General features: G+C 42.1%; 11 protein-coding genes across 12 annotated transcripts in view; 7 read left to right on the top strand and 4 right to left on the bottom strand.

Annotated features, from left to right (window-relative positions):
* The window catches only part of LOC122654356 (proteinaceous RNase P 2-like), a 14,142-nt gene extending 12,572 nt beyond the window's left edge, over positions 1-1,570 (top strand). Inside the window, exon 6 of the mRNA XM_043848422.1 lies at positions 1,047-1,570. Within this exon, the coding sequence (XP_043704357.1) occupies positions 1,047-1,358 (312 nt within the window). The 3' untranslated portion in view covers positions 1,359-1,570. The remainder of the gene's footprint in view (positions 1-1,046) is intronic.
* A 2,744-nt stretch (positions 1,571-4,314) lies between these two features.
* Positions 4,315-10,375, bottom strand: LOC122655430 (uncharacterized protein At4g26485-like). Its single transcript, XM_043849623.1, has 3 exons — positions 10,200-10,375; positions 9,690-9,891; positions 4,315-4,612 (listed from the first exon to the last, which is right to left on the bottom strand). Exons 1-3 carry the CDS (start codon positions 10,345-10,347, stop codon positions 4,315-4,317), a joined length of 648 nt encoding a protein of 215 aa, XP_043705558.1. The 5' UTR covers positions 10,348-10,375.
* Positions 10,376-14,670: 4,295 nt separating this feature from the next.
* Positions 14,671-77,784, top strand: LOC122656745 (acid phosphatase 1-like). Its single transcript, XM_043851381.1, has 6 exons — positions 14,671-14,683; positions 28,500-28,510; positions 58,778-58,800; positions 76,319-76,719; positions 76,832-77,041; positions 77,607-77,784. The coding sequence occupies exons 4-6, from the start codon at positions 76,328-76,330 to the stop codon at positions 77,782-77,784; spliced, it is 780 nt and encodes a 259-aa protein (XP_043707316.1). The 5' UTR covers positions 14,671-14,683; positions 28,500-28,510; positions 58,778-58,800; positions 76,319-76,327.
* On the top strand, positions 20,574-25,852 carry LOC122655429. Its single transcript, XM_043849622.1, has 2 exons — positions 20,574-20,791; positions 25,699-25,852. The coding sequence occupies exons 1-2, from the start codon at positions 20,574-20,576 to the stop codon at positions 25,850-25,852; spliced, it is 372 nt and encodes a 123-aa protein (XP_043705557.1).
* LOC122656743 (acid phosphatase 1-like) lies at positions 33,608-37,573 on the top strand. Its single transcript, XM_043851378.1, has 3 exons — positions 33,608-34,018; positions 34,129-34,333; positions 37,363-37,573. The coding sequence occupies exons 1-3, from the start codon at positions 33,622-33,624 to the stop codon at positions 37,538-37,540; spliced, it is 780 nt and encodes a 259-aa protein (XP_043707313.1). The 5' UTR covers positions 33,608-33,621; the 3' UTR covers positions 37,541-37,573.
* LOC122655428 (uncharacterized protein At4g26485-like) lies at positions 39,202-83,545 on the bottom strand. The gene is made up of 4 exons (XM_043849621.1): positions 83,445-83,545; positions 41,051-41,241; positions 40,704-40,905; positions 39,202-39,619 (listed from the first exon to the last, which is right to left on the bottom strand). The coding sequence occupies exons 2-4, from the start codon at positions 41,196-41,198 to the stop codon at positions 39,202-39,204; spliced, it is 768 nt and encodes a 255-aa protein (XP_043705556.1). The 5' UTR covers positions 41,199-41,241; positions 83,445-83,545.
* Positions 58,740-64,870, top strand: LOC122656742 (acid phosphatase 1-like). 2 transcript variants are annotated; one of them, XM_043851377.1, is made up of 4 exons: positions 58,740-59,210; positions 61,219-61,428; positions 61,559-61,743; positions 64,860-64,870. In XM_043851377.1, exons 1-3 carry the CDS (start codon positions 58,822-58,824, stop codon positions 61,734-61,736), a joined length of 777 nt encoding a protein of 258 aa, XP_043707312.1. In that variant the 5' UTR covers positions 58,740-58,821; the 3' UTR covers positions 61,737-61,743; positions 64,860-64,870. The 2 variants fall into 2 exon arrangements, with proteins under 2 accessions (XP_043707312.1, XP_043707311.1); XM_043851376.1 differs by lacking the exon at positions 64,860-64,870 and having other exon boundaries at positions 61,559-61,861.
* LOC122656739 (acid phosphatase 1-like) lies at positions 71,647-72,876 on the top strand. The gene is made up of 3 exons (XM_043851374.1): positions 71,647-72,054; positions 72,138-72,347; positions 72,656-72,876. Exons 1-3 carry the CDS (start codon positions 71,663-71,665, stop codon positions 72,831-72,833), a joined length of 780 nt encoding a protein of 259 aa, XP_043707309.1. The 5' UTR covers positions 71,647-71,662; the 3' UTR covers positions 72,834-72,876.
* On the bottom strand, positions 81,565-83,369 carry LOC122655427 (uncharacterized protein At4g26485-like). Its single transcript, XM_043849620.1, has 3 exons — positions 83,222-83,369; positions 82,922-83,123; positions 81,565-81,937 (listed from the first exon to the last, which is right to left on the bottom strand). The coding sequence occupies exons 1-3, from the start codon at positions 83,367-83,369 to the stop codon at positions 81,565-81,567; spliced, it is 723 nt and encodes a 240-aa protein (XP_043705555.1).
* Positions 83,546-86,392: 2,847 nt separating the features above from the next.
* On the top strand, positions 86,393-88,466 carry LOC122656740 (acid phosphatase 1-like). Its single transcript, XM_043851375.1, has 3 exons — positions 86,393-86,796; positions 87,875-88,084; positions 88,215-88,466. The coding sequence occupies exons 1-3, from the start codon at positions 86,408-86,410 to the stop codon at positions 88,390-88,392; spliced, it is 777 nt and encodes a 258-aa protein (XP_043707310.1). The 5' UTR covers positions 86,393-86,407; the 3' UTR covers positions 88,393-88,466.
* Positions 88,467-96,657: 8,191 nt separating this feature from the next.
* Positions 96,658-97,746, bottom strand: LOC122656744 (peroxygenase-like). The gene is made up of 4 exons (XM_043851380.1): positions 97,591-97,746; positions 97,328-97,477; positions 96,932-97,238; positions 96,658-96,844 (listed from the first exon to the last, which is right to left on the bottom strand). Exons 1-4 carry the CDS (start codon positions 97,700-97,702, stop codon positions 96,691-96,693), a joined length of 723 nt encoding a protein of 240 aa, XP_043707315.1. The 5' UTR covers positions 97,703-97,746; the 3' UTR covers positions 96,658-96,690.
* Positions 97,747-123,299: the final 25,553 nt, after the last annotated feature.

Raw genomic sequence — 123,299 nt, 5'->3', positions numbered from 1 at the left:
GTTTAAAACTGATCCTTGATGTAATCCAATTGTAATTGAGAATTTACTACCTTGGCTCCCCACAGTTCTTACACTTGTCACCGAACCATCATACATATCTTTAATTATGTCCACATATTTACTTGGAACACTTCTCTAGTACTTCCAGATTAACTCTCTAGGGACTCTGTCATAAGTTTTTTCTATGTTAATAAAGACCATATGGAGATGCTTCATGCAATCTCTAAATCTTTCCATGAGTCTCCTAAGTAAATAGCTTCTTTTGTCGTTGTTCCTAGCATAAAAACAAATTATTATAAGTTATATCATTTAGAGGGGAGCCATTGCACTGCAGATTTCATTCCCATGTTCAACAACTTCTAAGTATTGAAGTCTTTTAGATCTGTAATATGAGGAACGCTGACATCTCCATACTATAATGTAGTGAGAGATTCTGTTTGTCTGCTTCTGTTTTTGGTCATATTGAATCATCTCCTCTAGAGTCAAAGAGTTTGCTGGCTGGGGGGGGGGGGGAACTCATGCATCGTGATGTTTGACCCAAATCTATGGTTCCAACCATGGAAGGCTGACCATTACCAATTTTTTGAACACATTGTTCCCTTGGGTGCCACAATATACAATTTATAGCTAATGAATTGACAGTTGCTTAGGCTAGGGATTTTCCCCAAGCCTATCTGACAGTATCCAGTTATAATATTTATTATCATTTTGCAGTCTTATTGCTTTAATTTCCAGTTATAACATGCTGATGTTCACCTGCTGTTCTGTTTTCTACCTTCCAGTTTTTGAAGAGTTTCTTTTGATATCAACCAAATAAAGGGGTTTTCTGCATTTTTGTTTTCTACCTTCCAGTTTTTGAAGAGTTTCTTTTGATATCAACCAAATAGAGGGACAAGAAAACCCTCTCTCTCTCTCTCTGGGGAAGGGGTAGATTTTGGGGAGGTAGCTTACCCATGATTTTGGATATAATTTTGTTCATTGTTCAATTAGTTGCTGTCCCATGGAACTTTGATTTACATTTCTTGTCTGGTCTCTTGGGTCTTCAGGAATCAGAGAAGGGATCATGGCATGTGCCTATAGAAGGAGATTGCAATGATGAGGCATCAAGAACTTGGCTTTGCATTACCAGGCCAAAATCTTGTGAACATTCTGATGAATTATTATTGAACTTGGAGGTTCCTGAAACTGAAAGACTCAAGTACAACCAAACCAAATCTAACTCCTACAAATTAGAAGACGTTACAACTGAGAAGGGTAGAGAGAGTGGCCCAATCTCATTTCAGCTTTCTAATAGTAATACTGTTTCCATAACTGGTAAAAGAAAGGATAGATCTCCATCCTCTGAGCCACATTCATAACTGAACTGGGCCAAGTTAACAGCTTTGATCGAAGGTTTACCTATCAGCATGTTTTCTTCGGCACATTGATTTGTCCAACTTGACCAGAGGCTGACCATCAAGGAAAAGAAAAATTTTATTGGTTTTTGTTGCAGTTATGCATGAGAGTGATATCCATGTAAGGGAGTTTGTGAAATTAAACTGAAAAGCAACTACAGTTGTGTGGAAGTTGGGACATGAAATGTTTTCTACTGAAATGGCCTCCAACGAGTTTACTTCTGATCTGCCTCAAACCAACTCATCTGTTTTGGAGTATATGTCTTACTCGACTGGTTTGGTCAAACTGTTAGGTATGAAGATTATGTTGTATTCTTTTCTGTCAATTAAAGCATGCTTGGCACGGTCATCTGTGTTTTTTTTTACCTTTGTTTCCTAGTTCTCCATATTATGGATTAGGATCGTCTCCAGGGAGCTCAGTGTCCAGGGTGCTGTCAGGGGGCATCCAGCGGTTGAGCCATGCTGCACACATCTCGGTGCATGCCTAGGGATGTGTGTGGTACAGCCCAACGGCTGGTAGCACCCTGGTCGTGCTGGGCTCCCTCAATTTTAGACATGAAAAGGCTTTTATGTACATAATTAACTACTTGCATAACCTACCTGGAAGCTAAAACCTTGAGGAGGTGGGGACTGGGGAATGGGGATAGGATGAGAATGTTTGAAGATGGATTGTGACCTGAAGAACGGAGATTGCAAATCATGAAGGCAGAAAAGTGTTCACGTTTTAAATAATAATCTGAATGCAACATATGTAGGAGTGGATATCTAATTAATTAACGCCTCGGTTGCACAGCATGCTGCTCGGATGCACGTAATGACCGCAACACCCCTAGAAAGATGGAAATGACTAAGGGTGCGATGGTCAGCCATGTCCTCACTTTACACCTTTAGCTCTCTCACATCTTTCTTATTTCGCTTGAAGATTTAAGTAGAACAAAGATTTAAGATTTCACCTTATGGAGAATATAGGTATTTAGAATCTTTACTTGAGAAAAAACCAGACCGTCCATATCGAAAGTTGGAGAAAGTTGAACTCTTTTTAAGAGATGATTAGGAAATTGGCAGGAGAACGATAACCGATCGTGTAGCCCCTGCACCATTGCTATAGCCAATGAAAGTGCACACTAGGCATTGATTTAGATATAATTTTCGATTTCACTTGGGGCTGAATGGTCTTTTCACACATAAAAGCATTGATTTGTCTAGGTGTAGGAACCATGCTACCCATGCGACTGGTTTGCGTTCTTTTTCCCTAGGCTTCGTTTGTTTCGGTGTAAAATTTTACCTGGAAATTTTTGCTTGATAAATTTTATTTCGCAAATATAAAATTTTATACTTTTTTCCATAAAAAAACACTGGAACACTTTTCATGTAAAATTTTACATGTCAATTTTTTTGAAGTAAAAATTCTCAAGTAAAATTTTCCGGATAAAATTTTATGTCGAAACAAACAGAGCCTTAGAAAATAGTACTTGTTTCGATCCATAAATCAATTTGAGTGTTGACTCCCCAATCTCCATCTCCATCTCCATCTCTGGTCTTCATAAACAAGGTTTAGTAAGGTTAGTCCATGTTGACATTTTACTTATATTGCCATTATCCCAAAGCTAAACAGTAGCAATATGCCAAGGTTTTCATGTAATTATGTGTTTATTTTATGGGCGTTTTTATGTTCGTTTGCATACTAGAACTCATTTCTCTCCCAATACTCCTTCTCATTTGGGACCTTGCAATCCCCTGCTAGAACCCTTGATTTCCTTTTATAAAAGTTATAATTTAACCAATTAGAGTCGAACAAAACAGAAACCAGATCCATTCAAGTTCAATGCCTAGTTCAATTAAAAACTATTGCTAATAGCTTCAAAATAAAAAACAATAAAAAAAAGACCCAATTTCCCTTCACTATAAGTCATTGTGGTAATGAAATATACATCAATATTAAAAGGTGAGATAATTTTAATTTCGTCTGATAAAAGACAGAGTAATAATGGGTTAATAACCCCTCGATGTTCACTTTTCCTTCACCCACGGTGGAGGAAAAGTTTCTCCATAAATAAATTCTTAAGTCCCACTACGTATGGCCAGGTTTGGCCTACTGCAAAGTAGGCTGCGGTTGGGCCCTAACGCCTTGGGATTTTCACTTCTTTACTAACATGGACTGGTCGCCAAACATGGTTCACCAAGTCTTATTTTTGTTAGGGCTGTAAATGCATTGAATACAAATTGAATCCAATACGGATTGGATGGGTTCGGATCCGTATAACTCTCAATTGAATATGGATATCCCTAATATGATACGGATGAGAATCGAATTCGGATTTTCAACTATTTGTTTAGATCCTTAACTTGTGACTCAAACCTTTCCTCCACCTGACGGATATGATTTAGTCATAATTCATGTCTCTCAATTATCTTAGCTATTTATTTATTTTTTTTTCCCCCATTCTGTAGAACATGTTGAACCTGTAAGAACTCTCAGTATCATTAGATATATTTAATTTTAGGGAAAGAGAACGCTTGAACGTAGGGGTGGGCGAAATGACCGCCGCACCACCCCGAGAAAATCCACCTATCCAAGGAGGCACGACGGTCATTTCACCCACCCCTATGTCTGGGTGCAGGGGCAGCGCACCGCATGTGCCCAGTCTTCCTTTAATTTTATATTATTAGTTGACATCTATTCAGATCGAATAGATTTTGATCAGGATTATCCGAATTCAAATCTGAATACCCTCTGACGAATACGGATGCCCTTAAACATACACGAATTCGAATCAAATTTGAATTTCTAACTATCAGTTTACATCCTTAATTTTTTGTAGAATAGTAACCTTGAATTCACACACACAAACACAAAGTGCAAGCAACATTTGAAAACCATATGTAATAGAATAAACTTAAAGGGGTCATCAACATGGATTCATGGGTCAGAAGGTCCGGTATGGATTGGTAGTATGAACTTGAAAGTACTGCACATTCCCACACGGAAAGTCCGATTGCATTTCTTTCCATATCCTCTCTTATTGTGATAACCCGGGTAGTCCAGCTTTTTGAACTCTACTTCTTCAGCCAAACACAATCCAGCCTCTTCGGCTAGTTTCTCCACCTCCCACTTATTGTAAGGGTGATTTGTCTTGTGGGTCACATGAGCTTGCCCCTTCACTGCAAGCATGTCACGTGCACTCCTGAAGAAGCCCTTCACTACCTCTTGGTGTAGCCTGGGAGGAACAACAAAGGGTTGCTCAAAATATACAAAGAACTACAAGGGTTGCTCAAATTATAAAGAGAATCAAATTGGGAATGATTTAGTTAATTGGTTTCAAGTTTGGGAATCGAAACCGATTATTAGTAGGACAATCCGATTCCGATTCCGATTCCTAAGCGGTTCTAGGCATTGTTAATATGTTCAAATTTTCAAAATATTTTCCTAAGCATACAAATAAGCAAAAATACATACTATACAAATAATCAAATATATATTCCTAAGCATACAATTGCTCAAATATCCATTCATAAGCATACAAACCAAATATTAAAGAAGAAATCTTACTCTTTTTTTTTTTTTCCGTAAAAGATCATTTGTAGTGAAAAAAGATTAAAAAAAATTAAAAGGCAGTAGGACACTGAAAACAAAAGGTTAGAAGCTCCTAACCCCCACTTTCGACATTGCCATCAACAGGGTAAAGACTAAGCCACTAAAATGAAAATTACAAATTTCAGAACCGATATCTCGGTCTATATTGAGCATATACCAAAAGATCTACTTGTACCGAGGGAGGGAAAACTGAGGAATTGTCGGACAAGGCAATTTTTTGCAGCTTTCTTGGCTAAGAAATCACTATTGGATTGGCTTCACGAAAGCAATGAGACACCTTCCATCGAATTGAAGATAAATAAATCTAAAGGCACACCCATTCTTGATAACAAACCAGGGAATAGATTTACCATTCACAACAGTAATCACTGCAGCTGAGTCACATTCAATCCAAAGAACCTGAATCCACAAATTAAGATTTAGAAGGAAATCTTGAGACTGTGCTCCTCCTATAGGATTCCTAGAAGAAATGTTTTGATGGATGTGCAATGGATTAGGGAGACATTCAAAGGTGACTCCATTGATGATATTGCAAAGCTGGCTCTTTGTTGTACTATCGCCCACATATGGAACATAAACCGTACCAGGCTAGCTATCATCAAAGATATATTCACAGTGATGTTGAGGATCGCTGCCACGCCGACTCTCCAAAGTCCTAAAATCCAATAGGAATGCCTAACTTGTTTAGCACCAGAGGGGGGGGGGGGGGGGGGGTGCAACAACCCATATGGACTCATTCCGGAGGATTGTTTAGTTCATGCTTCTATCCTTTTGTTGCTTCCATTGTGTGCTCTGATCTTGATCTTGTTCTTTGCACTTTGCTTTCCTCTTTGATTCTTAGGGCATGGCCTTGTGTATGTAGTGGGGCTGCCCTCTTTGTTTTGTACATTTTTTGTTCTTCTCTTTTACAATAAAGGGTTCTATCTATAAAAAAATAGTTCAGTTCTGGGTTTTAGCGGATCAGTTATAGGATTGTTATTGACATGCTTACAATCATGTAAAGAAACATATAATAATATGGGTTTCCTTTTTTCAGTCCGACATCTACTGAATTAACATTATTTTATAGATTTTTTCATGTATATTGAACTTTATTCTCTCTGAATCTATAATATGACAAAAGGCTTTGAATTGTCATTGGAGGAAGGGCTTAAATCACATGCGATCTTTTCTCATTGTGCCACATGGATAGATGATATGATTATTTCGACTATTGGATAGAAAGACAAGATCTGGATTAAGAATTTTTTTTTGCTGTAACTAAAGCGCTGCTGTGCGCATCGTACAGTGCAGCAGCGGCCATGTGTGCATAGTTAACCATGTGTCAAATTTTAGTGCCTAATAAGATCAAATATCCTCCAATGTATTGGCATGCATCCTCATATATTCTAGTTACTAATGTGCACTCTCCCATAATCATTGATTTTCGATCCTATATTTTGCCATTGTCAAACTCTTTTTAGAATTAAATTTGACATGTAAGTATGGACCTTGGGATATATCTATTCACAAACTTGGACCTAATTTGAGCTGCAATGCAGTGGATAATTGGGCTGTGGAGGAAGCACTTCCTACATGAGCTGTGGAGGTACAAAGAGTTCATAATATGTTTATGGACCGAGTTTATCCATTCATCAAGGTGTGTTCATATGCACATACGTATCGGGAGGGTATTTTGGGTAACATACTAAAACTCTGTAAGGATTTGTGAACCCTAGGATTACGGGTATCAATGGGCTGGGCTGGGTTGGGTCAAGCTTGCCCGCCTTAACATAAACCCAAGTCCAGCTCGGCATTTTTAGGATCAAGCATACCCTCAACCTAGCCTGACCCAGATTGACCATGAATATCTTCGCCCATTGAGTTTTGGAACTAACAGAGTCCAATCACAACCCACTTAACAAAGCTCAGGCTATAACAAAAAGGGCATTTTCGTCGAGAGTCTATTTCCAAACTCGAAACCGTAACTACTTGATCGCAATGGAGGAACCTTGACCATTATCTATATATCTATATATCTATATATTATAATACATGGTCGGGCTGGCCCTGCCAGGGTTGAGGCCTCAACCCAGGCCTGGCCCGGCCCTGTCGAGGGTAGGAAAACACTAAACTCAGCCCGGCCAGGCCCTAAGCCCCTAACTAGGCTCAAGGCGGGTTTTTTTTTTTTGACACCCCTACTTAGGATGATGGTTGATCGTTCACCCGACGGTGGAGGAAAACTTTGTCCTATGTTTATTGAGAATTTTCAACTGAGTTATTACATTTTTGGGCAAACTGAAACAACCACTGGGATAGAACTTACAAGCATGGAAGAAAAACTTGACTGAAACCGGTCGAAACCACCGAGTTAACTCGATTTCGCAGGTTTTCAAGACGAGTTGAAAGGGAATTTTATAAAATCCTTGGATTCGATCAGGTTTCGATGGTTTCGACCATAATTCGGTGGTTTCGACACATATGCCCATCGAAACTAGGGGAAACTTGGCTCGAAACTAGGACATACAGTTATTTATGCCAGAAACTGCTAGAAACCAGGCCATAGTTATGTCTAATACCATTTAAGTAAATGTTTTTGTATTTCATTTACTTAAGATATTATTTATAAATAAGTAAATACCCCCTATTTGAATCAAATAAAAATAGTTAAAAAATAAAACTTCAAAAGGAAAAAAAAATAACCCCCCAATTCAAGAAAAAAAACTGGATTTTCGACGGTAGGTGCAATTTTCAATTTTCAAATGCTGGGATTTTTCTCAAATCTAAAAATTTCATAAATCTTAATATGGTAAAACATTGCTAAAAACCAAAAGTGCGGTAAAATATTCATTTGTTTTGATGTCCAAAAAAATATTTTTATTTAGAGCGATTTTGACAGCATTCGTGCACACCAAATTAAGTTTGACAGGTAGCTTTCTAACAAATCCAAGATTACTTAAATCTCATGTATATTGAATGATCAAACCTTATTTGATACCATATCCAAAACATGGAAGAAAAACTCGATCGAAACCTGTCGAAAACCACCTAGTTAACTCGGTTTCGCAGGTTTCTAAGACGAGTTGAAGGGGGATTTTATAAAATCCCTGGATTCAACCGGGTTTCGATGGTTTCGATTGGTTTTAACCATATTTCAGTGGTTTCGACATATATGCCCATCAAAATTAGGGGAAACTTGGCTCTAAACTAGGACAGCCAGGTATTTATACCAGAAACAGGACAAACACTTAGTTATGTCTAATATCATTTAAGAATATTTACTTAAAATATTATTCATTAATAAGTAAATACCCCCTATTTGAATCCGATAAAAATAGTTAAAAAATCAAATTCCAAAATGAAAAAAAATCAACCTCCTAATTCAAGAACAAAAACTGGATTTTCGACGGTAGGTGCAATTTTTAGCTTTTTAATGTTGAGATTTTTCTTAAATCTAAAAATTTCATAAATCTTAATATGGTAAAACATTGCTAAAAATCAAAAGTGCGGTAAAATATTCATTTGTTTTGATCTCCAAAAAAATATTTTCATTTAGAGCGATTTTGATAGCATTCACGTATACCAAATTAAGTTTGACTAGTTCATAACTCCTTCAATATAAATCAGATTTAAGCAGTCTTGGACTTGTTAGAAAGCTATCAAAACAAAGCTTTCTAACAAATCCAAGAGTGCTTAAATCTCATTTATATTAAAGGAGTTATATATGTTCTGGTCAAATCTTATTCGATACCATGTCCTAGAACAATATACAATATCAAACTTGGATCAAAATCACAAGTAATATTTTTAGTGTTCTCTATGTGAAACTAATGCATGGATTGAGTTTAAAATGTCAAAAATAGGCAACACAACAAGAATTAGGGCAAAAAAAACAACTTCTGGGCCTCGAAACCAAGGTTAGAGTTAGCCTAGAGAAAGTCATAGGTTTCGACCGAGATATGGTCGAAACTGAGACAAAATCGTTTTCTGGCTGGTCGAAACCTAGTCGAAACTCGAGTTTTAGAATCTTGGTCCAAGAACAATATACAGTATCAAACTTGGATCAAAATCACAAGTAATATTTTAGTGTTCTCTATGTGAAACTAATGCGTGGATTGGGTTTAAAATATAAAAACTAGCCATCACAACAAGAATCAGGGCAAAAAAAACAACTTCTGGGCCTTGAAACCAAGGTTCGAGTTAGTTTGGAGAAAGACCCAGGTTTCGACCGAGATATGGTCAAAACCGAAACGAACTCGGTTTCTAGCTGGTTGAAACCCGAGTTTTAGAACCTTACTTACAAGTAAGATTGTAATAGGGTGGAGAACAAAATCAATTATATCAATCCAAAGCTTTTAAAACCTAATACAAACTGAAGATAGATATAATATTCTAATTTATAATAACTTGCTATCACTAAATTTGTATCACTTATCTCATAAACAAAATTAGCAGTAAATCAAAATATAATGTAATGACGATGGATGCATGTAAGGTTGGGCTTGAGTGGCCTAAGATCCCAACTGTTGGAGAACATCATAAACTAGTCTGGTGTTTATATTTTGTGCGCAAGTGGGTGATCAAATAAACTGGTGGGAAAAAAGCATATAGAGATGCTGAAGTAAATACATTGGATGTACAGAGAGAATCAATAAATTGGCAATGTAAGTCACTCAATCAAGTTTTAACTTTAAAATTCATTTGGGTTGAGTCTAACTCACTGGATTTGGCATTGCTGATGTTCTGATTGGTAATGACAACCGGCATGAGGAAAATTGAAGATAATTCTGTCAAATTTCATATCCTTGAGAAAAGGGTGGTGAGTCATGGTGTGGGAGTCTACTTCATGAAGAACAGTGCACCCCAATTTCTCCAATTTCTTCAAGTTTGCCCTTGCTGTTGGGTGCTTGACCATTACCACATCTGTGTTTCCATGAACAAATTAAAGAGCTTTGAAAGAAACTCATCAAAGATCATAGAAAATAGAAAGGAAACCAAATTCAAAAGAAATCATAGGTGGGGGGTGTACCCAATTTGGATCTTCTACTGTCGAACTGCCTGGCAGGACCATGCTGCCGAGACATAGCAAAGCTGTGAATGACTGTCTTACCCCTGTTGGTCAAGGCGCTCGGGTAGGGGTAAGGCAGTCATTCCCCGTCTTGCTATGTCTCAGCAGTACCATACTGCCAAGCAGCTTGGCAGTAGAGGATTTGGATCCAGGGTGTACTTACCTTTGCAATCAAGGGAAGTGGAGACCATGTTCTTAGCGGAGCCAAATCTCCTGGTCAAACATGCAGAGAAGGAGAAATCCCCCTCTCCAATCAGTAACATCTTATGGGAGCTGCTGTAGTGTTTGATCCATTTCTCTCTTTCGCCCATTAATTCTTAGTTGGTGAACTTCTCAGTTTTGTTGGTTCAGAATAGAGTTTGTTTATTTCCCGAGAGACTCGATTGCTTCAGCAGCCACAAACCATTGGGAAAAGACTCTCTCTCTCTCTGTCTCTCTCACCCTTTATCTTTTCATTCTTTTCACAAGTCTCTCTCTCTCAATCAATCAAATATGGGAGAGAGGGAGAAAAAAAAAAAAAAGAGGAAAGGGAACGTACGTTTTCCTTCAACCCAAAGGAAGGAAAGAAAGTAACAACACAAGAGAAACATAATGCTAATCTGTGCTGTGGTTCCAGCACCTAGACATAGGACTATAGGAGTCTGCAAAAAGATCATTCAATCCCTAGTGAAATAAAAAAATTCCATTTAAATCAATGCCTTCGTGTGAATTCTCATTGGCTACACGATTGATTAGCTTTCCCTTATCAAAAAAGAAAATTAAAGAAGAAAAAAGTAAAAAAAATAAAAAAGGCAGGGAGGGGGGAGGGGAGGGGAGGTGTGGTTCTCTCTTTGAAATATGGCGAGACATTAAATTGTGAAAAGAATGAGAAGACAAGAGAAGAGAAAGAAAGGAACCAAAACCAAAAAAAGGAACACTAGAATGGAAAGAAAGTAAAAGTAAAATAAACAATGAGAAAAGCCAAAAAAAAAAAAAAAAAGAGGGGGGAGGGTCGGATATAGATCCTCTATTGCCGAGCTGCCTGGTAGGATGGTACTGTCGAGACACAGCAAGGTGGGGAATGATTGCCTTACCCTTGTCTGAGCGCCTTGCCCGAGCAGGGGTAAGGCGGCGGTGCTGTGTCTCGACAGTACCGTCTTGCCAGGCAGCTCGGTAGTAGAGGATCCTCCATTTTGGGGGAAGGTTATTGTGTAAGAATTTTTTTTTTTTTTAAATGTCAACTCAAAAATGAAATTGCACTCCCCCCTTCATGTAACACTGTTCATGTGAGGGGATGATATGTCATAAATGCACCTCTCCTTCTGTCAGATTATAAAGAGGATACCCTTATTTGTCTCAAACTGCAATCGAGCATATAGGGAACCTTCTCCATATTCTCCATATAAACATGCTTGATTATATGGAATTATAATTAACCATACTTTTATACCTTTTTTACTTTATGATATTGGGTAAATTAGACAAAGACCAGCTAAGTAATTTAACTTTGACATACATTTAGATTGACTTTTAAAGTGAAACTCTATAAGTAAGGCATTAATATAGTAGCTCTTTTTCCAGCACAAAAATATAATCTCTCTATGCATAGGGAGGATGATAAGATCAATCTGTAGCACTCATGTGGTGTGATCATATTGATAAAATCAATATATTTTTAACAAATAAGATTGAGCTAATTGCAAGCTCGATCCACTATGATCAGGCATTTGGATCGGTACCCATGTCTACACACGTATTGACAATTGGCAAAAAGCCTAAAAGATTTTGTTGTTTCTTATATTCTTTTTTATTTTAAAGGGTAAATTACACGTCACCTTCTGATTTTCAAACAAAACTCCCCTTGTATTAGATCCCAATATGACAAATTAGTTCCTACCGTTAGTTTTATGCTATTAAGTGATGATGTCAGCCACTTAAATAAGTTTAAATCTCTAAACTACCCTTGACATCCAAACATAGATTTTGAAGGATAGTATTGTAAATTTAATTCTAATATTTTAACACAAGGGTAAAATAATCCTTTCACACCCATAAACTAACAGTAGACTAACACCGTTACTGTAGAGGGGGACGGATGAATATTTTAAAAAACCAGGGGGTGACGTGTAAGTTATCCTATGTTAAAAGATAGCAGTGGCATCGTAGGATCCACTCAAGTTCGGCATTAGATCGGTACCTACTGTCGACATTTTAGCGCATGGTACCAGTGAATAAGATTTTGGATTTGCATTGGGAATGTTTTTTTAGGTATATATTTCCCTTTTGCCCTTCATTTTTAACACAATGTAGACCATTAAAGTATCATAGTGCAAATAGTTGACTGTGCATGAGAAATTAATGTCTACTAGTCTTTTTTGTTTTTTTTTTTTGGGTAATCGTCTAGTCTATTTTAATGTATGTGATGCACAATAATTAGCCTTGCATATTGGTATAAGGATATGTTATACAGCAAAATGTTTGAACTTTGGCATCTAGTAGAAAAATCGGTCTAATCGGGTAAAATGGATGCGTAACATTTTTCCATTCTCGTAACCTAACCTCTTACCTAGATCATATGGAATCATGTGTAACTCTTTCCATTTACAATGGATGGGGCTACCTTTATCAAAAAAAAACAAAGATGGGGCTACCCCTTTTGGGTCCTAGACCCGAATTCTTGGTAGCGTCTCCATTTATTTTATCATACTTCTTATGACCTCAAACCCCCTGTCGCCAAAGGACCCCGAAGTTCTGACCTGCCCGCAAGGTGGATAAAGAAATTCTGCTCCGAGGTCGCGATACCCAGAACTACCTCTTGGAAGAATATCCTTACAATTGAAAACTTAAAGAAAAAGGGTGTAGGCAAAAGTTTTCCTTCACCAAGGATGAAGAGATAACCCACAAATCAATGGTTATCAATTTAGCATTACTCTCTCTTATATATTGAAGGTCTAAAATGTCCTTCATTGTATCCTAACACCCATTTAAACACAATGATGGTCATAGGTAAAAAGAATTCATCCTTCACCGTGGCTCAAGGAAAACTCGGTCCAAGGGTGTGCACATTCTGTGATGCCCCCCTTTTGTTGTGCAAACATGTAGATGATATAACTCATCTCTTTTAGTTTTGTTTTCTCACAAATTAGGTCTGGCTTGAAATCAGGTTGCTCCCCCTCTCTTACAGTAGCATTAATGAATTTATAAATCACCACAATCATAATCTATACCTGTTCGGTGCACTAAGTTGGAGATTCTTCCTGCTGTTGTCATGTGGTTTACTAGGGAATAGAGCAACACAATGACTTTCGATATTGTGTGAAGTAGGGGTGTTAATCGGTCGGATTGGGCCTAATTAATCCCCCCTAGTTTAGAATCTAATATCGTGACTGGCCTGTTTAAGTAATCAATCCTTATAAGCTAGGCCTAGTCCAATTTATAAACAATCGGTCGGGTACCAGTCTATAATCGGGTTTGTACTAATCAAGCTATAAACGGACAAAACGTGTCTATAATTAAACGGGTTCATACTAAATAAGCTACAATCGGGCTATGCAAATTTGGTCCACATAACTTCTAATGAAAATTAATTCTTTGGGATGAAACAATAACTTACTTGAGAGGATGTTCCTTATTGGGTTAATGGCTAAATAAGTAAATCTCATATTTATTTAGAGTTCTATGGGCCTCAATCTCAATGGACATACATATGATGACATTTCAAACAATATAATGGTTTTGATTATATGATCTGCTTATCTTTGGCCCATCAACTTCATAGTGCAATAATATTTAATTATCAGTTATATAATTTTACGTTTCCCATAATCCTTTATATATATAGCTCAAGTTATGCGATATGATAGATTATCAAGGAGATTAAGAAAGAATATATTTATGATAAAATCGAGAATTTATGGAGATTGGAGTAAACAAACGGTCCATAAATGAGCTCAACGTGTTGGGCTGGTTTTGGGTTTTCACCTGTTGAAACAGATTGGTCCTATTAGTGTGGGCCTAGAATTGACACCCTTAGTATGGAGGATCTAGGAAATGCTTATAGACGTGACTGGGGTTTATGTTAGCAATAAATTGCAAAGGTGTGTTGGGATACAATATCAAAGCCTATTGGTCTAGTGATAAGTGATTATTATTAGGGAAAAGGAACACTATCTGATCGGGTGGCTCTTGCGCCCATGAAATAAAAAATTGCATCTATGTTAATGCCCCGGTGCATGCATTCTCTTTGGCCGCCATGCTGGTGCAGGGGCTACACGATCAGACAACGATCTCTTACCCTAATTAGTAAAAGATAAAAGTATCTCCGAGAGCTGATGGAGGGTATGCTAGCATCCTCTCTCTTTCTCTCTCTTCTCCTCACATGAGATGACTTTTTCAAATCCCTAGGTCCCCCTATTTACGAAATACATTACCACTCATTGGCTCGCCCTGGCCGTGTACCCTCCACTGGCTTCTCAGGGATCCATTTCCCTCAATAAAATGAGATTATGAGCACGTCTAATGGGCCGGACAGAAAATGGGCATACAGATGAGAGACTCCACCGGCCGGCCACCATTTTTTTGTGGGTTTTCTCAATCTTCTAACCATCATATCCCATTCAGTGATTCAATTAAGGCCCATTAATATAATAACCCAAGGCTCCTTTCTCCGGATCGGATTGGGCTCCTCTCCTTGGAGGGTTTCGTCCAATGAGGCATCCAACGACTATGCTGTGTCGCACACATTCGGATGACTGACTGGGCACACGTCGGGATATGTGCGACACAGTGCAGCCGTTGGATGCCTCATTGGGCACTCATTTGGCGATGCCCTCCAAGGAGAGGAGCCCAATCCCCTTTCTCCCTTTCACCAACTCTCCTTCGGCAAGAAGATGAAGAAGAAGAAGAAGAAATCTGGGTTTAATATTTCTGGGCCAAGTTCACAAATTTGACCAAAGGCTGCCCAGGAGATGGGGACTGGCTAAGAGATAAGAGGGTTTAGAGATGGATTTCTACCCAAAGAACAGAGGTTGCAAATGATTAATGCAGAAAAAGGGATTGCATATCTAATTCAGTAATGAATTTTAATTAATTAATTACCCCTAATGCTCCACTAGAACATGACTATGGTTTTGTAATTTACATTTGTCACATAATAGTAAGAAATGGGTAGAAGTGGTCTACCAATGAAAATACATGAAGAGAAAGGAAATTAGTAACAAATCATATAAAGAAGAATCTGATGAGAGAAGATCATTTAAGAGAACCATCATCAAAATTCTGAGAATAACTCTGTGGATCATAGCTGAACCTCTTGTTATTATTGTTCCTTCCCCATATCGAAGCTTGTTTCCACCATGATTTGATCTTCCAAACCAGCTGTGTTAAGACATATGATCTATACCTGCAATCCAATATTGAATCTCTTTTCTGAACATCTATGGGTGTAACTGCAGTTCCTCTATAAGATATTCTCTTCAACCATTTCATCATTTTTGGACTCTCTCTCTCTCTCTCTCTCTCTTCATGCTGCTTAAAGTTAAAGCGAGGTTCTTGCTTAATATAGATGCATTAGTGGTGAGTGATTTTATTGCTCCACAAATGTCAAAACACCATTTGAGTTTTCTTTCACTTGTCATTATCCCATTAGTGGGTATAGCATCTTCTACTGGTGTATGGTCTCCATGGGTCCCACAGTGGGTCAGACGATGGAAAGGGTAATGATACTGATGAGAGAACACCCCCAAGGCCTCAATATTGGAAATGCCCTCCTATCATGTGAAAGAACTATTCCTGACAGGCCATTAGGGGTGACCCACGAAGAGGGCAGGAGGGGCTCACGAAGGATCAACACTTATTTCAAAAAAGACCTAACTTGCTACAGATGATAAGAGAAGAGGGGTCGATCAGTGATTTCAATTATCAGTCCAAGATTGATGTTTGGGCATAGGAACCATACGATCAGGCACCGTTCTTTTTCCCTCTTTTTTTGGGGTAAATGGAAAAGTACACTAAAACGATACGTGATAAGCTATGAGAAAGTCGTTTGAGGTGGCATGGTCATGTTCAACGGAGGGCTTTGGATGCTCCAATAAGGAAGAGTGATTTGATTCAGATTGAATGAACTAAAAGAGCCAGGGTAGACCTAAATTGACCTTAGGAGAACTGGTGAGGAAATACTTGCATAGTTTTAGCCTTGTATCAAATATGACCTTGAATAGAGCTGATTGGAGTGCAATGATCCATCGAACCGACTCCTTTTAGTTGGGATAAGGTTGAGTTTTTGTTGTCAGAAAATTATACTACAAGAAAGAAAAAAAAACAATACAACTGCCAAGCATGCTTGGCTAGGGGAGGATCTCAATCAAAACAATCAAAACAACCAACAGAAGGAACAAATTTAACAATATAGACCAAAAACAAATATATGTGAAACAAACATTAAGTTTTCTAGTCTGTTGATTGAAGATAGTATGCGGAGAACTTAATGCAATGATTCTGTCTCGCTGTAAAAACACAATAGCCCTTTGGAACAAAATGCCATCAAATTGAGATGAATACAAATTACAATATGACAGTTTTTGTAATTTTAGCTACTTCCTCTACTCATTTTAAGTTGAAATTGTATCAATAAGATGCTTGTTTGGTCCTCTATCACATGGACTAACCCATGTACTGCCATGTAGCAAACAGTGAAAGCGTCATACTTCACTAGACATAATGATAGGGAAGAAAACGCTAGATATATTAGGTTGATCCGATTTCTTATTGGTTTGTAATCAGATTACTATCGAGTTTGGTCCAGTCCAATCCAGTTTCAAATTTATATGTATATATATATATATAAGGAAATCAATGGGGCTTTTTTTGTGTTTCTTATAGGGCTATTATCGGTCCAGTCTTGGTTTGTTATTATAGATAATATCCTGATTTGGATCATTGAAATAGATCATGGGATGAATAATTATCACCTTCAATTTGCGGGTACCTCCAATTCCTCTAATAGGGGGGAGTGGACCTCACCTTGGGCAGTGTTTTCGGGCAGGAGGTAGGGTGGTCATTTCCGCCCCGTGTAAGGAATTGGAGGAATTAAAGGGGGCAGCGAATTGGAGGGGATAACAATTCATCATGGGAAATGTCACGTAAATTCTATGATTATGCAAATTAAACTGGTTCTTTTTTGTTTGGTTCATTATTATTGGTCCAAAAATCGATCCAAGTATTGGGTTCTAATAGATTCAAGTTTTTCAACAATTCAATTCCTGTGCTTTAGTCATCCAACCATCTTTTTCAGATAAAACTTTGTCCATCCATCCATAGTGCTTACGCTATTGCATAATTCTAAACCCTAGTTCTGCCGAAACGCTATCGTTTCATAAAGATCCAACATCACATCCTAAGATTTGAACTCCAAGAATACAATCTTCATACAACTTAGCCCAACCCTTGAGTAAAGTTTCTGATTTTCATTCAAGTCCAATCCTACTGAAACATTTCATGGGAAATCACACTACAAGCTAAAAAATATTACTGCCAAGTTGTGTAGCATATGCTAGTGTGCTTTCTTGTGTCTATCTCTTTCCTCCTTCTTATGAAATGATATATCTACCTCCTCCTGTGGGATATATCATAATAAAGGTTTTAGGACTATTCAAATATAATTATTATAGGAAAAGTAATCGTAATTGGTGTTGTGCCTGAGCGTATACCTGTGCCCAGATACAGTCCAACGCAATAAGACCGGCATTGCCCCTGATCCTTTCCACCTTTCTAGGGGGCAACACCAATCTTTTTACGTTGGACTGTGTCTGGGCACAGGTACATGCCTAGGCACAACACCGGTTAGCGTTGTTTCTCCCAATTATTATATATTTGACGTAAATATAATAAGGGTTCTCCTTGAAATCATACCAAAGAGAGCCCTTCTTCCTTGTTATTATTTTAAGGGTGGTGCAAGGGTTGCGGAAAGGGAGTGGGTTTTTTTTTTTTTTGGGGGGGGGGGGGGAGAGGGAGAGAGAGAGAGAGAGAGAGACTTGTTTTGATTTCATTCTTACTACAAATGTCAAATGACATTTTTACCCTCATTATAAACACATGTTCATCAAATAGTTTAACTTGAAAATAGTTAAAGGTCAAATGTTCTTTGTGCCAGGGGAACAGGATGTGCCCAGACACATGGGGTGGATGAAATAACCGCCCCACCCTGCCCCAATGAATGGTCGCCCTGCTCTCCCAGGCAGAGAACAATCGCCCATAGTTAAAATAGATTTCTTGTCAAATATGTGAAATCACTCTTCAACCATTTCAAGGACTAATTTGGTATGATTTATATTTCAATTTCATGGGGTGATTTTTATTTAAAAAATTCATTGGTTTGATTTTTGCACCTTATTTTAGTGAAATAGAAATCAAATGGCATAGAAATTCTGAAATAGGTGATGTTTCAATTGTGAAATTGAAATTGATTTGATTCTTCCTCTTTAATGAGTACATGGTTAATTTGATGGGTAAAGTAATAATTTCATTTTAAAAATTAAACAACATCCTGCTTCTTCTTCTCCTTATGGTCTCACCACCACCATTTCACCACCTCCCCACCGACACCACCACCACGACCATACCACTACCACCATTGCGGCCACCATCATCTCCACCCTGCCACCACTACCACCACCCCCTCTCCCAAAGAAATATAGAGAATTTATTTTTAAAAATTGAACTATCAAATGAATTGTTTTATTCTTGAAATATTCAAATTGATGTACCCAAAACAATTTCAATTTCTTGACCAAAATTCTATTTATTAACTATTTCATGAAATCAATATGAAATTGAAATAGAAATCATACCAAATCCGACTCAAAAATTCTATTGAAATTGATTTTAATTTCACTAAAATAAAGTAGATAAAATCCATATCAGACAAATATATACCTTCTCAAATTGAATTCATCCCTGTAATAATTCTCAAAACGTACAATTACCAAAGAAACCCTTAATTCCATCCGAATTCCTATAGATTCATCGGGGTTACTCGCTTATAGACTTTCATTGGGATCCACACACTCACCACCTCCCACACTCCTATTTTTTTTGTTTGGCTCAAACTGGAATTTATTTATAGTGGAACAAAGTCCCAGAAAGGTCGTCATACAAGAGAGGGCTAATAAAAGGGGGGGGGGGATTGAAACCAGACACTGTAACCCTGGTTAGTGGCCGCTGAGGTGGCTAAACAGTCAGCAACACGATTTGCTTCCCTTAGGGAGTGGACAATGGAGATACATGGAAAGAAAGAGGAAATAAGAAAGCAGTCTTCAATAACTGGAGCAATCTTCCAAAGGTATGGAAGGAGAGACTTTGTTGTGGATGTTGACCATTAGAAGGCTGTCGGATTCAATGATGATCTTAGCGAAGTTTAAGGACTTAGCTATGACCAATGCTTTGCGGATGGCTAAAGCTTCGGCCACTGTGGAGGTGTTCCAACCGATTCCGACAGCAAAGCAGCAGAAGGTGGATGATACAGGGCCTCGACAGACTCCACCAATTCCGGCCAGTCCTGGATTACCCTTGCTTGTCCCATCGACATTGAATTTGACAAAATTTGTTTGATGCTCCCACGACAGAAATCGTATAACAGTGAAATAAATTAGCCCATGTGACCACCAGTACATATTAATTTTTGTATAATACGGATGACTTAGTATAAACGGATGTGGTGGTCGATGAGGAGTTTTTTTTTTTTTTTTTAAATTTTTTTATGGGGTTTTTCACATACCCCTGAGGTTTGACGTAATTATAAAAGAATCCATCAATTTTGAAAAATTCTATGTGATCCCTTGAGGTTCTTAACAGTTAACAAATACCTTCATTTCGTTAGTCTTGATTTAACAGTGTTAAAATCAAGGGATGAATTGATAAAAATGCACTTACAAGACAAGATAAGACAAAAAAAATAAACAAAAAACTTGCAACTCATCTTCCCCAAATCGTTTGGGAAAGATGAGTTGCAGGTATGAACACCATTAGGTTCTTGAGATTGTGGGTTTGGATTCTAACAATTTTGCAAGGAAAAAATTAATGGGTAAAATCTCAAGAACCCAATGGTGTTCATACCTGCAACTCATCTAACCCAAATCGTTTGGGGAAGATGAGTTGTAGTTTTTTAAAATTTTTTTTTGTAAGGGCATTTTTGTCAGTTCACCTCTTGATTTTAACATTGTTAGACTTAGATTAACGGAATGGGGGTCTCGGTTAACTGTTAAGAAACTCAGGGGGGCACGTAAAGTTTTTCAAAACTGAGGGATGTTTTCATAATTACGTCAAACCTCAGGGGATATGTAGAAAAACCCTTTTTTTTTAATTTATTTATTAATGTCTCCTTAATTAAATCATATTAATTTAATGATGAAATATTATCGTCACAAGAATATTTTATTTTTAAACATCACACATTCACACGATACTTAACTTAAGCTTATTGCATTAATTACTTAATTAAATAAGCATTAATTAAGTAATTCCATTTAGTTTGATACAGAAGAAGAAGAAGAAGAAGACAAAGATGGGAAGAAATCTGGGTTTGTTACTGGGCTTCTTTAGCTTCCTTGTTGGATTAGCAGTTGCAGACTGGAACATCTTGAACCAGAATACAGGGAAGAACAAGAATGAGTTGAATATAACCCTCAAGAACTACTGTGAAGCTTGGAGGATTAATGTGGAGCTCCACAACATCCTCAACTTTGAGGTTGTCCCAGAAGAATGCACAGACTACATCGGCAGGTACATGAGATCCGATCAGTACAAAACTGATTCCAAGAAGACTCTTGAGGAATGCACTTTCTATCTCCACAACACCATCCAGTTTATGATAGGTGATGGCAAGGATGCCTGGGCTTTCGACATCGACGATACCCTCCTCTCCACGATACCCTCCTCTCCAATGTTCCTTATTTCAAGAAACACTGCTACGGGTAACTATTTCTTCTTAATGGTTAACTTTTGAGGATGAATTTTATCGAAGAACCCACTAACACGAGTTATTGTTTTTTGTGCAGAGGGGAGAAGTTAAACATAACCTCTTTTGAAGAATGGGTGAGGGAGAGAAAGGCTCCAGCTCTTAAGCACACAAAGAACCTCTTCAAAAAAATAAAAAGCAAAGGGATTAAGATTTTCTTAATCTCTTCAAGAGGAGAGCACCTTAGGGATGCCACAACTGAAAACCTAATTAAGATTGGTTATGATGGATGGTCTGGTCTCATACTAAGGTTGGTAATTCTCTTCTTCTCCTACTCTTTCTATCTCAAAATTAGTCTTTAACTCCTAAATATGTATAATAGGAGTTATAAGGACACCTGCAAGACAGTGCTACAATACAATGAGGAACAGAGGGGTCTGCTGATGAGTAAAGGCTATCGTATATGGGGAATTGTTGGATCACAGTGGAGCAGTCTCTTGGGACTTCCTAGCGCCATGAGAACATTTAAGCTTCCCAATCCCTTATACTATGATCCCTGAAAGGCATTGTAAGTTGTTTTGTTTTTAGTTGAATCGTGAGATGAAGTGTGTGGAGAAAAAAATTTGGTTGCAACCCAGGTTGTAGACATGCTCCTGCTGTCCTCAATCGTAGGCACAAACTTGGAATAATCCTTTTTCCTTTTGGGTTCACAAATACCCTTAGGTTATTATATCCCTTCAATTATAATTTTTAAAATTTATCACTATTGCTCTAGTTAGTTTACTCTGTAATAGAGCATGTCAGATTGAAATTGAATGCAAACCTCAATCAATATGAACCACCCCAGATTCTAAAAAACTTTAGGGATCATTATCTGCTCCATTTCCCCAAGTTCCTCTAATAGGGGAGCAAAAATGACCATCCTATCCCCTGCCTGAACACACTGCCCGAGTAGGGTCCACTCCCCCCTATTAGAGGAACTTAGGGAAATGGACCGGGCAGGAAAATGGAGCAGATAATTTTCCATAAGGGGGGGATAAGGGTGTCAATTGGTCAGTTTCAATCAGTTTTGGTCGGACCTATTCAATCCCCTCCTATTTAAGGCCCCGTACCGTAACTGTATCTTTTGGTTAATTGGACGCTATAGTCCGCCTTGGACACGTTTATATCTGATCGATCGGTTAATGATCCGTAATCCGGATCAAGTTAATTGGGCTACAATCAATCTTTAAACAGGCTAATTGGACCATAAACTAACTATAAACAACCATTAAACATGCAATAAACGAGTTGAACAATCTATAACGAGGTTAATTGTGCTACATAAGTCGGTCAGTCTCGGATGGTTATCGGTTTCATTGAATCACGATTAGGTACCCATAAGCACTGTAAACACCCGAATAATAATTGGTCTGGGTCCGACATGTTCCAGTTGGGCCTATTGGTGCAGGCCAACTTTTTTATACCTATGTAAATTAACAAGTGACTTTAAAGCATGGTTCTAAGTATTGGTATCGTATCGTCCGTATTGTACGATATGTATCGATTTTGCTAGTCGTCGATACTAGGGCTGCAACAGGGTCGGATTGGGCCGGGCTTTATAGAACCCAACCCTGGATCCCTTTAGCTGGGCCTAGGCCTGACCCGACCCTGACTTAGGGCCTGAAAAATCCAACTGGGACCTGCCCTCAAGGTCAGGCCGGGCTGACCCTGATTGGCCCTGATCATGGGGAGGGGGAAGGAAATGAATGGACTAGAATGGGTCGAGGAGAAAATTATCAATTTTACGTAAAATTACACTATAAAAAATATATTAAATCACTTATTATCTTCATATATAATATATTATATAACAAAATGTGGGTGACGTATAAAGTTTATAATATATATATATATATAAAACAAGGTCGGCTCGGGCTAGGCATAGCCTGAGGCCTCAACCCTGGCCCGACCTGACCCTGACTTAGGGCCAGAAATTTCTAGCCCTGGCCCGCCCTCAGGGCCAAATATCTCAGGCCAAACCCTGTCCAGGCTCAGGGCGGGCCAGTACGGGTTCGGGCCAATAGTAAGGGTGTCAATTGGGATGGTTCCCGATATTTGGGACGGGACGGTACCAGTACTGGTACTAAAAGTGCCAATCCTAGTACCGTCCCATTTAGTTAACGGGACCAAACCTAGATCCTAGTCCCGATTATTAGCTGGACGGGATGATACCGGTTCTTAAACGGTTCTAGGCACTGTAGAAAAAGGGAGAAGAAGTTTAATTGTTTCTAACAAGACGGGTTTATTAGTGTTGTAGAATTTTTTCATTATCATGAAATTTAAGTTGTCTACTGCTTTTATAAAACAACTTAAATTATGAAATCATAGTTTTACTTCTTCAAACTCCCTAAGATCATTTGTAATAAGCTTCTCATTTTTTTAAATCTAGAGAAGTCCTACAAAAATGGAATAATCCCGTTGTGTTTCCTCTTTGATTTTCCCAGACAAAACTCTATTTATCACACATGTCACATGGTAGTATGGTACAAAGTATGAAATGCAAAAAGGAAGAACCTGGTAGATGTAGTTAGTCGAGGGAGGAGGGAGGAGCACTGCAGTAGGTTCTGTGAGGAGAGACTTCAAGCTACGACTGTTGACCTGTTATTCCTCTTCATATTCAAAAGGCAATTAGTGAAACCCTAATGAGTCGTAATTCTTATACCCTTTCTTTTTTTTTTTTTTTTTAAAAAAAAAAGATCTTATATACTCTTTCTTTTTAAACGGTACTAGTAGTTTCGGTACCATATCCGGTACCTAATTGGTATTTCGGTATTGGTACCGTTGGGAATCCCATCCCAGAACCATCTTGTCCCATTTATCATTCGGTACCAAAATCAGATACCAGTACCGTGCCATTTACTAATGGGACGGTCCGGTACCGGATTTTAGTGGGACGGTATAGGGACGGTTCCCGGTTTCGATCCCAAATTGACACCCTTAGCCAATAGGGCCAAACTTGCACCCCTAGCCGATACTGTATGGGTAGCATGGTATGGACAAGGGATAAAATGGTTAGAAAACTCATTTTTTAAAGAAATTCAAGAGTATTTTTATCTAATATAGTCGATCCAGGCCGATACCGAATTGGTATCGTATTGGTTTTGAGGGTCGCCGTTACCGTTCCAATATCATGCACTAAAACCATGCTTTAAAGTGGATGACTTCTTTTGGAAATTCTAATAATTTATTAAATAAGATTCAAGAAAAGAGGGCTTTTGGGTAATATTGATAAGACATTGTCCATAACTTCATTTATTAGAATTTATCATCCCTTAGGCTATGTTTGGATGTCAATAAAAGAAAAAAAAATTCAAATAATTTTGAATTAGAGGAGAAAGATAGACACATTGTGTCATCATGATTTTTGTTTTATTCTAATTTTTTTTTTTTTGGCATCCAAACATAGCCTTAACACAACAACAAATGCTAATGAGAGCCTATAAAAATCATATCAAATCTGGCCCAAGATTTCTATTGAAATTGATTTGAATTTCACTAAAATAAAGTAGTAGAACAAACGAAACCTTTATCCCTTCTGAATTCCCATAGATTCATCAGGTTTACTCGCTTGTACACTTTCATTGGGACCCACACACTCACCTCCCACACTCCTAGCACATGGTTTGTTTAATCCTCCCACGACAGAAGTCGTGCACTCCACCACTCCATTAATACGGATGACTTTGTATAAACGAATGTGGTGATGACGAGGTTTTTTTACCTAGGGTAAAGTACATATACCCCCTAGAATGCACTTAATATTCTTTGTACCCGTAAGTTTATGATAAGTCCATGTACTATCTTTCAATATTTCACGTATCATCTTTGCTTTATCTTCCTAAAGCCATTTAAGTCCACACTAGGTATTAAATGCTAAAAAATTACTAAATTACCCTTTCTTATATCTTTTTTAAAACTTGAAAAAACCTAATTGTCCTGGTCTATTTGCTAAAATTTAAAAAGATCAAAATACCCTCATTTTTCCCAAATCATCATCTTCTTTTACATACCTACCACCATCCATCGTTAACAGCATCACCACCGTGAAGCCCCACCTCCAGCACCACCTCCAACTCCTCCATCTCTACCAATTCCACCACCTGTCCCCCTCCGTTGCCTATTCCTCCACCAACACCGCAGATTTGGTAACGGCGCGGTGGTGGATTTAAGCTTGATTGGAGGAAAAAACAAAAGGGAAAATGGAGAAAAAAAGAACAAAGAAAGAAAGATTTTGAGAATTAGAAAACAACCAAAAAGAACGGCGATCAATGAGGTGGGACTGGTACTAATCACATACCCATCTCTCTCTTTTTCTCTTCCTCCCAATTTCCCAAGTCCAGATGGAAACTCAACATTCACAACCATTGAACCGGTAGCGGAAAGAGAGAGAGAGAGAGAGAGAGAGAGAGAGAGATAGAGAATGACACATGGGAAGGTGGTGCTATGACTTCTGAGTCTTGTGAACCAATATATTTTTCTTCTCTCGTTAATTAATTCGAAAACCCAAAAAAGACAAAAGCAAAAAAAGGGAAAAATTAGAAGCAGAATGAGTAATAGAAGGGGACAAAACTAAAAGAACAAAAAACCAGAAGGATAAAGGTGGGAAGTGTTTCAGGGAAAAATCTCAGATTTTGGATGATTCCTTCTTTTTTTATTTTAGTTTTAATATTTTTTTATGTGTGATTTTCAGCTTTGGTGGGACGGGAATTCAAAATCTCAGTTCTACTGTGTGTGAGTGCGACTCTGAGTCTGAGATGGCTGGCAGAGTTGGCTGGCTGGCTGCCTTACGCTACGAGACGCGCCGGCCGCCTTATATTCAGGAATTCAATCTGGGATTGGAATAGTAAATTAATGGGTTAATGGTGGGTGCCGATGGTGCTGGAGGTGGGGCTTCACGGTGGTGGTGGAGGTGGTGGGTATGTAAAAGAAGATGATGATTTGGGGAAGATGAGGGTATTTTGGTCTTTTCAAATTTTAGCAAATAGATTAGGGCAATTAGGTCTTTTCAAATTTTAGGAAAGATATAAGAAAGGGTAGTCTGGTAATTTTTTAGCATTTAATACCTGGTGTGGACTTAAATGGCATTAGGGGGGTAAAACAGGGGTGGTACGTTGAATATTGAGGGGTGGTACGTGGACTTATCAGAAGCTTAGGTGGTACGAGGAATATTGGATGCATTACAGGGGGGTACGTGTACTTTACCCTTTTAACTAATGCCTCTTTAATTAAATCATATTAATTTAATGATGATATATTATTGTCATAACTCACAAGAATATTTTATTTTTTTCAAACATCACACGACGCCTATTCTATGAGTATAGTTGGAAAATTTGTTTTTGACCGGGGAGAGTCACCCAAGTCGAGTTAAAATTTTGGAAAACCTGATCAAGAGTCTTGTAGACTAGAGGTTAGAGTAAAAAATGACGAGACTGGGTCATAAATCGTTCGAGTCAAATAAGACTTTATATTTTTATCCGAGTTATCACAAACTTGGCGAGTTTAGTTGTTTTTAAAAAACATAAAGTTGGTTCACTTAGAAACAGAGTTGAGTAAAATAGTAAATCCGTATAATGCCTTGACTCTCTTCTCTAGTTCAATGGTATAAACATCAAAATGCATTCTCAGAATCCAATTTATAAGGTTCAGGCCGATTCATTCCTTAAAAAATCCTCAATAACTAACCAGGTAGTTATAACTGGATTAGCAAGTGGCAAGAGTAAGGTGTAGAATACTCAAAAAAAGGCTTTTCATGTCTAACTCTTCGCCTCCTTCCGTTGGATAGTCCAAGTCTCATTCCTAGTCCCTAGATAACTCCTCGTTCTCTGTTCCTCCCTCTATCTCTCCCTTCCTTACCTTGACAGGGTTCATTGTATACGGGTTCCAGTGACACTCCTTGGGGTTTCCATCTTCTCCCTGCTTCTTCTCTTTGCTTTACCTTCCCGGTCTCCATTCTTCTATCTTTCTCATCCTCGTCGTTGCTCTGCAACGTAGACCTCTTTATGCTCTCTAGATTGAGCGTCTGTCTTTTTCTCTCTTATACTTCTGCTACCCTATGACGCCCTCGTCCCCTGTTTGGTGAAGTATTTTGTACCTTTTCCTTTCGATTTTTTCTTTTTGCCTTTCTTCCCTTGTCGTTTTTCCCCTTTCATTATCCCTTTCCCTATTCTTTGGTGCATATCCTAATCTGATCTCCTTTTTGCCTTTTTGCAGCTTGCTTTACCATGTCCTCCAGGGCTTCTAGCTCTCGGCATTCGGCTAATTTCCGCCGGTCTGAACACAGGGACTTTCGATTCACTGATGAATGCTCCCCTACTTTCTCCACCTGGGTGTCCAGATCCAAGACATTTCTCTCTCGAAACCTATCGTAGCTTCCATGGATATGTGATTGGCTTCCCCAAACCCCCGAAAGACACTTTCTGCAATTTTTTGGGGATTCTGTGGGAACCTTTTGGGGCCTTATCTATCAAATGTTTTGACAAGGGTAACTTCTCTTTGGAGTGTTGTTTCCCGTCCCAATGCTCTGCACTGATGGACCATGCCCCTTGGTGGTATGATCACTATCTTCCGCACCTGGTCAAGCACTCTGTTGATGACCCCTATTATGTTTTTGAGCGCGATCCTGTTCCCCTTTGGATCCAGTTGCATGACATTCTGACTAGTTGTTTCAATACTACCTCTCTTAAGTGCTCTCTGAAGGATGTGGGTAGACCTATTGAGTTTATGCTTAACTCTATGGAGTTCGGACTTCCATCATCTTCGGCCAGGATCAAAGTGTCGATCGACAAAAGGAAGCCCATTGTTATCTTTTCTTTGGTTGAAGACTTGGATGGTTCTTTGCACCCTGTTCACATCAAGTATGAACTCACTTTTCTGTGCTTTTGCTGTGGTCGCATCTATCACGACCTTTCGCACTGTTCCTATGTTAGAGGAAATTAGGTCCCACCACTTCCACCACTGGGTTATTTCAATGATGCCTTAATACCTCCTTTGATGGTTAATCAATTGCCTTGTCTTATCCGGCTTCCAAACCCATCAGCGACAGCGTCCCACTCTTCCTCTGATATGGATATTTCGACTAGTGCTTCCCACCCTGCCCCTCCCACTGAGCCGATGCATACAGCCATCCCTGCTGCCTCCACTGCTATCTCCTCAATCCCACTGCCTGAAGTTATTAGAAGTCCTATTCTTTTCGACTCCACGGTACTATCCCCTCTCACGGAGAATTACTGTCCACCTATTCCACCTTTGCTGTCTATTGTGGAAGATTTGCATTGGATCCCCCTGGCCCCTTCTATGATCCATCAACAAAGCCATGCTTCTGAGCCGCTTCATGGAAGTTTTAATAATGCAATAGCTTTTGTCCAGCCTCAAGTGGACATCTTAGCCCAGTCTTTTGTCTTTGCTGGTGTTTCATTGCAAGGCCTTGGTGCGTCTGCTCAGGTTTTTACTTCCAGCCATTTACACTCCAGCACCTTTGTTGAGCCTGCATGTTCTCTCCCTGAAAGTAAGAAATGGAAGTTAGACCAGTCACATTGGACCAGCCCTATTACCTCTGAGTTTGTTGCACTAAAGAACTCCTTGTCAATCCCTGCTTTCTTCATCTGATCCGCGAGCTCTGATCTCTTTACTCAAAGATTGGTTGATTGAGCTCTCTCCTTTAGCTTATGAGAATACCCAGCTGCAGCCTTCTTCGAAACCCCTGCACTCTACTTATTTTGTCACTGAGCCTGATATTGTGAACCCTGCTCAGGTAAGTTCCTTTATCTCCAATTTCTTAAATTTCTTTGATTACTTCTGTGTTTATTTTGTTCTTCTACTGTCCTTTGCTTTTTGTTGGTTCTCCCTGGCTCGTAAAGCTAGGAATAGGTGCTTTATTCCTCGCAGGTTATTACCTCTCATCCCTTTTTCCTTTTACATTTTTTCTGTAAATTTTTGGCATTCTACTGCTTTAGTTATGTTAATTTTATCGTGGAATGTCAGAGGGTTAAATAACCCCTTCACCAAAAATTGCATCACCTGTCATATTAAAAAACTTAGACCTGACATTGTGTTTCTATGTGAAACAAAATGTGCTTCTATTGACAAAACTCAGTTTAACTAACTCTCAAAAAATTTCCAAACCATTACTTTTGTCAATAGCCAAGGGTCCAAAGGTTTAAAAGGGGAGTTTTTGGGTTCTTTGCATTGCCTCTTCACTTTATTCTATCATTTTGGTCAATGACTTTATGTGTGCTTTCAATTGGACTTTATCGGATAACCTTACTGTAACTATTATTGTTGTTTATGCTCCACCACAGGGACCCCCTAGGATTCAACTTTGGACTACCCTAAATACTTTTCTTTTTTCTATCACTCACCCCTTTATCATTATCGAGGATCTTAAAGAAGTTCTTTCCCCTTCAGACAAACTTGGTGGTGTCCCCTTTATTCTACATCCTTCAAGCTCCCATCTTCTTCAACTTATGGAGAACCATTCTCTTGAGGATGTCATCCCTTCTGGATCATGTTTCACGTGGACAAACAAACAGAGACCTTCGCAGCTACTTAAAGAATGCTTGGATAGATGTCTTGCCTCACCCTCTTGGCTCACCACCTTCCCCCATTCTTCCTTATCAAAATTACCATCTGCTGGCTCAGATCACAACCCCATTTTTCTGTCCACTACCACTTCCAAACAGTCCTACAAAAAACTTTTTCATTATCAGGAAGCCTGGTTTCACCATCCGGATTTTTTTTCTTTCTGTTCCCATAAATGGACATGTATACCAAAAGACAACCTCCAATGTCAACTCATCGCCCTTAGTAGAATCCTCACCCATTGGAACAAAACGGTTTTTGGAAAGATCCAGGACCTTAAAGATAAATACTTCTCATATGCAAGCTTTCTTGAAAATAAGGATTTTGAACCTACGGACCTGGAACAGTATCACCTCCTTAAAACAAACCTCTAGTGGATTGCTGCTGCTGAAGAGAAGTTCTGGTTTCAGAAATCCAGACATGCTTTCATAAATGATGGGGACAGAAATACCAGATTTTACCACACTTTGGCCAAGACAAACATTCACAAAAGGAGGATCCCCTATATCATTGATGATCTAGGACAGAAAATTGAGGTCTCTAAAGCCATAGCCAATACCTTTTCCCTCCATTTAGGGGCCATCTTCCAGACATCTAACCCTTTAGACTCTTTGTTCATCGAATGCCTATTCCCACCCATTTTCAACCATACTACTACCTCCATCCTAACATCTTTACCATCCCCCTTGAAATTAAGAAGGCAATATTTTCCATCAGAGCCTATAAAGCTCCTGGCCCTGCGGTTTTTAGGCATGCTTTTTTCATAAATTTTGGGACTGTCTCTTCTCTGATATCTATAATTTTGTCACTTCCTTTTTCACCACTAAATCCCTCCCTCCTGGATGCAATCATACTCTCTTTTGTATGATCCCCAAGAAAGACAATGTTGTCCTTCCAGCGGAATTTTGACCCATCAACCTCTGCAATGTGTCCTATAAAATCATAGCTAAGATTTTAGCCAATAGACTGCACCCTCTCCTATCTTCCTTCATCTCAAATTTTCCAATCTGCTTTTATCCTTGGGTGCCAAATATCTGATAACATAATCATCGCACATGAGGTCTTTTTCTATCTCAATCACCTCAAAGGAAAAACTGGTTATGCTGCCATTAAGATTGACATGTCTAAAGCATATGACAGAGTTGAATGGCAACTGATAGGAAACCTGGCTCGATTCCTGGGCTTCGATTCTGAATGGATCAAGATCATTAACTCCCTTATCTCCACAGCTTCTTTCTCTTTCAAAATTGATGGAGGATCCTTTGGTTTCCTTAAACCCACCCGTAGCCTCAGACGGGGATGCCCCCTTAGCCCTTAACTGTTTCTTTTCACCATGGAAGTTCTGTCCAGACTTTTGGCTGCCTATCGAGAGCTTAATCTCTTTTGTTGAGTTAAAATAGCCAGACACGCCCCTGAGATCAGTCACCTCCTCTTTGCGGATGATACCCTAATTTTTTGTAGGGCAACTAAGGAGGGCTTCCTTACTATCAAGGCTATTCTGGACCTCTTTTCTGACCTCACTGGTCAAGAAATTAACTTCTACAAAAGTGATGTACACTTCAGCAGAAATGTGAACACCTCAAATAGGGCTCAGAAATGTAGCCTCTTGCATTTACATGAGATATCCCCACAATCTTTGTATCTTGGCACCAAGCTTTTTCCATCTAGATCCAAGGCAAAAGACATGTCCTTGGTTGTGAACAGAGTAAAGGCTAAACTCTCACATTGGAAAGCAAACCACTTATCCTATGCTGGCCGAAAGATCTTAATACAATCGGTGCTCGCCTCTATCCCTTCCTACCTTATATCCTGTTTCCTTTTCCCTCAAAAAATTTGCAAGTCTTTGGATTCCATTTCCTTACGATTTTGGAATAAGACACACAGGGAGGGAAACACTGCTACATAATTAAATGGGACAAAATCTGTCTTCCCACCACTGCTGGGGGCCTCGGTCTTTGAAAATTCGAAGACCATAACAAGGCTCTAATTCTCAAGCTTGGATGGCGACTCATAACAGAGTCATCTTCTCCTTGGACCAGGGTACTCAAGGAAAAATACTTTCCAAAATTACTCATTTTCCATCCAAAAACTTTGGCTCGAAAAGGCACAAGGACTTGGAACAAGATTGCAAAAACACTTCCAACTTTAAAATGTATGATCTCTCGACATATTGAAAATGGTAAGACAACTTCATGCAGGTTTGATCCGTGGATACCTTCCACGAATGGTAAGTTCTTACCCCCCTCCCTTCCATGCTTTTAAATGATTTCCAACTTTTCAATGACTTCATGCATGAATTCTCTTGGAATAGGAGTAGTTTGATCTCTTGTTTTGATGCTTTGACTATTTCAAATATCCAACGGATTCCTATATCCAATTCCGAGGATGTTTGGAAGTGTTCCCTTACCCAATTAGGGAAGTTCTCAACTAAAGTTGTGGCCTCTTATCTCACAACTATGTCCAGCACCCCTAGGCCTTTGATGTTCCATTGGGGGAAATTCTTTTGGAAACTTGTTATTCATCCTTGGTTTAAAATTTTCTTTTGGCGTGTTTTACATGCAGGAATCCCTACAAGGACATATATTTTGAAATGGATTTCCGTCGAGCCTACATGTGTATTCTGTGGTTCTTACGATGAATCTGTTTGGCATCTCTTCTTATCATGTGGTTGGGCTAAGCATATTTGGGCTGTTGGCCCTCTTGGACTAAGAACTGAGCAGTTATCAGTCCCTTTCGTTTCTTGACCTTTGTGTCTCCCTCCTTGGCTCTTTAGCCTTTGATAAATAATCTTGCATTTGTTTTTTGTTTTTGTTTTTATTATTACTTTTTATTATATTTGGTATGTAAGAAACAAAGTTGCTATGTGTGGTGCTAAGGCCGATCTAATTTCGGTCATTAAGACTGTCACGAGATGGTTGACTGATCTTAATATCTATCCCCCAGATAAAACCTCACCCAAGGCTTACTCGCAACGCACACACACTGTCACGAACACTTTACTGCCTGCAAACGTTAATATCCAATTCCCTGGTTTAATGACTGCAGGAATTTTTGAATCCGAACTTAATCTAGCTGAGTAGGCTTTTTACATTTTGTTAGATGGACAACATATGCTAACAGATGCAAATAGATTAAAGACTACTGATGCCACATAAGCAGAGCTTTTTGGATTTTTTCAAGGATGGCAAGCAGCGATGCAGGAAAATATTCAACTGAAGGTTATATGGACCACCAACAAGGCAATCCATGACATGTTTAAATCTCCCTTCTCAATTCCCATCCCTTGGACAGCCATTAGTATCTACTGTGAATTACTGGAACAAACTCAGAACTTTACTAGCTTAGGCCTTCACTTATCTACTCCTAAACACCATGGTAATATAGGACTGTAGTTTCTTTTCTCTCTCTCTCTCTCTCTCTCTCTCTCTCTCTCTCTCTATAAATATATATATATATATATTTCCTTTTCATCAAAAAAAATAAAAAATGCATCGATATGTGATTCCTTAAAATGTTTTTTTTTTATTTTTATAGTTTTCCCATATTTTTTTATTTTTCTGATTTTTACTAATTTACATATATTAATTGGATTAAAATTTTAAAAAAACGTGGTTCACCTTGACTGGGTTTGACAAGACTGAGTAATCAGGTTTTTCTGAAAGACGAGTCAAGTCAGAAAACCTGATTTTCAAACTATGATTCTGTCACATGGACAAATAACATTTTCATTCTAACTATTCTATAGAGAGTACATGGTCTCTATTAACCAAGTGTCAAATTTCGAAGTCAAATTTATTAAAAAAATACCAACAATTTCATATAAAGAAACAGAAAAATTAGAAGGAAACTTGAAATTTCAACCAAACTTAAGCTATAATATAGCAATAATTTCATATAAAAAACAGGCAAAAAAAAAAATATTCATTCACCCCACCCCCTAAAAGAGGTAGGTTGGTTTGTCATCACTAATTCACCAATAAGCATTAATTAAGTAGTTCCATTAATTTTGATACAGAAGAAGAAGAAGAAGAAGATGGGAAGAAATCTGGATTTGTTGCTGGGTTTATTTAGCCTCCTTGTTGGATTAGCAGTTGTAGACTGGAACATCTTGAACCAGAATACAGGGAAGAACAAGAATGAGCTGAATTTAACCCACAAGAACTACTACTGTGAAACTTGGAGGATTGATGTGGAACTCCACAACATCCTCAACTTTAAGGTTGTCCCAGAAGAATGCATCGAATACATCGGCAAGTACATGAGATCCGAGCGGTACAAAATTGATTCCGAGAAGACGATTGAGGAATGCAACTACTATCTCTGCAACACCTTCAACTTGACAGGTGATGGCATGGATGCCTGGATTTTTGACATCGACGATACCCTCCTCTCTAATGTTCCTTACTTCAAGAAACACTGTTATGGGTACCTATTTCTTCTCAATTCCTTGCGCACCCTTTCTTTAATGGTTAGCTTTTAAGAATGAGAACATTTTATCCAAGTCCCTAACACGATCAAGTTATTGGTTTTTGTTAAGAGGGGAAGTTAAACATAACCTATTTTGAAGAATGGGTGTGCGAGAGAAAGGCTCCACCTCTTAAGCACACATTGCACCTCTTCAGAGAAATAAAAAGGAAAGGGATTAAGATTTTCTTAATCTCTTCAAGGGGAGAGCACCTCGTGGATGCCACAATTGACAACCTAATTAAGGTTGGTTATTGTGGGTGGTCTGGTCTCATACTAAGGTTGGTAATAAAACTCTATTCCTGCACTTTGATTGGAAAAGGATTCTGTCCAGCCGTGGTGGGAGAGTGTCCAGCTCCACGACAGCAAAAACAGGGGTGGGATAGTCATTTCATAGGTGGGTCCCACCTTGGCCCCACATGTGAAATGACCCGCCCCCTATTTTTGGGTGGTTTTCGAGGGATGGACCAGCTACTCACATGGGGATGGGTGGGGACAGATTTGAACACTTCATGGGGCATGGGTTCCACACCCTAGAGGCAGGTCCCACACCTCCATGGAAGGTTGGGACCGTCCCCACCAATCTGTTATACCCGCACCCGGGAGTATAATTAATTATTAATTCTTCCCCGTGACGTGTAGTTATCAACGCCACGTATGCCGGTGAGTTGTTCTCCGGTGGTCAAACCAGCTATATTGACCATAGTACGAGGTTGCCTGTGGAAACTAGTCGGGACCATGGAGGTTGCCCCTTGACGTGTCGGGGTAAGTAGTTGACCAAATTTGTTGTGTGCTTACGCCTCTCAAAGCCCTCAAAGTGTGGTCCAAAGGCCTTGACCTCTTATGGTGGGAACCACCTTCCTACTCGCATCGGATGCAAGGTTCTTGGCGCTCCGACCACGCATCCAATGCTGCGACAGGACTCTTGTGGGTGAGACCCTATGGCTAAGGTGCTATGGGTGTCCCGCCATGTTTGACCCGACCCAAATAGACCCTAGGTTACACTTATGAGGCCTTATCCAAACAGGCCATTAAAAGTGATTTTCTATATGAGAGAGAGGGGTAAGACTATTCCTTAGTCTTTCTTTCTTTTTCTTTCCTAACCTAATCCTGAAAGGAGAGGAGAGCTTTGAAGAGAGGAGGCGGCAAGGAGGAGAAGAAGGAGAAGGAAGGGAAGAAGAAGAAGGAAAGCGGTGCTGGGTTTGGAGCTTTAAAGAGGGCACATCGTGTGTACCTCAACCCGTAAGCCAAGTGCCCTTTTCCCCCATTTTTCTCTCTTCCCCTTGCTCGCTTTGAGCTTGGGTGGTTCGTTGGTTGCAGCCCCAAGATGGGGATTTCTTTTGGAAACCCAAAGGGTTAGCTCGAGCCATGTGTAGTTTCCCCTTGTAGGATGCTATCCCATTTTCATTACAATCCTATAAAGACCTCTATTTGACCTCTTGCTGAATCTATTTGATTCTAAAGCTTCAACCACCAAAGAAAACCCCAAATCTGGATTTTTGAGCTTTTGATCCTTTAAACCCCCTTAAATCTTTGGATGTTGGGTGTTTCTAAGACCCAAATAGACTCCAAGACACCCCTCCCTAGTCCCTTGAGGCTTAGAGAATCAAATAGGACAACCACAGGCTTTTAAAGACCTTGAAATCACACTTGGGTTGCATCGGAGGCAAGATGCGTGAGTCCGATGTTTGCCTCCGATGTGTCCCGAGCTGCGGGGAAGGTCGGGAGGCAAGGTCGGAGGCAAGGCTGCGTGAGTCCGATGTTTGCCTCCGATGTGGCTCGAGCTGCGGGAAGGTCGGAGGCAAGGTCGAAGGCAAGCTGCGAGTCCGACGTTGCCTCCGGCGCTTTTAAGGCTTATAACTTATGTAAACGTGGGGTTTCTCATTGAGGCTTCCCCTACACTCTCTCACACTCTTATTCACTTCCATAGGTGCCAACATATGTGCAATGGGGTGATTTTGAGCGGGAATCGTTGCGCTTATACAAATTCCATTTGAAGTAATTGGTGAGTGGGTTTGGGTGACTGTTTGAGCTTGTTTACTATTGCTTATTCATGCATTTATGAATTATATTATGACATTATCATTAAAGCATGATTGCATATTTGCATTTATTCTTATTCGATGATGATGATTTGGATGATATGGATTGTGTTGGGTTACGGCCGGAAGTACCGCACCGAACCCCTTGATCGTGGAATTGTATCTTGCATCTCATTCTTACTGTATGCGCCGTGTTGTGCTTGGTACCGGGGTTAGATGGAATGGGACGTTGACACACCCGGATGTACCTCTCAACACGATAGGATTCATGTAGTATATCGTGGTTAGGCTCAGTTCCATATGCTACGACCCTTACCAACAGTGGGTTTAGGTGTTGGGTAGCGAGCACTCGCGCCGTGGAGAGTTAGAGAGGCCGGGCCAGGGTAGTAATGGTTATCGGGGTCCGCTCCGGGTGGTGATGACTACGGCCGGCGCGGGCTCCATAGTAATAATTGAGGTTGCATTGTGGTGAGAATGGAAGGATCCACAATGTCTTCCCGAGTTATTGCGTAGCATATACCCATTGACTTAGCATTGTGTGTTAGGTGGTAAATGAATTAATAATAGCATGCACCATGGACTATTTGTGATTGTGTGATTGTGCATCCCTTTTCTCTCTCACTAGCTCGGTGGAGCTAACCCCGTGTACACATTCTTTTTAGATTTGGATGCGGATGATCTTGTGGAGCCGAGAGACCGTGACTAAGGATCATGGCGATGGTTGCCCATGATGATTGTGCCCTACGGGCTATACTGCTTACTTGGGATCGTTCCGTTTTATTATTTTTGAGCATTGTGTTTTGTATAAACTTTTATGTTTTACCTTTTGGTAGCTACTTGATGGTCATAGGAATTTTGTAACTATGTTACTTATTATCATTAGCCAATGAACATCTTATAGTTATTTCTTTTACGCTCGCAAACTCGACCTATCTTGGAATGTAATATTCCTTTGTCTTTCGCACTCTAATATTATTGTATTGTAATATTGGTTTATGACTGCGAGTTGGCCATTGCATCGAGATCCTCGGCGGTGAGGTGGGATGACGCGTGTCACCCCAATCATACCCTCGATATTGTATTTTATCCCTTGTCGGGATAGGGGTGTGACAAGTCCCCATGTGGGTAGCAAATCAACTCGTTTCTTGAGTCTTGGACCGTCCAACTCTCGCCACGATCGACAGAACCAGGTCCGTTTGGTTTCTATTCTTTCCTTCCCTTTCTATCTAAATATTGTCTCTGACTATGGTTATATCCATATATAATAGGAGTTATGAGGACACCTGCAAGACAGTGCTACAGTACAATGTGGAACAAAGGGATCTGCTAATCAGTAAAGGCTATCGTATATGGGGAATTGTTGGATCACAATGGAGCAGTCTCTTGGAACTTCCTAGCGCCATGAGAACATTTAAGCTTCCCAATCCCTTATACTATGATCCCTGAAAGGCATTGTAAGTTGTTTTGTTTTTAGTTTAATGGAGAGATGAAGTGTGTGGTGGAAACAATTTGGCTGCAACCCGGGTTGCAGACATGCTCCTGCTGCCTCCAATCGTAGGCACAAACTTGAAATAATCCCTTTACCCTTTGGATTCACAAATTGTCAAATACCCTGTTAGGTTTTAGTATTTTCCATAATACTGTTAAGAATTCCAAATTGCAGCGCCTACAATTGGGACAGCAGGAACATAGCTGCAACCCGGGCAGTGCCTACAATTGGTATTTGGACATTTATTTTAATTATAATTTTTAAAATTTATCACTATTTCAATTTTCATCCCCCTCTAGTTAGTTTACTTCTCTATAATAGAGCATGTCAGATTGAAATTGAATGTGAGGATAGGGGTGTCAACTGGTCAGTTCCAGTCAGTTTTGATAGGACCTATTCAATCCCCTCCTATTTAAGGCCCCGCACCGTGACTGTATCGTTTGGTTAATTGGGCGCTATAGTCTGCCTTGGACACGTTTATATCCGATCAATCAGTTAATGCTTCGTAATCAGGATCAAGTTAATTGGGCTACAATTAATCTTTAAACAGACTAATTGGACTATAAACTAGCTATAAACAGCCATTAAAAAGGCAATAAACGAGTTGAACAAGCTATAAAGAGGTTAATTGTGCTATAAACGTTGGTCAGTCTCAGATAGTTATTGTCTTACCGATGTCGTTGAGTCTCGGTTAGGTACCCATAAGCACTGTAAACACTAGAATAATAATTAGTTTGGGTCCGACACCAAACCATATACTAACTGGTCATTTTGGTATAGGGTTTTGACCGATAGATTCCAGTTTAGCCTCTTGGTGCAAGCCAACTTTTTTAGGATTGAGCTTCTCTCTAGGGAGCCCAGCACGCCCAGAGGGCATCTAGCCATTGGGCTGTGTCACACACATTGCTACCGACATCGCTAGGTGTGCATCAAGATGTGTGCAGCACAGCCCAACCCTTGGATGCCCCCATGGGCACTCCCTGGGCACTGAGCTCCCTGGAGAGGAGCCAGATCCACTTTTTTATACCGATGTAAACTAATAAGTGACTTTAAAGTGGATGATTCTAATAATTTATTAAATAAGATTCAAGAACAGAGGACTTTTGGGTAATATTGATAAAAGATTGTCCACAACTACATTTATTAGAATTTATCATCCCTTAGACTATGTTCGGATGCCAATAAAATATTTTTGAATTTGAGAAAAAATATGGACACATAAATCAATCATTGTGTCATCATGATTTTTGTCTTATTCTTTTTTTTTTTTTCTATTCTTTTCTTCGCATCCAAACACAGCCTTTACTCTTGACAACAAATGTTAGCGAAAGCCTATTAAAGATTTTTTTTTGGGTTTAATTTTTAGGTGCAGAGCCTATAAAAGATTACAAGTATGACAAAAGAAATTGAAACTAGTAACCTAAGTATTATCAATCTCCTATAAAATAAAATAAAAACATAAAAAATATTTTAAAAAAAGGGCCTACCCAAAGTGCACAAGGCTTCCGTCACTGCAGAGTCTGAGGAGAATTATAATGTACTCAGTCATACCCTCACTTTGCAGAGAGGAGATTTCTTGGATAAAAGATTATAATTAAGTATGACACAAACAAAATAATTAAATTTCAAAATACTCTTTAAATATATGTTTGGATCGAGTTTTTCTCAGTTTGGGTTTCCAAATTGGATCATACCGGTCCAACCACATACATGCAACTGCATCTAAAGATGTACATGCAGGTATAGTTTGGATATGCAGTATGAACTTGAAAGTGCTGCACATTCCCACAGGGAAAGACTCATCGCTTCTATTTCCATCTCCTCTCTTATTGTGATAACCTGGATAATCCTGGATTTGGAACTCTACTTCTTTAGCCAAACATAGTCCAGCCTCATTGGCTAGTTTCTCCACCTCCCACTTATTGACAGGGTGACTTGTCTTGTGGGTCACGTGAGCTTCATCATTGGTTGTAAGCATGTCACGTGCACTTCTAAAGAAGCCTTTCACTACCTTTTGGTGAAGCCTGGGAAGACATTGAATTAAGTATTAAATCCAAGATCAATCAAGTCGGTTAAGTACAAGGGTTGCCCAACATATATAGGGAATCAATTTTTTTTTTATTATTAAGTACTAGAATGAAAATGGAACTTATTTTATTCCAAGAAACTGGCATGAAGCATGTAAGTGAAAATATAATGGGCGTGGGTTGAGGCCTTGACCTTTGTAAGGCCAGCCTGACCTGTATTATATACAATATTTTGTAATATAATATATATTTATACAATATATATTATATATAGATGGTATGCTCCGTTGAATGGTTAAGGTTGTTTTATTTTGACCAAGTTGTCACGGGTTTAAGTCTTGAAACAATTTTTTTTATAACTTAGGCTATGATTGGGCTTTGTTAGTACCACAACTCGATCAATGGGTCAAGATATTCAGGGTCATTCAAGGCTGGGTCGGGCTGGTTTGAGGATATGCTTGGTCTTGGTAGAGCCAGGCTGAGCTTGGGTTTAGGCTAAGGCTCCTAGGGTTGTGCTAAGGTTTAGGGCAAGCCCGGCCCATTGACACCCTACTCATTGTTCCACATGGATAGATGATATAGATATTCTGGCTGTTGGATAAAAAGAAAAAGGTTTGAATTAGCTAAGTATGAAATTTCATAGCTTAATTCAATCAAATATTCCCCAATGTATTTGGGATGCATTAAATTTGTAAATTGTCAAACTTTGTTTAAATTAAAACTTGGGGAAAAAGCTGGGCACATCGCTAGAGTGCCTAGCATGTGTCTACCTCCATCCTCCCCCTTTGCCCTTCTGTGTCCAATATATGGTTGGTGCATATATACTACTAGCTTATCGAAAAGCTGGCGGCATATCCAACCGTCTCCCTAAAATTTGATATGTAAGCAAAGGACCTTGGGATATATTTGTCCACAAAATTTGAGCTTTATCTGAATTACCACGTGGTGGATATTTGGGTCATGGAAGAAGCCTATCTTACATGGCTATGGAGGTACCAAGAGTTCATACAATGTTTAATTCATTCAAAATTTTCTTTACCTATCCATCCAACGAATTTAGCAGTCTACTCAATCAAGTTGCAGTCTAACTCACATGATTTGCTCTTGCTCATGTTCATGTCGGTAATGAAAGCCCGCATGAGGAAAATTGAAGATTATTCGATCAAATGTCGTAGACTTGAGAAAAGGATGGTTGTTCATGGTGTGACAGTCTACTTCATGCAGAATGGTGCAACTCAGTTTCTCCAATTCCTCAAAGTTTGCCTTTGCTGTTGGGTGCTTGACCATTAAGGTTTCTGTGTTTCCATGAACAATATAAGAGTTAAAAAGAGAACTCATCAAATATCATAGAAAATAGAAAGGAAATCAAATTCTGAAATTTTGAAAGGAAAGCGGGAGTTAAAGGGATTAAAAGAAATGGTAGGTGGGTTTTGTACGTACTTCTGCAATCAAGGGACGTAGAGACCATGTTCTTAGCGGAACCAAATGCCCTGGCCAAACATGCAGAGAAAGAGAAATCCCCTTTTCCAACGAGTAACATCTTATGAGAGCGGCTGTAGTGCATGATGCATTCCTGTTCTTCTTCCATTTCTCAGTTGGTAACCTTTCAGTTTTCATGCACTAATGACCCTGATACATCCAATATTCACCGGGCCAATCAACGACCGCCACGTGTCACAGACGACCCGCTCCATAGCCAAGGGAACGAACCGGGGTCCCAGCACCCGGGGGCGACCCCACTCGGGCGCGGCCTCACCTAGGCGCGGCCACACATCGGTACGGCCTCATCCAGGCGTGGCCACCACTCGGGCGCGGCCTCACCTAGGCGCGGCCTCACCCAGGCGCGGCCACCCCTCGGGGCGCGGCCTCACCCAGGTACGGCCACCCCTCGGGCGCGGCCACACATCCGGGGCGCGGCCTCACCCAGGCACAACATCGTGGGCATGTGAGGTGGAGGCTACCCATCTACAATCCGATCGTATTGCTAAGACTCATGTCACTACCAGGACTCTAGACCGCCGCTTAGAAGTCAAGTCACCCAGACGGATTCAAGCACCAAGGACGTTATCACCACACGCGGGTATCTATCCACCAAGGATCCGATGCCACCAGACACTCCCTCCCACGGGAGATGGCCAATCGGATAGAGCCCCGTTACCCAGGGCCTCTATCCACTCAACGGCACAATCGCCATCAAACTGGGACTCTCCACACCGCCATATGCTACTATAAAAGGCAAGGTATACAACCCCATCGGGGACATCTAATCTCATATTGAATAATCATTATTCATCTGTTTGCGCCAGGAGATCTAACTTTGGCATCGGAGAGCCCTAGGCCGGACCACACCGGTTCTCTCTGTTGACCCCTTTGGTCCACTTGCGGTGACGCACTCGCGGACCGCTCGACGATTTCTTGGCGCAATGTATTGGCGCCGTCTATGGGAACGATGCTAGCCATTACACTACTAGCTCGCTTCCATATTCATTCAATGGCACGAAGGAAGACTACCACCACCAACAAAGGAGCAAGGAATGGATCCCCACCCCGGAGTGCTCTCGCCGCGAGCCAACGACCAGACCATGTCCCTCCGGAGGAAGAGATCCCCCTTAATGACCAGCTTTGTGATCGCGAGCCCAACAATGACGAGGCCGACGATGTGGTGGTGGAGGTGACACCACCCCAATGCTCCAGCCATCATGGGTCGATCAACGACCGCAACGAGCATCCTCGATGAACAATGACTCTTTCGAGAATACTTGACGCAGCGTGCGGCGACGCCTCACCGTCGAAGGACTTCACCATCGGCAAGGGTGGAGTCCGTACCTCGACAAGAGCCAAACCCTAGGAGATCATCTCCCGGGGCGTGAGATCGAGAGACTAGCGCGATGAGCGACCCCCACTCCGCAACGGGGAGCCTTCCCAAAGATCCCAGAGAACAAGGGACCTCTCGCCAGGGGTCGAACGTGGGAGGACGCCAACACCCGTGGCGAGGGTGTCTAGCCCACGAGATCGGTCCGGAGGTCCGGGTTCGACGACGACGGAAGAAAGTCACATACCACGACGAAGCTTGGACCTACAGAGAAGAAAGCCCTCACCTTCACGACAGGGATTCATCATGGCGTGACCATTCCCATCCCACCAACACTCAAGGCGGGAGGGGACATCCAGAGAGAGAGCGTGAACGGGTCGCAACGAACGTCCGGCCAGGCGTGGGGGCAGACACGGACGAGGAGCTCGATCAAAGACTCTGCGACCTGGATGAGAAGCCGGAAGGGTTGAAGAAGCGACCAAAGGCGAAACGCATTCCATACACTGGGCAACACCCCTTCTCGGCAGAGATCATGTCACCCACACTACCTTCCGTGTTCGACTACCCACCTTTGAACTCTACAATGGTACCACTCGACCCCAATGACCACATCAACTACTTTAATGGCATGATGACGCTGTATGGAGGGTCGGACGTGGTCTCCTGTCGGGCATTCCCGGCATCCCTCAAGGGAGCAGCCACATCATGGTTCTCCAGGCTACGACCGAGATCTATAGGCTCGTTCGTAGAGCTATGCGAACAGTCGTCACCCGCTTCCAAAGCAGCGCAAGCGTAAGAAGACCACCGTCAATCTATCGAACGTGGTACGTAATCCTGGGAATCTCTCAGGGAATACGTTACCAGGTTCACCAAGGAGTCCCTGGAGGTTCGAGACTTGGATGACCAGACACAACATGCAGTCCTAGCAGGAGGTATTAGGGACTTGGACCTGATCAAGGACCTGGCACGTCATGAGACCAGGACTATGAAAGAGCTCTTGGAGCGGTGCAGCGAGTTCGCAAATATGGCCGAGGTACTACAAGCTAGAACGAAAATAATCGAGGCCAAGCCACAAGACAACAAGAGGTCAGCACCTGATGACCGCAAAGAGGGTAAGAGGTCGAGGACAGAACGTCGACAAGAGAAGAGCGACCACCCATCTAGGAGGATAGACGGCCGCCCAGAGAGAAGCGAGAGGGCAAGCACCCCCGAGTTCACACCATCGAACACCACCAGTCCCGGATACTCATGCGGATCCAGACCGTGACTTACTCCATTGGCCACGACCCATGCTAGCAGGGACCGAGAAGCGGAACCCTAACAAATACTGCCTCTTCCACAAAGAGAATGGGCACGACACACAGAGGAGTGCTATCAATTGAAGAGAGAGATAGAGCAACTGGTAAGAGCAGAAGCCCGAACAAGTATGTGAAGGGGAGACGTGACAACCACTCGTGCCAAGGAGATAGAGGTCGCGATCGAGACAGAGTGGAACCGAGACGAGAAGAGAGAAAAACAGATCGAGAGAGAGACCGCCCGAAGAGCGGAGAGATGCAACGGTAACCTAGTGGCACCAAGGGACCTCCTATCCTCACCATACTTGGAGGACCGGGACAAGAGTCCACCAGAAAGCTAAAGCTCATGCCAGGTTCGTGGGAGTGGCGGAGAAGCCCAAAGAAGATAGCCAAGACCGAGGCGGTGATCTCCTTCTCGGATGAAGACCTGGAAGGACTAAACTTCCCGTATGAAGATGCCCTGGTAGTACAGGTGGAGGTAGCCAATCGACCCGCATGACGTGGTACCGATAGACACAGGGCGCCTCGCTTACGTACTCTCCTTGGACGCCTATCGACGCTGGGTTCGGGGACGATCAGCTCAAACCAGAGCCCACTTATCTCCATGGATTCTCGTGCCACCGCCTCCATCGAGGTACCATAGAGCTACCCGTCACCTTCGGGTACACCTCAACAAGTAACCATCATGGTGAATTTCATGGTAGTCAAGTCCGTGGTGTCCTTTAACGGCCTCTTAGGGCGACCATCACTGATAGCCCTTAGAGGAGTCATATCACCACTTCACTCAAGATGAAGTTCCCACCGAGAATGGGGTAGGCGAAGTCCGAGGAGATCGAAGAAAGCAAGGGAGTGCTATGCCACCTTCATGAAAAAGAATAATAGCAACACCCGTGGAATGGCACTTGCCTAGAGAGCATGGTCAGTGACTGAGAGATGAACTGACGAGAGAAGGGGAAGGCCGTGGAAGACCTCATCACCTGCCCTCACCCAGAAGACCCCTCCAAGGTCGTTCAAGTTGGCTCGCTACTAAACAAGGAACAGAAAGATGGGCTTGGACACCTCCTCCAAGCGAACATGGATGTCTTCGCATGGTCGACCTCCGACATGCCGGGAATACCACGTTCCATAGCAGAACACCGACTACATGTCGACCCAACCAGGAAGCCTGTTCAACAAAAGCAACAGAACTTCGCCCTCGACCGACAAGCAGAATCAAGGAGGAGGTCGAGAAGTTAAGCCGATCAGGGTTCATCGAAGGAGAAGTTCCCAACCTGGCTTGCCAACGTGGTCATGGTACCAAAGCCAAATGGGAAGTGGAGGATGTGTGTCGACTATACCGACCAACAAGGCATGCCCAAAAGATGAGTACCCACGCCCAGGATCGACCCATCGATCGACGCCATCGCCGCCATGAGATGCGAGTTTCATGGACGCCTACTCCGGATACAACCAGATCCTCATGTGTGAGGATGATGAGTCTTACACCGCATTCCGGACGAACAAAGAAAACTACTCGCTACCACGTCATGCCGTTCGGGTTAAAGAATGCAGGGGCCACCTATCAGAGGATGGTCAACAAGATGTTCGAGGAGCAGATCGGGCACAACATGGAGGTGTATGTGGATGACATGCTCGTAAAAGCATCCACGCCACCAACACCGACCGACCTAGAGGAGGCATTTGCGGACCGAGGAGGAACCGGATGAAGCTAAACCTCGCAAAGTGCGCCGACGTAACGTCGGGAAAATTCCTGGGGTTCATGGTCTCAACGTGGAATAGAAGCCAACCCATCCAAGATCAAGGCCATCCAAGAAATGGCACCTCCTCGAACGGTCGGGAAGTGCGGAGGTTGAATGGAAGGGTCGCCGCCCTTTCCAGGTTCATGTCACGATCAGTGATAAGTGCTTACCATTCTTCAAAACATTGAAGAACCTCCGAAGCCCTAAAGATTTCACATGGACGGAAGAGTGCCGATAGGCGTTCAAAGAATTGAAGGAGTACCTAGAGAACCCACCACCGCTTGGGCGACTAACCTAACGAAGAGTTGCGCTCTACCTCGGCCGCCACCCTGGCGGCAGCGCAATATCGCTTAAGGAAGAAGACAAAGTCCAGAGGCCCATCTATTACGTCGGCCATGTCCTCGATCGATGCGAGAGACCAGGTACACTAGGATCGAGAAGGTAGCCTATGCATTGGTAATGGCAGCCGGAAGCTACGACCATACTTCCATGCCCATACCATCATAGTCCTCCACAGCCTACCCACCAAGAAGATATCGCACAAGCCGGACGCCTCCGGAGATTGATAGCATGGGCGGTGGAGCTAAGTGAGCATGACATCGTTCCAACCAAGGACAGCCATCAAAGGCCAGGCTCTTGTAGATTTCATTGCGAGTGTACCTGTCTCGAGATCGAGTCGAAATAGGGGAGCCGGAAAGAAGGATCACGAATCGTGGGACATGTTCGTGGACCGGTCGAGCAATGCGGCAGAAGCGGCGCGGTCTCATATTAACCAATCCCGAGGATTTCGTATCCAATATGCTCTTTGATTCACCTTCCAAGCATCCAATAATGAGGCAGAGTACGAGGCATTACTAGTTGGACTCTGGTGGCCAAAGCCATCCAAGTCACACACCTATCCACCCTGAGCGACTCCCACTGTGGTGAATCGGATGAATGGAGAGTACGAGGTAAAAGATGAAAGGATGGCATCATACCTAGCACGTGCTCAAGCATTGATCGAGGGTTTCGTGAAGTTTGAGATGGTTCGAGTTCCCAGGGAGGAGAACGCCGCCGCTGACGCCCTATCCAGGCTAGCCAATGAGGAACTCTGAAATTTGGCCAGCGTAATCTATGTTGAGATCCTGCATGAGCCAACGTATAAGGAAAAGCAGGTTAACGAGATCATGGAGGGACCTAGCTGGATGGACCCTCTACTTAACTACCTCCGCAGATGTCTTACCGTAAGACAAGGCCGAAGCAAGGAAGATCGGGATGAGAGCTGCAAGTACACCGCCCCTAGACGGGCATCGTCATGCGGGGCAACAAGACCACTACTCCTGCCTAGGACCCAAGGGGGCGAGTACGCCCAGCCGAAGTCCATGAGGGGATATGTGGAAGCCACATGGGGGACGAGCCCTAGCCTACAAAATCCTCCGCCGTGGACTATACGGCCACGAATGCAAGAGGAGGCCATCCAATATGCCAAGAAGTGCGAGCAATGTCGCTTGTTCGCCCAAGACCCATCTACCCGCCACCAAGCCGACATCAATCCTCAACCCCATACCTTTTGCCATGTGGGGACTAGACATCTTAGGCAACTTCACCGCAGCACCGGAAACAGAAGTACCTGGTCGCCGCAATCGACTACTTCACCAAGTGGGTTGAAGCTAAACCCTTGGCCAAGATAATGAGACAGAGATGGAGAAGTTCGTCCCGCGACGACGCTCATCTATAGGTTTGGGGTACCACGGATCCTCATCTCGGACAATGGAAAACAATTCAACAATCCTAAATTCCAAGCATTCTATCACAGCTTACAACATCGACTATCGGCTGTGTCGGTAGCATACCCACGGCCAATGGTCGTGGGAGGTCACCAACAACGCCATCGAAGGAGTCAAGCAAAGGCTAGAAGGAGCCAAAGGCAAGTGGGTAGAAGAGCTTATTAAGCGCCCTGTGGGCATACCGAACTACAAGACGGACGCCCACGAGAGAGCCCATTCCGCCTAGCATATGGCAATCAAGCATTGGCGCTGGTAGAGGTTTGCGCCATGTCCCATAGGGTTCTCGTACTTCAATGAACGTGACCTATGTCGACGGATCATGCGCGAACCTAGACTTTATAGATGAGGTCCGCGAGAGAGCACTACTAAGGAACGCCGCTACCAAAGAACGTATCGCCAGTACTATAATGCCAGGGTCAAGGAAAGGCTATTCCACCAGGGAGATTTAGTACTACGGAGGGCAAGTGAATCACACCACATGTATATGGCGGGAAGTCACACCCAATCGAAGGACCCTACATAGTCTCCAAGCAGATACGCCCAAGGACTTACCGCTTGAAGACCTCGGGACAAGAAGGTAGACCGCACTGAACTCGTAACATCCAAGAAGTACTACCAAGAGAAGCATAGCAAGTAGTGGTAGTGATAATGTAACAGAGTGAGGCAGTAGGAGTAGCAGAGACATCAAGGACAATGTGAATTTCATTCAAAATAAAGAAATGTTGCAAGAATACTTGTCTTCTTCTACCACTCAATCGAATCACGGCCACTACATTAAGGCGATATGCCAACATCGAGGCTTCATGCCTAAGGCGATATGCCAACACTGAGGCTTCATGCCTAAGGCGATATGCCAACATCGAGGCTTCATGCCTAAGGCGATATGCCAACACTAAGGCTTCATGCCTAAGGCGATATGCCAACACTGAGACTTCATGCCTAAGGCGATATGCCAACACTGAGGCTTCATGCCTAAGGCGACATGCCAACACTGAGGCTTCAGGCCTAAGGCGATATGCCAACACTGAGGCTTTATGCCTAAGGCAACATGCCAACATCGAGGCTTCATGCCTAAGGCAAGATGCCAACACTGAGGCTTCATGCCTAAGGCAAGATGCCAACACTGAGGCTCTACGCCTAAGGCGATAACCAACCAAGGTCTGAGGATCACCAAGGCACGACGCCACTAACAAAATCCTATGACTACCAAGGGTCAGAGAGTATCAACGCGCAAACAACCACCAGGAGACAATGCGCTCAAAGAAAATCAAAAGCAACCACATAGAAAAGTCATAGTATTTACAAACTCAAGTTCAAAAAAGGAAAAAGGTTGAGACGCTCTACAGATCCGTACAGCCGTGGGGTCAAGGGATCACGAGGGATGGGTCACCTCCGACCCAGCAGGGGACATCATGTCCACCTCAAGAGGACACGCAACAAGACCCCCTCAGTGCAGACAGCCTCCACCTCGACACCGGACGCTTTCCACCACAGCCTACACCCGAAAGCGTCGCAGCAAACTCGTAGAACCCCAAAACAGAGAAGTCATAATCGGGGTCACCTCCAGACACAAGCGGCTAAGTCCTGCACCCTTCCTCATAGGCGGGCTGAAGTCGCGTCATACAAATGCCGAGAACGCAGAGGATGCCTCGGAACTCAGCCACGCTCGCTTACTGCGATGCCGCTTCGCCTCATGCCTTCCCCAATGAATGAAGCTCCTCCTCCAAAGCAAGAACCCTAGCCGAGCTCTCGGCCGCACCAAAAGAGGTCACACGCAGCTCCCTCGATACCTCTAGGAGCTTCCCGACGCCACCGCGAGCTCCCCGACACCCTCTCGTGCGCCAACCTCGACCCTCTCACGGCATCGATCCGACCCTCGGAGCTCCCTCTCCACGTCACGCAGGTGCGTCAGACTCGCACCTCACGAGAAGTGTGACCTCCAGGGCTAAGCACCGCCTCGCAAGAATACGGTGATGGACCTACAATCAACATGGCAAGCGATAAAACATTACAAAAATAAATGGAGCAATGGACATGATGAGACAGTAAAAGGAATAACTCATCGAAGCCATATCATGGTAGAGGGTCTCGAGCTGCACAAGCATCGCTAAGCCTCCGCAAGGTCATCCTCGCGTAGGGAGCCTCGCCCCTATCCACCCACTCCCGCGACACGCCGGCTCGCCAAGGTCGAGCCCTCCCACGCCTAAGGTGATCACCAGGGACTCACCCAAATGGGAAGATCAAGGGCGCATCGCCGCAGGAACTCACACCTTTCCCTTGGAAAGGGGCAATCAGTAAGATCCGGAAGGAACAACGGAGGGAGGCAGAGGCACGAGCCTGGAACGCCATCGTCACCAGGAGAGGTACGGGGAAGGAGGACCCACACGCCGCAGCTCGTCACGCGGGCATGTCCTGGTCCCCCTTCCGCTCGCTCCAACAACCACAGCGCAGGGCACCACTAACGCCGTCACTCCAGCAGACGGACCACCCCGAGAAGCGGCCTTCCTCCGTAGATTGCCGCAGCAAACTCAAGTCCGGACGTGTATCCACCGTGATAGACCGCCCAACCAATCGGATGACATATACATTCAAATACCAACATGCCAATCAAGTACAAAAGACAATGCTCTTACCAGGACTCGCCTTCCAGAGAGACAGAAGGCCTCCGAGTCCAACTCCGGACGTGGAATGGATCGCGACCAGTGCACGCTTGGGAGTCACCCTCAAAATCACTCAGCTCAAGCCCCTGGTTGACCCGCTTAAGGTCAATAACTTCCCTAACGGTCCGTAATGGGCATTGGGGGACCGTGGCAAAAAAGAAGCGATCCCTCCAATACTTCACGTGACTAGTGATCCCCGTGAGAAGCTCCACAGAGGCATAGGGCCCCTTGAGCACGCGGCGAGCAAAGTGATAGCATCCATGGTTCCCCTTCTTCAACGGATAAAAGTGGGAGAAAAGGGGAACAAGGCTGCATGCCCCAGCGGGCGAAGAAGACATAGAAACCCAAGATCACCCTCCAAGAGTTGGGCAACACCTGCCCAGGGGTGAGGTGCCAATGCTCTAACACTAACTCGACGAAGCGAGGGATAGGAAGGCGAAGGCCCCGAGAAAAATGAACTAGAGAGACAGATCTCACCCACACGGTGAGAGAAGGCATACTCGCCGTGCCCAGGAGCACGCAACATGACCTCGGCGGAATATGGAACTCCTCACGAAGGAGACCATGTCGAAGGTGACAAGATGCTAGCAACAGGCCTAACCTATCGCCAGGACCGACGGCCGAGGATGCCGCCTGAAGGTCGACGATCCTACGGGGACCGGAGACACTAGAAGGTCCCACTCCTCCATCGATCACTAGGGGAGGGTATAGAGGAGGGAGTACCCACAAAAAGAAGGCGATCCGGGAACGCTCCTGAAGATCCAACCCGATCAAGCAGGCCAAGGTCACCCTGGAACGACATGAAGGACAAGAGGGGAACGAACTACTTACTCAAGAAAGCAATCTCCTCGGTCGGCAAGAAAATGAAAGGAATGTCACCGCAAAATATAAACAGCAGATCCATTACATACAAGAGGAAGAACAGGGAAGAAGAGCGAGGGTCCATCACACCTACGCCGCGGCCACCATAGGCGCGGCATCACCGATAAGGCGCGGGCCACACCCAGACGCGGCCACCCAGGAGGCCACGCTCGCAAGGCGCCGCCACACCCAGGAGTGGCCACCGCAGCGCTACCCCAAACACGTGCCAGGAGGCCACACCACAGCGCCATCCACCCGGCGGCCACACCAGCAGCGCGGCCTCACCGCGGCTCTCACCGAGGTGCAGCCACACCAGCAGGCGCGGCCTCACCGAGGTGCGGCCACCCCCGCAGGCGCGGCCTCACCGCGGCCTCACCGAGGCACGGCCACATCCGCAGGCACGGCCTCACCGCAGCCACACCCGCAGGTGCGGCCTCACCGCGGCCACACCAGCAGGCGCGGCCTCACCGAGGAGCCACCCTACAAAAAAAAAAAAAAGAAAAAAAAAGGAAAGAAAAAGAAAGAAAGGGGATCGATTTACGTCAGAAAAAGGCGATCGCGCGGAAGGACAAGCACACGGCAATGACGTAGCCACACCACGAGGCACAATCAAGGGATAGAGGTCACAAGAGGCAAGGCACTCAAGCCAAGCACCACTCAAGCCTTCCAAGCAAACCAAGGCACCAAGAGAACACAACCCAAACACAAAGACCCAAAATCAAGCAAATTGATACTAGTGGAGGTGACCCAAAAACAAGCACATGGTGGGCACCAAAGAGAGGACAAAAGACAAAAAGGGGAATGCAAAGGGGGAATTAAAGGAGAGCAAAAGGGGAGACAAAAATTAAGAAAGAGAAATGAGAAGTGAAAGAAGAGAAAGTGAGAGGAAGGAACATATACGTACAAAAAACAAAAAAGGAAAAAGTATGGGAGGAAAGGTTTAAACCCGCAACCTCTCCTACCTCATTAGTGGATTTACAGACAAACCCCACAAGGAAAGTCTATTCGCAGCGGACCCCTCACTATGCAAAGGCACCTACTCTCTTGGACATCCTATCCCAAGAGAGTGGGGGGCAAATGATACATCCAATATTCACCGGGCCAATCAACGACCGCCACGTGTCACAGACGACCCGCTCCATAGCCAAGGGAACGAACCGGGGTCCCAGCACCCGGGCGCGACCCCACTCTGGTGCGGCCACACATCGGCGCGGCCTCATCCAGGCGCGGCCACCACTCGGGAGCGGCCTCACCTAGGCGCGGCCACACATCAGGGCACGGCCTCACCCAGGCGCCGCCACCCCTCGGGGCGCGGCCTCACCCAGGTATGGCCACCCCTCGGGCGCGGCCACACATCCGGGGCGCGGCCTCACCCCAGGCGCGGCCTCACCTAGGCACGGCCTCACCCAGGCACAGCATCGTGGGCACGTGAGGTGGAGGCTACCCATCTACGATCCGATCGTATCGTTAAGACTCATGTCACTACCAGGACTCTAGACCACCGCTTAGAGGTCACGTCACCCAGATGGATTCAAGCACCAAGGACGTTATCACCACACGCGGGTATCTATCCACCAAGGATCCTGATGCCACCAGGACACTCCCTCCCACGGGGAGATGGCCAATCAGGATAGAGCCCCGTTACCCAGGGCCTCTATCCACTCAACGGCACAATCGCCATCAAACCGGGACTCTCCACACCGCCATATGCTACGTAAAAGGCAAGGTACACAACCCCATCGGGACATCTAATCTCATATTGAATAATCATTATTCATCTGTTTGCGCCAGGAGATCTAACTTTGGCATCGGAGAGCCCTAGGCCGGGACTACACCGGTTCTCTCTGTTGATCCCTTTGGTCCACTTGCAGGTGACGGCACTCGCAGGACCGCTCGATGATTTCTTGACGCAACAGACCCTCTGCAGAGTTCTTATTATCATCTAAATGTACTTCAGAAGTTTGTTTATTTCTCGAGAGACTCAATTGCTTCAGCTGCCACAATCCATTGGAAAAAGAGTCTCTCTCTCTCTCTCTCTCTCTCTCTCTCTCTCTCACACACACACACACACACATAGAGAGCCTCTTGGTTTTCTCTCTCTCTCATTCATACTTCAAGAGCCTCTTGGTTTTCTTCCCTCAAGGCTCAATGTAGGTTAGGCGTAGAACGGAATCCGATTTGAATTGTATTAATTTTTTTTTTTGGTAGAGGAATTTGAATTCCTTTGAAAAATTGGCCAGACCACTAATTGTGAAAGTAGGGTCCATCTTATATGTATGTATGTATGGAGCGATGATCTCTGCCTTGGAGCGCACGGGGGTGCAGATTGCGTCCAGACATATGGAGCAGGATGGGCGTGACAGGGATCATTAGGGGGGGGACCGATCATTTTGCCCACCACCATGTGTCTGGGTGCATCCTGCACCCCCAGTGCAAAGAACATTTTCTCTATGGAAAGAGAACACTAACTGGGCGCATATGGTCCACAACCCTTGCGCCCAAACACCACGACATGGAAAATGACCGCCACGCCCCCATGGAAAGGCAGAATTTCTCAAGGCGCGGCGATCATTTCGTGCACCTCTGTGTTTGGGCGCTGGGGCAGCACACCGCACTTGCCCAGTTAGCATTCTTTCTCCCTAGACACAGGACGTGTGCGGTGCACTGGCCCTACGCCTAGACATAGGTGAGTGCTAAAATGACCGTCGTGCCTTAGTGGAATCAGGCATCCCTTTGGGATATGGGTCAGGTGTCATGTGGCACCACCTCAGGGTCCATGATCCTGACTTGGGTTTGAGCTTCTAGGTCACCCCGTGGGTCAAGACCCGAGCACTCATTATTTTATTTTTATTATTTTTTGGGTGTGTCTGAGACAGAAATCGTTGGTCCTTCGTGCATCGTCATCGCCGGGTGGTGACAAATTCCGGTGTCTACAAAATGCCCCTCTTTAATCAAGACCTATGTACCAGTCGAGAGGCAAAGACAAGAATCACCATATTTTGTCATCCAGAGCATGTACTACCGACATCCTGCTCATGGATGGCGGAGCTGCAAATGCAAATGTAAACAAAGCGATAAAACCAAAAATTAGAAAAATCAATTGACAATTCATGCAAAATCAAGTAGTATGTGTGTGCTACTATGACCAGCAATCTGCCATAGCCAGCCAATACACATTGGTATTGCCTGACCTGAGGGTGCACATACAAAATGTGATGCAAAAATGAGATGCTTTAGTAAATCCAGGGGAGCACTCCGGCTTCAAGGGATTTTCAGGGGAGATTCTATTCTGACTGACTTTTTGAAAATCCATGGGAGTGTGCTAGCTTCCAAGGATTTCCAAGGGAAAGATTCTTCTACTGAGATCTTTTGAAAATCCGTGAGATGCTGGCTTCACGGGATTTTCAGGGGAGATTCGTTTATTGAGGTTTTCTTGAACGAAGAGAACTATTAGGATCACTACTTTTCGTGAACCTAGGATACTACATTCTGTGACTAAGGAGCAAAGTTGGAATCACTACATTTCATGAACTTCAGACACTACTTTTCGTGCCTAATAGAAATTCTTCTTGGATCACTACGTTTCATGAACCTAAAACACTACTTCTCATGCCTACTAAAAATCTTCTCTGATCACTACATATCGTGAACCTAAGACACTACTTTTCGTGCCTAATTGAAATTCTTCTTGGATCACTACGTATCGTGAACCTAAGACACTACTTTTCGTGCCTAACTGAAAATTTTCTCCATGTTAATGCAATCCAAAGGATCAATCTAAAAGAAATGAGGATACACCATCATTCATAAAGGTTCCACGAGAGCTAAATAAACTCACACTCAAGATGATTTCAACTTGGCATCATTCTAGTCAATGATCATAGAGGACTAATTTAAATGGCTCTCTAGGTGAATTGGTTGTGAACAAAAGACCCACAACAATGAACTTGGATGATTTTGATGATTGGATGCTATACATGAATCGGTTTGATAATGAGATGAGGCGAGTATTTCCTCTCTTCAACAAAATCAATCCAGTCTAAACCAAAAACTCAAGCACTTCTCTTGTTGTTGTACCGCTTGCCTCATCAGCAAGGAGATTATCCTTCTGCTTGTAGCCATCAATGAGTTCATTCTATTAGGAGGCAGTGATGACAATCTTGTTGGACAAGTGTGTGTCCATCAAACCCGATTCGGTCCCGTTCAACCTGGTTCACCTTTGTATTGAACATTTATACATTTTAGTTTAATATTGTCACATGCGATATAAATTTTTTGAGCATTATGTGTCCGTAAGTTTTAATTAAAATGGTAGTCACGACTAGGGTTTGGGCTAGACACCCTTATCATATGGTCGTCGCATTGGGTATGCCTAGACATGTGATGTCAGGGCACGAATGCGAGTGCTCACATGTTTGATGTGTGCATTGGCGAAGAATCTACTTTGTCGATTCCCTTATGTATTACTGCCAGATGTAGGAAGGGATAGACATGTGTCACCGACACCCTATGCCTGAGGGAGCCTTGTCGCTGCAAAGTGTGACCGCATTCTTTGGTTCATCAATGACTGAGACTCAAGCGAGTCAAAGCCGGTGTTGTGGGAATGCGTGAACACTTTGTGAGTGAAGGAGTTATCCAACATGGTCACCACTGCCTGATTGGGGAACACCAAGATTGAGACTGTCTATGTATGATCGGATCAGAATCTGGATCCAGTGCCGTTTTGGAAATGGTTTTGCAAAAATCTATTTTACATAAAATGATAGATTATTTATGATTATTTTGAACAAAGTGTTTTGTCGAGTTTTGCGGGATTCGATCAGATGCACAAACACTCGTATATGGACATGTACGTACTATGGATTGGGGTTTGGCAGTACATGTGTTCATGTCCTAGATTCCATAATGATGGTGTTGATTAGTGGGAGGGGGTTGTATATGATAAATTGTTATCATATAGAGAGTTATTTGGAATTTGCTATTTTAATTGGTTCTTTATTTAATTAATGGATATGGTGCTAATTGTAATTATCCATAGATATTAAATAAAGTAATTAATTAATACTTCCCCTATTAGATTCTGCTTCTTCACCAAGCAAAGGACTCTGAGATAAATAGATAAAGTCAATCAGGAGATAAACAGATAAAGCCAATCAAGAGATAAACAGATAGAGCAAATCAGGAGAGAGAGTGTCGACTCTCATAGGGATTCTTCCCATTTGGGTTTTGAAAACCCATCTATAAATAGAACCCAAAACGCAGGAGGGAGGAAGGCTTCCACGAATTTCACAGCCACCCCCTCCCACGGTTTTGGCTCTCCCTCTCTCTCTCTTGTGATTTTTTCTTCTTGCTCTCTTGTTTTGAGAGCCAGGGTTTTAGAAACCCTGATTTGGTTGGAGATATATTCGGATTGGCTTGGAGAACCTTGGTAGCGCCATTGGAGGTTCAGATCTGTTCGCTTGGAGTGCTTCTTGGAGGAATAACCACTGTCTATTGGAGGAGCAACACTTGAGGCTCACCAGGATAGCAATTCTTGATTAATTCTTTCAATTTTAATTGTTTAATATTTATGGTATGTGAAAGAAACTCGAATTGATTTATTTTCACTGCGCATTTGAGTATGGGATGGATCCCTCTTGCCATGTGATGATTAGAGATGTATTTTTCTCTGTCCCTAATGTGTTCTAAAATTGCATGGGACACATGAGGGAAGGAGAAACACTGACAGGGATGCACCAGGGTTCCCATGGGCAACCATGGGAAACCCTAAAATTAAAATGGGGCATGCATGGGACACCATGGGATAAACCAGGGTGTGCAAAACCCTAATTTTCAGTTAATTGGTTTCCCTAGGGAACCATGGTTTGATCCCTGGACCGTAGTTTGACCTACAAATCTGACCTCATACTAGACATTAAACTTCTCATGAGAGCTCTGCCCCTTGCAACCTTGTTTCTTTTCTTTCTGCTTTGCTTTCCTTTTTTTTTTTTTCTTTTTTTTCTTTTAACCCAAAGCTCTCTTTCAATGCAGTACTTGGTATTGGAATCATGAGGTGACCCTGTACATTATCTCGTATCTCTTCTTCACAAGGGCTATTGCCTTTACAAGCAGAGGTTTGAGCTGATCGAAAACCTTGAAAGGTGACCTTTTGAAATGGCCAAATATCATGTCTGGACCTGAGCTCTAACTTGACATGGAAACAGATGACTTGAAAAGGATATAATGCTATTATTGGAGAATGGCGAGCTCACGAGAGAAATCACGCCAATGATGGATTAGCAAATTGAAATAAAATACAAAGTGGTAAAACTCTTGGGAATCCGCCGAAATGATAGACGGTAGAAAGAGCTTTCAGTCTAAGCAGACCATCTTCTAATGATAAAAATAGCGACATTCTGATCCCTTTCGAGAAAGAAAACTCAAACAATGGTTGACCGAGCCTGAAGTTGACTTCTCAGACTGCTTACGTATCCCGAATAGATCAGGAATCAGATCGAATGTAGTTCCTACCACAGATGATATGTTGGTGTCAAAGTCTTGAAACATTCAGTTTCCCGTTTTCCCCCAGAAAATTTCCCAGTTCTCCAAAGATCCCTTCTCCAGTACTTCAAACCCATTTCATTGTTGAGGATTGAAATTCAAAATATTCAGTTTCGCTTGCGTTCGGGTATGTTAAAAGCTAAGAATCAATTTGATTATCAAGAATTTATTCTAATTTTCGTTCGGATTTTTTATTCTATTTTTCTCACTTGTTTAACTTCTTGCTAATCCTCCCTTTATATAGATGTTGAGGAGAATTAGAGGATTGAAATACATAGGGCTGAGTACAAGGTGGTTGTGTTAATCTAAAACACTACTGTGCATAATCTTTGAGCCTTGGAGATATGGATGATGACTCATCAGCCGATCTAGACTAATGCGTTGAGGTTGAGAGAAGAGTTGTAGTTGCACAGCTATTCCTTGAACCGTTATCACATGTGGGATTGGAGTTGGACTCTGATCTGTTAACCACCGGAGATAAGATCGCATCTTTATCGTTTACAGATTGTTCCATGATTGAGGATAACCTTTGTTTATGGTCTTTCATATTTTTCTTTGTGGGGCTTTTCTCTTGTACTGTTGTTTACCTTCTCTATAAGAGTTCCAGTAATGACCTCTTTGAGATTGCACAGGATGGTTTTTTGGATAGAGTTTAGGGTTTTTTCGATTTTTAGTTTCAAACCTAAACAATTTGGGGAAGATGAGGGCAATTTGGTCACTTTTTTTTTAAAATTTTGGTTGGTTTTTATCATAAGGGCATTTTGATCATTAGATTCCCTGAAACTAACCTCTAACGTCCCCGACTAACAAATTAGACCAAAGTGTTACATTGTTTTGAAAGTAGGGGGGAGTTTACAATTTGAAAAGTTTTAGAGGTGCATTTAGACAAATAAGCATTTTCAGGGGGCATTTTAAAAAAATAAACTAATTATGTTTTAATGCATTTTTCTTATTTCATCCAAAAAAAATAAATTCTGCTTGCATTGATTATCCTATCCTTGTGAATGATAAAACTTACAACGATCTATCTCCTAATTTTCTTAAAGTAATAGAACAAATGAAAGATAAGAGAATTCAACCTATTATGGAGGACTCTAGGGATAACCTAGAAATTTCTCCTGCATAAGGTAAAATAAAAATCATTGCAAATATCATAATTTTAATTTATAATCTCATGAAAATGAAATAGAAATCATACCAAACCAAAACAGCCCAATTCCATTTATTGGAGACAGATGACTTCCATAATAACCAATTTTAATATAATCTCAATATAGATTTATTAATCATAGCACATGAACTTCCCCTTAAATCTTTAATAGTCTAATGGGCTGTGCAGGAAATGATATACAAATGAGAGAGGACCCCACCCGCCGGCCACCACCCATGTGGGGTTTTTTCAATTTTCAAACCAATCATCCAATTCAATGAGTGATTCAATTAAAACCCACTAATATAAAGACCCAATAAGGTTCCTTTTTCCTGTTCATCCTACACTCTCCTTTTGTCTTTTGATCGGAAAGACCAAGAAGAAGAAAATGGGAAGAAATCTGGGTTTCTTGCTGTGCTTGTGTAGCCTCTTTGTTGGATTAGCAGTTGCAGACTGGAACATCTTGAATCAGAGGATAGGGAAGAACACGACTGAGTTGAAGATAACCCTCAAGAACTACTGTAAAGCTTGGAGGATTAATGTTGAGCTCCACAACATCCGCAACTTCGAAATTGTCCCAGAAGAATGCACAGATTACATCGGAAAGTACATGAGTTCCACTCAGTTCACAGTTGATTCCGAGAAAGCTCTGGAGGAATCCACAATCTATCTCAGCAGCACCTTCAAGTTGACTGGTGATGGTAAGGATGCCTGGGTTTTCGATGTCGACGATGCCCTCCTCTCCACTGTTCCTTACTTCAAGAAACATTCCAACGGGTACTTATCTCTACTTTCTTCCCAATTGCTTCCGCAAGTTACAACATTTCTTTGAGCCCGGAACAGATCCTGCATAGGGATGTAAACAGATCGAATTCGGTCGGATAGTGGCATTATCATATTCGTATCCGATTATATTCGGATGGATTCGGATAATATCCTATCAATTTTCGGACGGATTCGGATAATTTTCAGATAGTGATTTTTTTTAATACAGATTCTCCTAAATGGATATGAACACAAATCGAATACGCATTTTCGACTATCCATTGACATCTTTACCATTTTTATGATGAGGGTTGGGGTTGAGACTTGAGAGTTCAGCAACTACCCTTTCTTCTACTCTTCTTAGTCTTTGACCTTCTTACGTTTTTTACTTTTGATTTTATCTTGTATTTATTTTAATAGATATGTGATTCCATGTATCACATTGCATAAAACAATATATATAAACCAATAGCAAATTTAGAAAAAGAATAACATTATCTTAACTTATAAATTTATAAAAATAAGATAACAAAATCCAATAAGATAACTTAAAAGGATAGACAAACCCAGAGATATATTTCAGATATTTTATTACCTTTGGATTACTAAACGAATCGGATAATAATCGATCGGATAGGGGGATTATCATATTCGTATCCGATTAGTTTCGGACGGATTCGGATTCTCCTAAACAGATACGAATGCGGATCGAATACTAATTTTCGAATATCCGTTTACATCCCTATCCTGTAGTAGAATTGTTACTCTCCACGTACAGGGAGCTGATCTGGTCTCCATTTCCTTCCCTCTATCAGATCTTGCGGATCTTTATCGTCTCCATTTATCTGCCCCTCCATTTCCTCCATTACATCTCATAGGGGGCGGAAATGACCACCCTACCCCCTGCCCGAACACACTACCCGGGTGGGGTCCACTCCCCCCTATTAGATGTAATGGAGGAAATGGAGGGGCAGATAAATGGAAACGATAATTTTCTCAGATCTGGTAGTTTTTTTTCATGGGTTTAGATCCGTACATGAGATGCAAGACCAGAATAAGTATCACCTCCAATTTGCTGCCTGCTCCAATTCCTTCAATTCCTCTAATAGGGGGAGTGGACCCCACCTTGGGCAGTGTGTTCGGGCAAAGGGTAGGATGGTCATTCCCACCCTCTATGTGAGGAATTGGAGAAATTGGAGTGGATAGCAAATTGGAGGGAAAAATAATTCTGTAAGACCCACACCCCGTGAACGATATATAATATTTGGACTAGTATGGGAAGGGCTTTGCTGAGATATCAAGGCCCATCTGTAACTAGACAATATGCCCCAGCTAGACATTGAGATTTTCAATCCACCAACATGGCAAGAGTGATCTACGTGTTCGCCACTTCACCTCCTCAAGAGTGACTTACATGTACGCCTTTTGACCTTGATGTGGCTGCAGGGATAGTCTATACCATCCACATCAGCACTTCGATTGGCTGTACAGGAACTATCACATTGTGAATAACTTCTTAGTTCACCACTTTGGTTGCAACCAATGCGTCCTCATTTAATTAATGGTGTATTGATTTTTATTTTATTTTATGTTTTTTAAGATGCATTTGCCAAGGCAAAATTTTCTACAGATCTGTGATTTTTTGGAGTTCTTTATTTAAAGATTTATAGATCATGTTACAAGATGTAAGTTTTAATCATTTTCTGTCTAGGGAAGGTCATAATGTACGCAGCCTTACCCCTGCTTTCGCGGTGAGGTTGTTTTCAGACTCGAACCCGTGACCACTTGGTCAAAATGGAGAGCAACCTTACCATTGCACCAAGGCCTACCCTCCATCAAAGAACATTCATTCCAATTCCAAAATAGATTGTAGCAATTGGCATCAATTGAGATCGATGTCAGCCGATTCCGATCCAATTTCTGAAACCATGCTTGTTGAGCAATTCTTAGGATTAATATAAAAATGAAGATGGTTTTATTAAGCATATTGTTACTGACTTTGGTTAGACATTTTGTTCAGAGGGGAGAAATTTAACATTGCCTCCTTTGAAGAATGGGTGTGGGAGAGGAATGCTCCAGCTCTTGAGCACACAATGAACCTCTTCAAAGAGATAAAAGGGAAAGGGTTAAAGATCTTCTTAATCTCTTCAAGAGGAGAGCACCTCAGGGATCCCACAACTGACAACCTCTTTAAGGTTGATTTCACAGGGTGGTCTGGTCTCATACTAAGGTTGGTAAAATTCTATCCTTTCACTTTGTTAAATAAAAATTTAGATTCTTAATTTTCTCAATTCTCTTCTTTTCCCTTTCTATTTATCTCAAGATTAGTCATTAATTCAGTAACTATGTGTTTATAATAGGAAAGATGAGGACAATGGCATGACAGTGCAAGAGTACAAAGCCGAGCAGAGGAAGAAGTTGATCAATGAGGGCTATCGTATATGGGGAATGGTTGGATCACAGTGGCCCAGCCTCTTGGGATTTCCCAGTGCCATGAGAACATTTAAGCTTCCCAATTCCTTATATTACATTCCCTGAAAAGCATGTCCAGTCTTCATAATCCAACCCCACCAATGCCTTCTAATTTGAAGTTTCTTCCATAATTAGTACCCCACCCTTTTGTTTGATTTGGATGTGGAACACTGTTTGGACATTTGTTTCAATTAAATCTTCCTCTATTTAGTTTACCCTTTTGTAATAGAGCAAGTCAGCTCCAAATTAAATGTTAAACCTATTAGATATATATTTATATGTATGTGTGTTCATCAAATCCATTTTAATAAAGATTAAATTTATTAATTGTGTTGAAAATTTTATATGCGATGGTTGCCTTAACCCTTATGTATGACCATAAAGTGTTGACAACGGACATTCTGTTCTTATGTTTGTCACATTGTATATTCTTGCAATGTGATTGTAGAATATAAGTATGAGTATTCATATGGTATGTGTCACACCCTGAATTCCGAACCATCGGAATCTGTGATCGGAGCGTACAAATATACTCCCACAATACCGCAAGGATCACAGATGCAGTATTTAAGCTAACTCATCCACACCGCACAAGACACAAATGATCAGGAGAGAATATAATATAATTAAATCAGAGTAACGGAAGCTAAATGATAGTATAATAACATAATGGTCAATGTTTGTCCATGTTCAATAGTTCGCCACAAACATACTCGAAACCATGATGACATCCCATCAGGACTTATGTATTACATAGTATATAAATAATACATTCTTCATGACGGGATCAAAATAATGAAGTAGTTAGTATCCAAAAGTAATATCCAAAAGAGGCCATCGGCCCAATGTCTCAAGAAGCTACTCTCCTAAGTAGCAAGTCTCACAGTAGCAGTCTGGTCCATGCTCCCCTTCCTCAGGGGCCCACCAGTCCTCGCCACTGCCGCCCTCAGGGGCCATAGGCTCCAAGCCGTTGGCTCCACCAAACTTGCATCATCATCTAAAAAAAAGTTTCCACGAGGGGTGAGCTCCACTGAGCCCAATGAGTAAATCAAATCATGCAAGGGTTACAATATGCATGGATGATAATGTTATGATGCATGAAACAATGATTACATGTGCACCTAACTCTAACCTCTAAGTCAGGTATAGTACTACTGCAACGCCCTAGGTAGCATCCCAGGCCCTCCATCTCTCTCACGCAGATGGCCTTCCGAAGATGTCAAACCCGAGTTGTGCAGGGAGCCTGCCGGTCCCGGTCCTCGATCGGACTCGCCGGTCCCAGCACCTCAATCGGTACACACTGGTTTACCCAGTAAACCCCCAAAGTTAATCCCACTGCCACGGTTCCGGTCCTCGCGTTGGAATCGCCGCTCCCAGCACCTCAATTGGAACACACTGGTGTCCCCGTGGGGGATTATCCAACACGTAAACCCCTGTTGGCAAGGGTTGTAGTACGGGGTACGATATCGACCAAACCAACAACATCTAATACCTAGAAAAGGGGGTACGTACACGTGTAAGCCAGGGGCCGAGTCCATAGTCCCTCCGCCGAGCTCGCTATCATCACGCTCCACCCAGCTTTACACGCAAACATACAATCACAATACAAATTTTGATCCCAAGCCCGACGCACACTACGGTACTTGGATCCCATTACACTCACACATTCCATCATCCTTAACCATTCTCACGTTTCAAAATAACGTCACATTCATTCACATCACATAATGTTATTCATCTCAACGCACACACACACCACATGCTCTCATGCCAATGTCATATCGCAATCGAAGAATTTAAAGTAAAATGCACCCTAGCTTATACATGTAATATGTAAGCATTTCAATCATCACATTCCTTACAACACATGGTCCATCAACCAACCATGCTCAATAACCGTTCATGCATGTAAATAAAGGTAAATCATAACCATGAAGCATAACACATTTTCAAACATAGGTTCGGGTATCCGATTTCCTCACCTTGAGTTTTGGTTTGATCGAACCGTGGGTGATCCGGCGTGCTAGAATGTGAGTCAACCCCCGTGTTTAGGTGCCCTAGATGCACAAAAGACACACAAGAGGCTACTACTAAGGTTCCCAAAAGGATAGGAATCAATAGGAGTTCAAAAAGGTTAATATTGCAAAAAGGTAGAAGCAATTTCTGAAAACGGTAGAAGGGTTCTGGGTTGCTTCTACCGTTTTCATTCTACCTTTTTTAGGCAGAGAGAAAAAGGTAGAAAGGCAAATCTGAAAAAGGTAGAAGGGCACCTGGGTTTCTTCTACCGTTTTCATTCTACCTTTTTTAGGTAGAGAGGAAAAGGTAGAAAGGCAGATCTGAAAAATGTAGAAGGGCACCTGGGTTGCTTGTACCGTTTTCATTCTACCTTTTTTAGGCAGAGGGGAAAAGGTAAAAAGGCAGATTTGAAAAAGGTAGAAGGGCACCTGGGTTGCTTCTACCGTTTTCAGCTAACTGCATCTACCTTTTTACAGAAAAGACTTACATTGAATACTTGGCTTGGGCTTTGGTTTCATGGCTTAAATAGGTATATCCTAGGGTTATACCATGCTATTATGGTTAGAATTATCACCCAAATCTAGGGTTTTAGGTCTCCTAAACAAGAGGGTTTATAAATCCAAGCTTACACATGAGATGGGTTATAGATTTGAAATCAATGAACCCTAGCTTATGTATTCTTGAGCTAAAGTTGACATTGATGGCTTAGGTCACCAAATGGGGAGGATGGAAGCCTTTACTTACCACATCAAGGAGGTTTTAGTACTTTCCATTAATGATTTCTCCAATAGGTTGGTGAAACCATTAATGATAGGACACCACCCAAAATCCAAGGATGGAGAGGTTAAATGGAGATGAGAGAAGTAATGGTGGTTAGGTGAGGGACTTACCAAATGGGGATGGTGAGTGAGTGAATCATCCTCCCTTCCACACTTCCTTCTTCCTCTCCTTCTTTCTCTTCTTCTCTTCTTCTCTTCGTTTCTCCCCAAATCGATTTAGGTTTAGAGTGAGATGGGAATAGTGGTTTTGGTGCTATCTATCCCAAAAGGTCCCTAGGGCATGTTTGGCTGGGTGTTGGTCTTTGGGCCTAAATACTCTAGGGTTTGTTTGGTTGGACACCAAACCATAGGTTCATGTTCAAGTTATTGGGCCTCAACTTTGTGAGGCCCACAGGCCATCTCTATCTTTAATTAAAGGGGTGCTACACACCCAAACCCAATCAATTATATATAAGTAAGATTATTTATACTATAATTGGAGCATAAGAGTCATGGGTTACTCCCAGTCATCGTAAAGGGGTACATCGAATCAGGCCGGGCCTTGTGGGTCTGCCTACGGAGGGTACGCCAAGAACACTCCTTTGTTGACAAACCTCCCCCTGTCCTTGTCGATGAACCTATCCTCGACGACCTCCCCCGTCTCAAAGTTAATGATCTTGTGGGACGGTTTGAGTATCATTGCCCATAGCTCCCGGGAGTACACCGCCGTCAATTCTACACATGTTTAACCAGACCGGTTAGACCGGGGTTTGGGCACGGATTTAACAGTATGTGTGTTGAATGTGATCGTTTGAGATTCTTATATGGAATACCACTGGTTGTTTTTTAATCTTCGATAGTTGTGTTTTTTTCCTACACTTGAGGTCCTTACCAGTGTAGTGCATTGTTCGCCTGTGGAGTACCATAAAGGTTGGTACCTATAATGGTTGTGCACTTGGCGAATAGGGGCGTTTTGCTATAGATGGAAGAGATTCTCGACAAAGCAGTATCCACTTCCTAAAAGGGAGAACATCGCGAGAGAGTTGTCTATTGTACCAATGGAAATGTTGTAAATTGTTTACGGAGTGTTTTTTAAAAACATTATTATAAGTAAGAAAGAGAACGCCACCCGTTCGCGCAATGCATGCCACCCCTATGCCCTAAAATGGAGGTGCGTGAAATGACTGTTGTGCCCCCTAGAACCTCGAAAATGATCAGATAGTATTCTTTCTCCCATTATAAACATGTAATTTAACTTTAAATTTGTTTTAAAAATATTTTATGTCCAATCACCAGTTAAGACTCTTTGATAATAGTCGTTTAATGGATTAGAGTTTTTGACAATATTGTCTGTTTCCATACATGTATGTCTGTTATGTGATGTTAAGTCGAGGGATTAAAACGTAATAAAAGTTTGTATCACTTTTGGCAGCGATTTTTTATTGATACTAAGAGTGCTTCTGGTGATTTTTTGCTCTCTAGGAGTGCATATAGAATAGAATAGCGTTTGACACACATGGTTCAATTTTGTGTTCTCCCAGACTAGACCGGTTGAAAAAACATGAAAAGATCTGGAATTGAGAAACACCAAAATGAAGCTTCTTCGATTCTTCACCACAAATTAAACATCAAAAGGGTAGAAAATGAAAAGCAACTCCCGATAAAAGTCACACTCGAGTGAAAGGGTGTCTCTCTTCATTCTCTCTTCCACGAGCTCCGCCCAAACCTCTGCTACAGGACTTGAGGACAACGGTGCTGCATCAGCTTTCTTCTCTGTTGCTGGACCTCCTCTCACGGCATTCTCTCTTCCACAAAGGTGAGAGATGGTGCTGCATCTGCTTTCCTCTCTGTTGCTGGACCTCCTCTCATGCCATTCTCTCTTCCACGGAGGTGAGTCTCTCTCTCTCTCAGAATTTCTAAACCCTGAGATTTTAGGGAGTTCTTCCATGGAAAAGAAAAAGCAATCTGTTGAAATCTGTTGAAATCAAGAAATAAGAAACGAAGCCCTTAGGTTAGGGTTTCTTCCATGGAAAAGAAAAAAAAAATCTGTTGAAATCAAGAACCCTAAGAAACACCCCGAGAAACAGCCCCTCCTCCCCTGCGTTCTTTCTTTATTTCTCTCTGAAAACCCCTGACTGAAATGTCCAACAAAAACTCTTTGAAACTGGAAAATCCAAAACCCAAGAAAAAACAAAATCCAAAACTGCTCAGGTGTGGGGTTTCATCATGTGCTAATCGCAGGTTGTGTTATGAACTCTCGCTTGCTTTGCTCTGTAATGGATGCTGCAACACAAGAAAATTATTAATTAGAAAAAAAATCAAGAACCCAGGTTGAGAAAAAATGGAAAAGAAAATTACCTAAACATGGGGAGAGATCAGAGCCATGGATATGACTAAGGCAAGGATGAGTAGTATTAGAAGAAGGCCTTGGTATGAGAGGACGAAGTCTCCTGCAACCCATCATCAACATTTTGGCTCCCGTAACAGTTAGTGTGAGTGTAGTAATGGGTTCAGTGTAGTTGGCTGAAAAGAGGGTAGTTGAGATGCAGAGGGAATAAAACAATTAGGGAGAGAGGGTGTTTAGAGTTGCAGACATGGAGAAGGAACAAGAGAGGGAGGTCGATGGATTGTGATTTAAACAGAAGAACGTGAAGGAGAGGAGCGGAGGTTGACTGGGTTATATAGAAGGAGAGATGGATGGAGAGATAATAGAGAATGGAGAGGGCTTACAGCAATCTCTGCAATCTAATAATAATAGTAACCAGGAGTGTAATTAGAGTTGCAAACACTTCCATTTATTCTACTAACCAGGAGCTGTAAATGAATGCTTATTTGAATATTTTACTGTAAGTACATCTACATGCATAGGAAATTAGGCAGAGAACATGAATATTGCATGTAGTTTGGCCTTCCAGTTTATCTTTTCTTTACTTCTGGATGCATGTGGTCTGAATTGTTGTTTGTCTAGGTCAATACTGCATCTTTCAGCTAATGAATAAAGGATATATATTTTTTTAATTAATACAACTCATCAGGAAATTTGAAATTTTCTGAAGTTAGTAGCTTAGATGTGGAAAATGGGCTGTCATATATTGCTGTGTTCTCATTTTCCAATGGCCTAATAAGACTCAACTCTTATCTTTCAAAAATAATAATACAAAAAAAAGAACAAGAATCCCTCTTGTGATATTTCCTCAAACTAGAAGATTTGGTTATAATCGATGCCCAATATTATTAGAATCTATCCCTCATTCAATGCTCTTGGCCAGTAAAGTATCATGGTTCTGTTATTCCAACTGGACTGCATCACATTGTTTTACATATGAGTCTAGTGGGAGATAGGATGCTGTGCCGGACTCAGCCAAGCTTATGTTTTTTAAGCTTCTTTTACTTCCAATGTAGATGTTTCTCAACTAACTTGTTTCAGCTAATGATTACCTGCTACATTTATGCTTTTGGTTCATATATTCTTCTTCCTTGCTTCTTCCATTTTCTTCTCTTCTATTTCACTTCTTTATTTTTTATACACAACAGTGGCTGAGGCCACCATTGGCAGCCCCAACCACCTACAACACACACACACACACATGAGGGAGGCCACCATTGGCAGCCCCCCCCAAGGCCCAATTCATAAGTTTGAGCTTTCTGATATTTTTTTTCCCTTCTGGGGTTGGGTGGTAGTATTAAATTTTGCAGGAGTTGGACATTGCCATTGTGAAGGCCACAAACCATGTTGAACGCCCAACTAAAGAAAAACACACAAGGGGTATGTGGATACTTCTCTCATTTCGCTTGGTATGAGGTACCATCATCCTCTTTCTCTTGAGGATCTTTGTATGGCAAGTGTGGGTATTCTGAAGGTAATAAGATGGTTTCATGATTATATAATCTTTATTTAATTAAAGGGTATCTCTCTGTTATACCCCATTTTCTTTTCCTTTCATTTTTGTTTCATTTAGTTCTTGGTTGTGGGCATTATACCCAAGAAGCTTACAAATGCCATTTAGAAATAGATGTCGTCGTCTCATGAGAAAACTTGAATATGTCCAGGCTTGTGGCAAGGTCATATGGTTACTTGTAAATTATTGAATTGGATTCTAGAACTTTAGGATTGCATCTTCAAAACATCATGAATGTCAAGGCTTGTGGCAAGGTCTCATGGTTATTTGTAAATTCTAACCTCTACTTGATGGGTCTTTAGCTCAAATTGGTAGAGCACTTGGAACATGAGCATGTTCCAAGTGCTTTGGTGGTTCGAATCCACCAAGGTCCAAACTCAGTTTTAGGTTGTTGAAGTTAGAATTGAACAAATATGAAGATTAAATTCAGTTTTAGGTTGTTGAAGTTGTAATTTTAGTTTTAAATAACTATAATTTGACATATTTTGGTTATTTTAAGGTTGGTAAAAGAGATATTTTAATTTATGCTAAGGTTGGTAAGAGAGAAAATGGGTTGACAAGTATTTTTTGGTCTTAATTTAGATGGCAATTGCATTATTTTAATTAACTTTAAATTTGGAAGAATCGTGGCATTGTTTTAAGATTTTGAAACTCATGGGGTGTTAACAAAATTAGTTCGATTGTATCTGGTAAAGAGAACCTTAGGTAAAAAAAATATGTTGATTTTTATCAAAATAATTATAAATAATTTTAAGTATTATAGTATTATTTATGATAATGAGTACTATAATCATAATTATTATGGATTAATAATAAACATAATGGCATTTATGTAATTTTTTGTATAAAAGAAGTGATTTTGTAAAATGTCTGCCAAACACTGTTTTTGTTCTTTTTCTGTTCATGGAACACTTCTGTAACAGTTTTACCAAACGTCGTTGCTCCTCCACGAGTATTCTCATAGCAAGGAATTGAAAAAGAGCACTTCTATGACAAGGACATTCTCCCAAAACGGAAGTGTTACCAAACGGGGCCTATATGTGTTTCTTCTTCTGTCCGCTCTTCTTTCTATTCTCCCTCTGTTATTTTCACTTTTGAAATTTTGGTTCCTCGTTTGCATTTTGAGTTCAAATGAAAAGGGTAGGGATGACCGATCACCAAAGTTATAGATGGAATGCTTGGTGAAGGACTAACGAAGCTTAGAATGGAGCCATGTATAGTGGTGGGGTTCATCTACAAGGTTTGTCCAATGAGGACTTTCCCCCTAGATGATTGCCAACCAAAGGTGGCATGCAAACGCCAACAAGTTGGAGTAGAGAAACAAGTGCTCTTAGTACCTCGATGGCTTCTTGGATCATCTTCCCTCATCTCATCATCCTTCGACTCTGTTGACAATAGTAATGTCTCCTGTGACCAAGATCAGGAAAAGGAAAACAACACCGTTGCTGCTACTAAGGGTGTCAAAACCAAACCAAGACCGTTTATCTGCCTCCTATTGTGGGATATATGATAATAAAGGTTTCAAGACTATTCAAATATAATTATTATAGGAAAAGTAATCGTAACCGGTGTTGTGCCTGAGCGTATACCTGCACCCAGATACAACCCAACGCAATAAGATCGGTGCTGTCCCTAGTCCTTTCCGCCTTTCTAGGGGGCAACACCAGTCTTTTCACGTTGGGTTGTGTTTGGGCGCAATTACATGCCCAGACACAACACTAGTTAGCGTTGTTCCTCCCAATTATTATATATTTGACGTAAATATAATAAGAGCTCTCCTGGAAATCATACCAAAGAGAGCCCTTCTTCCTTATTATTATTTTAAGGGTGGAGCAAGGGTTGCGGAAAGGGGGTGGGTTTTTTTCAGAGAGAGAGAGAGAGAGAGAGAGATGTTTTGATTTCATTCTTATTACAAATATCAAATGACATTTTTACCCTCATTATAAACACATGTTCATCAAATAGTTAAACTTGAAAATAGTTAAAGGCCAAAATACCAAATGTTCTTTGTGTCAGGGGAACAAGATGTGCCCAGACACATGGGGTGGACAAAATGACCGCCCCACCCCATGTGTCTGGGCGCAGCCTGCGCTCCTAGGTAAAGAACAATCGCCCATAGTTAAAATAGATTTCTTGCCAAATATGTGAAATCACTCTTCAACTATTTCAAGGCCTGATTTGATATGATTTATATTTCAATTTCATGGGGTGATTTCTATTTAAAAAAGTCTTTGGTTTGATTTTTGCACCTTATTTTAGTGAAATAGACATCAAATGGAATAGAAATTCTGAAATAGGTGATGTTTCAATTTTGAAATTGAAATTGATTTGACTCTTGCTCTTTAATGAGCACATGGTTAATTTGATAGGTAAAGTAGTAATTTCAATTTAAAAATAAAACAACATCCTTTTTCTTCTCCTTATGGTTTCACCACCACCATTCCACCACCTCCCAACCGACACCACCACCACCACCATCACCATCATCAACACTTACCACCGTTGCCGCCACCACCATCACCTCGACCCTGCCACCACTGCCACAACCCCCACCCAAAGAAATATAGAGAATTTATTTTCAAATATTAAACTATCAAATGGATTTTTTATTTTTGAAATATTCAAATTGATGTAACCAAAACAACCCAAAATTCGATTTGTTGACTATTCCATGAAATCAATATGAAATTGAAATAGAAATCATATCAAATCAGGCCCAAAAATTTTATTGAAATTGATTTTAATTTCACTAAAATAAAGTAGATAAATCCATATCAGACAAATACCTTCTCAATTTGAATTCATCCCTGTAATATTTCTCAAAACGTACAATTACCAAAGAAACCCTTAATTCCATCCGAATTCCGATAGATTCTTCAGGTTACTCGCCTATAGAATTTCATTGGGATCCACACACTCACCACCTCCCACACTCCGGATGGGGTTCCTCTGTAGTGCGACATGAAGTGTAGTGCACGTCCGATGCTCTACAGTACAAGGCTGTTGGATGATGCGCTACACGTCATGTCGCACTACAGAGGACCCAAATCGCCCACACTCCTCCTAGTTTGTTTAATGCTCCCACGACAGAAATCGTATAAAAGGGAAACAAATAAGCCCATGTGATGAGTCCATAATAATTTTTGTATAATACGGATGACTTTGTACAAGAATATTTTATTTTTTTAAACATCACACATTCACACGACACTTAACTTAAAGCTTATTGCAATACTTACTTAATTAAATAAGCATTAATTAAGTAATTCCATTTATTTTGATACAGAAGAAGAAGAAGAACAAGAAGAAGAAAACAAAGATGGGAAGAAATCTGGGTTTGTTGCTGGGCTTCTTTAGCTTCCTTTTTAGATTAACAGTTGCAGACTGGAACTTCTTGAACCAGAATACAGGGAAGAACAAGAATGAGTTGAATATAACCCTCAAGAACTACTGTGAAGCTTGGAGGATTAATGTAGAGCTCCACAACATCCTCAACTTTGAGGTTATCCCAGAAGAATGCACAGACTACATCGGCAGGTACATGAGATCCGACCAGTACAAGATTGATTCCAAGAAGACTCTTGAGGAATGCACTTTCTATCTCCACAACCCCTTCAAGTTTATGACAGGTGATGGCATGGATGCCTGGGCTTTTGACGTTGACGATACCCTCCTCTCCAATGTTCCTTATTTCAAGAAACACCGTTACGGGTATCTATTTCTTCTTAATGACTAGTTTTTGAGGATGAGTTTTATCTAAGAACTTATTAATGCGAGTTATTGTTTTTGTTCAGAGGGAAGAAGTTGAACATAACCTCTTTTGAAGAATGGGTGAGGGAGAGAAAGGCTCCAGCACTTAAGCACACAAAGAACCTCTTCAAAAAAATAAAAAGGAAAGGGATTAAGATCTTCTTAATCTCTTCAAGAGGAGAGCACCTTAGGGATGCCACAACTGAAAACCTAATTAAGGTTGGTTATTATGGGTGGATTGGTCTCATACTAAGGTTGGTAATAAAACTCTATTCTTACACTTTGATTGGAAAAGGATTCTGTCCAGCCGTGTCCGGAGAGCGTCCAGCCCCACGACAGCAAAAACAGGGGTGGAGTGATCATTTCACAGGTAGGTCCCACCTTGGCCCCACATGTGAAATGACCCAACCCCCCTATTTTTGGATGGTTTTCTAGCGCTGGACCGTCCAGCTCCCGCCACGGCTGGACAGAGTCAGGTCCAAGGTCCAGTTTGATTTCTATTCTTCTCTTCCCTTTCTATCTAAATATTGTAGCTGACTATGGGTATATCCATATATAATAGGAGTTATGAGGACACCTGCAAGACAGTGCTACAGTACAATGAGGAACAGAGGGATCTGCTGATGAGTAAAGGCTATTGTATATGGGGAATTATTGGATCACAGTGGAGCAGTCTCTTGGGACTTCCTAGCGCCATGAGAACATTTAAGCTTCCCAATCCCTTATACTATGATCCCTGAAAGGCACTACTACCACTTTCATTTTATTCAACTCCTGAGCATTCTAAGTTTAATTTGTTTTGTTTTTAATTGTGAATGTATAGAGGCTAGAGAGGAATTGAGGAGGTTGGGTCCCTTTCTTGGTTGGGTTTTTGGACATTTATTTTTATTTCCATTTTAATCTTCCTCTAGTTAGTTAGTTTACTCTTTGTAATAGAGCATCTCAGATTCAGATTGAATGCGAACCTGAAATCAATTTGACCCTGCTTGGATCCTGGGAAACTTAAATGGTTCAGGCAAAGATCCAATCAGGTTAAGTGTCAAGATGTGGATATTGTTAAAACACAGAGGATGATGCTATGGCTATGCTTAAATATGAAACTTAAATTGAAGGGAAAAATAATGTTGCTTGGTCGCGTGGCCTCTACTCCTGCCCACACAAGAGTGTGCGAAATCAAAGCCTCATTCCTAGGGGTGCAAGTTTGGCCTGTCGACAAACCCGCCTTGGCCGCCCGAGCCCAACAGTCCGGCTGAGATATTCGGCCCCGAGGGCAGGTCGTGGCTGGAAATTCGACCCGAGTTAGGGTCGGGTCGGTTAGGGTTGAGGCCTCGAGCTAAGCTTGGCCCGCCCTTGACCCGATTTCGATTATACTATAAAATATATATTGATATAATTTATACATTATAAACTTTAAATTTCACCCACATTTTTTATATAATATATTATATATGAAGACAATAAGTGTTATAATATAATTTATTATATTGTTATTTTATGTAAAATTAATAATGTTCTTCCTAGCCCATTCTAGCCCATGCATTTCTTTCCCCCTCCCCATGATCAAGGCCAATCAGGGTTGGCCCGACCCGTCCCTGAGGGCGGGTCAGGGTTGGATTTTTTTGGCCCTGAGTCAGGGTCGGGTCGGGCCAGGGCCCAACTAAAGGGACTTAGGGTTGGGCTAGGGTTCTATAAAGCCCGGCCCAACCCGACCTTGTTGCAGCCCTATTCGTTCCTATCAAATCAAAAGTCTCATCCATATTGATGCCCCTGCACATGCTCTCATTGGTTCCAACCACTAATAGTAGTATAGCCCACTTTCTTACAATGTGATAGCAACAGTTTAAGGAGAAGTGATGTAGAGAAGATTTCTGAAGAATTTCTGGATTGGTTGGATCGGTAGAAGTCCATCCGATCAAATCAAAGTACTAATTTGACAATGCAACTTCCGAGAGTTGTAACTTTTGATTCTGGTGGAATTACGGGAACCATAATATCTTTTTAGAAACGCCAACCTGTGCTCTATAGACTATTCACTAAATTGAATTGAATCATTAGACTAAAAGTTTCGGGGTCAAATTCGTTTATTTAAGGGGTGTATTGCGCCTTTGATGTTTTGCGCACTATTTAGAAGTTTTAGTTTCTTATTTTATTTATATCATAGTCCGCTTCCTATTATATTTAGGTTTCCATGTCCCTTTGTAATCCAATCTCCATATATAAATGTCGTTTTGGATGAAATAAAATATCTTGAAGCTTATAATCCAATTGCTTTGTTTGCTCTTCTTCTCCGATGGAATTGGGGTTTTCTTTATCTTGAGGATTCGAGGGTCGTGAGCACTACAACAAGATATAGCCCCCATACTCCCTGTTGCGTCAAGAAGTACCATCTTGCAAAATCTCTTTGAAGCAGTTCATTGAAAACTTTTCCCAAATCTACCTGCACTAATATTATTTAGGGAAAGGTTCCCCACGACGCCAAGGTGCAGTTTTACACCAATAGGGAGTTGGTGACCAATTGTTCAATAGGGAGTATTTATTTAGAAGTGAGGGTATGAAGTCCATGGGCAGGATGAGAGGGCATGCACAAGAATCTGCACACTAGCGTTGTGTGCTTCCTTTTCCATGTTATCTGTTAGATTACTACATAATAGGGATTTGCATTAAAACATTCTCACTTTCTTAAATGGATCGGAATTGGACATTCATAATTTATGGCAACCATTCGAAATAGGTGATGTTATTTTGAAATTGAAATTGAAATTGATTTGACTCTTGCTCTTTAATAAGCACATGGTTAATTCGATGGATAAAGTAGTAATTTCATTTTAAAAATAAAACAACATCATTCTTCTTCTCCTTATGGTCTCACCACCACCACTACCGCCACCATGCCACCAACCCCTCTCCCAAAATTAATATAGAGAATTTATTCTAAAAAATTGAACTATCAAATGGATTTCACATTCTTGAAATATTTCAAATTGATGTAACCAAAACAATTTCAATTTCTTAATCAAAATTCTATTTGTTAACTATTTCATGAAATCAATATAAAATTGAAATGGAAATCATACCAAATCTATCCCAAGATTTCTATTGAAATTGATTTCAATTTCACTAAAATTCTATTTGTTAAAACTATTTCATTAAATCAATATGAAATTAAGATAAAAATCATATCAAATCGTGCCCAAGATTTCTATTGAAATTGATTTCAGTTTGACTAAAATAAAGTGGTAGAATCATTGGAAATAGACAAATACAAAGGAAGCCTTAATCCCTTCCGAATTCCCATAGATTCATCAGGTTTACTCACTTATAGACTTTCATTGGGACCCACACTCCTAACACATAATTTGTTTAATGCTCCCACGACAGAAATCGTGCACTCCACCACTCCATTAATACGTTAATGATGATATATTATTGTTACAACTCACAAGAATATATTATTTTCTCAAACATCACAATCAGACGCCTACTCTGTGAGTATAGTTTGAAAATCGGGTTTTGATCGGAGAAAGTCATGCACCCGAGTCTGAGTCAAGATTTTGGAAAATTTGATCAAGATTTTTGTAGATTAGATCAGAGTAAAAAATGACGAGACTGGATCGTAAATCATTCAAGTTCAATAAGACTTTATATTTTATTTGAGTTATCACAAACTTGACGAGTTTAGTCATTTTTTAAAAATCATAAAGTTAGTTCACTTAAAAACTGAGTTAAGTAAAATAGTAAATCCGTATTTTAAAACAGTAAGATAAAACCCATCTCAAAATGCATCGATATGTGATTCCTTGAATTTTTTTCTTTTTATAGTTTTTCCATATTTTTTTGTATTTGTACTAATTTACATATATTTATTGGATTAAAAATTTTAAAAAAAATGTGACTCGTCTTTCAAAAAAACCTGATTTTTCAACTATGATTTTGTGACATGAACAAATAACAAACTATTCTATAGAGAGGACATGGTCTCCATTAACCAAGTATAAAATTTTGAAGCCAAATTTATTCAAAAAATACCAACAATTTCATATAAAGAAACAGGAAAATTAGAAGGAAACTTGAAATTTCAACCAAACTTAATTTTATAGCAATAATTTTCATATAAAAAAACAGGAAATATATACCCCACCCCCTAAAAGAGGTAGGTTGGTTTGTCAGCACTAATTCCCCAATAAGCATTAATTAAGTAGTTCCATTAATTTTGATACAGAACAAGAAGAAGAAGATGGGAAGAAATCTGGGTTTGTTGCTGGGCTTGTTTAGCCTCCTTGTTGGATTAGCAGTAGCAGACTGGAACATCTTGAACCAGAATACAGGGAAGAACAAGAATGAGCTGAATTTAACCCACAAGAACTACTACTGTGAAACTTGGAGGATTGATGTGGAACTCCACAACATCCTTAACTTTGAGGTTGTCCCAGAAGAATGCATCAAATACATCGGCAAGTACATGAGATCTGACCGGTACAAGATTGATTCCAAGAAGAGGATTGAGGAATGCAACTGCTATCTCTACAACACCTTCAGCTTGACAGGTGATGGCAAGGATGCCTGGATTTTCGACATTGACGATACCCTCCTCTCCAATGTTCCTTACTTCAAGAAACACTGTTACGGGTACTGATTTCTTCTCAATTTCTTACGCATCTTTTCCTTAATGGCTAGCTTTTAAGGATGAGTACATTTTATCCAAATCCCTAACACGATCGAGTCATTGTTTTTTGTTTAGAGGGGAGAAGTTAAACATAACCTCTTTTGAAGAATGGGTGTGCGAGAGAAAGGCTCCAGCTCTTCAGCACACATTGCACCTCTTCAGAAAAATAAAAAGGAAAGGGATTAAGATTTTCTTAATCTCTTCAAGGGGAGAGCACCTCAGGGACGCCACAATTGACAACCTAATTAAGGTTGGTTATTGTGGGTGGTCTGGTCTCATACTAAGGTTGGTAATAAAACTCTATTCCTGCACTTTAATTGGAAAAGGATTCTGTCCAGCTATGGTGGGAGAGTGTCCAGCTCCACGACAGCAAAAATAGGGGTGGGATGGTCATTTCATAGGTGGGTCCCATCTTGACCCCACACGTGAAATGATCCACCCCTGTTTTTGGGACGGGTGAGGACAGATTTTAACCCTCTGTGGAGGAGTGGGACCCGCCTCTAGAGTGTTGGACCCATGCCCCTTGAAGGGGTCAAATCTGTCCCCACCCGTCCCCACGTGGGTAGCTAATCCGGACTCGAAACGAGTTTAGATTTGCTACCCACATGGGGATGGGTGAGGACAGATCTGAACCTTCCATGGAGATGGGTCCCACACCCCCATGGAGGGTTCAGATCTGTCCCCACCCATCCCCATGTGGGTAGCAAATCTGAACTTTTTTCTCCTGAGTACTAGACTGTCCAACTCTCGCCACGACTGGGCAGGAACCAGGTCCAGTTTGATTTCTATTGTCTGCTTCCCTTTCTATTTAAATATTGTAGCTGACTATGGATATATCCATATATAATAGGAGTTATGAGGACACCTGCAAGACAGTGCTACAGTACAATGTGGAACAGAGGGATCTGCTGATCCGTAAAGGCTATCGTATATGGGGAATTGTTGGATCACAATGGAGCAGTCTCTTGGAACTTCCTAGCGCCATGAGAACATTTAAGCTTCCCAATCCCTTATACTATGATCCCTGAAGCATTGTAAGTTGTTTTGTTTTTAGTTTAATGGAGAGATGAAGTGTTTGGTGGAAAAACTTTGGCTGCAACCCGGGTTGCAGACATGCTCTTGTTGCCCCCAATCCTAGTCGCAAACTTGGAATAATCCATTTCTCCTTTAGGTTCACAAATATTTGTTGGATTTATGTGTCCATCAAACCCGGTTCGGTCCGGTTGTACTTTGTATTGAACCTTTATACATTCTGGTTTAATATTATCACATGTGATATAAATTTTTTGAGCATTATGTGTCCGTAAGTATTACTTAAAATAGTTGTCACGACTAGGGTTTGGGCTCGACACCCGTATCATATGATCGTCGCATTGGGTATGCCTAGACATGTGATGTCAAGGTACGAATGCGAGTACTCACATGTTCGATGTGTGTATTGACAAATAATCTACTTTGTCGATTCCCTCATGTATTACTGTCAGATGCAGGATGGGACAGACATGAGTCACCGAGACCTTGTACCTGAGAAGACCCTGTCACTGCAAAATGTGACCGCATTCTTTGGTTCATCAATGAATGAGACTCAATTGAGTCAAAGCCGGTGTTTTAGGAATACGCGAACATTTTGTGAGTGAAGGAGTTACTCAACATGGTCACCACTGTCCGATTGAGGAACACCAAAATTGAGGTTGTCTGTGAATGGTCGGATCAGAATCTGGATCCAGTACCATATTGGAAATGGTTTTTGCAAAACCTATTTTACATAAAATAATAGATTATATATAATTATTTAATTAAAATATTTTATCGAGTTTTGCAGGACCCTATCAAATACACAGATACTCTTATATGGACATGTACTATGGAATGTGGTTTGACAGTACTAGTGTACATGCCCTAAATTCCATAATGATGGTATTGATTAGTGGAGGGGTGGTACATAATATTATCATGTAGGATTTATTTAGAATTTGTTAATAGAAATGGTTGTTTATTTAATTAATGGATATGGTGTTAATTGTAATTATTCATAAATTAAAATAATTAATTAATTGTACTATTCCCTATTAGATTTTGCTTCTTCACCAATTAGAAGCACTTTGAGATTAAATCGGATTAAGCCAACAAAGAGAGAGAGAGAGTCAGACTCTCACTGTGATTTTTTCTATTTAGGGTTTTAAAAACCTTGGCTTTATATAAACACCAAATACGCAGAGGGGGGCCAGTGCTCCACATTTTCTGCAGTGCCCCCTCTCCCACATTTTTAGTTCTCCCTCTCTCTAGTGTGATCTTTTCTCTTCCCTTCTTCTAGTTCTCTAGATAATTTGAAGGTTAGGGTTTTGGAAACCCAAATCTGTGACTAAGGAACTGAAGAGGATGTAGGATTGGCTTGGAGAACCTTGGCTGCACCATTGGATGTTCAGATCTGTTTACTTGGAGTGCTTGTTGGAGGAAGAACCACTGTATATTGGAGGAGCAACAATTGAGGCTCATCAGGTTAGCAAATTTATGTTAATTCCTGTTGTTTTAATTTTATGATTATTCATGGGATGTGAAAGTAACCCAAATCGATTCCGTTCCACTGCGCATTCGAGTATGGGATGGATCCCTCTTTTCATAGGATGGAATAGAGATGTGTTTCTCCTTTACATGGATCCCATAATTTCATAGACATCAAAGAGATGGACTGGGCATTGGTTTGTCATACTAAACCCTATTAGGGTCACCGTAGGACACCCATGGGCGACCATGGAAAATCATAAAAATTGAAAATAAGATGCACAGCTGACATATTCGGAGTTCCCTAGGGCAACCCTAGGGTGCCCTGGGAACAACCCTGGAGATCCTAAGAGTTTGGACCTCAAAGTATAATGTTTATTAGTTTACCAAGGTGAACCATCATGATGCCATGGACCGTAGCATTGTTTACAGTACCTTCTCAGCTTTTTGTATTTTCCATAATACCCTTATGGATTAAAAAACGTGTTGCCTACAATTGGGGTAGCAGGAACATAGCTGCAATTTGGGCGGCACCTACAATTGGTGTTTGGACATTTATTTCAATTATAATTTTTAAAATTAATCACTATTTCAATTTTCATCTTCCTCTAGTTAGTTTACATCCCTGTACTAGAGCATGTAAGATTGAAATTGAATGCGAACCTCAACCAATTTGACCCACCACGGATCTTAAAAAACTTGTACTTATTTCCCACAAATTACTATAAATGTGACTGTTTGATTTGATGGGGGTGAAAAACTTCAAGACAAGTTCATTAAATACATTTATTCTTAACTAGTGAGGTGGCACACCCTTTTTTCTCTTTCTCACGCCATTCACTTTCAAAGTTTTGGTACCATTCATGGAAAAGTTATTTTTGAGTCTACCTCTCTTCTTTTCCTATTTTTTTTTTTTTCCCTTACAGAATCCCATCCCATGTCCATTTCCTCTCTCTCCCACTAAATCCCACCCTCCACTACAAAATGCAAATTCCATTATTTCCTTCCTTTGTTTGTCAATTCAACCCACAATTTGTGGGATCCACCCTCACAATTTTCTCACCCCTTTTTAGCCATCAAACAACAGGAAGTGAATAAATCCAATTATAAGAAAGGAATTGCAATTTCATGATTTCAAGAATAGTTCAAACACCTTACATGTAAAGAAAAGGGTGTCAACTGGTCAATTCCAATCAGTTTTGATCGGACCTATTCAATCCCCTCGTATTTAAGGCCCCGCACCGTAACTTCATGGTTTGGTCATGGACACATTTATATATCATCGATAATTGAGATCAAGTTAATTGGGCTAGAATCAATCTTTAAATGAACTAATTAGACTATAAACTAGCTATCAACAACCAGTAAACCGATTAATTGTGCTATAAACGTCGGTCAGTCCTGGATGGTTACCGATATCATTGAGTCTCGGTTAGGTACCCATCAAGCACCGAAAAGCCCGACACGGATGGTTACCGATGTCATTGATTCTCGGTAGGTACTAGGTACCCATCAAACACCGTAAACACCCGAATAATAATTGGCCTGGGTCCGACACCAAACCGTTTACTGGTCATTTTGGTTTTGATTTTTGACCGATAGATTCCAGTTACGCATACCAAGTTTTTTACACCTGTAAACTAACAAGTGAACTTTGAAGTGGATTACTTCTTTTGGAAATTCTAATAATTTACTAATAAGATTCATGAACAGAGGGGTTTTAGGTAATATTGATAAGAGTTTGTCCATAACTGCATTTATTAGAATTTATCATCCGTTAGGCTGTGTTTGGATGCCGAGAAAAGAGAAAAATATTTAAATATTTTTGAATTTGAGGAGAAAAATAGACACATTGATCAATCATTGTGTCATCATGATTTGTATGTTATTCTATTTTTTATTTCTTGGCATCCGAACATAATCTTAACTCTCAACAACAAAAGCCTAGTGAGAGCCTATAAAAGAATTTTTTTTTTTAATTTTATTTTAGATGTAGAGCCTATAAAAGATTACAAGTATGACAAAACAAATTGATGTTAATTAATAAGAAATTGAAACTACTAACCTAAGTATTATCAATCTCCTATAAAATAACATAAAAACATAAAAAATATTAAAAAAAAAAAGGGCCTACCCAAAGTGCACGAGGCTCTCGGGTCACTACAGAGTCTGAGGAGGGTTATAATGTGCAGTCATACCCTCGTTTCGCAAAGAGGAAACTTTCTCGGTAAAATATTATAAGTATGACACAAACAAAATAATTAAATTTCAAAATACTCTTTAAATATAAGTTTGGATCGAGTTTTTCACGATCTGGGTTTCCAAATTGGATCATACCGGTCCAACCACAAACATGCAACTGCATCTAAAGATGTACATGCAGGTATAGTATGGATTGACAGTATGAACTTGAAAGTGCTGCACATTCCCACAGGGAAAGACTCATTGCTTCTATTTCCATCTCCTCTCTTGTTGTGATAACCCGGATAATCCTGGATTTTGAACTCTACTTCTTTAGCCAAACATAGTCCAGCTTCTTTGGCTAGTTTCTCCACCTCCCACTTACTGAAAGGGTGACTTGTCTTGTGAGTCACGTGAACTTCACCATTGGTTGTAAGCATGTCACGTGCACTCCTAAAGAAGCCTTGCACTACATTCTGGTGAAGCCTGGGAAGACATTAAGTATTAAATCCAAGGTCGATCAAGTCGGTTAGGTACAAGGGTTGCCCAACATATACAGGGAATCAAATTTAAATATATATAGCTGTTCTCTTTGCCGCAGTGCAGCCTGTGCCCAGGCACATTGACCACCCTACCTCCCTGTACAAGCTGTTCATGTGCCTGGGCACAGGCTGCTGCGACACAAGGAACATTCTCCCATATATAGTTTATCAAGTACTAGAATCAAAATGAAACTTATTTTATTCCAAGAAATTGGCATGAAGACTGTAAGTGAAAATATAACATTATTGACTACCCTCTTAAATCAGATGTACTTTTAATATATTTACATTAAGAGAAAGAGATCTCTACTTGGTCGCATCGTCTCTACACAAGAATCTTGACCATATCTATCCAGAGGGCAAATGTGTCATCTCACGGTGCCCTGTTAGGGGGCATAGGAAACACCGCAAGTAGATATTTTTTTCCATTACATTAATTTATGCATTTTATCATTACATGTATATTGGGTATCCAATATAATGTTTTCATCATGTATGGGTAATCTATCCCTCTCCCCGCCCCCCACCTCCCAAAATAAAAATATATATATATATATATAATGGATTAAGATCCAGTTATTGTAAGGGTTGGATTAATGGATAAGTATTAACTGATGGGGCTTGGATGGATAGAGCCCAATACAGGAGGTGGTCTCTTTCATGGATAGGCTCACATATAAAACAAGCTTAATAGATTAGAGGGGATTAACAAAAAAATCCATTACCTATTAAGGAGATCATTTCCTGTATTGGGCTCTACCCAATCAAGCTCATTAGATGATATAGGTATTCCGGCTTTTGGATGAAAAGGAAAAAGGTCTAGATTAGCTAAGTATGAAATTTCATAGCCTAATTCAATCAAATATTCCCCAAAGTATTAGGATGCATTTCCTATTTTAAACTTGCAAATTCATTGGTTTGAGTTGCAGTCTTAACTCACTTGATTTGGGCTTGCTCATGTTCCCATAGGTAATAAAAGCCCGCATGGGGAAAATTGAAGATTATTCGATCAAATGTCGTAGCTTTGAGAAAAGAGTGTTTGTTCATGGTGTGACAGTCTACTTCATGGAGAATGGTGCAGCCCAGTTTCTTCAATTCCTCCAAGTTTGCCTTTGCTGTTGGGTGCTTGACCATTACGGTTTCTGTGTTTCCATGAACACTATTAGAGTTAAAAAGAACTCATCCAATATCATAGAAAATAGAAAAGGAAGGGAAGCGGGAGAGATTTAAAGGGACGTACTTCTGCAATCAAGGGACGTAGAGACCATGTTCTTAGCGGAACCAAATGCCCTGGCCAAACATGCAGAGAAAGAGAAATCACCTTCTCCAACGAGTAACATCTTATGAGAGCGGCTGTAGTGCATGATCCATTCCTGTTCTTCTTCCATTTCTCAGTTCTTAACCTTTCAGTTTTTATGCACTCATGACCCTCCGCAGAGTTCTTATTATCATCTTATTGTACTTCGTAACTTGGATATCTGTTGGTTCGGAAGTTTGTTTATTTCCCGAGGGACTCAATTGCTTCAGCTGCCATAATCCATTGGGAAAAGAGTCTCTCTCTCTCTCTCTCTCAGGAAGAGCCTCTTGGTTTTCTTCCCTCAAGGCTCAATCGCTCGCTGGAAGAGTCTCTTGGTTTTCTTCCCTCAAGGTTCGAAATAGGTTAGACCAGGATCTGAAGTGGTGTTCCGAATTTGAATTCCTTCTGAAATTTGGCGAGACCACGAATTGTGAAAGCTATCTCGTCGTATAGCGCCTACACCAGCTCGGGGGCCAATAACAACTCATTTAGTTCATTGGGGTTTGAGTGATAATTTGACGTGGTCCTAGGCGCAGGAACCATGCCACCGAATTATCATGTTTAATTTTTTCATATATATATATATATAATAAAGGTGTCAATTGATCGGGCTCGATCGGTCTTAGTCGGGCCTAACCATGCTTAACCAAGTTCAAGCCCTGTACTGTGACCACTCGTTTAGGAAGTCGTCACGGAGCAAGGAGGTGGTTGCCTCGCCGGAGCAACAAGTGCTCTCCACTCTTCGTATTTGGTTTCTCTCTCCAAGTAGGTATGCAACGGTGATATTAGTCGGGATTAGGTTTTAAGAAGAAGTAGGGTAGGCAAAATAGTCTTTTCAATTTATGAACAAATAGGTTAGGGCAATAAGGTCTTTTCAAATTTTAGGAGTAGTTAGAAGAAAGGGTAGTTTGGTCAATAAATTTTTTTTTAGCATTTAACGCCTAAAATTAATAGTGTAGACTTAAATGGCTTTAGATTGAACAATGCAGGGCGTACATGAAATTTTGAAGGGGTGCGTGTGAACTTATCAGAACCTTAGGGGTGCATGAGGAATATTGGGTCCATTTAAAGGGGTATACGTATTTAACCATAATTTTAAGGATAAAATACACATACCCCCTATAATGCACCCAATATTCCTCGTACCCCCCTAAATGGCTCAATATTCTACCTACCACCCTTCAATATTCCATGTACAACCCTTGCTTTACACCCCAAATGTCAGATAGGTCCAATCCGTTAAATACCACCGTTAGATGCCAAAATTTTAACCATTTTACCCTTTGTTCCATTTTCTTAAATCTGAAAAGACTTAATTACCCTCACTTATTTGTTGCCCTAAACTAATTGAAAATGACCATTTTACCCTTTGTTTTATTTTTATAAATGAAAAGACCTAATTGCCCTCATTTATGTATTACCCTAACCTAATTTCAAAAGACTATTTTACCCCTAAATACTTGTTTCTAAAAACCCCAAAATGCCCTCATCTTCCCCAAATCATCATCTTCTTTTACATACCCACCACCACCACCACCACCACCGCCACCAACCACCATTGGCTTTGGGTTCTAAGACAAATGAGAGAAACAGAGAGCAGCAGAGTGAGGGAGTAAAAGAAAAAAGGAGCACTGAGACGAGACAACTCAAAGCTTTCCTGAGCCGGGGTAGAAGACTCTCGTCCGACATCGTCTTCTTCTTCTCCACTTCTCCTTCTTTTATTTTGATTTCTTTTCTTACCATCTCCATCGCATTTCTGAGACCTACCAAATCCATTTGTTTTTTGTTTTCCCATCTTTAAACCCCAATCTCCAATACCCTATTCTCCCTTCTCCATCTAAAAATCCATCTTCGAGAGATGAAATCCCTCTTCTAATCTCCACCGAACCCACTTCTTTATCTTCAATTCCTATTTTCTAGTTTTTATTCCATATCAAACCCCAGCCATCTCTTTTCTCTTTCCACTCAACCAAACCCAATCCCACAACCAAAACTCCATCGTCCCATCTTCTCCCTTCTCTCATATTCTTCACCCCTTTTTTATTTTAAGTATTAATATGTCTGTAATAATCCTCAGTCGCTATTACTTGAAATTTCTGCAATCGAACGTGGGTCTCCATTCATCTTCTCAGCAAAGGTGTTATTCGTCTCAGTGATCGGTTGTTGCAAGTGTCGGATAGAAGAGAAACAGGCTTGCAGGGTTCCAGATTTTATTCAAAAAAGGGTTCCCTTCAGTTCACGGTGGCAGCGGCGGCGATTATCGATTGTCAATTGTCGATTGTCGAGTTGGGTGGCAGTGGTGGTGGTGGTGGTGGTGGTGGTTGCGGTGGCGGTGGCGGTGGTTGTGGTGGTGGTGGTGGGTATGTATAAGAAGATGATGATTTGGGGAAGATGAGGGCATTTTGGGGTTTTTAGGAACAAGTATTTAGGGGTAAAATAGTCTTTTCAAATTAGGTTAGGGTAATACATAAATGAGGGCAATTAGGTCTTTTCATTTTTTAAAATAAAACAAAGGTGGGTAATCATTTTCAATTAGTTTAGGACAACAAATAAGTGAGGGTAATTACGTCTTATCAGATTTAAGAAAATGGAACAAATAGTAAAATAGTCAAAATTTTGGCATCTAATGGTGGTATTTAACGGATTGGACCTATCTAGCATTTGGGTTGTAAAGCAAGAATGGTACGTGGAATATTGAAGGGTGGTACGTGGAATATTGAACTGCTTAGCAGGATACAAGGAATATTGGGTGCATTACGGGGGGTAAGTGTACTTTACCCTAATTTTAATTTATGATCTCATGAAAATGAAATAGAAATCATATCAAAACAGCCCAATTCCATTTATGGGAGACAGACGACTTCCATAATAACCAATTTTAATTTAATCTAAACATAGATTTATTAATCATAGCACATGAACTTTAAATCTTTAATAGTCTAATGGGGCTGAGCAGGAAATGATATACAAATGAGAGAGGACCCCACTTGCCGGCCACCACCCATGTGAATTTATTTCAATTTTCAAACCATCATCCCATTCAATGACTGATTCAATTAAAAGCCAAAGACCCAAAACTCTCCTTTTTGTCTTTTGATCGGAAAGAACAAGAAGAAGAAGAAAAAGAAAATGGGAAGAAATCTGGGTTTCTTGCTGTGCTTCTGTAGTTTCTTTGTTGGATTAGCAGTTGCAGACTGGAATATCTGGAACCAGAGGATAGAGAAGAACACGAATGAGTTGAAGATAACCCTCAAGAACTACTGTGAAGCTTGGAGGATTAATGTGGAACTCCACAACATCCGTAACTTCGAAACTGTCCCAGAAGAATGCACAGACTACATCGGAAAGTACATGAGTTCCACTCAGTTCAAGGTTGATTCCGAGAAAGCTCTGGAGGAATCCACAATCTATCTCAGCAGCACCTTCAAGTTGACCGGTGATGGTAAGGATGCCTGGGTTTTCGATGTCGACGATACCCTCCTCTCCACTGTTCCTTACTTCAAGAAACATTGCAACGGGTACTTATCTCTACTTTCTTCCCAATTGCTTCCACAATCTACAACATTTTCTTGAGCCCGGATCAGATCCTGCAGTAGAGTTGTTACTCTCCATGTACGGGGAGCTGATCCGGTCTCCATTTCTTTCCCTTTGTCAGATCTTGCAGTCTTTCTTCTCAGATCTCATCATAATAGATAATCTTTCTCAGTCTCATTTTTTATTTTATAGATCCTTAGGTAATTAATGTACATCTAGAAACAATGAAGTATGCAATGGTACTACACTTGGATTTGAATCCATACATACATAAGATGCAAGACCCTCACCCCGTGAACGATAACAATATTGGGTGTGAACGATAACAATATTTGGATTAGTATGGGATGGGTTTTGCTGAGATATCAAGGCCCATCTGTAACTACACCATATGCCCCAGCCAGACAGATTTGGGTCCTCTGTAGCGCACCATTGGATGGCCCACAGTGCTTGGGCATGCAGCCCAACACACAGGTGGGGTGTTGGGCTGCGTGCCCAAGCACTGTGGGCCGTGAGATGTGCGCTACACTCTGTGTTGCGCTACAGAGGAGCCCAACGCCAGCTAGACACTGAGATTTTCAATCCACCTACATGGCCAAGAGTGACCTACGTGTTCGCCACTTCACCTCCTCAAGAGTGACTTACGTGTGTGCCTTTTGACCTTGATGTGGCTGCATGGATAGTCTATACCATCCACATTAGCACTTCGATTGGAACCTAGTGCACGAGGCTCCCATCACTTCAGGGTTTGGGGAGGGTCATAATGTACATACGCAGCCTTACCCCTGTTTTTGTGGTGAGATTGTTTCCAGACTCAAACCCGTAACCACTTGGTCAAATGGAGCAACCTTACCGTTGCACCAAGGCCTGCTCTCCATCAAAGAACATTCATGCCAATTCCAAAATAGATTGTAGCAATTGGCATTAATTGAGATCGATGTCAGCCGATTCCGATCCAATTTCTAAAACCATGCTTATTGAGCAATTCTTAGGATTAATACAAAAATGAAGATGGTTTTATTAAGCATATTGCTACTGACTTTGGTTAGACATTTTGTTCAGAGGGGAGAAGTTTAACATTGCCTCCTTTGAAAAATGGGTGTGGGAGAGGAATGCTCCAGCTCTTGAGCACACAATGAACCTCTTCAAAGAGATAAAAGGGAAAGGGTTGAAGATCTTCTTAATCTCTTCAAGAGGAGAGCACCTCAGGGATCCCACAACTGACAACCTCTTTAAGGTTGGTTTCACAGGGTGGTCTGGTCTCATACTAAGGTTGGTAAAATTCTATCCTTTCACTTTGTTAAATAAAAATTTAGATTCTTAATTTTCTCAATTCTCTTCTTTTCCCTTTCTATTTATCTCAAGATTAGTCATTAATTCAGTAACTATGTGTTTATAATAGGAAAGATGAGGACAATGGCATGACAGTGCAAGAGTACAAAGCAGAGCAGAGGAAGAAGTTGATCAATGAGGGCTATCGTCTATGGGGAATGGTTGGATCACAGTGGCCCAGCCTCTTGGGATTTCCTAGTGCCATGAGAACATTTAAGCTTCCCAATTCCTTATATTACATTCCCTGAAAAGCATGTCCAGTCTTCATAATCCAACCCCACCAATGCCTTCTAATTTGAAGTTTCTTCCATAATTAGCACCCCACCCTTTTGTTTGATTTGGATGTGGAACACTGTTTGGACATTGTTTCAATTAAATCTTCCTCTATTTAGTTTACCCTTTTGTTATAGAGCAAGCCAGCTCCAAATTAAATGTTAAACCTGTTAGATATATATTTATATGTATGTGTGTGTTCATATATGAATGTGTGTTCATCAAATCCATTTTAATTAAGATTAAATTTATTAATTGTGTTGATAATTTTATATGCGATGATTGCCTTAACCCTTATATATGACCATAAAGTGTTGACAACGGACATTCTGTTCTTACATTTGTCACATTGTATATTCTCGCAATGTGATTGTGGAATATAAGTATGAGTTGAACATGATCATTTGAGATTCTTATATGGAATACCACCGGTTGTTTTTAATCTTCGGTAGTTGTTATTTTCCTATACTTGAGGTCCTTACCATTGTAGTTGTGCATTGTTCGCCTGTGGTATACCAAAGGTTGGTGCCTATAATGGCTACATATTGGTGCACTTGGCAGACAGCGTTCTACTATAGATGGAAGAGATTCTCGACAAAGTATCCACTTCCTAAAAGGGAGAACATCGCGAGAGAGTTGTCTATTGTACCAATGGAAATGTTGTAAATTGTTTACAAAGTGTTTTTTAAAAACATTATTATAAATGGGAAAGAGAACGCCACCCGTATGCGCAGCGCATGCCACCCCAACGCCATGAAACAAGGGCTCGCGAAATGACTGTTGCACCCCTGGAACCCCAAAAATGACCAGGTAGTGTTCTTTCTCCCATTATAAATATATAAGTTAATTTTGAATTTGTTTTAAAAATGTTTTATGTCCAATCACCAGTTAAGACTCTCTGATAATAGCCGTTTAATGGATTAGAGTTTTTGGCAATGTTTGTTTCCATACACGTATGTCTGTTATGTGATGTTAAGTCGAGGGGCTAAAATGTAATAAAAGTTTTTATCACTTTTAGCAGCGATTTTTTATTGATACTAAAAGTGTTTCTTCTTCTGCCCGCTCTTCTTTCTCTTCTCCCTCTGTTATTATCACTTTTGGTTCCTCGCTTGCATTTTGAGTTCAAATGAAAAGGGCAGGGACGATCGATCACCAAAGTTACAGATGGAATGCTTGGTGAAGGGACTAACGAAGCTCAGAATGGAGCCATGTACAGTGGTGGGGTTCACCTACAAGGTTTGTCCAATGGGGACTTTCCCCCTAGATGATTCCAACCAAAAGTGGCATGCCAACGCCAACAAGTTGGAGTAGAGAAACAAGTGCTCTTAGTACCTCAATGGCTTCTTCGATCATCTTCCCGCATCTCATCATCCTTCGACTTTGTTGACAATAGTAATGTCCCCTGTGACCAAGATCAGGAAAAGGAAAACAACACCGTTGCTGCTACTAAGGGTGTCAAAACCAAACCAAGGCCGTTTATCAAGACCAAACCGAGTTGTTTACATCGAAACCGTGAAACCGTTTAATAAATGGTTTGGTTTTGGTTTAAAAAATGAAATCCCGTTCAATAAATGGTTCGGTTTTGGTTTTAACAATTTAAATTGTTTAAATCTATTAAGTTTTGATTTATATCATTTCCCCTACACGGTTTGCTTTCATTCCAATTAAATAGATTGATTTTGGATGTCTATTCTACACATAAAGTATTTCATTATATCAAAAAGTGGAAGAAAGGAAAAACAAAGTTTGTGGCTATCAAGTTGGATATGAGGAACACTTGTAATCGGTGGAGTGGCACTTTATTGAATATATTTCGTTAAAATATCAGTTCATTCAGAAGTAGGTTGGTATGGTTATGTCCTGTATTTCTACTGTGAGCTACCATCTTCTGATTAATGGCACAGAGTCTGCTACTATCTCTCCAACTAGGGGAAACCGCAAGGGTGATCCTCTCTCTCCGGTGTTACTCATTCTATGTTCACAAGCTTTGAGTGTTATTATTTCTAATACTGAGTCAGAAGGTTTTATTAGTGGTATTAAAGGCAAGCATCTAATCATCCAACTGCTTTTTACAGATTCTTGTCTCTTTTTTTTTTTTCCAAAATTGAAGCTTTATGAAGAGCATGCCATGAAGGAATGTCTTGATATTTACTACAAAGCGAGTGGCCAAGTAATAAATTTGAAGAAATCATCCCTCACCTGTAGCCCTAATACTGCTACCGATTTAAACGATGGTTTCCTCATGTCCTTAAAATTCCCCATGGGTATGACCCACAAAAATACTTGGGGTTGACAACTGATTTTGGAGTTTCGAAGGTTCAGCTCTTTCAGTATATTAATTATAAATCTTATAAACATCTTCAAGGGTGGAAGGACCAACTTCTCTCACATGTGGGCCGTGAAACTTTACTTAAGTATGAAGCTCTCTCTCTCTCTCTCTCTCTCTCTCTCTCTCTCTCTCTCTCTATCTATCTATATATATATGCATTTTAAATTGCCGGTATCTTATCATTAGAGACTAAGTAGAGTGGTATCCCATTTCTTTTTGTGCAGGAGCTCAAATGGTTGCAAGATAAAATAGATCTCATGAAAGCATTTATGTCAATTGAAGTTTAATGGTGGTTTGAGTTTCAGAGATCCGAGACTTCACAACCTTAATTTACTAGCTAAGGTAGCATGACATTTGTGGAGTACGCCGACTTCTTCATGGGCAATATTCCCGAAGTCAATTTATTTCTCACAAGCAGATTTTCTCCAAGCCAAGATTTAGCATCAACCTTCATGGGTATGGCATAATATCGTCATTGCTAGTCGTTCAATGCTTATCAAATGACTTATATGGAGAGTAGAAACATGGAAAGCCATAAAATACGGGAGGACAAATGGGTGCTTAGTTTACCTGGCTTTAAGGTTCGGTCACCTAGTATGGATGGTTGCCTATAAAATCTTGTTTATGAATTGATCGATTAACCTAGCAAAGGTTGGTGGCAAGATATATTCATCCATCAGATCACAAGGCAATTATATATATTTCACTTTCTTTGTTTCCTCGTGAAAATATACTTATTTGGGGTAGTTCGAAGAATGGAATTTTTGTTGGGTTTGGTGGCTTTTATCTAGATCGATTGAAGGTTCGTTCAATTGTCTAGATGAGCTAGTGGAAGAGTTGGAGTCTCCAACAATGATGAGTTTTCTAAAGGAGTGGAAGAGGTGGATATTTTCAAAGATGTGGAGTCTTCAAGGAAGTGAAGTCTTCAAGAATGTGAATTCTTCCAAGTAAGTGGAAGAGTGGAGTCTTCAACAATGTTGGAACTTCCAAGTAAGTAGAAGTGGTTTGGTAGTTGAAGATATTATGTAAGGTGGAGTCTTCCAAGAGGCTCTTTGAAAGAAGTATAAGTGGGTTTTATCTAACGAAAGAGAAAGTCAAATCTTGTTCAACAAGATAGAGGAGAGAGAGTTAGTGAGTTGCTCTGATACCAAGTTGGATATCACTACATGGATGTAGGCGAGTTTGTTGAACCATGTAAATCTCTTACCTCTTTTTTGTGTATAATCTTATTTTCTTTTGTGTTTTGTTTATCTTGCACATATCGATCTTGTGCATTGCTCACATCACAAGAGAAAGTTGGAAATGTTGTTTTCCCAATCCCAACAAGTGGTATCAGAGATATTGGTTGGCGATCAAGTTTGAGTTGATGGAGTGGGTCGATGGTGAGAAAAGCACGGTATCGTTGAGAGTAAAGAAGGAGATTTCTTAAAATACATTTGGAGAGTGTTTTCATGGATCGCCAAGGGAAGGTTGCATGTTGTAGGATAGGAAAGGTGTTGTGGGCACTCCTACAACATGGTTCGAGGGAAGATGATGCCTCTTCAAGGTGAAGACAGAGGTCAAGGGACTAGAGAGGCATGTATGAGGAAGGTTCTGCCATTCGAGGTACTAACACTAAAGATGTGTTGGGTGAAGAATACAGTTGAAATGATGAGGTGTCACTCATTCGAGGTACTAGCACTAGAGATGTGCAGGGAGAAGAATAAGACCGAAATGATGGGGGTTCAACCATTCGAGGGACTAGCACTAGAGATGTGCAAGGTGAAGAATGAGGTTGAAAATGTTTTTCAACAAGTCTTCAAAGTGGCTACAATGAAAGCCAAGGTGGGGATTATTGAGTTTGGTGGTTTTTATCTAGACCGATTGAAGGTTCAATTCAATGGTCTAGATGGGCTAGTGGAGAAGTTGGAGTCTTCAACAATGATGAACTTCCAAGAGACTGGAAGAGGTGAAGTCTTCCAAAGAGGTGGAGCCTTCAAGGAGGTGAAGTCTTCAAGAAGGTGGAGTCTTCCAAGTAAGTGGAAGAGTAGAGTCTTCAACAAGATTGGGTCTTCCAAGGGAGTGGAAGTGGGTTGGTGGTTGAAGATATTAAGCAAAATAGATGAGAGAGAGTTAGTGGATTTTCTTTTAAGGAGAGAGAAAGTGATATCTTGCTCAACAACATAAGAAGAGAGAATTAGTGGGTTTTCTCTAAGGAGAGAGAACACAACAAAGTAGAAAATGAGTCCTATCAAAGAAGCGAGGTGTCTCCCAAAGAGAGTAGTGTTGATCCAAGCAAGGAGCCAAGATGTTAGGATCTAAGTGAGAGTCTAAGAGGTATAGCATAGGTGCAACGTGTGTACAAGGACTAAGCGAGGAGCCAAAGTGAAGGTATGAGTGAGTGTACATGAGATGAGAGAAGGGTGTACATGGATGCTTGGGTTTGGGTATCAAATCACAAGGGTTGTATTATTTTCTCTTCTCTTGATTCATAGTGGAAGTTGGATCTCACTCCATGGATGTAGGTGATTTTGCCGAACCACATAAAGATCTTAACTCTATTTTTGTGTATGTACTTGTTTTCTTTTGTGTTTTATTTATCTTGCACATATCAATTTTGTCGGTTGCTCACATCACAAAGAGAAATTTAGAAATGTTATTTTTCCAACCCCAACAATTTTCACTATTAAATCAGCCTATCATGTTTTTCGCTCTTATGAGGATTTATCAACCCATGATTCTAAATCTACATCAATTAGGAAGGATAGCACCAGCCACCGTTAATAGGAAGTAGATACAGACTTTAATACTCTCCCAAATATGGGGAATTTTTTATGACGGGCTTGCGCCAATGGTTTGATAATAGTAGAGGCATAAGCTCATCGATATATTCCAGTTAACCCTTCTTGTCCTCCATATGGGAAGATGGTTGAGACAGTTGATCATTTGTCCTTTTGTTCCCCTTCGCTCAAGTTGAATGGTTTGGTAGTTCGTTGTCATACATTGCACCATCATCCGGGACACCTAACTTATACCAATGGATTAATAGTTGGTCTGCTCTAAGAGCTCATAGTAAGAAAGCTCATTGCGATATTATTTCCTTGTCTTCATATCATGGGTATATTTGGTGTGTTCACAACGATCTTGTTATGAGAAAATGTAGTTGGTTTGAGTTAACTGTTTAAAGTTGCATCAGACACACCTCTTAATGAGAATAATATTCAATCACCTCCTTTGCAACAGCATAGCATACCTTGTTGGTACAATGGAGTGTTGTTGTCATTTTGGCAACGTATTTGGTCATATTGGTATTATGACAGTAGATATTGGTGATTTGGCAGAGCTGGAATAGTCAAACGAGCTTCTACATAGTTTCAAAGGGTAGTTTGGTCATTTGGTAGGGTTACAACAGCATCCGAGTAAAGAGATTGACTTTTGGCAGCATATTGGATCCCTAATTAGTGTTTGTCAAAGGCCCGAAGCAGCAAGTGAATGCCTCATACATCAAAAGCTGCGATTTCATAGGATCACTTAGTGGGGTCCACTTTGAAACTATTTTTGGAAGTCTTAATATCAGAATTGGGAAAATTACTCTTCACAAGAAATGTATTTTGTCGAATCTTGATTACAACACAACTAGTTTCACGATGTTTCGATATCAAACGAGAAAGTTATAGAGTTTTTTGTGTCATCGCGCAAAAAATGGAGTGAATTAAGAAAGGGTTGAATGGCTTTGAACAAATTTGGGGAGTATTTTGTTGTTTATTCTTGCAACAGATTATGTAATCACGCTTTTGGAGTTACAGTGATCATTTTCCAATTTGTTTGGGTCGATTGGGTATGAAATGAGTGTTTTATGAGCAAGATTCTACTTCGTGAGCTCTGATAGGCCGAGGGACTGAGTTTCAGCGTTTCAAGCACATACAGTGTCATCAATAGACGACCCAGATTAGAAGATTCTTTCTGAATGGATTTTGTGAAGGCACTAAGGTTGGCCGGTGTAGATGCCATCATGAGCAATTTCATTTGAAAAGCCTATGGAGAATTTCTATAACGCGATACATTGAATCAACCAGCTTATATAGTGTTATGCGCGTATGGTGCACCTGCAAAAAAGATTCTATTAAGTGGATCTCATTCACTATGTCGTGCACCCCTGTGATCCCTATTACTGTGTGACTTGGTATATTGTATACCATAATCCAGATTCTAAATGCTTGGACTTTATTACACCCTCATTGCTTAAGATCTAAAATTTCAGATCCGATGGACCAAAATGCACTTGTGTTTTAGAAAGGAGATCTAATGGCTAGAATATGAACCGCGCAATATGGTGACACATGGAACACTCACGCCGCCGCCATTGAAGTACGACCTGACAAGAAATATTCTTAAAATAATCAAAATACCCCCAAGATCTTCAGTAAAACAATGATATCTCCCTCGTTTTAGATCAGAATTAAGTTCCCAAAAGTGTTGTGCCAGAATTGAGTTCCGAAAAGTGTTGTGCATTCACAGTGCAGAGGCCTATCTTCCTTAAAGAGTAAAAAACGTGAAAAATATATGCTAAACAAGGTTTTACACAAGATATTTTCACGGATTTCTCGATTCACATATAGTGGAGTTTGGGAATACCTAAGGAGATTAATTTATAGTTAAAAACCCCTTTTTTATGGTGTAAAAATGTGTTTGAACTTATTACCAAAAAAAAAAAATGTGTTTGAACTTTTTTCATATTTGAGGATGTGCAATTGGTCAATGGCAAGAATATATACAGACAGTATTCCGTAGGATTTGTTGAATGTTGTGAAACCTTATATTGTTGATTTAATGAGAGATTTAATTTTTTTAATTTTATATTATGAACCTAACTTGGGTAGAGATTAGAAATCATGGGCTGTTGTTGCGTCCAAAACATTGATTATCGTATTGAACAATATACGAAACCTTCAATAAAATATTACAACCACATAAATTTAATGTTGTGTTTGCTTTACTTGTTGTGTGGACAACAGACAATTTAGCCGAGCCACATAAATTTGATATCGTGTCTACTTTACTTTTCATTGCATATATAGGAGTGTTTGATTTGCAGGGTGGGATGTACTTTCTGATAGACCATGCACTTTCTAATACAGAGTGGTTACAAGGTGAGCATGCATATATGTTGTGATTATTTGGTAAAACTGGGTTAACTCGAAGATATCTGTAAGTGCATATAATATTAGAAATTAAAATATGAATTTGAAAATTTTGGGTAGACACTGATTCACCCTCCTCTCAACCTGAAGTCAACATTCCACTCAATTGATTTCCTCCTTCGGAGGGCTTTCTTAAGCTAAATTGTGATGTCTTTTGAGATATGTCCTCCATAGGAAAGAACAGTATTGGAGGATTGGGTTTCGAGATCACAATGGCAAGCCTCTTATTGTAAGAAGAGTGACAATTCGAGGTGCTCTTCTCCAGAGGATTCTAAAGATTCTAATAACAGGAAACTGATCAAAAAACTAATTGGTGATGATCTGAATCTGCCTCTACCAATGGCTCTTATTCTGCATGACATTGTCGTCATTGGTCTAGAGTCTGTAGTTTCTCTCCCTTACACGGAGGGTCCAGCCTTAACACGTAGACCGAATGTTCTGTGCCTGCCGACGTTTAGGTAGGGATAAGATGGTCTTTACACGATTCAGTCTACGCCGCTCAGACCGCTAGAGGCAACGCGCCATAGAGAATCTGGATCTGTCAGATGAACTATTTAAGATTTGGCTACGCGCATATGCTTAAAAAGGAAAGAGGTGATGCTATGGCTGTACATTCATATCTCATTTGTTTATTGGAAGCCATAAATCTGCAAATCCGAGCAGCTAAGACAGGAAAATGTCTGTACAGAGATATCTAATTTCAATATATTTTATGCAACCACCAGTAGTAGCTATAATTATAGGTACATAGTAGTACATCAAGATCAGCCCATTTTATCATGAGCTCCTCTCTGCATCTTAGCACAGTACTCAAATAAGCTACCATCGAAGCAGCGCCTCACAGCTTCTTTAGATAAGAAGCTATCTTTATCTCTTGCAAGCACATACAGAACTGCCCATTCCAGCTTAGTTGCAATCCTGTCAAAACCCAACAAAATTAGAGATTTTATTCAAATCTGATGTGAATTTAGGGGAAGATACCATATATAGAAATTGGGAACGAACCAGCCAAAGAAATCGAAGGCAACCCTGTTGCCTTCGGTCATGTTCCATATCTCCCAAAATGTCAACTTATCAGGAACTGTTCGCGCATACTTGCTGAAAATGTTTTCCAGATTCACTGGAACATACCTTCCTTCAGTATCATAAGTTCCTGAATCACTTCCATGCTTAGATTTGTGTATGTTTCGAATGTAAATGGGAAAGAAAGGAGATGGAATCCACCCAGGCAAAGTTGGATAACTCAAGGCAACATTGATTACGATTGCCATTACCAATGATGCGATCATATTGAACCCAATTGCACGCAATCCTGAAATTAATTTCAGATCACTTAAGCTATCTCTTGCACAAATCATCAGTTAATTGATTTTTAATGGAGGAAATTACTTAATTCTGTACCTGAATAGGTTTCCCCAGGGTAGATGATGCCGTTCTCGTCTGTATCGAAGAAAGCTACATGTTGTTGAAGAACGCTCATGTCGTTATGGTTGTGACCCAACGTTCCATTCTCATGCTCTGTATCAGGTGCAGTCAAAGCCCTCGCCATGTCTGTGTTTACAATAACAAAAAAGAACCCATTTGTTTGGGAAGCAAAGAAGAAGAGAAGAACTATTACATGAACCAGAAAGGGAAAAGGGAAAAAAAGAAAAAAGCAAACTTACAGGGCTTGGGGAGACTCTGCTCCAAATCGCTTCGGACCCTTCGTTCAGCCGTTACAGGCGCTCGCCGTGCCACTGTCTCCATTGAGTCGGTCGATGATGGCCCTGTTGCCATTTTCTAATCTCTCTGTGTGTCTGTGTTGTTTGATCTCAGAAGCACTAAAACAACAAATCGATCTTCATGGCTATTTAAAGGAATGAAGTAAGATTTGGAGAGGAATGTGCAGGTTGTAACTCTTTGAAATTTGAAGAACACATGTAAGCACTGTTGGAGGTAGGTGTCAGATTGCATGTATCTCTTCTACCAAAAAAACAAAAAAAGATTGCATGTATCTCAGTGTGAGTTACTGCACGGAAATAGTGACACTTGGTCGTCAGTGGCTCGGTGCTCTCTACAGCTGTTTCGGGAATTCGATCCTCTAAGGCTGAGGCTTTCCGAAACTTCCATGTGTGCTCATGCCAAATCGAAGATTATTGGTTGCGTGTATGGCTGGAAGAGGGTCGGGTTGGCCAGGTTTTTTAAAACCCAAGTCCAACCCTGATTCTCCTGGGCTCAGGTTCGGTTTAGGCCCAGCCCAGCTCTGAATTATAGTCTGAGAAATCCAATCTTGACCCACCCTTAGAGTTGGGTCGGGCTGACCCTTATTGGTCCTAACAGTGAACAACGAGTATTGATTTGGGCCTTTTGAATTGACTAAGCCAATAGATTTGTTGATTGATTAGAATTCGCTAATTCAAATAAAGGATTTACCAACTACAAATGAAGAAAACATTGGCATTCAAATATTGCCAAAAAGATCTACACACCTCATAACCACCCTTACGACTAGAAATACATATAGAACATCATAGGCTTTGGGATATCATATTAGAATTTAACAGAACAGTTGAAATTGAAATTAAAAGCCATTGGATCAAGAGTGGACACCCATGATATAGTTTATTGTCCATCTCAGCCTTCAGCATTATGCATGGCACGGGTGGAAGATGAAATATGAATTTCCAGTGAACACTTTCAGGGAAGGGGGGAGGGGGAAGGGGGAAGGGAGATGTAGGAGTTGGGGTAGTTCGAGCTGGGTCGGACCGGGTTCAATCCAAAGTCTCAATCCTGGCCCAGCCCGCCCCTAACTCAAGGCTAGAAATTCTCAGTCTTGAACCACTCTCAGGGCCAGAGTATCTCAATCTAGGTCCTATACGGGCTCAAGGCAGGTCAAGGCAGGCTCGGGCCAATCGACAACTCGACAAGGCCAAACTTGCACCCCTAATTGCGTGGCTTGCAAGTGTGAACAAGTTAACAGTGAACAACCTTAGGCATGAGGAGTATTAATCTGGGCCTTCTGAATTGATTAAACCACTAGATTTGTTGGTTGATCAGAATTTGCTAATTCAACTACAATTGAAGAAAATATTGGCACTCAAACATCTACCAGAAAGATCTACACACTCATGCCCACCTTTAGCACTACAAATACATATTGAACATCATAGACTTTGAGATATCATATAAGAATTTAACAAAAACAATTGAAATTGAAATTAAATGGCATTTTTTATGGACACTTATGCCTCGTATTAAACCATCAGCTTTTGCCTTTGCCAAAACAAAACAAACATTGTTACTCCTAATACCTTTAGGTAAGGATTACCAAACCCTACCCTCCCTATTACCACTCCTCTTCACATATTAAGTGTAGCAATAGTGCTTGGTTTTAAAACGCATAATAAGTGATGAAAAGCAGTCTGTGTCAGTTTCGATTTTATTTGGATTAAAATCGGCTTGAATCGGTTTGAAAATACCCTAAAATCGGCAAATTCAAGGAATATTTCCATGATTCTGTGTTTTTATCTAGGATTCGGTCATATCGAATCGTCAGAATTGGTATTGGTGGCCGCTTATTCCGATATGAATCGAGTGGTTCTTGATCTGGTTCGCGATCCTTGAAACCCTGAATGGGACCGACTAAAGTAGTTGTCTGCTCTATTTTGCACCCAATGGCTCGAGTATGCTATTTGTAAGACCCAGGGTACCTACCTGGCCTCAACCCCCATGTACCCACCCTGCGTACCTAGTAAAATTAGGGAGTTTATTTAAAAATTAAGGCAGCGTTTGGTATGCATTCTTGAAATGTATTCCAATACCAAGCACAACATAATTGTTCATAGTGAGTTCTTGATTATTATTATTATTTTTTTTTTTTGGGAGTAGTTTTTTCTAAGGCTTCATTATTTTTGTTTTTTTTAACCATATAAAAGCAATAATTTCAAGTAGAATCTTATATTTTTATAGAACCGAGTTTCCCTCCACCCACTATGAATGGGATCCCATTCACCAAGGAGCGGGAGAGGGCTGGAATGGGTATCAGGAGGATATTTTGAAACATACTAAAATCCTAGGATGGTGGATGAACCATCCTTTGTAGGTGGGAAAAAATGTGTCATATTTTTTATTGAGTTTACCTTATAATATTCCATTAACACATTTGCTCTGTGAAAGAGAGCCTAAGTTGGATAATTGTTCCTTTTCATCTAAGAATTGTTTGTTTAATTTCTTTAGATTTTTTTTTTTTTGGTAAGAAATTTTTTTAAAATCATACAATAAGTTTTGTGAATTATATAAGTACTAAAATCACTTTATAAAGTCAAGAATAATATATACTAAATGCATCCTTAATTTTATTGGCACTTTTTTTAATTTTCTTTTAGGTGGTGATATTTTTAAGTCTCTTATTAAGTGAGAAGGTTTGGATTTTATAGATAGATTTTTATAAACCCTCTATATGAACAATTTATGAAGTTAAACTCTCTAATTGCAAAAACAAGTGTCGAATTGCTCCCATTGTGTTCATCATCATATAGTGAGGCCTACACATTTCAGAAATGGGTCCAAAAAACCAACTATACATAGGTGATATTGGTTTTTTTTTTTTTTTTTTTTTTTTTTTTCATTCTCAATAAATTTGATTTACCGATCTGCAGGCGCACGATAAGTTTTCTCCTTTCTCAGGAAACCCTAGCAGTAGGGCGACTTAGGGTTGGCCATGGGGGATCCTCCTCAGGAGGAGAGCCCTGATTCCACCATGCAACGTGCCTCATACGCGACAATGGTGACCAGGGGTTTGGCTGTTGAGCCGGCGGTGGTCCCCTTGAGAAGTTCTTCAATGCACATGGGATGCCGAACAGTTATTTTCACTCAGGAGGAAATTGAACTCTCGGAAACTCCATTCAGGCATGCTCTCATTGCCAAGTGCGCATATGGGAGGCCCTCATTATTCGATGTGAAGGCAGGGATCCAAGCTTCATTGCACCTTACAGCGGATGTGGCGATCTCGAGTTTGGATCAGCGCCACCTCCTCCTCCGCTTTGTGGAGCGAGCTGATTTCGTGAAGGTTTGGTTGAAGGAGCAGGTTCATGTTAAAGGGTTCCTATTCAGGTTTTTCAAGTGGACTCGTCACTTCAGGCCGGGGAGTGAATCCCCCATCATTCCGGTGTGGATCACTTTCCCAGGGCTTCCGGTGAATCTTTACCAAGGGAACTTTCTGTTGTCTGTGGCAGGAGCAATAGGGAAGCCCGTTAAGGTGGATGGAGCGACAATGGGGTGCTCTCGCACCATGGCAGCATGGGTTTGCATTAAACTCGATCTAAGAGAGCAGCACCCGGCGAGAGTTTGGGTGGGCTGTGGAGCAGAGGGTTTTTTCTAGAAGGTAGTTTATGAACGGATGCCGGTTTATTGCACTTCGTGTTTAAAGGTGGGTCATGATGCGACTATCTGCAGAAGGAAGCAGGCGAGGGGTAGACGGTGTTGACGAAATTGGTGAGCCCGCGGAGAGGGCTGTAGGGGGCAGTGGTGAGAGGCAAATTCCTTCGGTTGATAAGGCAGCAGTAGCGGAGCAGGGCGGAGAGGCTTTGGGCCAGGGAGCGGTGCACATCGGTGAGAGGGGGTGGCGTGCAGTTCAGGTGAAGCCACGAGGGGAGATGTGTCACGAACTTCGGTGTTCTTGCGCTTACAGAAGGATTTGGGACGAGTGGAGAAGCACGTGGAGGTTAGAGGGGTTGGAACTGTTGCTGAAGAGGGTTTATTGGGGGGTGGAGAACAACAAGTCACTATCAGTGGGGAGAGGACAGAGACACAGGCTTTGTCTCTTGAGCAGGCTGATGTTCATGAAGATTCAGAACACATGGAGAGTGATCAGGAGCAAGTCGAGGACCATCAGTGCAATGAGCCACAGGAGGGGGTGTTAGGTGAGGCTTTTGGCCAGGGATTCGATAGCATGCAGGTGTTGGGATTGCTGCAGAAGCCTCGGCGTGTGTTGTACCTTGGGTGTGTGGGTGCCCCAAAGGATGATAATTGGCTGGAGGGGGGTGTTGTGGAAGGGGGAGACAGGGAAGACTCTGTGCGCTCTCTTGTGGAGTTTGGCACCACGTTGCAACGATGGATGGAAAGGGTAAGTAGATTCCTGAGGGAGAATCAGCAGGGTAGGGACCCTATAGAGACTGAGTTAGTGACATCGCAACCTTCCGTAGAAGGGCGTCGCATTACTAGGAGCATGGGCCCCGGGATTAGGAAACCTACACACTATTTAGAATGAATTTTCTGTTATGGAATTTTCGGGGAATAGGCAACAAGCCCACGGTCAGAAGGTTAAAAGTTTTGGTTAAGGAGCATAAGTTGGAATTGATTGCAATAGCAGAGCCGAAGATTTCTTTTGATAAGGCAGACCAAATTATGAGAAGATTGAATATGCACAATTGCACTAGTAATGGCCAGGAGGGTGCGAATAGGCTGTGGATTTTTTGGAAAGATCATGTCAGGGTCGAAGTAGTAAACTGCCAGGCTTTCTTTATTTCTTTAATTTGTGAAGTAAGTGGGACCTGTGGAAGGTTTGGCCTTACAATGGTCCATGCCCCATGCTCTGTGGGGAACAGGAGGGAGGTTTGGGGTAATCTTGGGAATTTTATGATCTCTGTGGATCTACCCTGGGCAGTGTGTGGAGATTTCAATGCAGTCCTGGAGCCGCAGGAGAAACTTGGAGGGGATTACCCATGTGGGGTGTCGATGGAGGACTTTGGTCATTTTATCAGTAGGTGTGCTTTGGTGGACATAGGTTATGAGGGGAATTGCTTTACGTGGTCTAATAGCCAGGGAGGGGGCAAATTGATACGGGCTAGGTTGGACAGGGTGTTATGTAATTTGGACTGGCTGAATTTTTTTCAGGTGTCGAAGGTGAAACACTTAAATAGGTCTTGTTCGGATCATGCTCCTCTATGTGTAGAAGCCGCGCTGTCTCGGGCTACTTTTGCAGCTCCCTTTAGATTTCAGCAAATGTGGACCCTCCATCCCAAGTTTAAAGAGTTTGTTGCGGAGCATTGGAAGAGGAATTATGAAGGTACTCCCCTCACTGTGCTTTTTTTAAAGTTGAAATTTCTTCGAGGCAGACTTAAGAGTGGAATAGAGGGTGCTTTGGTAACATTCATCAAAATGTTCGGGATGCAGAGGATGCGGTTTCCAGAGCAGAGGTTAATTTTGAGGCAAATCCGGATGAGCAATCTGAGGAGGTGTTGCAGGGGGCACGCAGGCATTTGAACCTTACTTTGCTTCAAGAAGAAATCTTCTAGAAAGAGAAGTCCAAAATAAAATGGCTTAAGGAGGGGGATAGAAATACTAAGTTTTTTCATGCGGTGGTCAATGTGCGGCGGAAGAGGAGTGGAATTGGGAAAATTAAAAATGAGGAGGGGGAGTGGATTACAGACAAGGAGGGGGTGAAGGAGGAGGCGATCAGGTTTTTCAGGGATAGCTTTGCTTCAGGTCATACAATGCACAATGAGGAATTGTTGAGTGAGATTTCTACAGTGATCAAGGTAGAAGAGAACCAGATGCTAATGATGGTGCCAGGCTTTGATGAGGTGAAGGAGGCGGTTTTTGCATTATCAAAGGACAATGCGCCGGGTCCGGATGGATTCACAGGGCATTTTTTCACGGTATGTTGGGACATTATTGGGAAGGATGTCTGGGAGGCTGTTAAGGATTTTATGAGGGGGGTGATGTTCCTCGTAGCAACACGTCTTCGCACATCACTCTTATTCCCAATAAGGGAATGCCTGAAACCATGGCGGATTATAGACCAATCAGCCTATGCAACTTTTCTTATAAAATAATAGCAAGGGTTGTGGCGACAAGATTGGCTTGTTTGCTCCCACAAGTGATATCCGAGGAACAAGGGGGATTTATTCGAGGGCGCTGTATTCACAACAATATTGCCTTAGTCCAAGAGGTGGCTCAAGAGATTAATAGAAGCACGAGGGGGGGAAATGTAATTTTGAAGCTAGACGTGGCTAAGGCCTATGACCGCCTGGAATGGAGTTTTTTGGTTGAGGTGTTGCGCAGGTTTGGTTTCAGTATGGAGTGGGTTGGACTAATAGAGAAGACTTTACAGAATTGTTGGTTTTCCATCCTTCTTGATTCAAGACCCACAGGTTTTTTTAAGTCTACAAGAGGGCTCAGGCAGGGAGACCCCCTCTCACTGCTGTTGTTTGTGTTAGCAGAGGAAGTACTTAGCAGAGGTCTTACAAATCTTTTTAGTGCCAGCAAGGTGGGCTTTTTCCATCTACCTCGAGGATGCCCAGGTATTACTCACAGTCTTTTTGCTGACGATACTATAATTTTTTCCAAAGGAAACAGGGCATCAATTCGACAGATTATGAAGTGCATTGCAAGGTATGAAGAATGTTTGGGCCAGTTAGTAAATCGCAAGAAGAGTTTCTTTGTCACTGGGCGAAAGGCTACCCCTCGGCTTTGAAAGAGAATGGTGGAGTTGACAGGTTTTGACCAAAGGGAGTTGGCTATTACCTATCTGGGTGCACCCCTGTTTGCAGGGAGAATTAAGGTGACGTATTTTGAAGATTTCCTCGCCAAGGTTCAAGACAAAATAGCAGGGTGGAAGGGGAAACTACTCTCAGTGGGGGGAAGGTAGACTTTGCTGCAATTTGTATTATCATCTCTCCCCATCCATATCATTGCGTGCTTGGACATTCCCCTTTCGGTCATGCAGAGATTCAATATGCTCCGTGCGAATTTCTTGTGGGGACATTCGGAGTTTGGAAACAAGAGACATTGGGTCAGCTGGCAGAGAATCTATAGACCTTTGAAGGAGGGGAGTTTAGGGATTAGGCCATTGCAAGAGGTTAATGTGGCCATGAGGCTTAAAGGCCTGTGGAGAGCTGTTTCTGAAACGTTTCTTTGGAGCAGGTTTTTCAAGGCAAAATTCATGAAGGGAGAGCACATTGTATTAGCCCAGGTTGTGGCAACGGGCTCTAAAACTTGGCAGGAAGTGCTAGCGTTGAAGGATTTTATGGTGGAAAACTCCATCTGGCTGGTAGGTCAGGGAGAGGTGTTGTTCTGGTTGGATAATTGGAGTGGCGATGGCCCATTAATTGATTTTGTAGATGGCACTATCAATGTGGATACTTCGCTGCAGGTTAAAGAGGTAGTGCAAGGGAGAGGTGTCTGGGATGAAGAAGTCTTGGAGAAAATTGACATTGAAAGGGTGAAAGAGAGAGTGAAGAATAGCAAAGTAATTATCTCTTCAAGGGAGGATAGATTGGTGTGGTCACCAGCAAACGATGGAAGGTGCACCCTCAAGGTGGCATGGCGGTTCGTGCGTATGAGGATTACAGTGGTACAATATGCATGTTGGATATGGAATGGGGGGGTCCCTACAAAGATTGGGTTTTTCACATGGCAGGCCTAAATGGCAGCAGTGCTACTGACGATTCGGTGATGCGAGCAGGGGTGCCAATGGCGTCGAAATGTGTGTGCTGTCAGCACCCCAGGCAGGAAACGATCACTCATGTACTTGTGTGTGGGACTGTGGCAGTCAAGGTGTGGAGATATTTTATGATGTTGCTTGATGTGGAATTAGTTCACACTCAAGATTCTAGGGCGAGAGTTTTATTCTGGCAGTCCAGTGGCCATTTCAACAATGTGTTTGGTTACATTATAGGTGTGATTCCTGCTTTTATTATTTGGGAATTATGGAGGGAGCGGAATAATAAAAGGCATGGAAATGGGGTTAGGTCGGCTAATATGATCATTGCTAAGGTGAGTAAATGGATGCATGAAATACCCTTACCCAAGTTTTCTTCATCAGTTAAGGGAATGAGGGAGGAGCTTGCAATTCAAGTGCTGAAAATTCAACCCCCCTAAAACGAAGCTCAGGTTGCCTCGTCCGGTGTATTGGAATCCACCATTTAGGGGAATGAAGATGAATGTGGATGGAGCTAGTAAAGGCAACCCTGGTCCTGGTGGTGGAGGTGGGATAACTCGAAATCATGAGGGAGAGTTGATTATCGCCTTTGCAAATTTTTATGGGCAGTGCACCAATAATGAAGCAGAAATGAGAGCAATGTTAGATGGTTTGCGTCAGTGTGAAAGACTAGGGCTAGTGGGTTGTCATGTGAGTTCAGACTCAATGGCCATTATGTATCTAGTCACTTCAAAACGATGTGAGATATGGAAGTGCTGGTACTGGTTTGATGAGGTGGTGCATCTGGTTGAGAAGCTACAAGCAACAGTGGAATTCTCTTTAGGGAAAGCAATCGAGCTATAGATTTTTTGGCCAATTGGGCTTGCGCCTCCCAAATTAACAGTGTGTTTTGGTCTCAAGGGGAGCTTCCCCCTAATCTGCGGGGCATAATTAGAGAAGATAGGGCAGGGCTCCCAGTGTTTCGTTTTTAAGATAGTCTTTGGTTATAGTTTTTGTTAAGGGTAATCCCAAGTGAGAGATTTAGAGATGTGAAGTCTTTTGGGTTTGGGGTAAGGCGGGCTATGTCCCCCCCTGTGTAATTGCTTTTTTTTATTTAATAAAATCCTAGGGGCCATCCCAGGTCCCAGAGAATATTCGGGAAAAAAAAAAAAGAGGGAAAATGTTTATTCATAAGAGGAGGTGTTGCTGAACAGTCTTAAGGAGATCCTCAGGAAAAGAGGAACCCTAAAATCTCTATTACATAGAGTCCACTTAGCTATAGCATGGGAAACAACATTTTCAGATCTTTTACAAATATAAACAAAAAGGACTGAAAATTAAGTTTCAACAGCTTGATATCATGAGAAAAGAAAATGATGGTCCCCTCCCCCCCCCCCCCACCCCATACACACATTTTAAACTTAGAGGTTCTTGTTGTAACTTCACACATATTAAACTTAGAGGTTCTTGTTTTAACTTTCTAGAGGGCTTCAGCGGGGCTGTCCCTTAATTCCATACCTTTATATCCTAGCAGAAATGGAAGGTTGTCTAGGCTTCTAACCTTGTATAGAGGTTTGAATATGTTTCAAGGTATTAAAATTGCTAGAGGTGCTCCTGAGATCTCCCACCTTTTGATGATACTTTTATCTTTTGTCGTGCCACAAGGAGTGTACAATGTATTCAAGCCATTCTCTCTATATTCCATGATATGGCCGGACAACAAATCAATGTAAGGAAAAGTAAAATTTTCTTTTGTAAGAAAACTGCCCCTCAAGACAAGATTCTGATCAGTTCTCTTTTAGGCATGAAGGAAATGCCCTCGGGGGGGGGTGTTGTTATCTAGGTGGCCCTCTTATTGTTAGTAAAGCCAAGAATAGATCCTTATCCAGAATACTTGATAGAATTCAAAGCAAGCTTGCTTGTTGGAAGATTCCTCTCTTATCTCAAGTCAATTGAACCTTTTTAATTAAGTTTGTTTTGAGTTCAATTCCCACCTACTTCCGCGGGAATTTTTATCACCTCTAATTCGCTGCCCCCTCCAATTCCCTCCAATCCCTCACATAGGAGCATAAATGACCACCCTACCCCACCTTGGGCAGTGGGTTTGGGCAGTGGGTAAGGTGTCATTTCCGCTCCTATGTGAGGGATTGGAGGGAATTGGAGCAGGCAGGAATTGGAGGTGATAATGTTCCCTTCCACGGCGGGAGATTTACAAATCAAAACTTTGGGCGGATTAGGTTGTAGGTTAAATGTTGTGCATAATGAAGCTTTGTTAATAAAATTAAGATGGAGATTGCTTTCTAGCCCCGGTTCCTTATGGGTCAGCTCTTAGAAGCAAAATACTTTCCAAATTGTAGTATTATTTCTGTAGATTTCAAGCCAAAACGAGGATCTTGGTCTTGGCAAAGTATTGCTCATTCTCTCCCGACTCTTCGAAGAATGGTTTGTTGGCACGTAGGTAGTGAGGCTTCTATTGATATTTGGAAAGACAATTAGATCCCGATATGAGATGATTTTTTTCTAGGTGTTAATACTACTAGAAGTACTAGTTCGATTCGATTGGTGTTTGATCTGCAATTAGGGAGAAGTTGGAATGTTCCTTTGGTTAATTCTCTATTTCTTGTTCTGTCCGGCAACTAGGTTTGGGCAATGGACAACTATAATCACTGTAAAATTCCTTTTATCTTTCCCTGAGGCTCATCCCCATTTTAATCATATGCTTTGCCGATGATCAATTATCTTGATTAACCTATGGAAATCTAAGAGTCACCCCAAGTATAAGCTCTACTAAGTATTTCTCGGCCGCTTCTCTTCTTCTTTTTTATTTATTTATTTATTTATTTGATTTATTTCTGCATCTTAGAGGGGTGATGATGGAAAAAATGATTTTCCCCTATTCCTCTCTTTTTTTGGTATACTGTTTTTGTGGAATGAAAGGATCATTTGTGTCAAATCTAATAGTCTCCCAAGTCCTTTACATGTCATGTGGAACATTAGCTGTTGGATTTTTTATCTAAGACTATTTCCCTCTAATCACTTGATTGGCTCGATTCCATGTGATGGTGCATTATAAATAGAAGCATACTATGAGATTCTCCCATAAGATTCTTGTGTTCTTGTTAGTGTTGGAAGCTTTAAGGAGCAATGTGGAGAGATTGGATGGGCTATGGTAATTGTGATTTAGGGAAAAGGAACGCTAACCGGTGTTGTGCCTCAGCGTGTACCTACGCTCAAGCATAGCCACGCGCAAAATGACTGGCGTAGCCCTGGTCCTTTCTGTCTTTCCAAGGGGTGCGCCGATCATTTTTCGCACACGGCTGTGACTGGGCACAAGTACATGCTGAGCCACAACACCGGTTAATGTTCTTTCTCCCTTGTGATTAATAAGATTTTTGTCAATGCCACTCTAAATTTTGGATATGCAGGACATGAGTAAGAAGCACGAGGAGTTCTCGAAGGATTACAAAAAGTAAGACAATTAGGTGTCACTGTTGTTACCATTTGGACTGATTGTCATGATCTAGTTAGTTGGCTAGAAGGAGATATGGATCGTTGGCCTTGGGAAAATTTTCACCTTTTTGCTAGATCTTAAGTCTTCTATGAACAATTATGGTTTTGTTACTTTTATAAAACAATCTTTGTTGTATTCCTTTTTATTTATTGGGCAAGAGATCTCTACTTGGTTGCATGGCCTCTACCCAGGGGTCAGAGGCATCATTTCACTATGCCCTGTGAGAGGGTGTAGGAAACAGCACCAAGTATAGATCTTTTTCCCTTATTTAAAATATAAGTTTAAAGTTTCAAAACATCCTCCTTTATTTTGTTTTTTGTTGGCGTTCTTGCTGTGTTTGGTATTGTGTGAGCAAACAAAAACTAGTGTGTGTTTTTAGTCCCACATAGAATTGGGAGAAAGTTCACATGCCTAGGTATCTACCCAGGGGGCAGAGGCATCATTTCACTATGCCCTGTGAGAGGGTGTAGGAAACAACACCAAGTAGAGATCTTTTTCCCTTATTTAAAATATAAGTTTTAAAGTTTCAAAACATCCTCCTTCGTTTTGTTTTTTGTTGGTGTTCTTGCTGTGCTTGGTATTGTGTGAGCAAACAAAAACTAGCGTGTGTTTTTAGTCCCACATTAGAAGTGGGAGAAAGTTCACACTTGTTTATTAGTAAGGATTGGAACCAAGGAGATGAGGTTCTAAAGAGGTATCTCTTTTAAGGTGAGGGTTGGATCCAGTTGCTTTTCAAATACACGTGCGCATGCAAAGCGTGGCCGTTGCCAGGGCCAAGGTCGTGGTATAGGTGTGGGTTTAAGCCAAAAACTATCTTACCCCATACGTACACACCTAAATATGCCTATAAATATGAGGTGTGTATTCAACAAAATTTACTTTGAATACTGATGAAAAACCCTGTTCGAACTCCCTCTGCTATTGTATACAACAACTCTATCTGAATACCAATATACATACTGTTTATAACAGTATACCAGTATGGTATACATATAGTATATAACAGTGTTTGGTGCCACCATCTTTGTCCAAATTCATCTTCTACTACTGTTTACAACAGTATTGTGTTGTGCTCTTCTACCATTTCTATTTCACCGAATGCCTTAAAATCATTGTTTTAAACACTATTTAGTTAGCCTAGTCTTACTCTCCTTATCAGTCTGTTGCGCCAAGAAATCATCGAGCGGTCCTGCGAGTGCCGTCCCCTACAAGTAGACCAAGGGGTCAACAGAGAGAACAGGTGTGGTTTCGACCTAGGGCTCTCCGATGCCAAAGTTAGATCTCCTGAGCAAACAGATGACTAGTGATTATTCAATATGAGTTTAGATGTCCCCTCTAAGGGTGGTGTACCTTGCCTTTTATAGTAGTGTATGGCGGTGTGGAGAGTCCCAGTTTGATAGCGAGTGTGCCGTTGAGTGGATAGAGGCCCTAGGTAACATGGCTCTATCCCGATTGGCCATCTCCCCGCGGTAGGGAGTGTCTTGGTGGTATCAAGATCCTTAGCGGATAGATACCCGAGTGTGGTGATAACGTCATTAGTGCTTGAATCCGTCTGGGTGACGTGACTTTTAAGCGGTGGCCTAGAGTCCTGGTGGTGGCATAAGTCTGTAGTGACATGATTGGGTCATAGACGAGCGGCCTCGGTGTCCGTGTACATCACGTCTGGTCCACGATGCCGCACCTGGGTGCATGCCTAGCCTGGGTGAGAGGCCACGCCTGGGTGCAGGCCACCCCTGGGTGAGAAGCCGTGCCTGGGTGAGGCTGCACCTGGGTGCAGGCCGTGCCTGGGTGTGGCCGCGCCTAGGTATTGCTACGCTTGGGTGAGGCCGCGCCTGGGTGCAGGCCACGCCTGGGTGTAGGCCGCGCCAGGGTGCTGGCTGCACCCGGGTGGGACCCCCGATTGGTTCTCCTTGGTTTGGGTCACTTTGTGACACGTGGCAGCCGCTGATTGGTTCGGTGAATCTTGGATGTATCATTTGCCCCCCACTCTCTTGAGATAGGATGTCCAAGAGAGTAGATGCCTTTATATAGTAAGGGGTCTGCTGCGAATGAACTTTCTTTGTGGGGCTTGTCTGTAAATCTATTAGTGAGGTAGGAGAGGTTGGGGGTTCAAACATTTCCTCCTACACTTTTCCTTCTTTTGTTTTTTGTAGATATATGTTCATCTCCTTCACTTTCTCTTTTTTCACTTCTCATTTCTCTTTCTTACTTTTTGTCTCCCACTTTGCTCTTCTTGAATTTTTCCTTTGCATTGCACTTTTGGCTTTTGTCCTCTTTTTGGTGCCCACCATGTGCTTGTCCTTGGGTCACCTAGACTAGTATCCATTTTTTTTGGTTTTGGGTCCTTGTGTTTACCTTGTGCTCACTTGGTGCCTTGTTTACTTGGAGGGCTCGAGTGGTGCTTGGCTTGAGTGCCTTGGATTTGGTGGTCTCTGTCACTTGATTGTGCCCGTGGTGTAGTCGCGTCGTCGTGTGTCTGCTCCCCCGTGCGATCGCCTTCCCCCTAAGGTAAGTTCGACCCCTTCTCTTTCTTTTTCTTTTATTTTTTATTTTTTTATTTTTTTATTTTTTTTTTAATGCAGGGCTATACCTAGGTGAGGTCGCGCCTGCGAGTGTGGCCGTGCCTGCTGGTGTGAGGCCGTGCCTGGGGTGGCCGTGCCTGCGGGCGTGAGGTTGCACCTATGGGAGTGAGGCCGCGCCTGGGTGGCCACGCCTGCTGGTGTGGCCACGCCTGTAGGTGTGAGGCCGCTCCTGGGGGCGTGGTGCCATGTCTGGGGTGGCCACACTTAGGGTGGCCGCGCCCGTGGGTGCGATGGACCCTCATGCTTCTCCACTCTTCTTCTTCTTGTCTATGATGGATCTGCTGTTTATACTTTACAGGTGGCCTTCATTTCATTTTTCTTGCTAGCTTCTTGTCTGGGAGATCGCTTTCTCGAGTAAGTAGTCTATTCTTCTCTTGTCGTTCATGTCGTCTCCTGATGACCTTGGCCCTGCTTCAATCGGGGTTGGATCTTCAGAGGAGCGTTCCCCAGGATCGCCTTCTTCTGTGTGTACTCCATCCTTTATACCTTCCCCCAGTGCTATTGATGGGGGTGTGAGACCTTCTAGTGTCTCTGGTCCCGGTAGGGATCGTAGGCCTTCTGGGGCTACGTCCTCAGTTGTCGGTCCTGCTGATATGTTGGATCATGTTGCTAGTATCTTGTCCCCTTCTGACTTGGTCTCCCTCCGTGAGGAGTTCCATATTCCCGTTGAGGTCATGTTACGTATTCCCGGACCTAGCGAGTATGCCTTCTCTTACCGTGCGGATGAGATCTGTCTCTACCGTTCCTTTTTTCTCCAGGGCATTCGCCTTCCTATCCCTCACTTTGTCGAGTTGGTGCTAGAGCATTGGCACCTCGCCCCTGGGCAGGTGTTGCCCAATTCTTGGAGGGTGATCTTGGATTTCTATGTATTTTTTGCCCGCATGGGGCGTGCTGCCACTGTTCCCCTATTGAAGAAGGGGAATCATGGATGTTATCACTTTGCTTGCCGCATGCTCAAGGGGCCCTATGCTTCTTTGGAGCTTCTCACAGGGATCACTAACAACGTGAAGTATTGGAGGGATCGCCTCTTTTTTGCCATGGTCCCCCGATGCCCACTACGAACTGTTAGGGAAGTCATTGACTTTAAGAGGGTTAACCAGGGGCTTGAGTTGAGTGATTTTGAGGGTGACTCCCTCAAGCAGTGCCTGGGTCGCTATCCGTTCCACATCTAGGAGTTGGACTCGGAGGCCTACCTGTCCCTCTGGAAGCTGAGTCCTGGTAAGAGCACTGTCTTTTGTACTTGATTGGCATGCTTGTATTTTAATATATATGTCATCTGACTGGTTGGGCAGTCTATGCAGTGGATATGTGTCCGGACATCAGTTTGCTCCATGGCAATCTGCGGAGGAAGGCCGCTTCTCAGGGTGGTCCATCTGCTGGAGTAACAGATGTTGGTGGTCCTTCCGCATTTGTGGCTGTTGGGGCGAAGCAAAAGGGTGGTCCAGGACATGCCCATGTGACGAGCTCTGGTGTGCATGTCCTCCTTCCCCGTACTTCTCCTGATGATGATGGTGTTTCGGGCTCTGTGCCTCTGCCTCCCACTATCACCCCCTTCGGGTCTTCTGCATTTCCCCTCTCCAAGGGGAAAGGGGTGAATTCCTCCGGTGGTACTGCCACTGATCTTCCTACGATGAATGAGTCGCTGATGATCACCTTGGGCGTGCCAGAGGGTTCAACCTTGGATGGATCAGGCATGTCGCGGGAATGGGTGGACAAGGGGAGGCTTCCTACCGCGAGGGTGGCCTTGCAGAGGCTTAGCGATGCGTGTCTGGCCCAGACTCTCTACCATGATATGGCTTTGGTGAGTTATTCCTTTTTGTTTCGTCATGTTCCCTGCTCCTCTTATACTTAGAGTGTTTATCGCTTGCCATGCTGATTGTAGGTCCATCACAGTGTTGCTGAGGCGGTGCTTCGACTGGAGGGTCACGCTTCTCGCGAGGTGTAGATACAGCACACCCTGCATGATGTGGAGAGGGAGCTCCAGGGACATATCGATGCCCGCGAGAGGGCCGAGGCCGACGCACAGAGGGGGTCGAAGGAGCTCGCGGTGGCGTCCAGGAAGCTCCTGGAGGCATCTGAGGAGCTTCGAGTGACCTCTGCCGGTGCGACCGAGAGTTCGGCCCTTGCCTTGAGGAGGAGCTTCATGTGTTGAGGGGGAGTCATGAGGCGGAGCTGGCATCTGCAGGCGAGCGAGCTGTGGCTGAGTTCCAGCCATCCTCGGCGTTCTCGGCATTGTATCAGGCGCAGGTTTAGCCGACGTAAGAGGGAGGGGTCCGAGACTTAGTCGCTTATGTCCTAGAGGTGACCCCCGATTATGACTTCTCTATCTTGGGGTTCTCTAAGTTTGCTGCGGCGCTTCCTGGTGTAGCGGTGGTGGAGAGCATTCCAGTGTCAGAGGTGGAGATTGCCCTGCCTGAGGGAGGTACTACTGCGCGCCTTCTCGAGGTGGACCTGATGTGTCCTGCTGGGTCAGAGGTGACCCACCCCTCTGTGGTCCCTTGACCCTATGGCCGTACCGAACTTATAGACGTTTTGAACTTTTTTCTTTTTGAACTTGAGTTGTAACTATTATGACTTCTCTATGTGATCGCTATTGCTTTTCTTTGATTGCATTGTCTCTTAGTGGTTGATTGCGCATTGGTGCCCTATGACCCTTGATATTCATGAGATTTTGGTAGTGGCGTTGTGCCTTGGTGGTCATCGGACCTTGGTGGCCTTGCGCCTGGGCGGTCATCGGACCTTGGTGGCATAACGCCTTAGGCATAGAGCCTCAGAAGTGGCATAACGCCTTAGGCATGAAGCCTCAGTGGTGGCATAATGCCTTAGGCATAAAGCCTCGATGGTGGCATAACGCCTTAGGCATAAAGCCTTGGTGGTGGCATGACGCCTTAGGCATAAAGCCTCAGTGGTGGCATAACGCCTTAGGCATAAAGCCTCGATGGTGGCATGACGCCTTAGGCATAAAGCCTCAGTGGTGGCATAACGCCTTAGGCATAAAACCTCAGTGGTGGCATAATGCCTTGGTGTAGTGGTAGTGATTCGATTGAGTGGTAGAAGAAGACAAGTATTCCTGAAACACCTCTCTATTTTGAATGAAAATTTTCAAATAGTCCTTGAAACAGTAATGTCGTCTAATGCTACTACTGCTGCTACTACTACTATTACCACTACCACTACTGCTACTACTTGACTGCTACTATCGATGGAGCTGTTTGCTTCTACTGGTAATACTTCTTCAGGTGTTCTGAGTTCCAGGTACGGTCTACCTTCTTGCCCCCCAGAGTCTTCAAGCAGTAGGTCCCTGGACTTATCTGCTTGGAGACTATGTAAGGCCCTTCCCAGTTGGTCGACAGCTTCCCTACCTTCTGTGGCTGTGATGCACTTGCCCTCCGTAGGACTAGATCTCCCTGGTGGAATAGCCTTTCCTTAACCCTGACATTATAGTACCTGGCAGTACGTTGTTGGTAGGCGACGTTCCTTAGTAGTGCTCTCTCACGGACCTCATCTATAAAGTCTAGGTTTGCCCGTAGTCCGTCGATATAGGTACGTTCGTTGAAGTGTAGAACCCTATGGGACATGGCACAGACCTCTACTGGCGCCAATGCTTTAGTGCCATATGCTAGGCGGACTGGGCTCTCTCTTGTGGGTGTCCGTACTGTAGTTCGGTACGCCCACAGAACGTTTGGTAGCTCTTCGACCCCTCTCCCTTTGGCTCCCTCTAGCCTTTTCTTGACTCCTTCCAGCAGTGTTCTATTGGTGACCTCCACCTGACCATTGGCCTATGGGTATGCTACTGATACAGGCCGATAGTCGATGTTGTAGCTATGATAGAATGCTTGGAATTTGGGGTTGTTGAATTATTTGTCGTTGTCTGATACGAGGATCTGTGGTACCCCAAACCTGTAGATGACGTCGTCGCGGACGAACTTCTCCATCTCTGTCTCTGTTATCTTGGCCAAGGGTTTAGCTTCGACCCACTTGGTGAAGTAGTCAATTGCGACGACCAGGTACTTTCTGTTTCTCGGTGCTGTGGTGAAGTTTCCTAAGATGTCCAGCCCCCACATGGCAAAAGGTATGGGGTTAAGGATTGATGTCAGCTTGGTGGCGGGTAGATGGGGTATTGGGGCGAACAACTGACATGGCTCGCATTTCTTGGCATATTGGATGGCCTCCTCTTGCATTCGTGCCCAGTATAGTCCCTGACGGAGGATTTTGTAGGCTAGGGCTCATCCCCCCATGTAGCTTGCACATATCCCCTCATGGACTTCTGTTAGGGCGTACTCTACCCCCTTGGGTCCTAGGCACTAGAGTAGTGGTGCTATTGCCCCCCGCTTGTACAGTACCCCGTCTAGGACGGTGTACTTTGCAGCGCTCATCCTAATCGTCCTTGCCTCGGCCTTGTCTCCTGGTAAGACGTCGTTCTGGAGGTAGTTGAGTAGAGGGTCCATCCAACTAGGTCCCTCCTCGATTTCGTTAACCTGCTTTTCCTTATACGTTGGCTCATGTAGGATCTCAACATAGATTGCACTAGCCAAATTTTGGAGTTCCTCATTGGCTAGCCTGGATAGGGCGTCGACGGCGGCATTCTCGTCCCTGGGAACTCGAAGCATCTCAAACTTCACGAAACCCTCGATCAATGCTTGAGCACGTGCTAGATATGATGCCATCCTATCATCTTTCGCCTCATACTCTCCATTCACCTGATTCACCACAAGCTAGGAGTCGCTCCGGGTGGATAGGTATGTGACTTGGATGGCTTTGGCCACCCGGAATCCAGCTAGTAGTGCTTCGTATTCTGCTTCATTATTGGATGCTTGGAAGGTGAATCGGAGAGCATATTGGATACGAAATCCTTTGGGGCTGGTTAATATGAGGCCAGCGCCGCTTCCCACCGCATTACTTAACCCATCCACGAACATGTCCCACGATCCGCAATCCTTCTCCTCGGGTTCCCCTATCTCTGGTTCGATCTCAGACAGGGTACATTCTACAATGAAATCTGCAAGAGCTTGGCCTTTGATGGCTGTCCTTGGTTGGAACCTGATGTCATGTTAACTTAACTCTACCACCCATGCTATTAATCGTCCGGAGACGTTTGGCTTGTGGAGTATCTTCTTCAGAGGTAGGTCTGTGAGGACTGTGGTGGTATGGGCTTGAAAGTATGGTCGTCGCTTCCTAGCTGCGATTACCAATGCATAGGCTACCTTTCGATGCTGGTGTACCTGGTCTCTGCATCGATCAGAACATGGCTGACATAGTAGATAGGCCTCTGGACTTTGTCTTCTTCCTTCAGCAGTACTACGTTGACCGCGACAGGGGTGGTGGCCAGGTAGAGCTGTAATTCTTCATTAGGTTCTGGTCGGCCAAGCAGTGGTGGGCTCTCTAGGTACTCCTTTAATTCTTCGAACGCCTTCTGGCACTCTTCTATCCATGTGAAATCTTTAGGGCTTCAGAAGTTCTTCAATGTTTTGAAGAATGGTAGGCACTTATCACCTGCTTGTGACATGAACCTGGAAAGGGCGGCGACCCTTCCATTCAACCTCTGCACTTCCCTGACCGTCCAAGGAGGTGCCATCTCTTGGATGGCCTTGATCTTGGATGGGTTGGCTTCTATTCCACGTACTGAGACCATGAACCCCAGGAATTTTCCTGACGTTACACCAAAGGCGAACTTTGTAGGGTTTAGCTTCATCTGGTTCCTCCTCAGTACTGTGAATGCTTCCTCTAGGTCGGTCAGGTGTTGGTTGACGCGGATGCTTTTCACGAGCATGTCATCCACATATACCTCCATGTTGTGCCCGATCTGCTCCTCGAACATCTTGTTGACCATCCTCTGATAGGTGGCCCTTGCATTCTTCAACTCGAACGGCATGATGTGGTAGCAGTAGTTCTCTTTGTCTGTCTGGAATGCGGTGTAGGACTCATCACCCTCATGCATGAGGATCTGGTTGTACCCGGAGTAGGCATCCATGAAACTCAACATCTCGTGGCCAGCGATGGCGTCGATCAGTAGGTCGATCTTGGGCAGTGGGTACTCATCTTTTGGGCATGCCTTGTTCAGGTCGGTGTAGTTGACACACATCCTCCACTTCCCACTTAGCTTTGGTACCATGACCACGTTTGCGAGCCAGGTTGGGAACTTCTCCTTTCTGATGAACCCTGACTGGCTTAATTTCTCGACCTCTTCCTTGATTGCTGCTTGTCGGTCGAGGGCGAAGTTACGCCACTTCTGTTGAATGGGCTTCCTGGTTGGGTCGACATGTAGTCGGTGCTCTGCTATGGAACGTGGTATTCCAGGCATGTTGGAGGTCGACCATGCAAAGACATCCATGTTCGCTTAGAGGAGGTGTCCGAGTCCTTCTTTCTGTTCCTTGCTTAGTAGCGAGCCAACCTGTACGACCTTGGAGGGGTCGTGTCACGCCCCCATCCCAACAAGGAATAAAATACAATACAAGGGGTGACTAGGACGATGCGTGTCATCCTACTAAGCTACCAGGATCACTGACACAGTGTCCCAACGCACAGTCATAATCAATATTAAAATAATATAATATCAGAGTGCGGAAAGGGGAATATTATATTCCAAAAGATCAATAGTTTTGCGGAAGCGTATAAAATCAAATAGTTACAAGATGATCAAAGCCTAGATGATAAATACTGTAATTAATTCATTTTTCATTACCATCTAATAACTATCAACAAGGGTATAACAGTAAATGTTTATACATGGGCCTACGCCCTAAAATAGACAAAAGGGGAACAAGTCCCTAGAATTCTCATGACCCGTAGGCACAATCATCACAAGGACACCCGTTGCCATGTTCCTCTAACATAGCTTCCGGCTCCTCCGTACCTGCATCATAATCTAAAAAATGTGTACACGAGGGGGTTAGCTCCATTGAGCCAGTGAGGGGATGGGGATGCACAAACACACAATTCACATAGTCCAATGATGCATGCATATGTTAAATAAAATTTTCACCTAACATCACAACTAAGTCAGAGGTATATGCTACTGTGACAACTCGGGAGACACTGTGGGTCACTTAACTTATCGTCACAATGAAACCTCAATTGTCACTTGGGACCTACGCCGATTGAAGCCTCCAAGACCACTCAGTGGCAGACCCCTGATAACCAATACTACCATGACTGGCCTCTCCGACCTCCACAGAATCCGGTGTACTGATTACCCAACACCTAAACCCCTGTTGGTAAGGGTCGTAGCATAAGGGTGTAAAATGCTAGCCGCAAATATACTACATGCAAGTCCTATCATCCCGAGAGGTAATCCGGGCGCATCAACTTTTCATCTGGTTTAGTGCCCGGTTATCAGCACGGCACGGCGCATACAGTTCAACATGACATTCAACATAATTACTTCATAAATGTATATAGTATCCGGGGTTCCAGCACCAGCACCTACCGGCACCGAGACCCGTCAAAGTAAAGCATCTTCAATCAACATCATAACAAGCATATATAAAAGTATGCAATATGTGCAAACATGCTTAATAATTTATAATGATAACATAATATGCAATGCAATAATAATATCAAGCCCAAACAACCAAACCCACTCACATATAAGTTATGTTCCGATGTTATGAGTTGTCGCAGCAATTAAGTAACACGTCGCAAGACGAAAACTTTAAACCTAAATAAAGAGTGAAAATAGGGTTAATTAAGTAAAGGGACGGATCCCCAAAAGGTCTCCCATAAATCATTTAAGTATAAGGTTTCAGAGGCAGGGTGGTTTTATGGGTGGTTTCATGCCCAATTCCTGCAACCACATGTAAATCCTAGGTAACCAGTGGCTTAGGAAGGTCTCTACCAAGGGTGGTTTTACAGGTGGTTTTTCTCAGAACATGAAACCTCACCTAAAACCGACTTTAACAGGGGCTTATTCAGGGGGTGGTTGCAAGGGTGGTTTCTCGTAGGTCTTAAAACCGCATGTAAAACCACATACCTGCAGAATTGAAATTTGAAAGGTTTCTCACCAGGGGTTCTTTTCCCAAGGGGTTTAAAGGTAAGGAGAACATCGAAGAAGCTTCCCCTTTAGGTCTATTAGGGTTCTAAGACCTCATTAGGTCCATATAATCCCAAGGATTCAAGACGGAAAGCAAAGATAACCTAATTTATGACATAATAGGGTAGAAACCTTAAATTTCTCAAAGGGAAAGAGATTGCTTAGGCTTAGAGCTTGTAATGGAGTGAAATAACTCCACCATAGTCTAGGTTTAGAGGTTCCATCGATTCCTTGGGTTCCAAGAGAACCCTAGGTCGAATCTCTCCCATTTTCCAATCCCCAAAACCCAAAATAGATGAAGAGAGGTGGGTTTTAATGGCTTACCTTCCCCAAGGAAGTGGTGCTCCACATTGAGGGCTCCAAGAAGTGGTCTTCAAGCCTCCAACCAAGATTCTCCACCCTTCTTCCTCCTTTTCTCCTTCCTTCTCCTTTCCTTCTTTCTTCTTTCTTCTTTCTCCTTTCTCTCCTCCACGATTTAGGTTAGATGGGAGAAATAAAGAGAAAGAATGCTTCTCCCCCCCCCCCCCCTTTGTCTTATTTATAGAAAATGGACCTTGGGTCCTTTAAGTTAAATGGGTCAAATAGCTAAATGGGTTGACCCATTGGTTTTAATTAGAAAAGAACCCAATAAGGATGGGTCCAATTGGTTGGGCAAGAAATAGAATAAAACCCATTTTTTTATTCCACAAGTCATGGGTCAATAGCTAAATGGGTACTTTAAGTTAAATGGGTCAAGAGTTAAATAGGTGGATCCAAGACAAATGGGTCATTAGGCCAAATGGGTACTTTAAGTTAAATGGGTCAAGAGGGCTTAATGGGTTGATCCATAGTCTTATTTAGGATAAAGGAATGGGTTAACCCATCTTTGGGTCAAATAGAGTCAAATGAGCCCTCAAGTTAAATGGGCCTCTTAACTAAATGAGCATTCCCACAGGTTTCAAATAGAAAAGAACCCACTTGGGGATGGGCCCATCCACCATGGGATTATAAGCCCATCACACGCTCCCTTAAATAAGTGGGACCCACAAATAGAATATTTTCTACACCATTAAAATAGCTCAGACGGTTCAAACCTTGACCTGCACTTCGAGAACATCGAAGGAAAGGGTAAATAAATAAAAATTAAGGGCTAAAACTTACTTATCAGCCGTCATGGTTTATCCCCCATGACCCCAACAGTCTCGCCACGGCAGTGTCAAGCTCATCACTGAACGAAGTGTCCAAGTGAGGCGACGCTCCAAGGTACACACTCCAATACTCTTCACTTCCCGGACTAGTACTTGGAGGAAAATCAACGAAGTCGCCGTCAACGAATTTCCCCCACCGGCGGTTGAGGAACCTTTCCTCCACAGGCAAACCCGTACTATGATCAATAATTTTGTAGCTGGGTTTGACCACCAGTGAGAACAGCTCACCAGCATACGTGGCAGTGACAACTACACATCACGGGGAAGAAATAATAATTAATTATACTCCCGGGGTGCGGGTATAACAGGTCGTCCTTGTTGAGGGACCATGGGATGAGGTCTTCTACTGGTCTTCCTCTTCTCTCTGTCAATTCATCTCTTTGGTCACTGACCATGTTCTCTAGGCAGAGTGCCATTCCGCGGGTGTTACCATTATTCTTTTTCATGAAGGTGGCGTAGCACTCCCTTGCTTTCTTCTGATCTTCTCGGACTTCGCCTACCCCATTCTTAGTGGGGAACTTCATCTTCAGGTGGAGTGGCGATATGACTCCTCTAAGGGCTATTAGAGATGGTCGCCCTAGGAGGCCGTTGAAGGACACCATAAACTTGACAACCATAAGATTCACCATAATAGTCACTTATCGAGGGTGTATCCCGAAGGTGACGGGTAGTTCTATGGTACCTCTGATGGAGGCGGTGGCACCTGAGAATCCATGGAGGTAAGTGGGCTCTGGTTTGAGCTAATCATCCCCGAACCCGAACTGTCGATAGGCGTCCAAGGAGAGTACGTCTACAGACGCCCCTGTGTCTATCAGTACCCTGTGTACAGGTCAGTTGGCTACCTCCACCTGTACTACCAGGGCATCCTCATGTGGGAAGTTTAGTCCTTCTAGGTCTTCATTCGAGAAGGAGATCACCGCCTCTATCTTGGCTATTTTGCTTGGCTTTTTTGCCACTCCCACGAAGTTGCATGGGCTTTAGCTTTTCTGGTGGACTCTTGCCCCGGTCCTCCAAGTATGGTGAGGATAAGAGGTCCCTTGGTGCCACTAGGTTCTGTTGCATCTCTCCGCTCTTCTGGGCGGTCTCTCTCTCGATTTATTCTTCTTTCCTCTCGTCTCGGTTCTACTCTGTCTCCGTCACGACCTCTGTCTCCTTGGCCTGAGCGGTTGTCACATCTCCCCTTCACATACTTGTTCAAGCTTCCTGCTCTTACAAGTTGTTCTATCTCTCTCTTCAATTGATAGCACTCCTCTGTGTCGTGCCCATTCTCTTTGTGGAAGAGACAGTACTTGTTAGGGTTTCACTTCTCTGGTCCTGCTAGCATGGGTTGTGGCCAATGGAGTAGGTCACGGTCTTGGATCTGCATGAGTATCTAGGACCTGGTGGTGTTCAATGGTGTGAACTTAGGGCTGCTTGCCCTCTCACTTCTCTCTAGGCGACGGTCCGTCCTCCCTAATGGGCGATCGTCCTTCTCTTGTCGATGCTCTGTCCTCGACCTCTTACTTTCTTTGCGATCATCAGGTGCTGACCTCTTGTTGTCCTGTAGCTTGGCCTCGATTATCTTCGTTCTAGCTTGTAGTACCTCGGCCATATTTACAAACTCATTGCATAGCTCCAAGAGCTCTTTCATAGTCCTGGTCTCATGAGGTGCCAGGTCTTTGATCAGGTCCAGGTCCTTGATACCTCCTGCTAGGGCTGCATGCTGTGTTTGGTCGTCCAAGTCTCGAACCTCCAGGGACTCCTTGGTGAACCTGCTAACGTACTCCCTGAGAGATTCCTCAGGGTTCTGTACCACGTTCAGTAGATTGTCGGTGGTCTTCTTCTGCTTGACATTGCTTTGGAAGCGGGTGACGAACCTTTCGCATAGTTCTACGAACGAGCGTATAGATCTCGATCGTAGCCTGGAGAACCATGATGTGGCAGCTCCCTAGAGGGATACAGGGAATGCCCAACAAGAGACCACGTCCGACCCACCATACAGCGTCATCATGCCATTAAAGTAGTTGATGTAGTCATTAGGGTCAATGGCACCACTATAAAGTTCAAAGGTGGGTAGTCAGAATCTAGAAGGTAGCGTGGCTGACATGATCTCTGTCGAGAATGGGTGTTGTCCAGGAATGGAATGTGTCTCGCCTTTGGTCTGCTTCTTCAACCCTTCCAACTTCTCATCCAGGTTGCGGAGTCTTTGATCGAGCTCCTCGTCCCGTGTCTGTCCCTCACGCCTGGTAGGACTTTCGCTGCGACCTCGTTCACGCTCTCTCCTGGATGTCCCCTCCCGCCTTGAGTGTTGGCGGGATGGTGAATGGTCACACCGTGATGAACCCTGTCGCGAAGGTGAGGGGCTTTCCTCTCTTTAGGTCCGGCTTCATCGTGGTATGTGACCTTCTTCAAGTCATCCGTCAAACACAGACCTGCGGACCGATCTCTGCGGGCTAGGCACCCTCGCCCTGGGTGTTGGTGTCCTCCCATGCTCTGACCGTGGTGAGAGGTCTCTTGTCCTCCTGGGATGCTGGGAAGGCTCCCCCCCGTTGCGAAGTGGGGGTTGCCCATTGTGCAAGTCTCTCTGATCCCCTGCCCCTGGGAGATGATCTCCTAGGGTACGGCTCTTGTTGAGGTACGGACTCCACCCTTGCTGATGGCGAAGTCCTTCGACGGTGAGACATC

This window comes from Telopea speciosissima, chromosome 3 (genome assembly GCF_018873765.1).
Source record: "Telopea speciosissima isolate NSW1024214 ecotype Mountain lineage chromosome 3, Tspe_v1, whole genome shotgun sequence".
Lineage (NCBI taxonomy): Eukaryota > Viridiplantae > Streptophyta > Magnoliopsida > Proteales > Proteaceae > Telopea > Telopea speciosissima.
The sequence above is the reverse complement of the archived record's forward strand: the minus strand, read 5'-3'. Positions and strand labels throughout refer to the sequence as shown.

Coding starts and splice junctions, on each gene's coding strand:
- LOC122655430 (XM_043849623.1), bottom strand. CDS start 10,347: ATGGGCGAAAGAGAGAAATGGATCAAACACTACAGCAGCTCCCATAAG. Junction 9,892..10,199: donor CACTTCCCTTGATTGCAAAG/GTAAGTACACCC, acceptor ATGGAAACACAG/ATGTGGTAATGGTCAAGCAC. Junction 4,613..9,689: donor CATCAGCAATGCCAAATCCA/GTGAGTTAGACT, acceptor TGTTCCTCCCAG/GCTACACCAAGAGGTAGTGA.
- LOC122655429 (XM_043849622.1), top strand. CDS start 20,574: ATGGGAAGAAATCTGGGTTTGTTACTGGGCTTCTTTAGCTTCCTTGTT. Junction 20,792..25,698: donor TGCACAGACTACATCGGCAG/GTACATGAGATC, acceptor TGTGATTTTCAG/CTTTGGTGGGACGGGAATTC.
- LOC122656743 (XM_043851378.1), top strand. CDS start 33,622: ATGGGAAGAAATCTGGATTTGTTGCTGGGTTTATTTAGCCTCCTTGTT. Junction 34,019..34,128: donor GAAACACTGTTATGGGTACC/TATTTCTTCTCA, acceptor TTTGTTAAGAGG/GGAAGTTAAACATAACCTAT. Junction 34,334..37,362: donor TGGTCTGGTCTCATACTAAG/GTTGGTAATAAA, acceptor CATATATAATAG/GAGTTATGAGGACACCTGCA.
- LOC122655428 (XM_043849621.1), bottom strand. CDS start 41,198: ATGGAAGAAGAACAGGAATGCATCATGCACTACAGCCGCTCTCATAAG. Junction 40,906..41,050: donor TACGTCCCTTGATTGCAGAA/GTACGTACAAAA, acceptor ATGGAAACACAG/AAACCTTAATGGTCAAGCAC. Junction 39,620..40,703: donor CATGAGCAAGAGCAAATCAT/GTGAGTTAGACT, acceptor ATACTTAATTCA/ATGTCTTCCCAGGCTTCACC.
- LOC122656742 (XM_043851377.1), top strand. CDS start 58,822: ATGGGAAGAAATCTGGGTTTCTTGCTGTGCTTGTGTAGCCTCTTTGTT. Junction 59,211..61,218: donor TTCAAGAAACATTCCAACGG/GTACTTATCTCT, acceptor CATTTTGTTCAG/AGGGGAGAAATTTAACATTG. Junction 61,429..61,558: donor TGGTCTGGTCTCATACTAAG/GTTGGTAAAATT, acceptor TGTTTATAATAG/GAAAGATGAGGACAATGGCA.
- LOC122656739 (XM_043851374.1), top strand. CDS start 71,663: ATGGGAAGAAATCTGGGTTTGTTGCTGGGCTTCTTTAGCTTCCTTTTT. Junction 72,055..72,137: donor TTCAAGAAACACCGTTACGG/GTATCTATTTCT, acceptor GTTTTTGTTCAG/AGGGAAGAAGTTGAACATAA. Junction 72,348..72,655: donor TGGATTGGTCTCATACTAAG/GTTGGTAATAAA, acceptor CATATATAATAG/GAGTTATGAGGACACCTGCA.
- LOC122656745 (XM_043851381.1), top strand. CDS start 76,328: ATGGGAAGAAATCTGGGTTTGTTGCTGGGCTTGTTTAGCCTCCTTGTT. Junction 76,720..76,831: donor TTCAAGAAACACTGTTACGG/GTACTGATTTCT, acceptor TTTTTTGTTTAG/AGGGGAGAAGTTAAACATAA. Junction 77,042..77,606: donor TGGTCTGGTCTCATACTAAG/GTTGGTAATAAA, acceptor CATATATAATAG/GAGTTATGAGGACACCTGCA.
- LOC122655427 (XM_043849620.1), bottom strand. CDS start 83,369: ATGGAAGAAGAACAGGAATGGATCATGCACTACAGCCGCTCTCATAAG. Junction 83,124..83,221: donor TACGTCCCTTGATTGCAGAA/GTACGTCCCTTT, acceptor ATGGAAACACAG/AAACCGTAATGGTCAAGCAC. Junction 81,938..82,921: donor CATGAGCAAGCCCAAATCAA/GTGAGTTAAGAC, acceptor ATTTAATACTTA/ATGTCTTCCCAGGCTTCACC.
- LOC122656740 (XM_043851375.1), top strand. CDS start 86,408: ATGGGAAGAAATCTGGGTTTCTTGCTGTGCTTCTGTAGTTTCTTTGTT. Junction 86,797..87,874: donor TTCAAGAAACATTGCAACGG/GTACTTATCTCT, acceptor CATTTTGTTCAG/AGGGGAGAAGTTTAACATTG. Junction 88,085..88,214: donor TGGTCTGGTCTCATACTAAG/GTTGGTAAAATT, acceptor TGTTTATAATAG/GAAAGATGAGGACAATGGCA.
- LOC122656744 (XM_043851380.1), bottom strand. CDS start 97,702: ATGGCAACAGGGCCATCATCGACCGACTCAATGGAGACAGTGGCACGG. Junction 97,478..97,590: donor GCAGAGTCTCCCCAAGCCCT/GTAAGTTTGCTT, acceptor TTGTAAACACAG/ACATGGCGAGGGCTTTGACT. Junction 97,239..97,327: donor CCCTGGGGAAACCTATTCAG/GTACAGAATTAA, acceptor AATTAATTTCAG/GATTGCGTGCAATTGGGTTC.